Source organism: Telmatherina bonti, assembly GCF_933228915.1.
Source record: "Telmatherina bonti genome assembly, chromosome: 1".
NCBI classification, from domain to species: domain Eukaryota; kingdom Metazoa; phylum Chordata; class Actinopteri; order Atheriniformes; family Telmatherinidae; genus Telmatherina; species Telmatherina bonti.
This window is the reverse complement of record NC_136619.1, coordinates 44,502,269-44,646,447: the sequence shown is the minus strand read 5'-3', so window position 1 is coordinate 44,646,447 and position 144,179 is coordinate 44,502,269. Positions and strand designations below refer to the sequence as shown.

The following is a 144,179-nucleotide window of genomic DNA, read 5'->3' as shown; positions in this document are numbered from 1 at the left end:
GCAACACCTGGACCGGGACACCTAGACAAGACACCTAAATTGCAACACCTGGACCGGGACACCTAAATTGGGACACCTGGATTGGAACACCTGGACTGGGACACCTGAATTAGAACACCTGGACTGGGAAAAACTGGACTGGAACACCTGGACTGAAACTCCTAGTTTGGGATACCTGAATTGGAACACCTGGACTGAGAAAAACTGGACTGGGACACCTAGACCGGACACCTAAATTGCAACACCTGGACCGGGACACCTAAATTGGGACACCTGGATTGGAACACCTGGACTGGGACACCTGAATTAGAACACCTGGACTGGGAAAAACTGGACTGGAACACCTGGACTGAAACTCCTAGTTTGGGATACCTGAATTGGAACACCTGGACTGAGAAAAACTGGACTGGGACACCTGAATTGGAACACCTGGACTGGGACACCTGGATTGGAACACCTGGCCTGGAACAACTAGACTGGAACACCTGGATTGGGAAAAACTGGACTGGGACACCTGGATTGGAACACCTGAATTTGGAACACCTGGATTGGGAATAACTGGACTGGAACATCTGGACCAGGACACTTAAATTGGAACACCTGAATTGGGACACCTGGACTGGGACACCTAAATTGCAACACCTGGACTGGGACACCTGGACACCGGGAAAGGGACACCTGGATTGGAACACCTGGACTGGGACACCTAAATTGGAACACCTGGACCGGGACACCTAAATTGGAACACCTGGACTGGGACACCTGAAGTGCGACACCTGGACCGGGACACCTGAATTGGGACACCTGGACCGGGACACCTAAATTGCAACACCTGGACTGGGACACCTAAATTGGGACACCTGAATTGGAACACCTGGATTGGAACACCTGGACAGGGACACCTGAATTGGAACACCGGGACAGGGACACCTGGATTGGAACACCTGGACTGGGACACCTAAATTGGAACACCTGGACTAGGACACCTAAATTGGAACACCTGGACCGGGACATCTGAACTGCGACACCTGGACCGGGACACCTGAATTGGGACACCTGGACCGGGACACCTAAATTGCAACACCTGGACTGGGACACCTAAATTGGGACACCTGAATTGGAACACCTGGATTGGAACACCTGGACAGGGACACCTGAATTGGAACACCGGGACCGGGACACCTGAATTGGAACACCTGGACTGAGAAAAACTGGACTGGGACACCTGAATTGGAACACCTGGACTGGAAAAACTGGACAAGGACACCTGAATTAGAACACCTGGACTGGGACACCTGGATTGGAACACCTGGCCTGGAACAACTAGACTGGAACACCTGGATTGGGAAAAACTGGACTGGGACACCTGGATTGGAACACCTGGATTTGGAACACCTGGATTGGGAATAACTGGACTGGAACATCTGGACCAGGACACCTGGACTGGAACTCCTGGACTGGGACACATGGACTGGGACACCTGAATTGGGACACCTGGACTGGAACTCCTGGACTGGGACACCTCAATTGGAACACCTGGACTAGGACACCTGGACCGGGACACCTGAATTGACACACGTAGACCGGGAAACCTGAATTGCCACACCTGGACCGGGACACCTGAATTGGAACACCGGGACAGGGACACCTGGATTGGAACACCTGGACTGGGACACCTAAATTGGAACACCTGGACCGGGACACCTAAATTGGAACACCTGGACCGGGACACCTGAAGTGCGACACCTGGACCGGGACACCTGAATTGGGACACCTGGACTGGGACACCTAAATTGGGACACCTGAATTGGAACACCTGGATTGGAACACCTGGACAGGGACACCTGAATTGGAACACCGGGACAGGGACACCTGGATTGGAACACCTGGACTGGGACACCTGAATTGGAAAACCTGGACTGGGAAAAACTGGACTGGAACACCTGGACTGGGACAAACTGGACTGGAACACCTGGACTGGGACACCTGAATTGGGACACCTGGACCGGGACACCTAAATTGCAACACCTGGACCGGGACACCTAAATTGGGACACCTGAATTGGAACACCTTGATTGGAACACCTGAATTGGAACACCGGGACTGGGACACCTGGATTGGAACACCTGGACTGGGACACCTGAATTGGAACACCTGGACTGGGAAAAACTGGACTGGAACACCTGGACTGGGAAAAACTGGACTGGAACACCTGGACTGGGAAAAACTGGACTGGAACACCTGGACTGGGACACCTGGACCGGGACACCTAAATTGCAACACCTGGACCGGGACACCTAAATTGGGACACCTGAATTGGAACACCTGAACAGGGACACCTGAATTGGAACACCGGGACAGGGATACCTGAATTGGAACACCGGGACAGGGACACCTGGATTGGAACACCTGGACTGGGACACCTGAATTGGAACACCTGGACTGGGAAAAACTGGACTGGAACACCTGGACTGGGAAAAACTGGACTGGAACACCTGGACTGGAACACCTGGACTGGGAAAAACTGGACTGGAACACCTGGACTGGGAAAAACTGGACTGGAACACCTGGACTGGGACACCTAAATTGGAACACATGGACTAGGACACCTAAATTGGAACACCTGGACTGGGACACCTGAATTGGAACACCTGGACTGGGACACCTAAATTGGAACACCTGGACTGGGACACCTGAATTAGAACACCTGGACTGGGAAAAACTGGACTGGAACACCTGGACTGAAACTCCTAGTTTGGGATACCTGAATTGGAACACCTGGACTGAGAAAAACTGGACTGGGACACCTGAATTGGAACACCTGGACAGGGACACCTGGATTGGAACTCCTGGACCGGGACACCTGAATTGCAACACCTGGACCGGGACACCTGAATTGGAACACCGGGACTGGGACACCTGAATTGGGACACCTGGATTGGAACACCTGGACTGGGATACCTGAATTAGAACACCTGGACTGGGAAAAACTGGACTGGAACACCTGGACTGAAACTCCTAGTTTGGGATACCTGAATTGGAACACCTGGACTGAGAAAAACTGGACTGGGACACCTGGACCGGGACACCTGGATTGGAACTCCTGGACCGGGACACCTGAATTGCAACACCTGGACAGGGACACCTGAATTGCAACACCTGGACAGGGACACCTAAATTGCAACACCTGGACAGGTACACCTGAATTGGGACACCTGGATTGGAAAACCTGGACTGGGACACCTGAATTGCAACACCTGGACTGGTACACCTGAATTGGGACACCTGGATTGGAAAACCTGGACTGGGACACCTGAATTGTGACACCTGGACTGGGACACCTGAATTGCGACACCTGGACTGGGTCACCTGAATTGCGACACCTGGACCGGGACACCTGAATTGGGACACCTGGACTGGGACACCTAAATTGCAACACCTGGACTGGGACACCTAAATTGCAACACCTGGACAGGGACACCTGAATTGCAACACCTGGATTGCAACACCTGGATTGGGACACCTGAATTGCAACACCTGGACTGGTACACCTGAATTGGGACACCTGGATTGGAAAACCTGGACTGGGACACCTGAATTGCGACACCTGGACTGGGACACCTGAATTGCGACACCTGGACTGGGACAGCTGAATTGGGACCTTGACTGGGACACCTGAATTAGGACACCTGAATTAGGACACCTGGACTGGAACTCCTGGACTGGGACACCTGAATTGGGACACCTGGACTGGGAAAAACTGGACTGGAACACCTGGACTGAAACTCCTAGTTTGGGATACCTGAATTGGAACACCTGGACTGAGAAAAACTGGACTGGGACACCTGAATTGGAACACCTGGACTGGGAAAAACTGGACTGGAACACCTGGACTGGGAAAAACTGGACTGGAACACCTGGACTGGGAAAAACTGGACTGGAACACCTGGACTGGGACACCTGGACCGGGACACCTAAATTGCAACACCTGGACCGGGACACCTAAATTGGGACACCTGAATTGGAACACCTGAACAGGGACACCTGAATTGGAACACCGGGACAGGGATACCTGAATTGGAACACCGGGACAGGGACACCTGGATTGGAACACCTGGACTGGGACACCTGAATTGGAACACCTGGACTGGGAAAAACTGGACTGGAACACCTGGACAGGGAAAAACTGGACTGGAACACCTGGACTGGAACACCTGGACTGGGAAAAACTGGACTGGAACACCTGGACTGGGAAAAACTGGACTGGAACACCTGGACTGGGACACCTAAATTGGAACACATGGACTAGGACACCTAAATTGGAACACCTGGACTGGGACACCTGAATTAGAACACGTGGATTGGGACACCGGGAATGGAACACCTAGATTGGGACACCTGGACTGGAAAAACTGGACAGTGACACCTGAATTGGAACACCTGGACTGGGACACCTAAATTGGAACACCTGGACTGGGACACCTGAATTAGAACACCTGGACTGGGAAAAACTGGACTGGAACACCTGGACTGAAACTCCTAGTTTGGGATACCTGAATTGGAACACCTGGACTGAGAAAAACTGGACTGGGACACCTGAATTGGAACACCTGGACAGGGACACCTGGATTGGAACTCCTGGACCGGGACACCTGAATTGCAACACCTGGACCGGGACACCTGAATTGGAACACCGGGACTGGGACACCTGAATTGGGACACCTGGATTGGAACACCTGGACTGGGATACCTGAATTAGAACACCTGGACTGGGAAAAACTGGACTGGAACACCTGGACTGAAACTCCTAGTTTGGGATACCTGAATTGGAACACCTGGACTGAGAAAAACTGGACTGGGACACCTGGATTGGAACACCTGGCCTGGAACAACTAGACTGGAACACCTGGATTGGGAAAAACTGGACTGGGACACCTAAATTGGAACACCTGGACTGGGACACCTGAAATAGAACACCTGGACTGGGAAAAACTGGACTGGAACACCTGGACAGAAACTCCTAGTTTGGGATACCTGAATTGGAACACCTGGACTGAGAAAAACTGGACTGGGACACCTGAATTGGAATACCTGGACTGGAAAAACTGGACAAGGACACCTGAATTAGAACACCTGGACTGGGACACCTGGATTGGAACACCTGGCCTGGAACAACTAGACTGGAACACCTGGATTGGGAAAAACTGGACTGGGACACCTGGATTGGAACACCTGAATTTGGAACACCTGGATTGGGAATAACTGGACTGGAACATCTGGACCAGGACACTTAAATTGGGACACCTGAATTGGGACACCTGGACTGGGACACCTAAATTGCAACACCTGGACTGGGACACCTGAATTGCAACACCTGGACTGGGACACCTGAATTGCAACACCTGGACAGGGACACCTGAATTGCAACACCTGGACAGGGACACCTAAATTGCAACACCTGGACTGGTACACCTGAATTGCAACACCTGGACTGGAAAACCTGGACTGGGACACCTGAATTGCAACACCTGGACTGGGACACCTGGATTGGAAAACCTGGACCGGGACACCTGAATTGCAACACCTGGACCGGGACACCTAGACAAGACACCTAAATTGCAACACCTGGACCGGGACACCTAAATTGGGACACCTGGATTGGAACACCTGGACTGGGACACCTGAATTAGAACACCTGGACTGGGAAAAACTGGACTGGAACACCTGGACTGAAACTCCTAGTTTGGGATACCTGAATTGGAACACCTGGACTGAGAAAAACTGGACTGGGACACCTAGACCGGACACCTAAATTGCAACACCTGGACCGGGACACCTAAATTGGGACACCTGGATTGGAACACCTGGACTGGGACACCTGAATTAGAACACCTGGACTGGGAAAAACTGGACTGGAACACCTGGACTGAAACTCCTAGTTTGGGATACCTGAATTGGAACACCTGGACTGAGAAAAACTGGACTGGGACACCTGAATTGGAACACCTGGACTGGGACACCTGGATTGGAACACCTGGCCTGGAACAACTAGACTGGAACACCTGGATTGGGAAAAACTGGACTGGGACACCTGGATTGGAACACCTGAATTTGGAACACCTGGATTGGGAATAACTGGACTGGAACATCTGGACCAGGACACTTAAATTGGAACACCTGAATTGGGACACCTGGACTGGGACACCTAAATTGCAACACCTGGACTGGGACACCTGGACACCGGGAAAGGGACACCTGGATTGGAACACCTGGACTGGGACACCTAAATTGGAACACCTGGACCGGGACACCTAAATTGGAACACCTGGACTGGGACACCTGAAGTGCGACACCTGGACCGGGACACCTGAATTGGGACACCTGGACCGGGACACCTAAATTGCAACACCTGGACTGGGACACCTAAATTGGGACACCTGAATTGGAACACCTGGATTGGAACACCTGGACAGGGACACCTGAATTGGAACACCGGGACAGGGACACCTGGATTGGAACACCTGGACTGGGACACCTAAATTGGAACACCTGGACTAGGACACCTAAATTGGAACACCTGGACCGGGACATCTGAACTGCGACACCTGGACCGGGACACCTGAATTGGGACACCTGGACCGGGACACCTAAATTGCAACACCTGGACTGGGACACCTAAATTGGGACACCTGAATTGGAACACCTGGATTGGAACACCTGGACAGGGACACCTGAATTGGAACACCGGGACCGGGACACCTGAATTGGAACACCTGGACTGAGAAAAACTGGACTGGGACACCTGAATTGGAACACCTGGACTGGAAAAACTGGACAAGGACACCTGAATTAGAACACCTGGACTGGGACACCTGGATTGGAACACCTGGCCTGGAACAACTAGACTGGAACACCTGGATTGGGAAAAACTGGACTGGGACACCTGGATTGGAACACCTGGATTTGGAACACCTGGATTGGGAATAACTGGACTGGAACATCTGGACCAGGACACTTAAATTGGGACACCTGAATTGGGACACCTGGATTGGAAAACCTGGACTGGTACACCTGAATTAGGACACCTGGACTGGAACTCCTGGACTGGGACACATGGACTGGGACACCTGAATTGGGACACCTGGACTGGAACTCCTGGACTGGGACACCTCAATTGGAACACCTGGACTAGGACACCTGGACCGGGACACCTGAATTGACACACGTAGACCGGGACACCTGAATTGCCACACCTGGACCGGGACACCTGAATTGGAACACCGGGACAGGGACACCTGGATTGGAACACCTGGACTGGGACACCTAAATTGGAACACCTGGACCGGGACACCTAAATTGGAACACCTGGACCGGGACACCTGAAGTGCGACACCTGGACCGGGACACCTGAATTGGGACACCTGGACTGGGACACCTAAATTGGGACACCTGAATTGGAACACCTGGATTGGAACACCTGGACAGGGACACCTGAATTGGAACACCGGGACAGGGACACCTGGATTGGAACACCTGGACTGGGACACCTGAATTGGAAAACCTGGACTGGGAAAAACTGGACTGGAACACCTGGACTGGGACAAACTGGACTGGAACACCTGGACTGGGACACCTGAATTGGGACACCTGGACAGGGACACCTAAATTGCAACACCTGGACCGGGACACCTAAATTGGGACACCTGAATTGGAACACCTTGATTGGAACACCTGAATTGGAACACCGGGACTGGGACACCTGGATTGGAACACCTGGACTGGGACACCTGAATTGGAACACCTGGACTGGGAAAAACTGGACTGGAACACCTGGACTGGGAAAAACTGGACTGGAACACCTGGACTGGGAAAAACTGGACTGGAACACCTGGACTGGGACACCTGGACCGGGACACCTAAATTGCAACACCTGGACCGGGACACCTAAATTGGGACACCTGAATTGGAACACCTGAACAGGGACACCTGAATTGGAACACCGGGACAGGGATACCTGAATTGGAACACCGGGACAGGGACACCTGGATTGGAACACCTGGACTGGGACACCTGAATTGGAACACCTGGACTGGGAAAAACTGGACTGGAACACCTGGACTGGGAAAAACTGGACTGGAACACCTGGACTGGAACACCTGGACTGGGAAAAACTGGACTGGAACACCTGGACTGGGAAAAACTGGACTGGAACACCTGGACTGGGACACCTAAATTGGAACACATGGACTAGGACACCTAAATTGGAACACCTGGACTGGGACACCTGAATTAGAACACGTGGATTGGGACACCGGGAATGGAACACCTAGATTGGGACACCTGGACTGGAAAAACTGGACAGTGACACCTGAATTGGAACACCTGGACTGGGACACCTAAATTGGAACACCTGGACTGGGACACCTGAATTAGAACACCTGGACTGGGAAAAACTGGACTGGAACACCTGGACTGAAACTCCTAGTTTGGGATACCTGAATTGGAACACCTGGACTGAGAAAAACTGGACTGGGACACCTGAATTGGAACACCTGGACAGGGACACCTGGATTGGAACTCCTGGACCGGGACACCTGAATTGCAACACCTGGACCGGGACACCTGAATTGGAACACCGGGACTGGGACACCTGAATTGGGACACCTGGATTGGAACACCTGGACTGGGATACCTGAATTAGAACACCTGGACTGGGAAAAACTGGACTGGAACACCTGGACTGAAACTCCTAGTTTGGGATACCTGAATTGGAACACCTGGACTGAGAAAAACTGGACTGGGACACCTGGACCGGGACACCTGGATTGGAACTCCTGGACCGGGACACCTGAATTGCAACACCTGGACAGGGACACCTGAATTGCAACACCTGGACAGGGACACCTAAATTGCAACACCTGGACAGGTACACCTGAATTGGGACACCTGGATTGGAAAACCTGGACTGGGACACCTGAATTGCAACACCTGGACTGGTACACCTGAATTGGGACACCTGGATTGGAAAACCTGGACTGGGACACCTGAATTGTGACACCTGGACTGGGACACCTGAATTGCGACACCTGGACTGGGTCACCTGAATTGCGACACCTGGACCGGGACACCTGAATTGGGACACCTGGACTGGGACACCTAAATTGCAACACCTGGACTGGGACACCTAAATTGCAACACCTGGACAGGGACACCTGAATTGCGACACCTGGATTGCAACACCTGGATTGGGACACCTGAATTGCAACACCTGGACTGGTACACCTGAATTGGGACACCTGGATTGGAAAACCTGGACTGGGACACCTGAATTGCGACACCTGGACTGGGACACCTGAATTGCGACACCTGGACTGGGACAGCTGAATTGGGACCTTGACTGGGACACCTGAATTAGGACACCTGAATTAGGACACCTGGACTGGAACTCCTGGACTGGGACACCTGAATTGGGACACCTGGACTGGGAAAAACTGGACTGGAACACCTGGACTGAAACTCCTAGTTTGGGATACCTGAATTGGAACACCTGGACTGAGAAAAACTGGACTGGGACACCTGAATTGGAACACCTGGACTGGGAAAAACTGGACTGGAACACCTGGACTGGGAAAAACTGGACTGGAACACCTGGACTGGGAAAAACTGGACTGGAACACCTGGACTGGGACACCTGGACCGGGACACCTAAATTGCAACACCTGGACCGGGACACCTAAATTGGGACACCTGAATTGGAACACCTGAACAGGGACACCTGAATTGGAACACCGGGACAGGGATACCTGAATTGGAACACCGGGACAGGGACACCTGGATTGGAACACCTGGACTGGGACACCTGAATTGGAACACCTGGACTGGGAAAAACTGGACTGGAACACCTGGACTGGGAAAAACTGGACTGGAACACCTGGACTGGAACACCTGGACTGGGAAAAACTGGACTGGAACACCTGGACTGGGAAAAACTGGACTGGAACACCTGGACTGGGACACCTAAATTGGAACACATGGACTAGGACACCTAAATTGGAACACCTGGACTGGGACACCTGAATTAGAACACGTGGATTGGGACACCGGGAATGGAACACCTAGATTGGGACACCTGGACTGGAAAAACTGGACAGTGACACCTGAATTGGAACACCTGGACTGGGACACCTAAATTGGAACACCTGGACTGGGACACCTGAATTAGAACACCTGGACTGGGAAAAACTGGACTGGAACACCTGGACTGAAACTCCTAGTTTGGGATACCTGAATTGGAACACCTGGACTGAGAAAAACTGGACTGGGACACCTGAATTGGAACACCTGGACAGGGACACCTGGATTGGAACTCCTGGACCGGGACACCTGAATTGCAACACCTGGACCGGGACACCTGAATTGGAACACCGGGACTGGGACACCTGAATTGGGACACCTGGATTGGAACACCTGGACTGGGATACCTGAATTAGAACACCTGGACTGGGAAAAACTGGACTGGAACACCTGGACTGAAACTCCTAGTTTGGGATACCTGAATTGGAACACCTGGACTGAGAAAAACTGGACTGGGACACCTGGACCGGGACACCTGGATTGGAACTCCTGGACCGGGACACCTGAATTGCAACACCTGGACCGGGACACCTGAATTGCAACACCTGGACAGGGACACCTAAATTGCAACACCTGGACAGGTACACCTGAATTGGGACACCTGGATTGGAAAACCTGGACTGGGACACCTGAATTGCAACACCTGGACTGGTACACCTGAATTGGGACACCTGGATTGGAAAACCTGGACTGGGACACCTGAATTGTGACACCTGGACTGGGACACCTGAATTGCGACACCTGGACCGGGACACCTGAATTGGGACACCTAAATTGCAACACCTGGACTGGGACACCTAAATTGCAACACCTGGACAGGGACACCTGAATTGCAACACCTGGATTGCAACACCTGGATTGGGACACCTGAATTGCAACACCTGGACTGGTACACCTGAATTGGGACACCTGGATTGGAAAACCTGGACTGGGACACCTGAATTGCGACACCTGGACTGGGACACCTGAATTGCGACACCTGGACTGGGACAGCTGAATTGGGACCTTGACTGGGACACCTGAATTAGGACACCTGAATTAGGACACCTGGACTGGAACTCCTGGACTGGGACACCTGAATTGGGACACCTGGACTGGGAAAAACTGGACTGGAACACCTGGACTGAAACTCCTAGTTTGGGATACCTGAATTGGAACACCTGGACTGAGAAAAACTGGACTGGGACACCTGAATTGCAACACCTGGACAGGGACACCTGAATTGCAACACCTGGACAGGGACACCTGAATTGCAACACCTGGACAGGGACACCTGAATTGCGACACCTGGACTGGGACACCTGAATTGGGACACCTGGACTGGAACTCCTGGACTGGGACCCCTGAACTGGAACACCTGGACCGGGACACCTGAATTGCAACACCTGGACCGGGACACCTGAATTGCAACACCTGGACCGGGACACCTGAATTGCAACACCTGGACCGGGACACCTGAATTGCAACACCTGGACCGGGACACCTGAATTGCGACACCTGGACTGGGACACCTGAATTGGGACACCTGGACTGGAACTCCTGGACTGGGACCCCTGAACTGGAACACCTGGACCGGGACACCTGAATTGCAACACCTGGACCGGGACACCTGAATTGCAACACCTGGACCGGGACACCTGAATTGCAACACCTGGACCGGGACACCTGAATTGCAACACCTGGACCGGGACACCTGAATTGCAACACCTGGACTGGGACACCAGAATTGGAACACCGGGACAGGGACACCTGGATTGGAAAACCTGGACTGGGACACCTAAATTGGAACACCTGGACTAGGACACCTAAATTGGAACACCTGGACCGGAACACCTGAATTGCGACACCTGGACCGGGACACCTGAATTGGGACACCTGGACCGGGACACCTAAATTGGGACACCTGAATTGGAACACCTGGACAGGGACACCTGAATTGGAACACCGGGACAGGGACACCTGGATTGGAACACCTGGACTGGGACACCTGGATTGGAACACCTGGACTGGGAAAAACTGGATTGGAACACCTGGACTGGGAAAAACTGGACTGGAACACCTGGACTGGGACACATGGACTGGGATACCTGAATTGGGACACCTGGACTGGAACTCCTGGACTGGGACACCTCAATTGGAACACCTGGACTAGGACACCTGGACCGGGACACCTGAATTGACACACGTAGACCGGGACACCTGAATTGCCACACCTGGACCGGGACACCTGAATTGGAACACCGGGACAGGGACACCTGGATTGGAACACCTGGACTGGGACACCTAAATTGGAACACCTGGACCGGGACACCTAAATTGGAACACCTGGACCGGGACACCTGAAGTGCGACACCTGGACCGGGACACCTGAATTGGGACACCTGGACTGGGACACCTAAATTGGGACACCTGAATTGGAACACCTGGATTGGAACACCTGGACAGGGACACCTGAATTGGAACACCGGGACAGGGACACCTGGATTGGAACACCTGGACTGGGACACCTGAATTGGAAAACCTGGACTGGGAAAAACTGGACTGGAACGCCTGGACTGGGACAAACTGGACTGGAACACCTGGACTGGGACACCTGAATTGGAACACCTGGACCGGGACACCTAAATTGCAACACCTGGACCGGGACACCTAAATTGGGACACCTGAATTGGAACACCTTGATTGGAACACCTGAATTGGAACACCGGGACTGGGACACCTGGATTGGAACACCTGGACTGGGACACCTGAATTGGAACACCTGGACTGGGAAAAACTGGACTGGAACACCTGGACTGGGAAAAACTGGACTGGAACACCTGGACTGGGAAAAACTGGACTGGAACACCTGGACTGGGACACCTGGACCGGGACACCTAAATTGCAACACCTGGACCGGGACACCTAAATTGGGACACCTGAATTGGAACACCTGAACAGGGACACCTGAATTGGAACACCGGGACAGGGATACCTGAATTGGAACACCGGGACAGGGACACCTGGATTGGAACACCTGGACTGGGACACCTGAATTGGAACACCTGGACTGGGAAAAACTGGACTGGAACACCTGGACTGGGAAAAACTGGACTGGAACACCTGGACTGGAACACCTGGACTGGGAAAAACTGGACTGGAACACCTGGACTGGGAAAAACTGGACTGGAACACCTGGACTGGGACACCTAAATTGGAACACATGGACTAGGACACCTAAATTGGAACACCTGGACTGGGACACCTGAATTAGAACACGTGGATTGGGACACCGGGAATGGAACACCTAGATTGGGACACCTGGACTGGAAAAACTGGACAGTGACACCTGAATTGGAACACCTGGACTGGGACACCTAAATTGGAACACCTGGACTGGGACACCTGAATTAGAACACCTGGACTGGGAAAAACTGGACTGGAACACCTGGACTGAAACTCCTAGTTTGGGATACCTGAATTGGAACACCTGGACTGAGAAAAACTGGACTGGGACACCTGAATTGGAACACCTGGACAGGGACACCTGGATTGGAACTCCTGGACCGGGACACCTGAATTGCAACACCTGGACCGGGACACCTGAATTGGAACACCGGGACTGGGACACCTGAATTGGGACACCTGGATTGGAACACCTGGACTGGGATACCTGAATTAGAACACCTGGACTGGGAAAAACTGGACTGGAACACCTGGACTGAAACTCCTAGTTTGGGATACCTGAATTGGAACACCTGGACTGAGAAAAACTGGACTGGGACACCTGGACCGGGACACCTGGATTGGAACTCCTGGACCGGGACACCTGAATTGCAACACCTGGACAGGGACACCTGAATTGCAACACCTGGACAGGGACACCTAAATTGCAACACCTGGACAGGTACACCTGAATTGGGACACCTGGATTGGAAAACCTGGACTGGGACACCTGAATTGCAACACCTGGACTGGTACACCTGAATTGGGACACCTGGATTGGAAAACCTGGACTGGGACACCTGAATTGTGACACCTGGACTGGGACACCTGAATTGCGACACCTGGACCGGGACACCTGAATTGGGACACCTGGACTGGGACACCTAAATTGCAACACCTGGACTGGGACACCTAAATTGCAACACCTGGACAGGGACACCTGAATTGCAACACCTGGATTGCAACACCTGGATTGGGACACCTGAATTGCAACACCTGGACTGGTACACCTGAATTGGGACACCTGGATTGGAAAACCTGGACTGGGACACCTGAATTGCGACACCTGGACTGGGACACCTGAATTGCGACACCTGGACTGGGACAGCTGAATTGGGACCTTGACTGGGACACCTGAATTAGGACACCTGAATTAGGACACCTGGACTGGAACTCCTGGACTGGGACACCTGAATTGGGACACCTGGACTGGGACACCTGAATTGCAACACCTGGACAGGGACACCTGAATTGCAACACCTGGACAGGGACACCTGAATTGCAACACCTGGACAGGGACACCTGAATTGCGACACCTGGACTGGGACACCTGAATTGGGACACCTGGACTGGAACTCCTGGACTGGGACCCCTGAACTGGAACACCTGGACCGGGACACCTGAATTGCAACACCTGGACCGGGACACCTGAATTGCAACACCTGGACCGGGACACCTGAATTGCAACACCTGGACCGGGACACCTGAATTGCAACACCTGGACTGGGACACCAGAATTGGAACACCGGGACAGGGACACCTGGATTGGAAAACCTGGACTGGGACACCTAAATTGGAACACCTGGACTAGGACACCTAAATTGAAACACCTGGACCGGAACACCTGAATTGCGACACCTGGACCGGGACACCTGAATTGGGACACCTGGACCGGGACACCTAAATTGCAACACCTGGACCGGGTTACCTAAATTGGGACACCTGAATTGGAACACCTGGACAGGGACACCTGAATTGGAACACCGGGACAGGGACACCTGGATTGGAACACCTGGACTGGGACACCTGGATTGGAACACCTGGACTGGGAAAAACTGGATTGGAACACCTGGACTGGGAAAAACTGGACTGGAACACCTGGACTGGGAAAAACTGGACTGGAACACCTGGACTGGGAAAAACTGGACTGGAACACCTGGAATGGAAAACTGGACTGGAACACCTGGACTGGGAAAAACTGGACTGGAACACCTGGACTGGGACACCTAAATTGGAACACATGGACTAGGACACCTAAATTGGAACACCTGGACTGGGACACCTGAATTGGAACACCTGGACTGGGACACCTGAATTAGAACACGTGGATTGGGACACCTGGAATGGAACACCTAGATTGGGACACCTGGACTGGAAAAACTGGACAGGGACACCTAAATTGGAACACCTGGACTGGGACACCTGAATTAGAACACCTGGACTGGGAAAAACTGGACTGGAACACCTGGACAGAAACTCCTAGTTTGGGATACCTGAATTGGAACACCTGGACTGAGAAAAACTGGACTGGGACACCTGAATTGGAACACCTGGACTGGAAAAACTGGACAAGGACACCTGAATTAGAACACCTGGACTGGGACACCTGGATTGGAACACCTGGCCTGGAACAACTAGACTGGAACACCTGGATTGGGAAAAACTGGACTGGGACACCTGGATTGGAACACCTGAATTTGGAACACCTGGATTGGGAATAACTGGACTGGAACATCTGGACCAGGACACTTAAATTGGGACACCTGAATTGGGACACCTGGACTGGGACACCTAAATTGCAACACCTGGACTGGGACACCTGAATTGCAACACCTGGACTGGGACACCTGAATTGCAACACCTGGACAGGGACACCTGAATTGCAACACCTGGACAGGGACACCTAAATTGCAACACCTGGACTGGTACACCTGAATTGCAACACCTGGACTGGAAAACCTGGACTGGGACACCTGAATTGCAACACCTGGACTGGGACACCTGGATTGGAAAACCTGGACCGGGACACCTGAATTGCAACACCTGGACCGGGACACCTAGACCGGACACCTAAATTGCAACACCTGGACCGGGACACCTAAATTGGGACACCTGGATTGTAACACCTGGACTGGGACACCTGAATTAGAACACCTGGACTGGGAAAAACTGGACTGGAACACCTGGACTGAAACTCCTAGTTTGGGATACCTGAATTGGAACACCTGGACTGAGAAAAACTGGACTGGGACACCTAGACCGGACACCTAAATTGCAACACCTGGACCGGGACACCTAAATTGGGACACCTGGATTGGAACACCTGGACTGGGACACCTGAATTAGAACACCTGGACTGGGAAAAACTGGACTGGAACACCTGGACTGAAACTCCTAGTTTGGGATACCTGAATTGGAACACCTGGACTGAGAAAAACTGGACTGGGACACCTGAATTGGAACACCTGGACTGGGACACCTGGATTGGAACACCTGGCCTGGGAAAAACTGGACTGGGACACCTGGATTGGAACACCTGAATTTGGAACACCTGGATTGGGAATAACTGGACTGGAACATCTGGACCAGGACACTTAAATTGGAACACCTGAATTGGGACACCTGGACTGGGACACCTAAATTGCAACACCTGGACTGGGACACCTGGACACCGGGAAAGGGACACCTGGATTGGAACACCTGGACTGGGACACCTAAATTGGAACACCTGGACCGGGACACCTAAATTGGAACACCTGGACCGGGACACCTGAAGTGCGACACCTGGACCGGGACACCTGAATTGGGACACCTGGACCGGGACACCTAAATTGCAACACCTGGACTGGGACACCTAAATTGGGACACCTGAATTGGAACACCTGGATTGGAACACCTGGACAGGGACACCTGAATTGGAACACCGGGACAGGGACACCTGGATTGGAACACCTGGACTGGGACACCTAAATTGGAACACCTGGACTAGGACACCTAAATTGGAACACCTGGACCGGGACATCTGAATTGCGACACCTGGACCCGGACACCTGAATTGGGACACCTGGACCGGGACACCTAAATTGCAACACCTGGACTGGGACACCTAAATTGGGACACCTGAATTGGAACACCTGGATTGGAACACCTGGACAGGGACACCTGAATTGGAACACCGGGACCGGGACACCTGAATTGGAACACCTGGACTGAGAAAAACTGGACTGGGACACCTGAATTGGAACACCTGGACTGGAAAAACTGGACAAGGACACCTGAATTAGAACACCTGGACTGGGACACCTGGATTGGAACACCTGGCCTGGAACAACTAGACTGGAACACCTGGATTGGGAAAAACTGGACTGGGACACCTGGATTGGAACACCTGGATTTGGAACACCTGGATTGGGAATAACTGGACTGGAACATCTGGACCAGGACACTTAAATTGGGACACCTGAATTGGGACACCTGGATTGGAAAACCTGGACTGGTACACCTGAATTAGGACACCTGGACTGGAACTCCTGGACTGGGACACATGGACTGGGACACCTGAATTGGGACACCTGGACTGGGACACCTGAATTGGAACACCTGGACTAGGACACCTGGACCGGGACACCTGAATTGACACACGTAGACCGGGACACCTGAATTGCCACACCTGGACTGGGACACCTGAATTGGAACACCGGGACAGGGACACCTGGATTGGAACACCTGGACTGGGACACCTAAATTGGAACACCTGGACTAGGACACCTAAATTGGAACACCTGGACCGGGACACCTGAATTGGGACACCTGGACCGGGACACCTAAATTGCAACACCTGGACTGGGACACCTAAATTGGGACACCTGAATTGGAACACCTGGATTGGAACACCTGGACAGGGACACCTGAATTGGAACACCGGGACCGGGACACCTGAATTGGAACACCTGGACTGAGAAAAACTGGACTGGGACACCTGAATTGGAACACCTGGACTGGAAAAACTGGACAAGGACACCTGAATTAGAACACCTGGACTGGGACACCTGGATTGGAACACCTGGCCTGGAACAACTAGACTGGAACACCTGGATTGGGAAAAACTGGACTGGGACACCTGGATTGGAACACCTGGATTTGGAACACCTGGATTGGGAATAACTGGACTGGAACATCTGGACCAGGACACTTAAATTGGGACACCTGAATTGGGACACCTGGATTGGTACACCTGAATTAGGACACCTGGACTGGAACTCCTGGACTGGGACACATGGACTGGGACACCTGAATTGGGACACCTGGACTGGAACTCCTGGACTGGGACACCTGAATTGGAACACCTGGACTAGGACACCTGGACCGGGACACCTGAATTGACACACGTAGACCGGGACACCTGAATTGCCACACCTGGACCGAGACACCTGAATTGGAACACCGGGACAGGGACACCTGGATTGGAACACCTGGACTGGGACACCTAAATTGGAACACCTGGACCGGGACACCTAAATTGGAACACCTGGACCGGGACACCTGAAGTGCGACACCTGGACCGGGACACCTGAATTGGGACACCTGGACCGGGACACCTGAATTGCGACACCTGGACTGGGACACCTAAATTGGGACACCTGAATTGGAACACCTGGATTGGAACACCTGGACAGGGACACCTGAATTGGAACACCGGGACAGGGACACCTGGATTGGAACACCTGGACTGGGACACCTGAATTGGAAAACCTGGACTGGGAAAAACTGGACTGGAACACCTGGACTGGGACAAACTGGACTGGAACACCTGGACTGGGACACCTGAATTGGGACACCTGGACCGGGACACCTAAATTGCAACACCTGGACCGGGACACCTAAATTGGGACACCTGAATTGGAACACCTGGATTGGAACACCTGAATTGGAACACCGGGACTGGGACACCTGGATTGGAACACCTGGACTGGGACACCTGAATTGGAACACCTGGACTGGGAAAAACTGGACTGGAACACCTGGACTGGGAAAAACTGGACTGGAACACCTGGACTGGGAAAAACTGGACTGGAACACCTGGACTGGGACACCTGGACCGGGACACCTAAATTGCAACACCTGGACCGGAACACCTAAATTGGGACACCTGAATTGGAACACCTGAACAGGGACACCTGAATTGGAACACCGGGACAGGGATACCTGAATTGGAACACCGGGACAGGGACACCTGGATTGGAACACCTGGACTGGGACACCTGAATTGGAACACCTGGACTGGGAAAAACTGGACTGGAACACCTGGACAGGGAAAAACTGGACTGGAACACCTGGACTGGAACACCTGGACTGGGAAAAACTGGACTGGAACACCTGGACTGGGAAAAACTGGACTGGAACACCTGGACTGGGACACCTAAATTGGAACACATGGACTAGGACACCTAAATTGGAACACCTGGACTGGGACACCTGAATTAGAACACGTGGATTGGGACACCGGGAATGGAACACCTAGATTGGGACACCTGGACTGGAAAAACTGGACAGTGACACCTGAATTGGAACACCTGGACTGGGACACCTAAATTGGAACACCTGGACTGGGACACCTGAATTAGAACACCTGGACTGGGAAAAACTGGACTGGAACACCTGGACTGAAACTCCTAGTTTGGGATACCTGAATTGGAACACCTGGACTGAGAAAAACTGGACTGGGACACCTGAATTGGAACACCTGGACAGGGACACCTGGATTGGAACTCCTGGACCGGGACACCTGAATTGCAACACCTGGACCGGGACACCTGAATTGGAACACCGGGACTGGGACACCTGAATTGGGACACCTGGATTGGAACACCTGGACTGGGATACCTGAATTAGAACACCTGGACTGGGAAAAACTGGACTGGAACACCTGGACTGAAACTCCTAGTTTGGGATACCTGAATTGGAACACCTGGACTGAGAAAAACTGGACTGGGACACCTGGACCGGGACACCTGGATTGGAACTCCTGGACCGGGACACCTGAATTGCAACACCTGGACAGGGACACCTGAATTGCAACACCTGGACAGGGACACCTGAATTGCAACACCTGGACAGGTACACCTGAATTGGGACACCTGGATTGGAAAACCTGGACTGGGACACCTGAATTGCAACACCTGGACTGGTACACCTGAATTGGGACACCTGGATTGGAAAACCTGGACTGGGACACCTGAATTGTGACACCTGGACTGGGACACCTGAATTGCGACACCTGGACCGGGACACCTGAATTGGGACACCTGAACAGGGACACCTGAATTGGAACACCGGGACAGGGATACCTGAATTGGAACACCGGGACAGGGACACCTGGATTGGAACACCTGGACTGGGACACCTGAATTGGAACACCTGGACTGGGAAAAACTGGACTGGAACACCTGGACAGGGAAAAACTGGACTGGAACACCTGGACTGGAACACCTGGACTGGGAAAAACTGGACTGGAACACCTGGACTGGGAAAAACTGGACTGGAACACCTGGACTGGGACACCTAAATTGGAACACATGGACTAGGACACCTAAATTGGAACACCTGGACTGGGACACCTGAATTAGAACACGTGGATTGGGACACCGGGAATGGAACACCTAGATTGGGACACCTGGACTGGAAAAACTGGACAGTGACACCTGAATTGGAACACCTGGACTGGGACACCTAAATTGGAACACCTGGACTGGGACACCTGAATTAGAACACCTGGACTGGGAAAAACTGGACTGGAACACCTGGACTGAAACTCCTAGTTTGGGATACCTGAATTGGAACACCTGGACTGAGAAAAACTGGACTGGGACACCTGAATTGGAACACCTGGACAGGGACACCTGGATTGGAACTCCTGGACCGGGACACCTGAATTGCAACACCTGGACCGGGACACCTGAATTGGAACACCGGGACTGGGACACCTGAATTGGGACACCTGGATTGGAACACCTGGACTGGGATACCTGAATTAGAACACCTGGACTGGGAAAAACTGGACTGGAACACCTGGACTGAAACTCCTAGTTTGGGATACCTGAATTGGAACACCTGGACTGAGAAAAACTGGACTGGGACACCTGGACCGGGACACCTGGATTGGAACTCCTGGACCGGGACACCTGAATTGCAACACCTGGACAGGGACACCTGAATTGCAACACCTGGACAGGGACACCTGAATTGCAACACCTGGACAGGGACACCTGAATTGCAACACCTGGACAGGTACACCTGAATTGGGACACCTGGATTGGAAAACCTGGACTGGGACACCTGAATTGCAACACCTGGACTGGTACACCTGAATTGGGACACCTGGATTGGAAAACCTGGACTGGGACACCTGAATTGTGACACCTGGACTGGGACACCTGAATTGCGACACCTGGACCGGGACACCTGAATTGGGACACCTGAACAGGGACACCTGAATTGGAACACCGGGACAGGGATACCTGAATTGGAACACCGGGACAGGGACACCTGGATTGGAACACCTGGACTGGGACACCTGAATTGGAACACCTGGACTGGGAAAAACTGGACTGGAACACCTGGACAGGGAAAAACTGGACTGGAACACCTGGACTGGAACACCTGGACTGGGAAAAACTGGACTGGAACACCTGGACTGGGAAAAACTGGACTGGAACACCTGGACTGGGACACCTAAATTGGAACACATGGACTAGGACACCTAAATTGGAACACCTGGACTGGGACACCTGAATTAGAACACGTGGATTGGGACACCGGGAATGGAACACCTAGATTGGGACACCTGGACTGGAAAAACTGGACAGTGACACCTGAATTGGAACACCTGGACTGGGACACCTAAATTGGAACACCTGGACTGGGACACCTGAATTAGAACACCTGGACTGGGAAAAACTGGACTGGAACACCTGGACTGAAACTCCTAGTTTGGGATACCTGAATTGGAACACCTGGACTGAGGAAAACTGGACTGGGACACCTGAATTGGAACACCTGGACAGGGACACCTGGATTGGAACTCCTGGACCGGGACACCTGAATTGCATCACCTGGACCGGGACACCTGAATTGGGACACCTGGATTGGAACACCTGGACTGGGATACCTGAATTAGAACACCTGGACTGGGAAAAACTGGACTGGAACACCTGGACTGAAACTCCTAGTTTGGGATACCTGAATTGGAACACCTGGACTGAGAAAAACTGGACTGGGACACCTGGACCGGGACACCTGGATTGGAACTCCTGGACCGGGACACCTGAATTGCAACACCTGGACAGGGACACCTGAATTGCAACACCTGGACAGGGACACCTGAATTGCAACACCTGGACAGGTACACCTGAATTGGGACACCTGGATTGGAAAACCTGGACTGGGACACCTGAATTGCAACACCTGGACTGGTACACCTGAATTGGGACACCTGGATTGGAAAACCTGGACTGGGACACCTGAATTGTGACACCTGGACTGGGACACCTGAATTGCGACACCTGGACCGGGACACCTGAATTGGGACACCTGGACTGGGACACCTAAATTGCAACACCTGGACTGGGACACCTAAATTGCAACACCTGGACAGGGACACCTGAATTGCAACTCCTGGATTGCAACACCTGGATTGGGACACCTGAATTGCAACACCTGGACTGGTACACCTGAATTGGGACACCTGGATTGGAAAACCTGGACTGGGACACCTGAATTGCGACACCTGGACTGGGACACCTGAATTGCGACACCTGGACTGGGACAGCTGAATTGGGACCTTGACTGGGACACCTGAATTAGGACACCTGAATTAGGACACCTGGACTGGAACTCCTGGACTGGGACACCTGAATTGGGACACCTGGACTGGGAAAAACTGGACTGGAACACCTGGACTGAAACTCCTAGTTTGGGATACCTGAATTGGAACACCTGGACTGAGAAAAACTGGACTGGGACACCTGAATTGGAACACCTTGACTGGGACACCTGGATTGGAACACCTGGCCTGGAACAACTAGACTGGAACACCTGGATTGGGAAAAACTGGACTGGAACTCCTGGACTGGGACACCTGAATTGGGACACCTGGACTGGGAAAAACTGGACTGGAACACCTGGACTGAAACTCCTAGTTTGGGATACCTGAATTGGAACACCTGGACTGAGAAAAACTGGACTGGGACACCTGAATTGGAACACCTTGACTGGGACACCTGGATTGGAAAACCTGGACTGGGACACCTGAATTGCGACACCTGGACTGGGACACCTGAATTGCGACACCTGGACTGGGACAGCTGAATTAGGACCTTGACTGGGACACCTGAATTAGGACACCTGAATTAGGATACCTGGACTGGAACTCCTGGACTGGGACACCTGAATTGGGACACCTGGACTGGGACACCTGAATTGGGACACCTGGACTGGAACTCCTGGACTGGGACACCTGAAATAGAACACCTGAATTGGAACACCTGGACTAGGACACCTGGACCGGGACACCTGAATTGCAACACCTGGACCGGGACACCTGAATTGCAACACCTGGACCGGGACACCTGAATTGCAACACCTGGACCGGGACACCTAAATTGGGACACCTGAATTGGAACACCTGGATTGGAACACCTGGACTGGGACACCTGAATTGGAACACCTGGACTGGGAAAAACTGGACTGGGACACCTGAATTGGAACACCTGGACTGAGAAAAACTGGACTGGGACACCTGAATTGGAACACCAGGACTGGGACACCTGAATTGGAACACCTGGACTGGCAAAACTGGACCGGGACACCTGGATTGGAACACCTGGATTGGGAATAACTGGACTGGAACACCTGGACCAGGACACTTAAATTGGGACACCTGAATTGGGACACCTGGACTGGGACACCTAAATTGCAACACCTGGACTGGGACACCTGAATTGCAACACCTGGACCGGGACACCTGAATTGCAACACCTGGACCGGGACACCTGAATTGGAACACCTGGATTGGAACACCTGGACAGGGACACCTGAATTGGAACACTGGGACAGGGACACCTGGATTGGAACACCTGGAGTGGGACACCTGAATTGGAACACCTGGACTGGGAAAAACTGGACTGGAACACCTGGACTGGGACACCTGAATTGGAACACCTGGACTGAGAAAAACTGGACTGGGACACCTGAATTGGAACATCAGGACAGGGACACCTGAATTGGAACACCTGGACTGGCAAAACTGGACCGGGACACCTGGATTGGGAATAACTGGACTGGAACACCTGGACCAGGACACTTAAATTGGGACACCTGAATTGGGACACCTGGACTGGGACACCTAAATTGCAACACCTGGACCGGGACACCTGGATTGCAACACCTGGACCGGGACACCTGAATTGCAACACCTGGACCGGGACACCTGAATTGCAACACCTGGACCGGGACACCTGAATTGCAACACCTGGACCGGGACACCTGAATTGCAACACCTGGACACGGACACCTAAATTGCAACACCTGGATTGGAAAACCTGGACTGGGACACCTGAATTGCGACACCTGGACTGGGACACCTGAATTGGGACACCTGGATTGGAAAACCTGGACTGGGACACCTGAACTGCGACACCTGAATTGCGACACCTGGACTGGGACACATGAATTGCGACACCTGGACTGGGACAGCTGAATTAGGACACCTGGACTGGGACAGCTGAATTAGGATACCTGGACTGGGACAGCTGAATTAGGACCTTGACTGGGACACCTGAATTAGGACACCTGGACCGGGACACCTGAATTAGGACACCTGGACTGGGACACCTGAATTGCAACACCTGGACCGGGACACCTGAATTGCGACACCTGGACCGGTACACCTGAATTGGGACACCTGGATTGGAAAACCTGGACTGGGACACCTGAATTGGAACACCTGGACTGGAAAAACTGGACAAGGACACATGAATTAGAACACCTGGACTGGGACACCTGGACTGGGACACCTGAATTGGGACACCTGGACTGGAACTCCTGGACTGGGACACCTGAAATAGAACACCTGAATTGGAACACCTGGACTAGGACACCTGGACCGGGACACCTGAATTGCAACACCTGGACCGGGACACCTGAATTGCAACACCTGGACAGGGACACCTAAATTGCAACACCTGGACTGGTACACCTGAATTGCAACACCTGGACTGGGACACCTGAATTGCAACACCTGGACCGGGACACCTGAATTGCAACACCTGGACCGGGACACCTGAATTGGGACACCTGGACCAGGACACCTGAATTGGGACACCTGGACCGGGACACCTGAATTGGGACACCTGGACCGGGACACCTAAATTGCAACACCTGGACCGGGACACCTGGATTGGAACACCTGGACTGGGACACCTGAATTAGAACACCGGGACCGGGACACCTGAATTGGAACACCTGGACTGAAACTCCTAGTTTGGGATACCTGAATTGGAACACCTGGACTGAGAAAAACTGGACTGGGACACCTGAATTGGAACACCTGGACTGGGACACCTGGATTGGAACACCTGGCCTGGAACAACTAGACTGGAACACCTGGATTGGGAAAAACTGGACTGGGACACCTGGATTGGAACACCTGAATTTGGAACACCTGGATTGGGAATAACTGGACTGGAACACCTGGACCAGGACACTTAAATTGGGACACCTGAATTGGGACACCTAAATTGCAACACCTGGACTGGGACACCTAAATTGCAACACCTGGACAGGGACACCTGAATTGCAACACCTGGATTGCAACACCTGGATTGGGACACCTGAATTGCAACACCTGGACTGGTACACCTGAATTGGGACACCTGGATTGGAAAACCTGGACTGGGACACCTGAATTGCGACACCTGGACTGGGACACCTGAATTGCGACACCTGGACTGGGACAGCTGAATTAGGACCTTGACTGGGACACCTGAATTAGGACACCTGAATTAGGACACCTGGACTGGAACTCCTGGACTGGGACACCTGGACTGGGACACCTGAATTGGGACACCTGGACTGGGACACCTGAATTGGAACACCTGGACTGAAACTCCTAGTTTGGGATACCTGAATTGGAACACCTGGACTGAGAAAAACTGGACTGGGACACCTGAATTGGAACACCTGGACTGGGACACCTGGATTGGAACACCTGGCCTGGAACAACTAGACTGGAACACCTGGATTGGGAAAAACTGGACTGGGACACCTGAATTGGAACACCTGGATTGGAACACCTGGACAGGGACACCTGAATTGGAACACTGGGACAGGGACACCTGGATTGGAACACCTGGACTGGGACACCTGAATTGGAACACCTGGACTGGGAAAAACTGGACTGGAACACCTGGACTGGGACACCTAAATTGGAACACCTGGACTGAGAAAAACTGGACTGGGACACCTGAATTGGAACACCAGGACAGGGACACCTGAATTGGAACACCTGGACTGGCAAAACTGGACCGGGACACCTGGATTGGGAATAACTGGACTGGAACACCTGGACCAGGACACTTAAATTGGGACACCTGAATTGGGACACCTGGACTGGGACACCTAAATTGCAACACCTGGACCGGGACACCTGGATTGCAACACCTGGACCGGGACACCTGAATTGCAACACCGGGACCGGGACACCTGAATTGCAACACCTGGACCGGGACACCTGAATTGCAACACCTGGACAGGGACACCTAAATTGCAACACCTGGATTGGAAAACCTGGACTGGGACACCTGAATTGCGACACCTGGACTGGGACACCTGGACTGGGACACCTGAATTGCGACACCTGAATTGCGACACCTGGACTGGGAAACCTGAATTGCGACACCTGGACTGGGACAGCTGAATTAGGACACCTGGACTGGGACAGCTGAATTAGTACACCTGGACTGGGACAGCTGAATTAGGATACCTGGACTGGGACAGCTGAATTAGGACCTTGACTGGGACACCTGAATTAGGACACCTGGACCGGGACACCTGAATTAGGACACCTGGACCGGGACACCTGAATTAGGACACCTGGACCGGAACTCCTGGACTGGGACACCTGGACCGGGACACCTGGACCGGGACACCTGAATTGCAACACCTGGACCGGGACACCTGAATTGCGACACCTGGACCGGTACACCTGAATTGGGACACCTGGATTGGAAAACCTGGACTGGGACACCTGAATTGGAACACCTGGACTGGAAAAACTGGACAAGGACACCTGAATTAGAACACCTGGACTGGGACACCTGGATTGGAACACCTGGCCTGGAACAACTAGACTGGAACACCTGGATTGGGAAAAACTGGACTGGGACACCTGGATTGGAACACCTGAATTTGGAACACCTGGATTGGGAATAACTGGACTGGAACATCTGGACCAGGACACTTAAATTGGGACACCTGAATTGGGACACCTGGATTGGAAAACCTGGACTGGGACACCTGAATTGCGACACCTGGACTGGGACACCTGAATTGCGACACCTGGACGGGGACAGCTGAATTAGGACCTTGACTGGGACACCTGAATTAGGACACCTGAATTAGGATACCTGGACTGGAACTCCTGGACTGGGACACCTGAATTGGGACACCTGGACTGGGACACCTGAATTGGGACACCTGGACTGGAACTCCTGGACTGGGACACATGAAATAGAACACCTGAATTGGAACACCTGGACTAGGATACCTGGACCGGGACACCTGAATTGCAACACCTGGACCGGGACACCTGAATTGCAACACCTGGACCGGGACACCTAAATTGGGACACCTGAATTGGAACACCTGGATTGGAACACCTGGACTGGGACACCTGAATTGGAACACCTGGACTGGGAAAAACTGGACTGGAACACCTGGACTGGGACACCTGAATTGGACCACCTGGACTGAGAAAAACTGGACTGGGACACCTGAATTGGAACACCTGGACTGGGACACCTGGATTGGAACACCTGGCCTGGAACAACTAGACTGGAACACCTGGATTGGGAAAAACTGGACTGGGACACCTGAATTGGAACACCTGGATTGGAACACCTGGACAGGGACACCTGAATTGGAACACTGGGACAGGGACACCTGGATTGGAACACCTGGACTGGGACACCTGAATTGGAACACCTGGACTGGGAAAAACTGGACTGGAACACCTGGACTGGGACACCTGAATTGGAACACCTGGACTGAGAAAAACTGGACTGGGACACCTGAATTGGAACACCAGGACAGGGACACCTGAATTGGAACACCTGGACTGGCAAAACTGGACCGGGACACCTGGATTGGGAATAACTGGACTGGAACACCTGGACCAGGACACTTAAATTGGGACACCTGAATTGGGACACCTGGACTGGGACACCTAAATTGCAACACCTGGACCGGGACACCTGGATTGCAACACCTGGACCGGGACACCTGAATTGCAACACCTGGACCGGGACACCTGAATTGCAACACCTGGACCGGGACACCTGAATTGCAACACCTGGACAGGGACACCTAAATTGCAACACCTGGATTGGAAAACCTGGACTGGGACACCTGAATTGCGACACCTGGACTGGGACACCTGGACTGGGACACCTGAATTGCGACACCTGAATTGCGACACCTGGACTGGGAAACCTGAATTGCGACACCTGGACTGGGACAGCTGAATTAGGACACCTGGACTGGGACAGCTGAATTAGGACACCTGGACTGGGACAGCTGAATTAGGACACCTTGACTGGGACACCTGAATTAGGACACCTGGACCGGGACACCTGAATTAGGACACCTGGACTGAAACTCCTAGTTTGGGATACCTGAATTGGAACACCTGGACTGAGAAAAACTGGACTGGAACACCTGGCCTGGAACAACTAGACTGGAACACCTGGATTGGGAAAAACTGGACTGGGACACCTGGATTGGAACACCTGAATTTGGAACACCTGGATTGGGAATAACTGGACTGGAACACCTGGACCAGGACACTTAAATTGGGACACCTGAATTGGGACACCTAAATTGCAACACCTGGACTGGGACACCTAAATTGCAACACCTGGACAGGGACACCTGAATTGCAACATCTGGATTGCAACACCTGGATTGGGACACCTGAATTGCAACACCTGGACTGGTACACCTGAATTGGGACACCTGGATTGGAAAACCTGGACTGGGACACCTGAATTGCGACACCTGGACTGGGACACCTGAATTGCGACACCTGGACTGAGAAAAACTGGACTGGGACACCTGAATTGGAACACCAGGACAGGGACACCTGAATTGGAACACCTGGACTGGCAAAACTGGACCGGGACACCTGGATTGGGAATAACTGGACTGGAACACCTGGACCAGGACACTTAAATTGGGACACCTGAATTGGGACACCTGGACTGGGACACCTAAATTGCAACACCTGGACCGGGACACCTGGATTGCAACACCTGGACCGGGACACCTGAATTGCAACACCTGGACCGGGACACCTGAATTGCAACACCTGGACCGGGACACCTGAATTGCAACACCTGGACAGGGACACCTAAATTGCAACACCTGGATTGGAAAACCTGGACTGGGACACCTGAATTGCGACACCTGGACTGGGACACCTGGACTGGGACACCTGAATTGCGACACCTGAATTGCGACACCTGGACTGGGAAACCTGAATTGCGACACCTGGACTGGGACAGCTGAATTAGGACACCTGGACTGGGACAGCTGAATTAGGACACCTGGACTGGGACAGCTGAATTAGGACACCTTGACTGGGACACCTGAATTAGGACACCTGGACCGGGACACCTGAATTAGGACACCTGGACTGAAACTCCTAGTTTGGGATACCTGAATTGGAACACCTGGACTGAGAAAAACTGGACTGGAACACCTGGCCTGGAACAACTAGACTGGAACACCTGGATTGGGAAAAACTGGACTGGGACACCTGGATTGGAACACCTGAATTTGGAACACCTGGATTGGGAATAACTGGACTGGAACACCTGGACCAGGACACTTAAATTGGGACACCTGAATTGGGACACCTAAATTGCAACACCTGGACTGGGACACCTAAATTGCAACACCTGGACAGGGACACCTGAATTGCAACATCTGGATTGCAACACCTGGATTGGGACACCTGAATTGCAACACCTGGACTGGTACACCTGAATTGGGACACCTGGATTGGAAAACCTGGACTGGGACACCTGAATTGCGACACCTGGACTGGGACACCTGAATTGCGACACCTGGACTGGGACAGCTGAATTAGGACCTTGACTGGGACACCTGAATTAGGACACCTGAATTAGGACACCTGGACTGGAACTCCTGGACTGGGACACCTGGACTGGGACACCTGAATTGGGACACCTGGACTGGGACACCTGAATTGGAACACCTGGACTGAAACTCCTAGTTTGGGATACCTGAATTGGAACACCTGGACTGAGAAAAACTGGACTGGGACACCTGAATTGGAACACCTGGACTGGGACACCTGGATTGGAACACCTGGCCTGGAACAACTAGACTGGAACACCTGGATTGGGAAAAACTGGACTGGGACACCTGAATTGGAACACCTAGATTGGAACACCTGGACAGGGACACCTGAATTGGAACACTGGGACAGGGACACCTGGATTGGAACACCTGGACTGGGACACCTGAATTGGAACACCTGGACTGGGAAAAACTGGACTGGAACACCTGGACTGGGACACCTAAATTGGAACACCTGGACTGAGAAAAACTGGACTGGGACACCTGAATTGGAACACCAGGACAGGGACACCTGAATTGGAACACCTGGACTGGCAAAACTGGACCGGGACACCTGGATTGGGAATAACTGGACTGGAACACCTGGACCAGGACACTTAAATTGGGACACCTGAATTGGGACACCTGGACTGGGACACCTAAATTGCAACACCTGGACCGGGACACCTGGATTGCAACACCTGGACCGGGACACCTGAATTGCAACACCGGGACCGGGACACCTGAATTGCAACACCTGGACCGGGACACCTGAATTGCAACACCTGGACCGGGACACCTGAATTGCAACACCTGGACAGGGACACCTAAATTGCAACACCTGGATTGGAAAACCTGGACTGGGACACCTGAATTGCGACACCTGGACTGGGACACCTGGACTGGGACACCTGAATTGCGACACCTGAATTGCGACACCTGGACTGGGAAACCTGAATTGCGACACCTGGACTGGGACAGCTGAATTAGGACACCTGGACTGGGACAGCTGAATTAGGACACCTGGACTGGGACAGCTGAATTAGGACACCTGGACTGGGACAGCTGAATTAGGATACCTGGACTGGGACAGCTGAATTAGGACCTTGACTGGGACACCTGAATTAGGACACCTGGACCGGGACACCTGAATTAGGACACCTGGACCGGGACACCTGAATTAGGACACCTGGACCGGAACTCCTGGACTGGGACACCTGGACCGGGACACCTGGACCGGGACACCTGAATTGCAACACCTGGACCGGGACACCTGAATTGCAACACCTGGACCGGGACACCTGAATTGCGACACCTGGACCGGTACACCTTAATTGGGACACCTGGATTGGAAAACCTGGACTGGGACACCTGAATTGGAACACCTGGACTGAGAAAAACTGGACTGGGACACCTGAATTGGAACACCTGGACTGGGACACCTGGATTGGAACACCTGGCCTGGAACAACTAGACTGGAACACCTGGATTGGGAAAAACTGGACTGGGACACCTGGATTGGAACACCTGAATTTGGAACACCTGGATTGGGAATACCTGGACTGGAACATCTGGACCAGGACACTTAAATTGGGACACCTGAATTGGGACACCTGGATTGGAAAACCTGGACTGGGACACCTGAATTGCGACACCTGGACCGGGACACCTGAATTGCAACACCTGGACCGGGACACCTAAATTGGGACACCTGAATTGGAACACCTGGATTGGAACACCTGGACTGGGACACCTGAATTGGAACACCTGGACTGGGAAAAACTGGACTGGAACACCTGGACTGGGACACCTGAATTGGACCACCTGGACTGAGAAAAACTGGACTGGGACACCTGAATTGGAACACCTGGACCGGGACACCTGAATTGGAACACCTGGACTGGCAAAACTGGACCGGGACACCTGGATTGGAACACCTGGATTGGGAATAACTGGACTGCAACACCTGGACCAGGACACTTATATTGGGACACTTAAATTGGGACACCTGAATTGGGACACCTGGACTGGGACACCTAAATTGCAACACCTGGACTGAGACACCTGAATTGCAACACCTGGACCGGGACACCTGAATTGCAACACCTGGACCGGGACACCTAAATTGGGACACCTGAATTGGAACACCTGGATTGGAACACCTGGACAGGGACACCTGAATTGGAACACTGGGACAGGGACACCTGGATTGGAACACCTGGACTGGGACACCTGAATTGGAACACCTGGACTGGGAAAAACTGGACTGGAACACCTGGACTGGGACACCTGAATTGGAACACCTGGACTGAGAAAAACTGGACTGGGACACCTGAATTGGAACACCAGGACAGGGACACTTGAATTGGAACACCTGGACTGGCAAAACTGGACCAGGACACCTGGATTGGGAATAACTGGACTGGAACAGCTGGACCAGGACACTTAAATTGGGACACCGTAATTGGGACACCTGGACTGGGACACCTAAATTGCAACACCTGGACCGGGACACCTGGATTGCAACACCTGGACCGGGACACCTGAATTGCAACACCTGGACCGGGACACCTGAATTGCAACACCTGGAGAGGGACACCTAAATTGCAACACCTGGATTGGAAAACCTGGACTGGGACACCTGAATTGCGACACCTGGACTGGGACACCTGAATTGGGACACCTGGATTGGAAAACCTGGACTGGGACACCTGAATTGCGACACCTGAATTGCGACACCTGGACTGGGACAGCTGAATTGCCACACCTGGACTGGGACAGCTGAATTAGGACACCTGGACTGGGACAGCTGAATTAGGACACCTGGACTGGGACAGCTGAATTAGGATACCTGGACTGGGACAGCTGAATTAGGACCTTGACTGGGACACCTGAATTAGGACACCTGGACCGGGACACCTGAATTAGGACACCTGGACCGGAACTCCTGGACTGGGACACCTGGACTGGGACACCTGAATTGCAACACCTGGACCGGGACACCTGAATTGCGACACCTGGACCGGTACACCTGAATTGGGACACCTGGATTGGAAAACCTGGACTGGGACACCTGAATTGGAACACCTGGACTGGAAAAACTGGACAAGGACACCTGAATTAGAACACCTGGACTGGGACACCTGGATTGGAACACCTGGCCTGGAACAACTAGACTGGAACACCTGGATTGGGAAAAACTGGACTGGGACACCTGGATTGGAACACCTGAATTTGGAACACCTGGATTGGGAATAACTGGACTGGAACATCTGGACCAGGACACTTAAATTGGGACACCTGAATTGGGACACCTGGACTGGGACACCTGAATTGCAACACCTGGACTGGGACACCTGAATTGCAACACCTGGACAGGGACACCTGAATTGCAACACCTGGACAGGGACACCTGAATTGCAACACCTGGACAGGGACACCTAAATTGCAACACCTGGACTGGTACACCTGAATTGCAACACCTGGATTGGAAAACCTGGACTGGGACACCTGAATTGCAACACCTGGACTGGGACACCTGGATTGGAAAACCTGGACCGGGACACCTGAATTGCAACACCTGGACCGGGACACCTGGACCGGACACCTAAATTGCAACACCTGGACCGGGACACCTAAATTGGGACACCTGGATTGGAACACCTGGACTGGGACACCTGAATTAGAACACCTGGACTGGGAAAAACTGGACTGGAACACCTGGACTGAAACTCCTAGTTTGGGAGTTTGCAACACCTTGACAGGGACACCTAAATTGCAACACCTGGACTGGTACACCTGAATTGCAACACCTGGATTGGAAAACCTGGACTGGGACACCTGAATTGCAACACCTGGACTGGGACACCTGGATTGGAAAACCTGGACCGGGACACCTGAATTGCAACACCTGGATCGGGACACCTGGACCGGACACCTAAATTGCAACACCTGGACCGGGACACCTAAATTGGGACACCTGGATTGGAACACCTGGACTGGGACACCTGAATTAGAACACCTGGACTGGGAAAAACTGGACTGGAACACCTGGACTGAAACTCCTAGTTTGGGATACCTGAATTGGAACACCTGGACTGAGAAAAACTGGACTGGGACACCTGAATTGGAACACCTGGACTGGAAAAACTGGACAAGGACACCTGAATTAGAACACCTGGACTGGGACACCTGGATTGGAACACCTGGCCTGGAACAACTAGACTGGAACACCTGGATTGGGAAAAACTGGACTGCGACACCTGGATTGGAAAACCTGAATTTGGAACACCTGGATTGGGAATAACTGGACTGGAACATCTGGACCAGGACACTTAAATTGGGACACCTGAATTGGGACACCTGGACTGGGACACCTAAATTGCAACACCTGGACTGGGACACCTGAATTGCAACACCTGGACAGGGACACCTGAATTGCAACACCTTGACAGGGACACCTAAATTGCAACACCTGGACTGGTACACCTGAATTGCAACACCTGGATTGGAAAACCTGGACTGGGACACCTGAATTGCAACACCTGGACTGGTACACCTGAATTGGGACACCTGGATTGGAAAACCTGGACTGGTACACCTGAATTGCGACACCTGGACTGGGACACCTGAATTAGGACACCTGGACTGGAACTCCTGGACTGGGACACATGGACTGGGACATCTGAATTGGGACACCTGGACTGGAACTCCTGGACTGGGACACCTGAATTGGAACACCTGGACTAGGACACCTGGACCGGGACACCTGAATTGCAACACCTGGACCGGGACACCTGAATTGCAACACCTGGACGGGGACACCTGAATTGGAACACCGGGACAGGGACACCTGGATTGGAACACGTGGACTGGGACACCTAAATTGGAACACCTGGACTAGGACACCTAAATTGGAACACCTGGACGGGGACACCTGAATTGCGACACCTGGACCGGGACACCTGAATTGGGACACCTGGACTGGCACACCTAAATTGCAAAACCTGGACTGGGACACCTAAATTGCAACACCTGGACTGGGACACCTAAATTGGGACACCTGAATTGGAACACCTGGATTGGAACACCTGGACAGGGACACCTGAATTGGAACACCGGGACAGGGACACCTGAATTGGAACACCGGGACAGGGACACCTGGATTGGAACACCTGGACTGGGAAAAACTGGACTGGAACACCTGGACTGGGAAAAACTGGACTGGAACGCCTGGACTGGGAAAAACTGGACTGGAACACCTGAATTGGAACACCAGGACAGGGACACCTGAATTGGAACACCTGGACTGGCAAAACTGGACCGGGACACCTGGATTGGGAATAACTGGACTGGAACACCTGGACCAGGACACTTAAATTGGGACACCTGAATTGGGACACCTGGACTGGGACACCTAAATTGCAACACCTGGACCGGGACACCTGGATTGCAACACCTGGACCGGGACACCTGAATTGCAACACCGGGACCGGGACACCTGAATTGCAACACCTGGACCGGGACACCTGAATTGCAACACCTGGACAGGGACACCTAAATTGCAACACCTGGATTGGAAAACCTGGACTGGGACACCTGAATTGCGACACCTGGACTGGGACACCTGGACTGGGACACCTGAATTGCGACACCTGAATTGCGACACCTGGACTGGGAAACCTGAATTGCGACACCTGGACTGGGACAGCTGAATTAGGACACCTGGACTGGGACAGCTGAATTAGGACACCTGGACTGGGACAGCTGAATTAGGACACCTGGACTGGGACAGCTGAATTAGGATACCTGGACTGGGACAGCTGAATTAGGACCTTGACTGGGACACCTGAATTAGGACACCTGGACCGGGACACCTGAATTAGGACACCTGGACCGGGACACCTGAATTAGGACACCTGGACCGGAACTCCTGGACTGGGACACCTGGACCGGGACACCTGGACCGGGACACCTGAATTGCAACACCTGGACCGGGACACCTGAATTGCGACACCTGGACCGGTACACCTGAATTGGGACACCTGGATTGGAAAACCTGGACTGGGACACCTGAATTGGAACACCTGGACTGGAAAAACTGGACAAGGACACCTGAATTAGAACACCTGGACTGGGACACCTGGATTGGAACACCTGGCCTGGAACAACTAGACTGGAACACCTGGATTGGGAAAAACTGGACTGGGACACCTGGATTGGAACACCTGAATTTGGAACACCTGGATTGGGAATAACTGGACTGGAACATCTGGACCAGGACACTTAAATTGGGACACCTGAATTGGGACACCTGGATTGGAAAACCTGGACTGGGACACCTGAATTGCGACACCTGGACTGGGACACCTGAATTGCGACACCTGGACGGGGACAGCTGAATTAGGACCTTGACTGGGACACCTGAATTAGGACACTTGAATTAGGATACCTGGACTGGAACTCCTGGACTGGGACACCTGAATTGGGACACCTGGACAGGGACACCTGAATTGGGACACCTGGACTGGAACTCCTGGACTGGGACACATGAAATAGAACACCTGAATTGGAACACCTGGACTAGGATACCTGGACCGGGACACCTGAATTGCAACACCTGGACCGGGACACCTGAATTGCAACACCTGGACCGGGACACCTAAATTGGGACACCTGAATTGGAACACCTGGATTGGAACACCTGGACTGGGACACCTGAATTGGAACACCTGGACTGGGAAAAACTGGACTGGAACACCTGGACTGGGACACCTGAATTGGACCACCTGGACTGAGAAAAACTGGACTGGGACACCTGAATTGGAACACCTGGACCGGGACACCTGAATTGGAACACCTGGACTGGCAAAACTGGACCGGGACACCTGAATTAGGACACCTGGACCGGGACACCTGAATTAGGACACCTGGACCGGGACACCTGAATTAGGACACCTGGACCGGAACTCCTGGACTGGGACACCTGGACCGGGACACCTGGACCGGGACACCTGAATTGCAACACCTGGACCGGGACACCTGAATTGCGACACCTGGACCGGTACACCTGAATTGGGACACCTGGATTGGAAAACCTGGACTGGGACACCTGAATTGGAACACCTGGACTGGAAAAACTGGACAAGGACACCTGAATTAGAACACCTGGACTGGGACACCTGGATTGGAACACCTGGCCTGGAACAACTAGACTGGAACACCTGGATTGGGAAAAACTGGACTGGGACACCTGGATTGGAACACCTGAATTTGGAACACCTGGATTGGGAATAACTGGACTGGAACATCTGGACCAGGACACTTAAATTGGGACACCTGAATTGGGACACCTGGATTGGAAAACCTGGACTGGGACACCTGAATTGCGACACCTGGACTGGGACACCTGAATTGCGACACCTGGACGGGGACAGCTGAATTAGGACCTTGACTGGGACACCTGAATTAGGACACCTGAATTAGGATACCTGGACTGGAACTCCTGGACTGGGACACCTGAATTGGGACACCTGGACAGGGACACCTGAATTGGGACACCTGGACTGGAACTCCTGGACTGGGACACATGAAATAGAACACCTGAATTGGAACACCTGGACTAGGATACCTGGACCGGGACACCTGAATTGCAACACCTGGACCGGGACACCTGAATTGCAACACCTGGACCGGGACACCTAAATTGGGACACCTGAATTGGAACACCTGGATTGGAACACCTGGACTGGGACACCTGAATTGGAACACCTGGACTGGGAAAAACTGGACTGGAACACCTGGACTGGGACACCTGAATTGGACCACCTGGACTGAGAAAAACTGGACTGGGACACCTGAATTGGAACACCTGGACCGGGACACCTGAATTGGAACACCTGGACTGGCAAAACTGGACCGGGACACCTGGATTGGAACACCTGGATTGGGAATAACTGGACTGCAACACCTGGACCAGGACACTTATATTGGGACACTTAAATTGGGACACCTGAATTGGGACACCTGGACTGGGACACCTAAATTGCAACACCTGGACTGAGACACCTAAATTGCAACACCTGGACCGGGACACCTGAATTGCAACACCTGGACCGGGACACCTAAATTGGGACACCTGAATTGGAACACCTGGATTGGAACACCTGGACAGGGACACCTGAATTGGAACACTGGGACAGGGACACCTGGATTGGAACACCTGGACTGGGACACCTGAATTGGAACACCTGGACTGGGAAAAACTGGACTGGAACACCTGGACTGGGACACCTGAATTGGAACACCTGGACTGAGAAAAACTGGACTGGGACACCTGAATTGGAACACCAGGACAGGGACACTTGAATTGGAACACCTGGACTGGCAAAACTGGACCAGGACACCTGGATTGGGAATAACTGGACTGGAACAGCTGGACCAGGACACTTAAATTGGGACACCGTAATTGGGACACCTGGACTGGGACACCTAAATTGCAACACCTGGACCGGGACACCTGGATTGCAACACCTGGACCGGGACACCTGAATTGCAACACCTGGACCGGGACACCTGAATTGCAACACCTGGACCGGGACACCTGAATTGCAACACCTGGAGAGGGACACCTAAATTGCAACACCTGGATTGGAAAACCTGGACTGGGACACCTGAATTGCGACACCTGGACTGGGACACCTGAATTGGGACACCTGGATTGGAAAACCTGGACTGGGACACCTGAATTGCGACACCTGAATTGCGACACCTGGACTGGGACAGCTGAATTGCCACACCTGGACTGGGACAGCTGAATTAGGACACCTGGACTGGGACAGCTGAATTAGGACACCTGGACTGGGACAGCTGAATTAGGATACCTGGACTGGGACAGCTGAATTAGGACCTTGACTGGGACACCTGAATTAGGACACCTGGACCGGGACACCTAAATTAGGACACCTGGACCGGAACTCCTGGACTGGGACACCTGGACTGGGACACCTGAATTGCAACACCTGGACCGGGACACCTGAATTGCGACACCTGGACCGGTACACCTGAATTGGGACACCTGGATTGGAAAACCTGGACAGGGACACCTGAATTGCAACACCTGGACAGGGACACCTGAATTGCAACACCTGGACAGGGACACCTAAATTGCAACACCTGGACTGGTACACCTGAATTGCAACACCTGGATTGGAAAACCTGGACTGGGACACCTGAATTGCAACACCTGGACTGGGACACCTGGATTGGAAAACCTGGACCGGGACACCTGAATTGCAACACCTGGACCGGGACACCTGGACCGGACACCTAAATTGCAACACCTGGACCGGGACACCTAAATTGGGACACCTGGATTGGAACACCTGGACTGGGACACCTGAATTAGAACACCTGGACTGGGAAAAACTGGACTGGAACACCTGGACTGAAACTCCTAGTTTGGGAGTTTGCAACACCTTGACAGGGACACCTAAATTGCAACACCTGGACTGGTACACCTGAATTGCAACACCTGGATTGGAAAACCTGGACTGGGACACCTGAATTGCAACACCTGGACTGGGACACCTGGATTGGAAAACCTGGACCGGGACACCTGAATTGCAACACCTGGATCGGGACACCTGGACCGGACACCTAAATTGCAACACCTGGACCGGGACACCTAAATTGGGACACCTGGATTGGAACACCTGGACTGGGACACCTGAATTAGAACACCTGGACTGGGAAAAACTGGACTGGAACACCTGGACTGAAACTCCTAGTTTGGGATACCTGAATTGGAACACCTGGACTGAGAAAAACTGGACTGGGACACCTGAATTGGAACACCTGGACTGGAAAAACTGGACAAGGACACCTGAATTAGAACACCTGGACTGGGACACCTGGATTGGAACACCTGGCCTGGAACAACTAGACTGGAACACCTGGATTGGGAAAAACTGGACTGCGACACCTGGATTGGAAAACCTGAATTTGGAACACCTGGATTGGGAATAACTGGACTGGAACATCTGGACCAGGACACTTAAATTGGGACACCTGAATTGGGACACCTGGACTGGGACACCTAAATTGCAACACCTGGACTGGGACACCTGAATTGCAACACCTGGACAGGGACACCTGAATTGCAACACCTTGACAGGGACACCTAAATTGCAACACCTGGACTGGTACACCTGAATTGCAACACCTGGATTGGAAAACCTGGACTGGGACACCTGAATTGCAACACCTGGACTGGTACACCTGAATTGGGACACCTGGATTGGAAAACCTGGACTGGTACACCTGAATTGCGACACCTGGACTGGGACACCTGAATTAGGACACCTGGACTGGAACTCCTGGACTGGGACACATGGACTGGGACATCTGAATTGGGACACCTGGACTGGAACTCCTGGACTGGGACACCTGAATTGGAACACCTGGACTAGGACACCTGGACCGGGACACCTGAATTGCAACACCTGGACCGGGACACCTGAATTGCAACACCTGGACGGGGACACCTGAATTGGAACACCGGGACAGGGACACCTGGATTGGAACACGTGGACTGGGACACCTAAATTGGAACACCTGGACTAGGACACCTAAATTGGAACACCTGGACGGGGACACCTGAATTGCGACACCTGGACCGGGACACCTGAATTGGGACACCTGGACTGGCACACCTAAATTGCAACACCTGGACTGGGACACCTAAATTGCAACACCTGGACTGGGACACCTAAATTGGGACACCTGAATTGGAACACCTGGATTGGAACACCTGGACAGGGACACCTGAATTGGAACACCGGGACAGGGACACCTGAATTGGAACACCGGGACAGGGACACCTGGATTGGAACACCTGGACTGGGAAAAACTGGACTGGAACACCTGGACTGGGAAAAACTGGACTGGAACGCCTGGACTGGGAAAAACTGGACTGGAACACCTGGACTGGGACACCTGAATTGGGACACCTGGACCGGGACACCTAAATTGCAACACCTGGACCGGGACACCTAAATTGGGACACCTGAATTGGAACAGCTGCATTGGAACACCTGGACAGGGACACCTGGACTGGAACACCTGGACTGGGACACCTGAATTGGAACACCTGGACTGGGAAAAACTGGACTGGAACACCTGGACTGGGAAAAACTGGACTGGAACACCTGGACTGGGACACCTGAATTGGGACACCTGGACCGGGACACCTAAATTGCAACACCTGGACCGGGACACCTGAATTGGAACACCGGGACAGGGACACCTGGACTGGAACACCTGGACTGGGACACCTGAATTGGAACACCTGGACTGGAACACCTGGACTGGGAAAAACTGGACTGGGACACCTAAATTGGAACACATGGACTAGGACACCTAAATTGGAACACCTGGACTGGGACACCTGAATTAGAACACGTGGATTGGGACACCTGGAATGGAACACCTAGATTGGGACACCTGGACTGGAAAAACTGGACAGGGACACCTGAATTGGAACACCTGGACTGGGACACCTAAATTGGAACACCTGGACTGGGACACCTGAATTAGAACACCTGGACTGGGAAAAACAGGACTGGAACACCTGGACTGAAACTCCTAGTTTGGGATACCTGAATTGGAACACCTGGACTGAGAAAAACTGGACTGGGACACCTGAATTGGAACACCTGGACTGGAAAAACTGGACAAGGACACCTGAATTAGAACACCTGGACTGGGACACCTGGATTGGAACACCTGAATTTGGAACACCTGGATTGGGAATAACTGGACTGGAACATCTGGACCAGGACACTTAAATTGGGACACCTGAATTGGGACACCTGGACTGGGACACCTAAATTGCAACACCTGGACTGGGACACCTGAATTGCAACACCTGGATTGGAAAACCTGGACTGGGACACCTGAATTGCAACACCTGGACTGGTACACCTGAATTGGGACACCTGGATTGGAAAACCTGGACTGGTACACCTGAATTGCGACACCTGGACTGGGACACCTGAATTAGGACACCTGGACTGGGACACATGGACTGGGACACCTGAATTGGGACACCTGGACTAGGACACCTGGACCGGGCCACCTGAATTGGGACACCTGGACCGGGACACCTAAATTGCAACACCTGGACCGGGACACCTAAATTGGAACACCTGGACAGGGACACCTGAATTGGAACACCGGGACAGGGACACCTGGATTGGAACACCTGGACTGGAACACCTGGACTGGGAAAAACTGGACTGGAACACCTGGACTGGGAAAAACTGGACTGGAACACCTGGACTGGGACACCTGAATTGGGACACCTAAATTGGGACACCTGGACCGGGACACCTAAATTGGGACACCTGAATTGGAACACCTGGATTGGAACACCTGGACAGGGACACCTGAATGGGAACACCGGGACAGGGACACCTGAATTGGAACACCGGGACAGGGACACCTGGATTGGAACACCGGGACTGGGACACCTGAATTGGAACACCTGGACTGGGAAAAACTGGACTGGAACACCTGGACTGGGAAAAACTGGACTGGAACACCTGGACTGGGACACCTGAATTGGGACACCTGGACCGGGACACCTAAATTGCAACACCTGGACCGGGACACCTGAATTGGAACACCGGAACAGGGACACCTGGACTGGAACACCTGGACTGGGACACCTGAATTGGAACACCTGGACTGGGAAAAACTGGACTGGAACACCTGGACTGGGAAAAACTGGACTGGAACACCTGGACTGGGAAAAACTGGACTGGGACACCTAAATTGGAACACATGGACTAGGACACCTAAATTGGAACACCTGGACTGGGACACCTGAATTAGAACACGTGGATTGGGACACCTGGAATGGAACACCTAGATTGGGACACCTGACTGGAAAAACTGGACAGGGACACCTGAATTGGAACACCTGGACTGGGACACCTAAATTGGAACACCTGGACTGGGACAACTGAATTAGAACACCTGGACTGGGAAAAACTGGACTGGAACACCTGGACTGAAACTCCTAGTTTGGGATACCTGAATTGGAACACCTGGACTGAGAAAAACTGGACTGGGACACCTGAATTGGAACACCTGGACTGGGACACCTGGATTGGAACACCTGAATTTGGAACACCTGGATTGGGAATAACTGGACTGGAACATCTGGACCAGGACACTTAAATTGGGACACCTGAATTGGGACACCTGGACTGGGACACCTAAATTGCAACACCTGGACTGGGACACCTGAATTGCAACACCTGGATTGGAAAACCTGGACTGGGACACCTGAATTGCAACACCTGGACTGGTACACCTGAATTGGGACACCTGGATTGGAAAACCTGGACTGGTACACCTGAATTGCGACACCTGGACTGGGACACCTGAATTAGGACACCTGGACTGGGACACATGGACTGGGACACCTGAATTGGGACACCTGGACTAGGACACCTGGACCGGGACACCTGAATTGCAACACCTGGACCGGGACACCTGAATTGCAACACCTGGACCGGGACACCTGAATTGGAACACCGGGACAGGCACACCTGGATTGGAACACCTGGACTGGGACACCTAAATTGGAACACCTGGACTAGGACACCTAAATTGGAACACCTGGACCGGGACACCTGAATTGCGACACCTGGACCGGGACACCTGAATTGGGACACCTGGACCGGGACACCTAAATTGCAACACCTGGACTGGGACACCTAAATTGCAACACCTGAATTGGAACACCTGGATTGGAACACCTGGACAGGGACACCTGAATTGGAACACCGGGACAGGGACACCTGAATTGGAACACCGGGACAGGGACACCTGGATTGGAACACCTGGACTGGGAAAAACTGGACTGGAACACCTGGACTGGGAAAAACTGGACTGGAACACCTGGACTGGGAAAAACTGGACTGGAACACCTGGACTGGGACACCTGAATTGGGACACCTGGACTGGGACACCTAAATTGGGACACCTGGACCGGGACACGTAAATTGGGACACCTGAATTGGAACACCTGGATTGGAACACCCGGACAGGGACACCTGAATGGGAACACCGGGACAGGGACACCTGAATTGGAACACCGGGACAGGGACACCTGAATTGGAACACCGGGACAGGGACACCTGGATTGGAACACCTGGACTGGGACACCTGAATTGGAACACCTGGACTGGGAAAAACTGGACTCGAACACCTGGACTGGGAAAAACTGGACTGGAACACCTGGACTGGGAAAAACTGGACTGGAACACCTGGACTGGGACACCTAAATTGGAACACATGGACTAGGACACCTAAATTGGAACACCTGGACTGGCACACCTGAATTAGAACACGTGGATTGGGACACCTGGAATGGAACACCTAGATTGGGAGCCCTGGACTGGAAAAACTGGACAGGGACACCTGAATTGGAACACCTGGACTGGGACACCTAAATTGGAACACCTGGACTGGGACACCTGAATTAGAACACCTGGACTGGGAAAAACTGGACTGGAACACCTGGACTGAAACTCCTAGTTTGGGATACCTGAATTGGAACACCTGGACTGAGAAAAACTGGACTGGGACACCTGAATTGGAACTCCTGGACCAGGACACCTGAATTGCAACACCTGGACCGGGACACCTGAATTGGAACACCGGGACAGGGACACCTGAATTGGGACACCTGGATTGGAACACCTGGACTGGGATACCTGAATTAGAACACCTGGACTGGGAAAAACTGGACTGGAACACCTGGACTGAAACTCCTAGTTTGGGATACCTGAATTGGAACACCTGGACTGAGAAAAACTGGACTGGGACACCTGGACCGGGACACCTGGATTGGAATTCCTGGACCGGGACACCTAAATTGCAACACCTGGACTGGGACACCTAAATTGCAACACCTGGACAGGTACACCTGAATTGGGACACCTGGATTGGAAAACCTGGACTGGTACACCTGAATTGGGACACCTGGATTGGAAAACCTGGACTGGGACACCTGAATTGCGACACCTGGACTGGGACACCTGAATTGCGACACCTGGACTGGGACACCTGAATTGCGACACCTGGACTGGGACAGCTGAATTAGGACCTTGACTGGGACACCTGAATTAGGACACCTGGACTGGGATACCTGGACTGGGACACCTGGACTGGGACACCTGAATTGGTACACCTGGACTGGAACTCCTGGACTGGGACACCTGAAATAGAACACCTGAATTGGAACACCTGGACTAGGACACCTGGACCGGGACACCTGAATTGCAACACCTGGACCGGGACACCTGAATTGCAACACCTGGACAGGGACACCTAAATTGCAACACCTGGACTGGTACACCTGAATTGCAACACCTGGATTGGAAAACCTGGACTGGGACACCTGAATTGCAACACCTGGACTGCGACACCTGAATTGGGACACCTGGATTGGAAAACCTGGACCGGGACACCTGAATTGCAACACCTGGACCGGGACACCTGAATTGGGACACCTGGACCGGACACCTAAATTGCAACACCTGGACTGGGACACCTGGATTGTAACACCTGGACTGGGACACCTGAATTAGAACACCTGGACTGGAAAAAACTGGACTGGAACACCTGGACTGAAACTCCTAGTTTGGGATACCTGAATTGGAACACCTGGACTGAGAAAAACTGGACTGGGACACCTGAATTGGAACACCTGGACTGGGACACCTGGATTGGAACACCTGGCCTGGAACAACTAGACTGGAACACCTGGATTGGGAAAAACTGGACTGGGACACCTGGATTGGAACACCTGAATTTGGAACACCTGGATTGGGAATAACTGGACTGGAACACCTGGACCAGGACACTTAAATTGGGACACCTGAATTGGGACACCTGGACTGGGACACCTAAATTGCAACACCTGGACTGGGACACCTAAATTGCAACACCTGGACTGGGACACCTAATATGCAACACCTGGACAGGGACACCTGAATTGCAACACCTGGATTGCAACACCTGGATTGGGACACCTGAATTGCAACACCTGGACAGGGACACCTGAATTGCAACACCTGGACCGGGACACCTGGATTGCAACACCTGGACCGGGACACCTGAATTGCAACACCTGGACTGGTACACCTGAATTGGGACACCTGGATTGGAAAACCTGGACTGGGACACCTGAATTGCGACACCTGGACTGGGACACCTGAATTGCGACACCTGGACTGGGACACCTGGACTGGGACACCTGGACTGGGACAGCTGAATTAGGACCTTGACTGGGACAGCTGAATTAGGACCTTGACTGGGACACCTGAATTGCGACACCTGGACTGGAACACCTGAATTGCGACACCTGGACTGGGACAGCTGAATTAGGACCTTGACTGGGACACCTGAATTAGGACACCTGAATTAGGACACCTGAATTGCAACACCTGGACTGGTACACCTGAATTGGAACACCTGGACTGGGAAAAACTGGACTGGAACACCTGGACTGGGACACCTGAATTGGAACACCTGGACTGAGAAAAACTGGACTGGGACACCTGAATTGGAACACCAGGACAGGGACACCTGAATTGGAACACCTGGACTGGCAAAACTGGACCGGGACACCTGGATTGGGAATAACTGGACTGGAACACCTGGACCAGGACACTTAAATTGGGACACCTGAATTGGGACACCTGGACTGGGACACCTAAATTGCAACACCTGGACCGGGACACCTGGATTGCAACACCTGGACCGGGACACCTGAATTGCAACACCTGGACCGGGACACGTGAATTGCAACACCTGGACCGGGACACCTGAATTGCAACACCTGGACCGGGACACCTGAATTGCAACACCTGGACCGGGACACCTGAATTGCAACACCTGGACAGGGACACCTAAATTGCAACACCTGGATTGGAAAACCTGGACTGGGACACCTGAATTGCGACACTTGGACTGGGACACCTGAATTGGGACACCTGGATTGGAAAACCTGGACTGGGACACCTGAATTGCGACACCTGAATTGCGACACCTGGACTGGGACACCTGAATTGCGACACCTGGACTGGGACAGCTGAATTAGGACACCTGGACTGGGACAGCTGAATTAGGACACCTGGACTGGGACAGCTGAATTAGGACACCTGGACTGGGACAGATGAATTAGGATACCTGGACTGGGACAGCTGAATTAGGACCTTGACTGGGACACCTGAATTAGGACAGCTGGACCGGGACACCTGAATTAGGACAGCTGGACCGGAACTCCTGGACTGGGACACCTGGACCGGGACACCTGAATTGCGACACCTGGACCGGGACACCTGAATTGCGACACCTGGACCGGGACACCTGAATTGCAACACCTGGACAGGGACACCTAAATTGCAACACCTGGACTGGTACACCTGAATTGCAACACCTGGATTGGAAAACCTGGACTGGGACACCTGAATTGCAACACCTGGACTGCGACACCTGAATTGGGACACCTGGATTGGAAAACCTGGACCGGGACACCTGAATTGCAACACCTGGACCGGGACACCTGAATTGGGACACCTGGACCGGACACCTAAATTGCAACACCTGGACTGGGACACCTGGATTGTAACACCTGGACTGGGACACCTGAATTAGAACACCTGGACTGGGAAAAACTGGACTGGAACACCTGGACTGAAACTCCTAGTTTGGGATACCTGAATTGGAACACCTGGACTGAGAAAAACTGGACTGGGACACCTGAATTGGAACACCTGGACTGGGACACCTGGATTGGAACACCTGGCCTGGAACAACTAGACTGGAACACCTGGATTGGGAAAAACTGGACTGGGACACCTGGATTGGAACACCTGAATTTGGAACACCTGGATTGGGAATAACTGGACTGGAACACCTGGACCAGGACACTTAAATTGGGACACCTGAATTGGGACACCTGGACTGGGACACCTAAATTGCAACACCTGGACTGGGACACCTAAATTGCAACACCTGGACTGGGACACCTAATATGCAACACCTGGACAGGGACACCTGAATTGCAACACCTGGATTGCAACACCTGGATTGGGACACCTGAATTGCAACACCTGGACAGGGACACCTGAATTGCAACACCTGGACCGGGACACCTGGATTGCAACACCTGGACCGGGACACCTGAATTGCAACACCTGGACTGGTACACCTGAATTGGGACACCTGGATTGGAAAACCTGGACTGGGACACCTGAATTGCGACACCTGGACTGGGACACCTGAATTGCGACACCTGGACTGGGACACCTGGACTGGGACACCTGGACTGGGACAGCTGAATTAGGACCTTGACTGGGACAGCTGAATTAGGACCTTGACTGGGACACCTGAATTGCGACACCTGGACTGGGACACCTGAATTGCGACACCTGGACTGGGACACCTGAATTGCGACACCTGGACTGGGACAGCTGAATTAGGACCTTGACTGGGACACCTGAATTAGGACACCTGAATTGCAACACCTGGACTGGTACACCTGAATTGGAACACCTGGACTGGGAAAAACTGGACTGGAACACCTGGACTGGGACACCTGAATTGGAACACCTGGACTGAGAAAAACTGGACTGGGACACCTGAATTGGAACACCAGGACAGGGACACCTGAATTGGAACACCTGGACTGGCAAAACTGGACCGGGACACCTGGATTGGGAATAACTGGACTGGAACACCTGGACCAGGACACTTAAATTGGGACACCTGAATTGGGACACCTGGACTGGGACACCTAAATTGCAACACCTGGACCGGGACACCTGGATTGCAACACCTGGACCGGGACACCTGAATTGCAACACCTGGACCGGGACACGTGAATTGCAACACCTGGACCGGGACACCTGAATTGCAACACCTGGACCGGGACACCTGAATTGCAACACCTGGACCGGGACACCTGAATTGCAACACCTGGACAGGGACACCTAAATTGCAACACCTGGATTGGAAAACCTGGACTGGGACACCTGAATTGCGACACTTGGACTGGGACACCTGAATTGGGACACCTGGATTGGAAAACCTGGACTGGGACACCTGAATTGCGACACCTGAATTGCGACACCTGGACTGGGACACCTGAATTGCGACACCTGGACTGGGACAGCTGAATTAGGACACCTGGACTGGGACAGCTGAATTAGGACACCTGGACTGGGACAGCTGAATTAGGACACCTGGACTGGGACAGATGAATTAGGATACCTGGACTGGGACAGCTGAATTAGGACCTTGACTGGGACACCTGAATTAGGACAGCTGGACCGGGACACCTGAATTAGGACAGCTGGACCGGAACTCCTGGACTGGGACACCTGGACCGGGACACCTGAATTGCGACACCTGGACCGGGACACCTGAATTGCGACACCTGGACCGGTACACCTGAATTAGGACACCTGGATTGGAAAACCTGGACTGGGACACCTGAATTGGAACACCTGGACTGGGACACCTGGATTGGAACACCTGGCCTGGAACAACTAGACTGGAACACCTGGATTGGGAAAAACTGGACTGGGACACCTGGATTGGAACACCTGAATTAGGAACACTTGGATTGGGAATAACTGGACTGGAACATCTGGACCAGGACACTTAAATTGGGACACCTGAATTGGGACACCTGGACTGGGACACCTAAATTGCAACACCTGGACTGGGACACCTGAATTGCAACACCTGGACAGGGACACCTGAATTGCAACACCTGGACAGGGACACCTAAATTGCAACACCTGGACTGGTACACCTGAATTGCAACACCTGGATTGGAAAACCTGGACTGGGACACCTGAATTGCAACACCTGGACTGGGACACCTGAATTGGGACACCTGGATTGGAAAACCTGGACCGGGACACCTGAATTGCAACACCTGGACCGGGACACCTGGACCGGACACATAAATTGCAACACCTGGACCGGGACACCTAAATTGGGACACCTGGATTGGAACACCTGGACTGGGACACCTGAATTAGAACACCTGGACTGGGAAAAACTGGACTGGAACACCTGGACTGAAACTCCTAGTTTGGGATACCTGAATTGGAACACCTGGACTGAGAAAAACTGGACTGGGACACCTGAATTGGAACACCTGGACTGGAAAAACTGGACAAGGACACCTGAATTAGAACACCTGGACTGGGACACCTGGATTGGAACACCTGGCCTGGAACAACTAGACTGGAACACCTGGATTGGGAAAAACTGGACTGGGACACCTGGATTGGGAATAACTGGACTGGAACATCTGGACCAGGACACTTAAATTGGCACACCTGAATTGGGACACCTGGACTGGGACACCTACATTGCAACACCTGGACTGGGACACCTAAATTGCAACACCTGGACTGGGACACCTGAATTGCAACACCTGGACAGGGACACCTGAATTGCAACACCTGGACAGGGACACCTAAATTGCAACACCTGGACTGGTACACCTGAATTGCAACACCTGGACTGGGACTGGGATTGGAAAACCTGGACTGGTACACCTGAATTGCGACACCTGGACTGGGACACCTGAATTAGGACACCTGGACTGGAACTCCTGGACTGGGACACATGGACTGGGACACCTGAATTGGGACACCTGGACTGGGACACCTGAATTGGGACACCTGGACTAGGACACCTGGACTGGGACACCTGAATTGCAACACCTGGACCGGGACACCTGAATTGCAACACCTGGACCGGGACACCTGAATTGCAACACCTGGACCGGGACACCTGAATTGGAACACCGGGACAGGCACACCTGGATTGGAACACCTGAATTGCAACACCTGGACCGGGACACCTGAATTGGAACACCGGGACAGGCACACCTGGATTGGAACACCTGGAAAGGGACACCTAAATTGGAACACCTGGACTAGGACACCTAAATTGGAACACCTGGACCGGGACACCTGAATTGCGACACCTGGACCGGGACACCTGAATTGGAACACCTGGATTGGAACACCTGGACAGGGACACCTGAATTGGAACACCGGGACAGGGACACCTGAATTGGAACACCGGGACAGGGACACCTGGATTGGAACACCTGGACTGGGAAAAACTGGACTGGAACACCTGGACTGGGAAAAACTGGACTGGGACACCTGAATTGGGACACCTGGACCGGGACACCTAAATTGGGACACCTGGACCGGGACACCTAAATTGGGACACCTGAATTGGAACACCTGGACAGGGACACCTCAATGGGAACACCGGGAAAGGGACACCTGAGTTGGAACACCGGGACAGGGACACCTGGATTGGAACACCTGGACTGGGACACCTGAATTGGAACACCTGGACTGGGAAAAACTGGACTGGAACACCTGGACTGGGAAAAACTGGACTGGAACACCTGGACTGGGAAAAACTGGACTGGAACACATGGACTAGGACACCTAAATTGGAACACCTGGACTGGGACACCTGAATTAGAACACGTGGATTGGGACACCTGGAATGGAACACCTAGATTGGGACACCTGGACTGGAAAAACTGGACAGGGACACCTGAATTGGAACACCTGGACTGGGACACCTAAATTGGAACACCTGGACTGGGACACCTGAATTAGAACACCTGGAATGGGAAAAACTGGACTGGAACACCTGGACTGAAACTCCTAGTTTGGGATACCTGAATTGGAACACCTGGACTGAGAAAAACTGGACTGGGACACCTGAATTGGAACACCTGGACAGGGACACCTGGATTGGAACTCCTGGACCGGGACACCTGAATTGCAACACCTGGACCGGGACACCTGAATTGGAACACCGGGACAGGGACACCTGAATTGGGACACCTGGATTGGAACATCTGGACTGAAACTCCTAGTTTGGGATACCTGAATTGGAACACCTGGACTGAGAAAAACTGGACTGGGACACCTGGACCGGGACACCTGGATTGGAACTCCTGGACCGGGACACCTGAATTGCAACACCTGGACAGGGACACCTGAATTGCAACACCTGGACAGGGACACCTAAATTGCAACACCTGGACAGGGACACCTAAATTGCAACACCTGGACAGGTACACCTGAATTGGGACACCTGGATTGGAAAACCTGGACTGGGACACCTGAATTGCAACACCTGGACTGGTACACCTGAATTGGGACACCTGGATTGGAAAACCTGGACTGGGACACCTGAATTGCGACACCTGGACTGGGACACCTGAATTGCGACACCTGGACTGGGACACCTGAATTGCGACACCTGGACTGGGACACCTGAATTGCGACACCTGGACTGGGACAGCTGAATTAGGACCTTGACTGGGACACCTGAATTAGGACACCTGAATTAGGACACCTGGATTGGGACACCTGGACTGGGACACCTGAATTGGGACACCTGGACTGGAACTCCTGGACTGGGACACCTGAAATAGAACACCTGAATTGGAACACCTGGACTAGGACACCTGGACCGGGACACCTGAATTGCAACACCTGGACCGGGACACCTGAATTGCAACACCTGGACAGGGACACCTAAATTGCAACACCTGGACTGGTACACCTGAATTGCAACACCTGGATTGGAAAACCTGGATTGGAAAACCTGGACTGGGACACCTGAATTGCAACACCTGGACTGGGACACCTGAATTGGAACACCTGGACAGGGACACCTCAATGGGAACACCGGGAAAGGGACACCTGAGTTGGAACACCGGGACAGGGACACCTGGATTGGAACACCTGGACTGGGACACCTGAATTGGAACACCTGGACTGGGAAAAACTGGACTGGAACACCTGGACTGGGAAAAACTGGACTGGAACACCTGGACTGGGAAAAACTGGACTGGAACACATGGACTAGGACACCTAAATTGGAACACCTGGACTGGGACACCTGAATTAGAACACGTGGATTGGGACACCTGGAATGGAACACCTAGATTGGGACACCTGGACTGGAAAAACTGGACAGGGACACCTGAATTGGAACACCTGGACTGGGACACCTAAATTGGAACACCTGGACTGGGACACCTGAATTAGAACACCTGGAATGGGAAAAACTGGACTGGAACACCTGGACTGAAACTCCTAGTTTGGGATACCTGAATTGGAACACCTGGACTGAGAAAAACTGGACTGGGACACCTGAATTGGAACACCTGGACAGGGACACCTGGATTGGAACTCCTGGACCGGGACACCTGAATTGCAACACCTGGACCGGGACACCTGAATTGGAACACCGGGACAGGGACACCTGAATTGGGACACCTGGATTGGAACATCTGGACTGAAACTCCTAGTTTGGGATACCTGAATTGGAACACCTGGACTGAGAAAAACTGGACTGGGACACCTGGACCGGGACACCTGGATTGGAACTCCTGGACCGGGACACCTGAATTGCAACACCTGGACAGGGACACCTGAATTGCAACACCTGGACAGGGACACCTAAATTGCAACACCTGGACAGGGACACCTAAATTGCAACACCTGGACAGGGACACCTAAATTGCAACACCTGGACAGGTACACCTGAATTGGGACACCTGGATTGGAAAACCTGGACTGGGACACCTGAATTGCAACACCTGGACTGGTACACCTGAATTGGGACACCTGGATTGGAAAACCTGGACTGGGACACCTGAATTGCGACACCTGGACTGGGACACCTGAATTGCGACACCTGGACTGGGACACCTGAATTGCGACACCTGGACTGGGACACCTGAATTGCGTCACCTGGACTGGGACACCTGAATTGCGACACCTGGACTGGGACAGCTGAATTAGGACCTTGACTGGGACACCTGAATTAGGACACCTGAATTAGGACACCTGGATTGGGACACCTGGACTGGGACACCTGAATTGGGACACCTGGACTGGAACTCCTGGACTGGGACACCTGAAATAGAACACCTGAATTGGAACACCTGGACTAGGACACCTGGACCGGGACACCTGAATTGCAACACCTGGACCGGGACACCTGAATTGCAACACCTGGACAGGGACACCTAAATTGCAACACCTGGACTGGTACACCTGAATTGCCACACCTGGATTGGAAAACCTGGACTGGGACACCTGAATTGCAACACCTGGACTGGGACACCTGAATTGGGACACCTGGATTGGAAAACCTGGACCGGGACACCTGAATTGCAACACCTGGACCGGGACACCTGAATTGGGACACCTGGACAGGGACACCTAAATTGCAACACCTGGACCGGGACACCTGGATTGTAACACCTGGACTGGGAATCCTGAATTAGAACACCTGGACTGGGAAAAACTGGACTGGAACACCTGGACTGGGAAAAACTGGACTGGAACACCTGGACTGGGACACCTAAATTGGAACACATGGACTAGGACACCTAAATTGGAACACCTGGACTGGGACACCTGAATTAGAACACGTGGATTGGGACACCTGGAATGGAACACCTGGATTGTAACACCTGGACTGGGACACCTGAATTAGAACACCTGGACTGGGAAAAACTGGACTGGAACACCTGGACTGGGAAAAACTGGACAGGGACACCTAAATTGGAACACCTGGACTGGGACACCTAATTGGAACACCTGGACTGGGACACCTGAATTAGAACACCTGGACTGGGAAAAACTGGACTGGAACACCTGGACTGAAACTCCTAGTTTGGGATACCTGAATTGGAACACCTGGACTGAGAAAAACTGGACTGGGACACCTGAATTGGAACACCTGGACTGGAAAAACTGGACAAGGACACCTGAATTAGAACACCTGGACTGGGACACCTGGATTGGAACACCTGAATTTGGAACACCTGGATTGGGAATAACTGGACTGGAACATCTGGACCAGGACACTTAAATTGGGACACCTGAATTGGGACACCTGGACTGGGACACCTAAATTGCAACACCTGGACTGGGACACCTGAATTGCAACACCTGGACATGGGACACCTGAATTGCAACACCTTGACAGGGACACCTAAATTGCAACACCTGGACTGGTACACCTGAATTGCAACACCTGGATTGGAAAACCTGGACTGGGACACCTGAATTGCAACACCTGGACTGGTACACCTGAATTGGGACACCTGGATTGGAAAACCTGGACTGGGACACCTGAATTAGGACACCTGGACTGGGACACCTGAATTAGGACACCTGGAATGGGACACATGGACTGGGACACCTGAATTGGGACACCTGGACTAGGACACCTGGACCGGGACACCTGAATTGCAACACCTGGATTGGAAAACCTGGATTGGAAAACCTGGACTGGGACACCTGAATTGCAACACCTGGACTGGGACACCTGAATTGGAACACCTGGACAGGGACACCTCAATGGGAACACCGGGAAAGGGACACCTGAGTTGGAACACCGGGACAGGGACACCTGGATTGGAACACCTGGACTGGGACACCTGAATTGGAACACCTGGACTGGGAAAAACTGGACTGGAACACCTGGACTGGGAAAAACTGGACTGGAACACCTGGACTGGGAAAAACTGGACTGGAACACATGGACTAGGACACCTAAATTGGAACACCTGGACTGGGACACCTGAATTAGAACACGTGGATTGGGACACCTGGAATGGAACACCTAGATTGGGACACCTGGACTGGAAAAACTGGACAGGGACACCTGAATTGGAACACCTGGACTGGGACACCTAAATTGGAACACCTGGACTGGGACACCTGAATTAGAACACCTGGAATGGGAAAAACTGGACTGGAACACCTGGACTGAAACTCCTAGTTTGGGATACCTGAATTGGAACACCTGGACTGAGAAAAACTGGACTGGGACACCTGAATTGGAACACCTGGACAGGGACACCTGGATTGGAACTCCTGGACCGGGACACCTGAATTGCAACACCTGGACCGGGACACCTGAATTGGAACACCGGGACAGGGACACCTGAATTGGGACACCTGGATTGGAACATCTGGACTGAAACTCCTAGTTTGGGATACCTGAATTGGAACACCTGGACTGAGAAAAACTGGACTGGGACACCTGGACCGGGACACCTGGATTGGAACTCCTGGACCGGGACACCTGAATTGCAACACCTGGACAGGGACACCTGAATTGCAACACCTGGACAGGGACACCTAAATTGCAACACCTGGACAGGGACACCTAAATTGCAACACCTGGACAGGGACACCTAAATTGCAACACCTGGACAGGTACACCTGAATTGGGACACCTGGATTGGAAAACCTGGACTGGGACACCTGAATTGCAACACCTGGACTGGTACACCTGAATTGGGACACCTGGATTGGAAAACCTGGACTGGGACACCTGAATTGCGACACCTGGACTGGGACACCTGAATTGCGACACCTGGACTGGGACACCTGAATTGCGACACCTGGACTGGGACACCTGAATTGCGTCACCTGGACTGGGACACCTGAATTGCGACACCTGGACTGGGACAGCTGAATTAGGACCTTGACTGGGACACCTGAATTAGGACACCTGAATTAGGACACCTGGATTGGGACACCTGGACTGGGACACCTGAATTGGGACACCTGGACTGGAACTCCTGGACTGGGACACCTGAAATAGAACACCTGAATTGGAACACCTGGACTAGGACACCTGGACCGGGACACCTGAATTGCAACACCTGGACCGGGACACCTGAATTGCAACACCTGGACAGGGACACCTAAATTGCAACACCTGGACTGGTACACCTGAATTGCAACACCTGGATTGGAAAACCTGGACTGGGACACCTGAATTGCAACACCTGGACTGGGACACCTGAATTGGGACACCTGGATTGGAAAACCTGGACCGGGACACCTGAATTGCAACACCTGGACCGGGACACCTGAATTGGGACACCTGGACAGGGACACCTAAATTGCAACACCTGGACCGGGACACCTGGATTGTAACACCTGGACTGGGAATCCTGAATTAGAACACCTGGACTGGGAAAAACTGGACTGGAACACCTGGACTGGGAAAAACTGGACTGGAACACCTGGACTGGGACACCTAAATTGGAACACATGGACTAGGACACCTAAATTGGAACACCTGGACTGGGACACCTGAATTAGAACACGTGGATTGGGACACCTGGAATGGAACACCTGGATTGTAACACCTGGACTGGGACACCTGAATTAGAACACCTGGACTGGGAAAAACTGGACTGGAACACCTGGACTGGGAAAAACTGGACAGGGACACCTAAATTGGAACACCTGGACTGGGACACCTAAATTGGAACACCTGGACTGGGACACCTGAATTAGAACACCTGGACTGGGAAAAACTGGACTGGAACACCTGGACTGAAACTCCTAGTTTGGGATACCTGAATTGGAACACCTGGACTGAGAAAAACTGGACTGGGACACCTGAATTGGAACACCTGGACTGGGACACCTGGATTGGAACACCTGAATTTGGAACACCTGGATTGGGAATAACTGGACTGGAACATCTGGACCAGGACACTTAAATTGGGACACCTGAATTGGGACACCTGGACTGGGACACCTAAATTGCAACACCTGGACTGGGACACCTGAATTGCAACACCTGGACATGGGACACCTGAATTGCAACACCTTGACAGGGACACCTAAATTGCAACACCTGGACTGGTACACCTGAATTGCAACACCTGGATTGGAAAACCTGGACTGGGACACCTGAATTGCAACACCTGGACTGGTACACCTGAATTGGGACACCTGGATTGGAAAACCTGGACTGGGACACCTGAATTAGGACACCTGGACTGGGACACCTGAATTAGGACACCTGGAATGGGACACATGGACTGGGACACCTGAATTGGGACACCTGGACTAGGACACCTGGACCGGGACACCTGAATTGCAACACCTGGACCGGGACACCTGAATTGCAACACCTGGACCGGGACACCTGAATTGGAACACCGGGACAGGCACACCTGGATTGGAACACCTGGACTGGGACACCTAAATTGGAACACCTGGACTAGGACACCTAAATTGGAACACCTGGACCGGGACACCTGAATTGCGACACCTGGACCGGGACACCTGAATTGGGACACCTGCACCGGGACACCTAAATTGCAACACCTGGACCGGGACACCTAAATTGCAACACCTGGACCGGGACACCTAAATTGGGACACCTGAATTGGAACACCTGGATTGGAACACCTGGACAGGGACACCTGAATTGGAACACCGGGACAGGGACACCTGAATTGGAACACCGGGACAGGGACACCTGAATTGGAACACCGGGACAGGGACACCTGGATTGGAACACCTGGACTGGGAAAAACTGGACTGGAACACCTGGACTGGGAAAAACTGGACTGGAACACCTGGACTGGGAAAAACTGGACTGGAACACCTGGACTGGGACACCTGAAATGGGACACCTGGACCGGGACACCTAAATTGGGACACCTGGATTGGAAAACCTGGACTGGTACACCTGAATTGCGACACCTGGACTGGGAGACCTGAATTAGGACACCTGGACTGGGACACATGGACTGGGACACCTGAATTGGGACACCTGGACTAGGACACCTGGACCGGGACACCTGAATTGCAACACCGGGACAGGCACACCTGGATTGGAACACCTGGACTGGCACACCTGGATTGGAACACCTGGACTGGGACACCTAAATTGGAACACCTGGACTAGGACACCTAAATTGGAACACCTGGACCGGGACACCTGAATTGCGACACCTGGACCGGGACACCTGAATTGGGACACCTGGACCGGGACACCTAAATTGCAACACCTGGACTGGGACACCTAAATTGCGACACCTGGACTGGGACACCTAAATTGGGACACCTGAATTGGAACACCTGGATTGGAACACCTGGACAGGGACACCTGAATTGGAACACCGGGACAGGGACACCTGAATTGGAACACCGGGACAGGGACACCTGGATTGGAACACCTGGACTGGGAAAAACTGGACTGGAACACCTGGACTGGGAAAAACTGGACTGGAACACCTGGACTGGGAAAAACTGGACTGGGACACCTGAATTGGGACACCTGGACCGGGACACCTAAATTGGGACACCTGGACCGGGACACCTAAATTGGGACACCTGAATTGGAACACCTGAATTGGAACACCTGGACAGGGACACCTGAATGGGAACACCGGGACAGGGACACCTGAATTGGAACACCGGGACAGGGACACCTGGATTGGAACACCTGGACTGGGACACCTGAATTGGAACACCTGGACTGGGAAAAACTGGACTGGAACACCTGGACTGGGAAAAACTGGACTGGGACACCTAAATTGGAACACCTGGACTAGGACACCTAAATTGGAACACCTGGACTGGGAAAAACTGGACTGGAACACCTGGACTGGGACACCTAAATTGGAACACGTGGATTGGGACACCTGGAATGGAACACCTAGATTGGGACACCTGGACTGGAAAAACTGGACTGGGACACCTAAATTGGAACACCTGGACTAGGACACCTAAATTGGAACACCTGGACCGGGACACCTGAATTGCGACACCTGGACCGGGACACCTGAATTGGGACACCTGGACCGGGACACCTAAATTGCAACACCTGGACCGGGACACCTAAATTGGGACACCTGAATTGGAACACCTGGATTGGAACACCTGGACAGGGACACCTGAATTGGAACACCGGGACAGGGACACCTGAATTGGAACACCGGGACAGGGACACCTGAATTGGAACACCGGGACAGGGACACCTGGATTGGAACACCTGGACTGGGAAAAACTGGACTGGAACACCTGGACTGGGAAAAACTGGACTGGAACACCTGGACTGGGAAAAACTGGACTGGAACACCTGGACTGGGACACCTAAATTGGGACACCTGGACCGGGACACCTAAATTGGGACACCTGGATTGGAAAACCTGGACTGGTACAACTGAATTGCGACACCTGGACTGGGACACCTGAATTAGGACACCTGGACTGGGACACATGGACTGGGACACCTGAATTGGGACACCTGGACTAGGACACCTGGACCGGGACACCTGAATTGCAACACCGGGACAGGCAAACCTGGATTGGAACACCTGGACTGGCACACCTGGATTGGAACACCTGGACTGGGACACCTAAATTGGAACACCTGGACCGGGACACCTGAATTGCAACACCTGGACCGGGACACCTGAATTGCAACACCTGGACCGGGACACCTGAATTGGAACACCGGGACAGGCACACCTGGATTGGAACACCTGGACTGGGACACCTAAATTGGAACACCTGGACTAGGACACCTAAATTGGAACACCTGGACCGGGACACCTGAATTGCGACACCTGGACCGGGACACCTGAATTGGGACACCTGCACCGGGACACCTAAATTGCAACACCTGGACCGGGACACCTAAATTGCAACACCTGGACCGGGACACCTAAATTGGGACACCTGAATTGGAACACCTGGATTGGAACACCTGGACAGGGACACCTGAATTGGAACACCGGGACAGGGACACCTGAATTGGAACACCGGGACAGGGACACCTGAATTGGAACACCGGGACAGGGACACCTGGATTGGAACACCTGGACTGGGAAAAACTGGACTGGAACACCTGGACTGGGAAAAACTGGACTGGAACACCTGGACTGGGAAAAACTGGACTGGAACACCTGGACTGGGACACCTGAAATGGGACACCTGGACCGGGACACCTAAATTGGGACACCTGGATTGGAAAACCTGGACTGGTACACCTGAATTGCGACACCTGGACTGGGAGACCTGAATTAGGACACCTGGACTGGGACACATGGACTGGGACACCTGAATTGGGACACCTGGACTAGGACACCTGGACCGGGACACCTGAATTGCAACACCGGGACAGGCACACCTGGATTGGAACACCTGGACTGGCACACCTGGATTGGAACACCTGGACTGGGACACCTAAATTGGAACACCTGGACTAGGACACCTAAATTGGAACACCTGGACCGGGACACCTGAATTGCGACACCTGGACCGGGACACCTGAATTGGGACACCTGGACCGGGACACCTAAATTGCAACACCTGGACTGGGACACCTAAATTGCGACACCTGGACTGGGACACCTAAATTGGGACACCTGAATTGGAACACCTGGATTGGAACACCTGGACAGGGACACCTGAATTGGAACACCGGGACAGGGACACCTGAATTGGAACACCGGGACAGGGACACCTGGATTGGAACACCTGGACTGGGAAAAACTGGACTGGAACACCTGGACTGGGAAAAACTGGACTGGAACACCTGGACTGGGAAAAACTGGACTGGGACACCTGAATTGGGACACCTGGACCGGGACACCTAAATTGGGACACCTGGACCGGGACACCTAAATTGGGACACCTGAATTGGAACACCTGAATTGGAACACCTGGACTGGGACACCTGAATGGGAACACCGGGACAGGGACACCTGAATTGGAACACCGGGACAGGGACACCTGGATTGGAACACCTGGACTGGGACACCTGAATTGGAACACCTGGACTGGGAAAAACTGGACTGGAACACCTGGACTGGGAAAAACTGGACTGGGACACCTAAATTGGAACACCTGGACTAGGACACCTAAATTGGAACACCTGGACTGGGAAAAACTGGACTGGAACACCTGGACTGGGACACCTAAATTGGAACACGTGGATTGGGACACCTGGAATGGAACACCTAGATTGGGACACCTGGACTGGAAAAACTGGACTGGGACACCTAAATTGGAACACCTGGACTAGGACACCTAAATTGGAACACCTGGACCGGGACACCTGAATTGCGACACCTGGACCGGGACACCTGAATTGGGACACCTGGACCGGGACACCTAAATTGCAACACCTGGACCGGGACACCTAAATTGGGACACCTGAATTGGAACACCTGGATTGGAACACCTGGACAGGGACACCTGAATTGGAACACCGGGACAGGGACACCTGAATTGGAACACCGGGACAGGGACACCTGAATTGGAACACCGGGACAGGGACACCTGGATTGGAACACCTGGACTGGGAAAAACTGGACTGGAACACCTGGACTGGGAAAAACTGGACTGGAACACCTGGACTGGGAAAAACTGGACTGGAACACCTGGACTGGGACACCTAAATTGGGACACCTGGACCGGGACACCTAAATTGGGACACCTGGATTGGAAAACCTGGACTGGTACAACTGAATTGCGACACCTGGACTGGGACACCTGAATTAGGACACCTGGACTGGGACACATGGACTGGGACACCTGAATTGGGACACCTGGACTAGGACACCTGGACCGGGACACCTGAATTGCAACACCGGGACAGGCAAACCTGGATTGGAACACCTGGACTGGCACACCTGGATTGGAACACCTGGACTGGGACACCTAAATTGGAACACCTGGACCGGGACACCTGAATTGCAACACCTGGACCGGGACACCTGAATTGCAACACCTGGACCGGGACACCTGAATTGGAACACCGGGACAGGCACACCTGGATTGGAACACCTGGACTGGGACACCTAAATTGGAACACCTGGACTAGGACACCTAAATTGGAACACCTGGACCGGGACACCTGAATTGCGACACCTGGACCGGGACACCTGAATTGGGACACCTGCACCGGGACACCTAAATTGCAACACCTGGACCGGGACACCTAAATTGCAACACCTGGACCGGGACACCTAAATTGGGACACCTGAATTGGAACACCTGGATTGGAACACCTGGACAGGGACACCTGAATTGGAACACCGGGACAGGGACACCTGAATTGGAACACCGGGACAGGGACACCTGAATTGGAACACCGGGACAGGGACACCTGGATTGGAACACCTGGACTGGGAAAAACTGGACTGGAACACCTGGACTGGGAAAAACTGGACTGGAACACCTGGACTGGGAAAAACTGGACTGGAACACCTGGACTGGGACACCTGAAATGGGACACCTGGACCGGGACACCTAAATTGGGACACCTGGATTGGAAAACCTGGACTGGTACACCTGAATTGCGACACCTGGACTGGGAGACCTGAATTAGGACACCTGGACTGGGACACATGGACTGGGACACCTGAATTGGGACACCTGGACTAGGACACCTGGACCGGGACACCTGAATTGCAACACCGGGACAGGCAAACCTGGATTGGAACACCTGGACTGGCACACCTGGATTGGAACACCTGGACTGGGACACCTAAATTGGAACACCTGGACCGGGACACCTGAATTGCAACACCTGGACCGGGACACCTGAATTGCAACACCTGGACCGGGACACCTGAATTGGAACACCGGGACAGGCACACCTGGATTGGAACACCTGGACTGGGACACCTAAATTGGAACACCTGGACTAGGACACCTAAATTGGAACACCTGGACCGGGACACCTGAATTGCGACACCTGGACCGGGACACCTGAATTGGGACACCTGCACCGGGACACCTAAATTGCAACACCTGGACCGGGACACCTAAATTGCAACACCTGGACCGGGACACCTAAATTGGGACACCTGAATTGGAACACCTGGATTGGAACACCTGGACAGGGACACCTGAATTGGAACACCGGGACAGGGACACCTGAATTGGAACACCGGGACAGGGACACCTGAATTGGAACACCGGGACAGGGACACCTGGATTGGAACACCTGGACTGGGAAAAACTGGACTGGAACACCTGGACTGGGAAAAACTGGACTGGAACACCTGGACTGGGAAAAACTGGACTGGAACACCTGGACTGGGACACCTGAAATGGGACACCTGGACCGGGACACCTAAATTGGGACACCTGGATTGGAAAACCTGGACTGGTACACCTGAATTGCGACACCTGGACTGGGAGACCTGAATTAGGACACCTGGACTGGGACACATGGACTGGGACACCTGAATTGGGACACCTGGACTAGGACACCTGGACCGGGACACCTGAATTGCAACACCGGGACAGGCACACCTGGATTGGAACACCTGGACTGGCACACCTGGATTGGAACACCTGGACTGGGACACCTAAATTGGAACACCTGGACTAGGACACCTAAATTGGAACACCTGGACCGGGACACCTGAATTGCGACACCTGGACCGGGACACCTGAATTGGGACACCTGGACCGGGACACCTAAATTGCAACACCTGGACTGGGACACCTAAATTGCGACACCTGGACTGGGACACCTAAATTGGGACACCTGAATTGGAACACCTGGATTGGAACACCTGGACAGGGACACCTGAATTGGAACACCGGGACAGGGACACCTGAATTGGAACACCGGGACAGGGACACCTGGATTGGAACACCTGGACTGGGAAAAACTGGACTGGAACACCTGGACTGGGAAAAACTGGACTGGAACACCTGGACTGGGAAAAACTGGACTGGGACACCTGAATTGGGACACCTGGACCGGGACACCTAAATTGGGACACCTGGACCGGGACACCTAAATTGGGACACCTGAATTGGAACACCTGAATTGGAACACCTGGACAGGGACACCTGAATGGGAACACCGGGACAGGGACACCTGAATTGGAACACCGGGACAGGGACACCTGGATTGGAACACCTGGACTGGGACACCTGAATTGGAACACCTGGACTGGGAAAAACTGGACTGGAACACCTGGACTGGGAAAAACTGGACTGGGACACCTAAATTGGAACACCTGGACTAGGACACCTAAATTGGAACACCTGGACTGGGAAAAACTGGACTGGAACACCTGGACTGGGACACCTAAATTGGAACACGTGGATTGGGACACCTGGAATGGAACACCTAGATTGGGACACCTGGACTGGAAAAACTGGACTGGGACACCTAAATTGGAACACCTGGACTAGGACACCTAAATTGGAACACCTGGACCGGGACACCTGAATTGCGACACCTGGACCGGGACACCTGAATTGGGACACCTGGACCGGGACACCTAAATTGCAACACCTGGACCGGGACACCTAAATTGGGACACCTGAATTGGAACACCTGGATTGGAACACCTGGACAGGGACACCTGAATTGGAACACCGGGACAGGGACACCTGAATTGGAACACCGGGACAGGGACACCTGAATTGGAACACCGGGACAGGGACACCTGGATTGGAACACCTGGACTGGGAAAAACTGGACTGGAACACCTGGACTGGGAAAAACTGGACTGGAACACCTGGACTGGGAAAAACTGGACTGGAACACCTGGACTGGGACACCTAAATTGGGACACCTGGACCGGGACACCTAAATTGGGACACCTGGATTGGAAAACCTGGACTGGTACAACTGAATTGCGACACCTGGACTGGGACACCTGAATTAGGACACCTGGACTGGGACACATGGACTGGGACACCTGAATTGGGACACCTGGACTAGGACACCTGGACCGGGACACCTGAATTGCAACACCGGGACAGGCAAACCTGGATTGGAACACCTGGACTGGCACACCTGGATTGGAACACCTGGACTGGGACACCTAAATTGGAACACCTGGACCGGGACACCTGAATTGCGACACCTGGACCGGGACACCTGAATTGGGACACCTGGACCGGGACACCTAAATTGCAACACCTGGACTGGGACACCTAAATTGCAACACCTGGACTGGGACACCTAAATTGGGACACCTGAATTGGAACACCTGGATTGGAACACCTGGACAGGGACACCTGAATTGGAACACCGGGACATTGACACCTGAATTGGAACACCGGGACAGGGACACCTGGATTGGAACACCTGGACTGGGGAAAACAGGACTGGAACACCTGGACTGGGAAAAACTGGACTGGAACACCTGGACTGGGAAAAACTGGACTGGAACACCTGGACTGGGACACCTGAATTGGGACACCTGGACCGGGACACCTAAATTGGGACACCTGGACCGGGACACCTAAATTGGGACACCTGAATTGGAACACCTGAATTGGAACACCTGGACAGGGACACCTGAATGGGAACACCGGGACAGGGACACCTGAATTGGAACACCGGGACAGGGACACCTGGATTGGAACACCTGGACTGGGACACCTGAATTGGAACACCTGGACTGGGAAAAACTGGACTGGAACACCTGGACTGGGAAAAACTGGACTGGAACACCTGGACTGGGAAAAACTGGACTGGAACACCTGGACTGGGACACCTAAATTGGAACACGTGGATTGGGACACCTGGAATGGAACACCTAGATTGGGACACCTGGACTGGAAAAACTGGACAGGGACACCTGAATTGGAACACCTGGACTGGGACACCTAAATTGGAACACCTGGACTGGGACACCTGAATTGGAACACCTGGACTGGGAAAAACTGGACTGGAACACCTGGACTGAAACTCCTAGTTTGGGATACCTGAATTGGAACACCTGGACTGAGAAAAACTGGACTGGGACACCTGAATTGGAACACCTGGACAGGGACACCTGGATTGGAACTCCTGGACCGGGACACCTGAATTGCAACACCTGGACCGGGACACCTGAATTGGAACACCGGGACAGGGACACCTGGATTGGAACACCTGGACTGGGACACCTGAATTAGAACACCTGGACTGGGAAAAACTGGACTGGAACACCTGGACTGAAACTCCTAGTTTGGGATACCTGAATTGGAACACCTGGACTGAGAAAAACTGGACTGGGACACCTGGACCGGGACACCTGGATTGGAACTCCTGGACCGGGACACCTGAATTGGAACACCGGGACAGGGACACCTGGATTGGAACACCTGGACTGGGAAAAACTGGACTGGAACACCTGGACTGGGAAAAACTGGACTGGAACACCTGGACTGGGAAAAACTGGACTGGAACACCTGGACTGGGACACCTAAATTGGGACACCTGGACCGGGACACCTAAATTGGGACACCTGGATTGGAAAACCTGGACTGGTACAACTGAATTGCGACACCTGGACTGGGACACCTGAATTAGGACACCTGGACTGGGACACATGGACTGGGACACCTGAATTGGGACACCTGGACTAGGACACCTGGACCGGGACACCTGAATTGCAACACCGGGACAGGCAAACCTGGATTGGAACACCTGGACTGGCACACCTGGATTGGAACACCTGGACTGGGACACCTAAATTGGAACACCTGGACCGGGACACCTGAATTGCGACACCTGGACCGGGACACCTGAATTGGGACACCTGGACCGGGACACCTAAATTGCAACACCTGGACTGGGACACCTAAATTGCAACACCTGGACTGGGACACCTAAATTGGGACACCTGAATTGGAACACCTGGATTGGAACACCTGGACAGGGACACCTGAATTGGAACACCGGGACATTGACACCTGAATTGGAACACCGGGACAGGGACACCTGGATTGGAACACCTGGACTGGGGAAAACAGGACTGGAACACCTGGACTGGGAAAAACTGGACTGGAACACCTGGACTGGGAAAAACTGGACTGGAACACCTGGACTGGGACACCTGAATTGGGACACCTGGACCGGGACACCTAAATTGGGACACCTGGACCGGGACACCTAAATTGGGACACCTGAATTGGAACACCTGAATTGGAACACCTGGACAGGGACACCTGAATGGGAACACCGGGACAGGGACACCTGAATTGGAACACCGGGACAGGGACACCTGGATTGGAACACCTGGACTGGGACACCTGAATTGGAACACCTGGACTGGGAAAAACTGGACTGGAACACCTGGACTGGGAAAAACTGGACTGGAACACCTGGACTGGGAAAAACTGGACTGGAACACCTGGACTGGGACACCTAAATTGGAACACGTGGATTGGGACACCTGGAATGGAACACCTAGATTGGGACACCTGGACTGGAAAAACTGGACAGGGACACCTGAATTGGAACACCTGGACTGGGACACCTAAATTGGAACACCTGGACTGGGACACCTGAATTGGAACACCTGGACTGGGAAAAACTGGACTGGAACACCTGGACTGAAACTCCTAGTTTGGGATACCTGAATTGGAACACCTGGACTGAGAAAAACTGGACTGGGACACCTGAATTGGAACACCTGGACAGGGACACCTGGATTGGAACTCCTGGACCGGGACACCTGAATTGCAACACCTGGACCGGGACACCTGAATTGGAACACCGGGACAGGGACACCTGGATTGGAACACCTGGACTGGGACACCTGAATTAGAACACCTGGACTGGGAAAAACTGGACTGGAACACCTGGACTGAAACTCCTAGTTTGGGATACCTGAATTGGAACACCTGGACTGAGAAAAACTGGACTGGGACACCTGGACCGGGACACCTGGATTGGAACTCCTGGACCGGGACACCTGAATTGCAACACCTGGACAGGGACACCTGAATTGCGACACCTGGACTGGGACACCTGAATTGCGACACCTGGACTGGGACACCTGAATTGCGACACCTGGACAGGTACACCTGAATTGGGACACCTGGATTGGAAAACCTGGACTGGGACACCTGAATTGCAACACCTGGACTGGTACACCTGAATTGGGACACCTGGATTGGAAAACCTGGACTGGGACACCTGAATTGCGACACCTGGACTGGGACACCTGAATTGCGACACCTGGACTGGGACACCTGAATTGCGACACCTGGACTGGGACAGCTGAATTAGGACCTTGACTGGGACACCTGAATTAGGACACCTGGACTGGGACACCTGGACTGGGACACCTGAATTTGGACACCTGGACTGGAACTCCTGGACTGGGACACCTGAAATAGAACACCTGAATTGGAACACCTGGACTAGGACACCTGGACCGGGACACCTGAATTGCAACACCTGGACCGGGACACCTGAATTGCAACACCTGGACAGGGACACCTAAATTGCAACACCTGGACTGGTACACCTGAATTGGAAAACCTGGACTGGGACACCTGAATTGCAACACCTGGACTGGGACACCTGAATTGGGACACCTGGATTGGAAAACCTGGACCGGGACACCTGAATTGCAACACCTGGACCGGGACACCTGAATTGGGACACCTGGACTGAGAAAAACTGGACTGGGAAACCTGAATTGGAACACCTGGACTGGGACACCTGGATTGGAACACCTGGCCTGGAACAACTAGACTGGAACACCTGGATTGGGAAAAACTGGACTGGGACACCTGGATTGGAACACCTGAATTTGGAACACCTGGATTGGGAATAACTGGACTGGAACACCTGGACCAGGACACTTAAATTGGGACACCTGAATTGGGACACCTGGACTGGGACACCTAAATTGCAACACCTGGACTGGGACACCTAAATTGCAACACCTGGACAGGGACACCTGAATTGCAACACCTGGACCGGGACACCTGGATTGCAACACCTGGATTGGGACACCTGAATTGCAACACCTGGACTGGTACACCTGAATTGGGACACCTGGATTGGAAAACCTGGACTGGGACACCTGAATTGCGACACCTGGACTGGGACACCTGAATTGCGACACCTGGACTGGGACAGCTGAATTAGGACCTTGACTGGGACACCTGAATTAGGACACCTGAATTAGGACACCTGAATTGCAACACCTGGACTGGTACACCTGAATTGGAACACCTGGACTGGGAAAAACTGGACTGGAACACCTGGAGTGGGACACCTGAATTGGAACACCTGGACTGAGAAAAACTGGACTGGGACACCTAAATTGGAACACCAGGACAGGGACACCTGAATTGGAACACCTGGACTTGAAAAACTGGACCGGGACACCTGGATTGGGAATAACTGGACTGGAAAACCTGGACCAGGACACTTAAATTGGGACACCTGAATTGGGACACCTGGACTGGGACACCTAAATTGCAACACCTGGACCGGGACACCTGGATTGCAAATCCTGGACCGGGACACCTGAATTGCAACACCTGGACCGGGACACCTGAATTGCAACACCTGGACCGGGACACCTGAATTGCAACACCTAGACAGGGACACCTAAATTGCAACACCTGGAATGGAAAACCTGGACTGGGACACCTGAATTGCGACACCTGGACTGGGACACCTGAATTGGGACACCTGGATTGGAAAACCTGGACTGGGACACCTGAATTGCGACACCTGGACTGGGACACCTGAATTGCGACACCTGGACTGGGACAGCTGAATTAGGACACCTGGACTGGGACAGCTGAATTAGGACACCTGGACTGGGACAGCTGAATTAGGATACCTGGACTGGGACAGCTGAATTAGGACCTTGACTGGGACACCTGAATTAGGACACCTGGACCGGGACACCTGAATTAGGACACCTGGACCGGAACTCCTGGACTGGGACACCTGGACCGGGACACCTGAATTGCAACACCTGGACCGGGACACCTGAATTGCGACACCTGGACCGGTACACCTGAATTGGGACACCTGGATTGGAAAACCTGGACTGGGACACCTGAATTGGAACACCTGGACTGGAAAAACTGGACAAGGACACCTGAATTAGAACACCTGGACTGGGACACCTGGATTGGAACACCTGGCCTGGAACAACTAGACTGGAACACCTGGATTGGGAAAAACTGGACTGGGACACCTGGATTGGAACACCTGAATTTGGAACACCTGGATTGGGAATAACTGGACTGGAACATCTGGACCAGGACACTTAAATTGGGACACCTGAATTGGGACACCTGAACTGGGACACCTAAATTGCAACACCTGGACAGGGACACCTAAATTGCAACACCTGGACTGGTACACCTGAATTGCAACACCTGGATTGGAAAACCTGGACTGGGACACCTGAATTGCAACACCTGGACTGGGACACCTGAATTGGGACACCTGGATTGGAAAACCTGGACCGGGACACCTGAATTGCAACACCTGGACTGGGACACCTGGACCGGACACCTAAATTGCAACACCTGGACCGGGACACCTAAATTGGGACACCTGGATTGGAACACCTGGACTGGGACACCTGAATTGCAACACCTGGACTGGGACACCTGAATTGCAACACCTGGACAGGGACACCTGAATTGCAACACCTGGACAGGGACACCTGAATTGCAACACCTGGACAGGGACACCTAAATTGCAACACCTGGACTGGGACACCTGAATTGCAACACCTGGATTGGAAAACCTGGACTGGGACACCTGAATTGCAACACCTGGACTGGGACACCTGAATTGGGACACCTGGATTGGAAAACCTGGACCGGGACACCTGAATTGCAACACCTGGACTGGGACACCTGGACCGGACACCTAAATTGCAACACCTGGACCGTGACACCTAAATTGGGACACCTGGATTGGAACACCTGGACTGGGACACCTGAATTAGAACACCTGGACTGGGAAAAACTGGACTGGAACACCTGGACTGAAACTCCTAGTTTGGGATACCTGAATTGGAACACCTGGACTGAGAAAAACTGGACTGGGACACCTGAATTGGAACACCTGGACTGGAAAAACTGGACAAGGACACCTGAATTAGAACACCTGGACTGGGAAACCTGGATTGGAACACCTGAATTTGGAACACCTGGATTGGGAATGACTGGACTGGAACATCTGGACCAGGACACTTAAATTGGGACACCTGAATTGGGACACCTGGACTGGGACACCTAAATTGCAACACCTGGACCGGGACACCTGGATTGCAACACCTGGACCGGGACACCTGAATTGCAACACCTGGACCGGGACACCTGAATTGCAACACCTGGACCGGGACACCTGAATTGCAACACCTGGACCGGGACACCTGAATTGCAACACCTGGACAGGGACACCTAAATTGCAACACCTGGATTGGAAAACCTGGACTGGGACACCTGAATTGCGACACCTGGACTGGGACACCTGAATTGGGACACCTGGATTGGAAAACCTGGACTGGGACACCTGAATTGCGACACCTGGACTGGGACACCTGAATTGCGACACCTGGACTGGGACAGCTGAATTAGGACACCAGGACTGGGACAGCTGAATTAGGACACCTGGACTGGGACAGCTGAATTAGGATACCTGGACTGGGACAGCTGAATTAGGACCTTGACTGGGACACCTGAATTAGGACACCTGAATTAGGACACCTGGACCGGAACTCCTGGACTGGGACACCTGGACCGGGACACCTGAATTGGAACACCTGGACCGGGACACCTGAATTGCGACACCTGGACCGGTACACCTGAATTGGGACACCTGGATTGGAAAACCTGGACTGGGACACCTGAATTGGAACACCTGGACTGGAAAAACTGGACAAGGACACCTGAATTAGAACACCTGGACTGGGACACCTGGATTGGAACACCTGGCCTGGAACAACTAGACTGGAACACCTGGATTGGGAAAAACTGGACTGGGACACCTGGATTGGAACACCTGAATTTGGAACACCTGGATTGGGAATAACTGGACTGGAACATCTGGACCAGGACACTTAAATTGGGACACCTGAATTGGGACACCTGGACTGGGACACCTGAATTGGGACACCTGGACTGGGACACCTAAATTGAAACACCTGGACTGGGACACCTGAATTGCAACACCTGGACAGGGACACCTGAATTGCAACACCTGGACAGGGACACCTAAATTGCAACACCTGGACTGGTACACCTGAATTGCAACACCTGGATTGGAAAACCTGGACTGGGACACCTGAATTGCAACACCTGGACTGGGACACCTGGATTGGAAAACCTGGACCGGGACACCTGAATTGCAACACCTGGACCGGGACACCTGGACCGGACACCTAAATTGCAACACCTGGACCGGGACACCTAAATTGGGACACCTGGATTGGAACACCTGGACTGGGATACCTGAATTGGAACACCTGGACTGAGAAAAACTGGACTGGGACACCTGAATTGGAACACCTGGACTGGAAAAACTGGACAAGGACACCTGAATTAGAACACCTGGACTGGGACACCTGGATTGGAACACCTGGCCTGGAACAACTAGACTGGAACACCTGGATTGGGAAAAACTGGACTGGGACACCTGGATTGGAACACCTGAATTTGGAACACCTGGATTGGGAATAACTGGACTGGAACATCTGGACCAGGACACTTAAATTGGGACACCTGAATTGGGACACCTGGACTGGGACACCTAAATTGCAACACCTGGACTGGGACACCTGAATTGCAACACCTTGACAGGGACACCTGAATTGCAACACCTTGACAGGGACACCTAAATTGCAACACCTGGACTGGTACACCTGAATTGCAACACCTGGACTGGTACACCTGAATTGCAACACCTGGATTGGAAAACCTGGACTGGGACACCTGAATTGCAACACCTGGACTGGTACACCTGAATTGGGACACCTGGATTGGAAAACCTGGACTGGTACACCTGAATTGCGACACCTGGACTGGGACACCTGAATTAGGACACCTGGACTGGAACTCCTGGACTGGGACACATGGACTGGGACACCTGAATTGGGACACCTGGACTGGAACTCCTGGACTGGGACACCTGAATTGGAACACCTGGACTAGGACACCTGGACCGGGACACCTGAATTGCAACACCTGGACCGGGACACCTGAATTGCAACACCTGGACCGGGACACCTGAATTGGAACACCGGGACAGGGACACCTGGACCGGGACACCTAAATTGCAACACCTGGACTGGGACACCTAAATTGCAACACCTGGACTGGGACACCTAAATTGGGACACCTGAATTGGAACACCTGGATTGGAACACCTGGACAGGGACACCTGAATTAGAACACGTGGATTGGGACACCTGGAATGGAACACCTAGATTGGGACACCTGGACTGGAAAAACTGGACAGGGACACCTGAATTGGGACACCTAAATTGGAACACCTGGACTGGGACACCTGAATTAGAACACCTGGACTGGGAAAAACTGGACTGGAACACCTGGACTGAAACTCCTATTTTGGGATACCTGAATTGGAACACCTGGACTGAGAAAAACTGGAGTGGGACACCTGAATTGGAACACCTGGACTGGAAAAACTGGACAAGGACACCTGAATTAGAACACCTGGACTGGGACACCTGGATTGGAACACCTGAATTTGGAACACCTGGATTGGGAATAACTGGACTGGAACATCTGGACCAGGACACTTAAATTGCGACACCTGAATTGGGACACCTGGACTGGGACACCTAAATTGCAACACCTGGACAGGGACACCTGAATTGCAACACCTGGACAGGGACACCTGAATTGCAACACCTTGACAGGAACACCTAAATTGCAACACCTGGACTGGTACACCTGGACTGGGACACCTGGACTGGTACACCTGAATTGGGACACCTGGATTGGAAAACCTGGACTGGTACACCTGAATTGCGAAACCTGGACTGGGACACCTGAATTAGGACACCTGGACTGGGACACATGGACTGGGACAACTGAATTGGGACACCTGGACTAGGACACCTGGACCGGGACACCTGAATTGCAACACCTGGACCGGGACACCTGAATTGCAACACCTGGACCGGGACACCTGAATTGGAACATCGGGACAGGCACACCTGGACTGGAACACCTGGACTGGGACACCTAAATTGGAACACCTGGACTAGGACACCTAAATTGGAACACCTGGACCGGGACACCTGAATTGCGACACCTGGACCGGGACACCTGAATTGGGACACCTGGACCGGGACACCTAAATTGCAACACCTGGACCGGGACACCTAAATTGCAACACCTGGACTGGGACACCTAAATTGGGACACCTGAATTGGAACACCTGGATTGGAACACCTGGACAGGGACACCTGAATTGGAACACCGGGACAGGGACACCTGAATTGGAACACCTGGACTGGGAAAAACTGGACTGGAAAGCCTGGACTGGGAAAAACTGGACTGGAACACCTGGACTGGGAAAAACTGGACTGGAAAACCTGGACTGGGACACCTGAATTGGGACACCTGGACCAGGACACCTAAATTGGGACACCTGGACCGGGACACCTAAATTGGGACACCTGAATTGGAACACCTGGATTGGAACACCTGGACAGGGACACCTGAATGGGAACACCGGGACAGGGACACCTGAATTGGAACACCGGGACAGGGACACCTGGATTGGAACACCTGGACTGGGACACCTGAATTGGAACACCTGGACTGGGAAAAACTGGACTGGAACACCTGGACTGGGAAAAACTGGACTGGAACACCTGGACTGGGAAAAACTGGACTGGAACACCTGGACTGGGACACCTAAATTGGAACACATGGACTAGGACACCTAAATTGGAACACCTGGACTGGGACACCTGAATTAGAACACGTGGATTGGGACACCTGAATTAGAACACGTGGATTGGGACACCTGGAATGGAACACCTAGATTGGGACACCTGGACTGGAAAAACTGGATAGGGACACCTGAATTGGAACACCTGGACTGGGACACCTAAATTGGAACACCTGGACTGGGACACCTGAATTAGAACACCTGGACTGGGAAAAACTGGACTGGAACACCTGGACTGAAACTCCTAGTTTGGGATACCTGAATTGGAACACCTGGACTGAGAAAAACTGGACTGGGACACCTGAATTGGAACACCTGGACAGGGACACCTGGATTGGAACTCCTGGACCGGGACACCTGAATTGCAACACCTGGAACGGGACACCTGAATTGGAACACCGGGACAGGGACACCTGAATTGGGACACCTGGATTGGAACACCTGGACTGGGATACCTGAATTAGAACACCTGGACTGGGAAAAACTGGACTGGAACACCTGGACTGAAACTCCTAGTTTCGGATACCTGAATTGGAACACCTGGACTGAGAAAAACTGGACTGGGACACCTGGACCGGGACACCTGGATTGGAACTCCTGGACCGGGACACCTGAATTGCAACACCTGGACCGGGACACCTAAATTGGGACACCTGAATTGGGACACCTGGACCGGGACACCTGGATTGGAACACCTGGATTGGGAATAACTGGACTGGAACACCTGGACCAGGACACTTAAATTGGGACACCTGAATTGGGACACCTGGACTGGGACACCTAAATTGCAACACCTGGACTGGGACACCTAAATTGCAACACCTGGACAGGGACACCTGAATTGCAACACCTGGACCGGGACACCTGGATTGCAACACCTGGATTGGGACACCTGAATTGCAACACCTGGACTGGTACACCTGAATTGGGACACCTGGATTGGAAAACCTGGACTGGGACACCTGAATTGCGACACCTGGACTGGGACACCTGAATTGCGACACCTGGACTGGGACACCTGAATTAGGACCTTGACTGGGACACCTGAATTGGGACACCTGAATTAGGACACCTGGACTGGAACTCCTGGACTGGGACACCTGGACTGGGACAACTGAATTGGGACACCTGGACTGGAACTCCTGGACTGGGACACCTGAAATAGAACACCTGAATTGGAACACCTGGACCGGGACACCTGAATTGCAACACCTGGACCGGGACACCTGAATTGCAACAGCTGGACCGGGACACCTGAATTGCAACACCTGGACCGGGACACCTGAATTGCAACACCTGGACCGGGACACCTAAATTGGGACACCTGAATTGGGACACCTGGACCGGGACACCTGGATTGGAACACCTGGATTGGGTATAACTGGACTGGAACACCTGGACCAGGACACTTAAATTGGGACACCTGAATTGGGACACCTGGACTGGCACACCTAAATTGCAACACCTGGACCGGGACACCTGAATTGCAACACCTGGACCGGGACACCTAAATTGGGACACCTGAATTGGAACACCTGGATTGGAACACCTGGACAGGGACACCTGAATTGGAACACTGGGATAGGGACACCTGGATTGGAACACCTGGACTGGGACACCTGAATTGGAACACCTGGACTGGGAAAAACTGGACTGGAACACCTGGACTGGGACACCTGAATTGGAACACCTGGACTGAGAAAAACTACTGGGACACCTGAATTGGAACACCAGGACAGGGACACCTGAATTGGAACACCTGGACTGGCAAAACTGGACCGGGACACCTGGATTGGAACACCTGGACTGGTACACCTGAATTGGGACACCTGGATTGGAAAACCTGGACTGGGACACCTGAATTGCGACACCTGGACTGGGACAGCTGAATTAGGACCTTGACTGGGACACCTGAATTAGGACACCTGAATTAGGACACCTGGACTGGAACTCCTGGACTGGGACACCTGGACTGGGACACCTGAATTGGGACACATGGACTGGAACTCCTGGACTGGGACACCTGAAATTGCAACACCTGGACCGGGACACCTGAATTGCAACACCTGGACCGGGACACCTAAATTGGGACACCTGATTTGGAACACCTGGATTGGAACACCTGGATTGGAACACCTGGACAGGGACACCTGAATTGGAACACTGGGATAGGGACACCTGGATTGGAACACCTGGACTGGGACACCTGAATTGGAACACCTGGACTGGGAAAAACTGGACTGGAACACCTGGACTGGGACACCTGAATTGGAACAGCTGGACTGAGAAAAACTGGACTGGGACACCTGAATTGGAACACCAGGACAGGGAAACCTGAATTGGAACACCTGGATTGGAACACCTGGACAGGGACACCTGAATTGGAACACCGGGACAGGGACACCTGAATTGGAACACCTGGACTGGGAAAAACTGGACTGGAAAGACTGGACTGGGAAAAACTGGACTGGAACACCTGGACTGGGAAAAACTGGACTGGAAAACCTGGACTGGGACACCTGAATTGGGACACCTGGACCAGGACACCTAAATTGGGACACCTGGACCGGGACACCTAAATTGGGACACCTGAATTGGAACACCTGGATTGGAACACCTGGACAGGGACACCTGAATGGGAACACCGGGACAGGGACACCTGAATTGGAACACCGGGACAGGGACACCTGGATTGGAACACCTGGACTGGGACACCTGAATTGGAACACCTGGACTGGGAAAAACTGGACTGGAACACCTGGACTGGGACACCTGAATTGGAACAGCTGGACTGAGAAAAACTGGACTGGGACACCTGAATTGGAACACCAGGACAGGGAAACCTGAATTGGAACACCTGGACTGGCAAAACTGGACCGGGACACCTGGATTGGAACACCTGGATTGGGAATAACTGGACTGGAACACCTGGACCAGGACACTTAAATTGGGACACCTGAATTGGGACACCTGGACTGGGACACCTAAATTGCAACACCTGGACTGGGACACCTAAATTGCAACACCTGGACATGGACACCTGGATTGCAACACCTGGACTGGGACACCTGAATTGCAACACCTGGATTGGAAAACCTGGACTGGGACACCTGAATTGCGACACCTGGACATGGACACCTGGATTGCAACACCTGGACTGGGACACCTGAATTGCAACACCTGGATTGGAAAACCTGGACTGGGACACCTGAATTGCGACACCTGGACTGGGACACCTGAATTGGGACAACTGGATTGGAAAACCTGGACTGGGACACCTGAATTGCGACACCTGGACTGGGACACCTGAATTGCGACACCTGGACTGGGACAGCTGAATTAGGACACCTGGACTGGGACAGCTGAATTAGGACACCTGGACTGGGACAGCTGAATTAGGACCTTGACTGGGACACCTGAATTAGGACACCTGGACCGGGACACCTGAATTAGGACACCTGGACCGGAACTCCTGGACTGGGACACCTGGACCGGGACACCTGAATTGCAACACCTGGACCGGGACACCTGAATTGCAACACCTGGACCGGGACACCTAAATTGGGACACCTGGATTGGAACACCTGGATTGGGAATAACTGGACTGGAACACCTGGACCAGGACACTTAAATTGGGACACCTGAATTGGGACACCTGGACTGGCACACCTAAATTGCAACACCTGGACCGGGACACCTGAATTGCAACACCTGGACCGGGACACCTAAATTGGAACACCGGGACAGGGACACCTGAATTGGGACACCTGGATTGGAACACCTGGACTGGGATACCTGAATTAGAACACCTGGTCTGGGAAAAACTGGACTGGAACACCTGGACTGAAACTCCTAGTTTGGGATACCTGAATTGGAACACCTGGACTGAGAAAAACTGGACTGGGACACCTGGACCGGGACACCTGGATTGGAACTCCTGGACCGGGACACCTGAATTGCAACACCTGGACCGGGACACCTAAATTGGGACACCTGAATTGGGACACCTGGACCGGGACACCTGGATTGGAACACCTGGATTGGGAATAACTGGACTGGAACACCTGGACCAGGACACTTAAATTGGGACACCTGAATTGGGACACCTGGACTGGGACACCTAAATTGCAACACCTGGACTGGGACACCTAAATTGCAACACCTGGACAGGGACACCTGAATTGCAACACCTGGACCGGGACACCTGGATTGCAACACCTGGATTGGGACACCTGAATTGCAACACCTGGACTGGTACACCTGAATTGGGACACCTGGATTGGAAAACCTGGACTGGGACACCTGAATTGCGAAACCTGGACTGGGACACCTGAATTGCGACACCTGGACTGGGACACCTGAATTAGGACCTTGACTGGGACACCTGAATTGGGACACCTGAATTAGGACACCTGGACCGGGACACCTGGATTGGAACACCTGGATTGGGAATAACTGGACTGGAAAACCTGGACCAGGACACTTAAATTGGGACACCTGAATTGGGACACCTGGACTGGCACACCTAAATTGCAACACCTGGACCGGGACACCTGAATTGCAACACCTGGACCGGGACACCTAAATTGGGACACCTGAATTGGAACACCTGGATTGGAACACCTGGACAGGGACACCTGAATTGGAACACTGGGATAGGGACACCTGGATTGGAACACCTGGACTGGGACACCTGAATTGGAACCCCTGGACTGGGAAAAACTGGACTGGAACACCTGGACTGGGACACCTGAATTGGAACACCTGGACTGAGAAAAACTACTGGGACACCTGAATTGGAACACCAGGACAGGGACACCTGAATTGGAACACCTGGACTGGCAAAACTGGACCGGGACACCTGGATTGGAACACCTGGACTGGTACACCTGAATTGGGACACCTGGATTGGAAAACCTGGACTGGGACACCTGAATTGCGACACCTGGACTGGGACAGCTGAATTAGGACCTTGACTGGGACACCTGAATTAGGACACCTGAATTAGGACACCTGGACTGGAACTCCTGGACTGGGACACCTGGACTGGGACACCTGAATTGGGACACCTGGACTGGAACTCCTGGACTGGGACACCTGAAATTGCAACACCTGGACCGGGACACCTGAATTGCAACACCTGGACCGGGACACCTAAATTGGGACACCTGGATTGGAACACCTGGATTGGAACACCTGGACTGGAACACCTGGACAGGGACACCTGAATTGGAACACTGGGATAGGGACACCTGGATTGGAACACCTGGACTGGGACACCTGAATTGGAACACCTGGACTGGGAAAAACTGGACTGGAACACCTGGACTGGGACACCTGAATTGGAACACCTGGACTGAGAAAAACTGGACTGGGACACCTGAATTGGAACACCAGGACAGGGAAACCTGAATTGGAACACCTGGACTGGCAAAACTGGACCGGGACACCTGGATTGGAACACCTGGATTGGGAATAACTGGACTGGAACACCTGGACAGGGACACCTGAATTGGAACACTGGGATAGGGACACCTGGATTGGAACACCTGGACTGGGACACCTGAATTGGAACACCTGGACTGGGAAAAACTGGACTGGAACACCTGGACTGGGACACCTGAATTGGAACACCTGGACTGAGAAAAACTGGACTGGGACACCTGAATTGGAACACCAGGACAGGGAAACCTGGATTGGAAAACCTGGACTGGGACACCTAAATTGCAACACCTGGACTGGGACACCTAAATTGCAACACCTGGACAGGGACACCTGGATTGCAACACCTGGACCGGGACACCTGAATTGCAACACCTGGATTGGAAAACCTGGACTGGGACACCTGAATTGCGACACCTGGACTGGGACACCTGAATTGGGACACCTGGATTGGAAAACCTGGACTGGGACACCTGAATTGCGACACCTGGACCGGGACACCTGAATTGCGACACCTGGACTGGGACAGCTGAATTAGGACACCTGGACTGGGACAGCTGAATTAGGACACCTGGACTGGGACAGCTGAATTAGGACCTTGACTGGGACACCTGAATTAGGACACCTGGACCGGGACACCTGAATTAGGACACCTGGACCGGAACTCCTGGACTGGGACACCTGGACCGGGACACCTGAATTGCAACACCTGGACCGGGACACCTGAATTGCAACACCTGGACCGGGACACCTGGATTGGAACACCTGGATTGGGAATAACTGGACTGGAACACCTGGACCCGGACACTTAAATTGGGACACCTGAATTGGGACACCTGGACTGGCACACCTAAATTGCAACACCTGGACCGGGACACCTGAATTGCAACACCTGGACCGGGACACCTAAATTGGAACACCGGGACAGGGACACCTGAATTGGGACACCTGGATTGGAACACCTGGACTGGGATACCTGAATTAGAACACCTGGTCTGGGAAAAACTGGACTGGAACACCTGGACTGAAACTCCTAGTTTGGGATACCTGAATTGGAACACCTGGACTGAGAAAAACTGGACTGGGACACCTGGACCGGGACACCTGGATTGGAACTCCTGGACCGGGACACCTGAATTGCAACACCTGGACCGGGACACCTAAATTGGGACACCTGAATTGGGACACCTGGACCGGGACACCTGGATTGGAACACCTGGATTGGGAATAACTGGACTGGAACACCTGGACCAGGACACTTAAATTGGGACACCTGAATTGGGACACCTGGACTGGGACACCTAAATTGCAACACCTGGACTGGGACACCTAAATTGCAACACCTGGACAGGGACACCTGAATTGCAACACCTGGACTGGTACACCTGAATTGCAACACCTGGACTGGTACACCTGAATTGGGACACCTGGATTGGAAAACCTGGACTGGGACACCTGAATTGCGACACCTGGACTGGGACACCTGAATTAGGACCTTGACTGGGACACCTGAATTGGGACACCTGAATTAGGACACCTGGACTGGAATTCCTGGACTGGGACACCTGGACTGGGACAACTGAATTGGGACACCTGGACTGGAACTCCTGGACTGGGACACCTGAATTGCAACACCTGGACCGGGACACCTGAATTGCAACACCTGGACCGGGACACCTGAATTGCAACAGCTGGACCGGGACACCTGAATTGCAACACCTGGACTGGGACACCTGAATTGCAACACCTGGACCGGGACACCTAAATTGGGACACCTGAATTGGGACACCTGGACCGGGACACCTGGATTGGAACACCTGGATTGGGAATAACTGGACTGGAACACCTGGACCAGGACACTTAAATTGGGACACCTGAATTGGGACACCTGGACTGGCACACCTAAATTGCAACACCTGGACCGGGACACCTGAATTGCAACACCTGGACCGGGACACCTAAATTGGGACACCTGAATTGGAACACCTGGATTGGAACACCTGGATTGGAACACCTGGACAGGGACACCTGAATTGGAAAACTGGGATAGGGACACCTGGACTGGAACACCTGGACTGGGACACCTGAATTGGAACACCTGGACTGAGAAAAACTACTGGGACACCTGAATTGGAACACCAGGACAGGGACACCTGAATTGGAACACCTGGACTGGCAAAACTGGACCGGGACACCTGGATTGGAACACCTGGACTGGTACACCTGAATTGGGACACCTGGATTGGAAAACCTGGACTGGGACACCTGAATTGCGACACCTGGACTGGGACAGCTGAATTAGGACCTTGACTGGGACACCTGAATTAGGACACCTGGACTGGAACTCCTGGACTGGAACACCTGGACCAGGACACTTAAATTGGGACACCTGAATTGGGACACCTGGACTGGCACACCTAAATTGCAACACCTGGACCGGGACACCTGAATTGCAACACCTGGACCGGGACACCTAAATTGGGACACCTGAATTGGAACACCTGGATTGGAACACCTGAATTGGAACACCTGGACAGGGACACCTGAATTGCGACACCTGGACCGGGACACCTGAATTGCAACACCTGGACCGGGACACCTAAATTGGGACACCTGAATTGGAACACCTGGATAGGGACACCTGGATTGGAACACCTGGACTGGGACACCTGGATTGGAACACCTGGACTGGGACACCTGAATTGGAACACCTGGACTGGGAAAAACTGGACTGGAACACCTGGACTGGGACACCTGAATTGGAACACCTGGACTGAGAAAAACTACTGGGACACCTGAATTGGAACACCAGGACAGGGACACCTGAATTGGAACACCTGGACTGGCAAAACTGGACCGGGACACCTGGATTGGAACACCTGGACTGGTACACCTGAATTGGGACACCTGGATTGGAAAACCTGGACTGGGACACCTGAATTGCGACACCTGGACCGGGACACCTGAATTGGAACACCTGGATTGGAACACCTGAATTGGAACACCTGGACAGGGACACCTGAATTGCGACACCTGGACCGGGACACCTGAATTGCAACACCTGGACCGGGACACCTAAATTGGGACACCTGAATTGGAACACCTGGATAGGGACACCTGGATTGGAACACCTGGACTGGGACACCTGGATTGGAACACCTGGACTGGGACACCTGAATTGGAACACCTGGACTGGGAAAAACTGGACTGGAACACCTGGACTGGGACACCTGAATTGGAACACCTGGACTGAGAAAAACTACTGGGACACCTGAATTGGAACACCAGGACAGGGACACCTGAATTGGAACACCTGGACTGGCAAAACTGGACCGGGACACCTGGATTGGAACACCTGGACTGGTACACCTGAATTGGGACACCTGGATTGGAAAACCTGGACTGAGACACCTGAATTGCGACACCTGGACTGGGACAGCTGAATTAGGACCTTGACTGGGACACCTGAATTAGGACACCTGGACTGGAACTCCTGGACTGGGACACCTGGACTGGGACACCTGAATTGGGACACCTGGACTGGAACTCCTGGACTGGGACACCTGAAATTGCAACACCTGGACCGGGACAGCTGAATTGCAACACCTGGACCGGGACACCTAAATTGGGACACCTGAATTGGAACACCTGGATTGGAACACCTGGATTGGAACACCTGGACAGGGACACCTGAATTGGAACACTGGGATAGGGACACCTGGATTGGAACACCTGGACTGGGACACCTGAATTGGAACACCTGGACTGGGAAAAACTGGACTGGAACACCTGGACTGGGACACCTGAATTGGAACACCTGGACTGAGAAAAACTGGACTGGGACACCTGAATTGGAACACCAGGACAGGGAAACCTGAATTGGAACACCTGGACTGGCAAAACTGGACCGGGATACCTGGATTGGAACACCTGGATTGGGAATAACTGGACTGGAACACCTGGACCAGGACACTTAAATTGGGACACCTGAATTGGGACACCTGGACCGGGACACCTGAATTGCAACACCTGGACTGGGACACCTAAATTGCAACACCTGGACCGGGACACCTGGATTGCAACACCTGGACCGGGACACCTGAATTGCAACACCTGGATTGGAAAACCTGGACTGGGACACCTGAATTGCGACACCTGGACTGGGACACCTGAATTGGGACACCTGGATTGGAAAACCTGGACTGGGACACCTGAATTGCGACACCTGGACTGGGACACCTGAATTAGGACACCTGGACTGGGACATCTGAATTAGGACACCTGGACTGGGACAGCTGAATTAGGACACCTGGACTGGGACAGCTGAATTAGGACCTTGACTGGGAAACCTGAATTAGGACACCTGGACCGGGACACCTGAATTAGGACACCTGGACCGGAACTCCAGGACTGGGACACCTGGACCGGGACACCTGAATTGCAACACCTGGACCGGGACACCTAAATTGGGACACCTGGATTGGAACACCTGGATTGGGAATAACTGGACTGGAACACCTGGACCAGGACACTTAAATTGGGACACCTGAATTGGGACACCTGGACTGGCACACCTAAATTGCAACACCTGGACCGGGACACCTGAATTGCAACACCTGGACCGGGACACCTAAATTGGGACACCTGAATTGGAACACCTGGATTGGAACACCTGAATTGGAACACCTGGACAGGGACACCTGAATTGCGACACCTGGACCGGGACACCTGAATTGCAACACCTGGACCGGGACACCTAAATTGGGACACCTGAATTGGAACACCTGGATAGGGACACCTGGATTGGAACACCTGGACTGGGACACCTGGATTGGAACACCTGGACTGGGACACCTGAATTGGAACACCTGGACTGGGACACCTGAATTGGAACACCAGGACAGGGACACCTGAATTGGAACACCTGGACTGGCAAAACTGGACCGGGACACCTAAATTGGGACACCTGGATTGGAACACCTGGATTGGAACACCTGGATTGGAACACCTGGACAGGGACACCTGAATTGGAACACTGGGATAGGGACACCTGGATTGGAACACCTGGACTGGGACACCTGAATTGGAACACCTGGACTGGGAAAAACTGGACTGGAACACCTGGACTGGGACACCTGAATTGGAACACCTGGACTGAGAAAAACTACTGGGACACCTGAATTGGAACACCAGGACAGGGACACCTGAATTGGAACACCTGGACTGGCAAAACTGGACCGGGACACCTGGATTGGAACACCTGGACTGGTACACCTGAATTGGGACACCTGGATTGGAAAACCTGGACTGGGACACCTGAATTGCGACACCTGGACTGGGACAGCTGAATTAGGACCTTGACTGGGACACCTGAATTAGGACACCTGAATTAGGACACCTGGACTGGAACTCCTGGACTGGGAAAAACTGGACTGGGACACCTGAATTGGGACACCTGGACTGGAACTCCTGGACTGGGACACCTGAAATTGCAACACCTGGACCGGGACACCTGAATTGCAACACCTGGACCGGGACACCTAAATTGGGACACCTGAATTGGAACACCTGGATTGGAACACCTGGACAGGGACACCTGAATTGGAACACTGGGATAGGGACACCTGGATTGGAACACCTGGACTGGGACACCTGAATTGGAACACCTGGACTGGGAAAAACTGGACTGGAACACCTGGACTGGGACACCTGAATTGGAACGCCTGGACTGAGAAAAACTGGACTGGGACACCTGAATTGGAACACCAGGACAGGGAAACCTGAATTGGAACACCTGGACTGGCAAAACTGGACCGGGACACCTGGATTGGAACACCTGGATTGGGAATAACTGGACTGGAACACCTGGACCAGGACACTTAAATTGGGACACCTGAATTGGGACACCTGGACTGGGACACCTAAATTGCAACACCTGGACTGGGACACCTAAATTGCAACACCTGGACAGGGACACCTAAATTGCAACACCTGGACCGGGACACCTGGATTGCAACACCTGGACCGGGACACCTGAATTGCAACACCTGGATTGGAAAACCTGGACTGGGACACCTGAATTGCGACACCTGGACTGGGACACCTGAATTGGGACACCTGGATTGGAAAACCTGGACTGGGACACCTGAATTGCGACACCTGGACTGGGACACCTGAATTGCGACACCTGGACTGGGACAGCTGAATTAGGACACCTGGACTGGGACAGCTGAATTAGGACCTTGACTGGGACACCTGAATTAGGACACCTGGACTGGGACACCTGAATTGGGACACCTGAATTGCGACACCTGGACTGGGACACCTGAATTGCGACACCTGGACTGGGACAGCTGAATTAGGACACCTGGACTGGGACAGCTGAATTAGGACACCTGGACTGGGACAGCTGAATTAGGACCTTGACTGGGACACCTGAATTAGGACACCTGGACCGGAACTCCTGGACTGGGACACCTGGACCGGGACACCTGAATTGCAACACCTGGACCGGGACACCTGAATTGCAACACCTGGACCGGGACACCTAAATTGAGACACCTGGATTGGAACACCTGGATTGGGAATAACTGGACTGGAACACCTGGACCAGGACACTTAAATTGGGACACCTGAATTGGGACACCTGGACTGGCACACCTAAATTGCAACACCTGGACCGGGACACCTGAATTGCAACACCTGGACCGGGAAAAACTGGACTGGAACACCTGGACTGAAACTCCTAGTTTGGGATACCTGAATTGGAACACCTGGACTGAGAAAAACTGGACTGGGACACCTGGACCGGGACACCTGGATTGGAACTCCTGGACCGGGACACCTGAATTGCAACACCTGGACCGGGACACTTAAATTGGGACACCTGAATTGGGACACCTGGACCGGGACACCTGGATTGGAACTCCTGGACCGGGACACCTGAATTGCAACACCTGGACCGGGACACTTAAATTGGGACACCTGAATTGGGACACCTGGACCGGGACACCTGGATTGGAACACCTGGATTGGGAATAACTGGACTGGAACACCTGGACCAGGACACTTAAATTGGGACACCTGGATTGGGACACCTGGACTGGGACACCTAAATTGCAACACCTGGACTGGGACACCTAAATTGCAACACCTGGACAGGGACACCTGAATTGCAACACCTGGACAGGGACACCTGGATTGCAACACCTGGATTGGGACACCTGAATTGCAACACCTGGACTGGTACACCTGAATTGGGACACCTGGATTGGAAAACCTGGACTGGGACACCTGAATTGCGACACCTGGACTGGGACACCTGAATTGCGACACCTGGACTGGGACACCTGAATTAGGACCTTGACTGGGACACCTGAATTGGGACACCTGGACTGGAACTCCTGGACTGGGACACCTGGACTGGGACAACTGAATTGGGACACCTGGACTGGAACTCCTGGACTGGGACACCTGAAATAGAACACCTGAATTGGAACACCTGGACCGGGACACCTGAATTGCAACACCTGGACCGGGACACCTGAATTGCAACAGCTGGACCGGGACACCTGAATTGCAACACCTGGACCGGGACACCTGAATTGCAACACCTGGACCGGGACACCTAAATTGGGACACCTGAATTGGGACACCTGGACCGGGACACCTGGATTGGAACACCTGGATTGGGAATAACTGGACTGGAACACTTGGACCAGGACACTTAAATTGGGACACCTGAATTGGGACACCTGGACTGGCACACCTAAATTGCAACACCTGGACCGGGACACCTGAATTGCAACACCTGGACAGGGACACCTAAATTGGGACACCTGAATTGGAACACCTGGATTGGAACACCTGGACAGGGACACCTGAATTGGAAAACTGGGATAGGGACACCTGGATTGGAACACCTGGACTGGGACACCTGAATTGGAACACCTGGACTGGGAAAAACTGGACTGGAACACCTGGACTGGGACACCTGAATTGGAACACCTGGACTGAGAAAAACTACTGGGACACCTGAATTGGAACACCAGGACAGGGACACCTGAATTGGAACACCTGGACTGGCAAAACTGGACCGGGACACCTGGATTGGAACACCTGGACTGGTACACCTGAATTGGGACACCTGGATTGGAAAACCTGGACTGGGACACCTGAATTGCGACACCTGGACTGGGACAGCTGAATTAGGACCTTGACTGGGACACCTGAATTAGGACACCTGAATTAGGACACCTGGACTGGAACTCCTGGACTGGGACACCTGGACTGGGACACCTGAATTGGGACACCTGGACTGGAACTCCTGGACTGGGACACCTGAAATTGCAACACCTGGACCGGGACACCTGAATTGCAACACCTGGACCGGGACACCTAAATTGGGACACCTGGATTGGAACACCTGGATTGGAACACCTGGACAGGGACACCTGAATTGGAACACTGGGATAGGGACACCTGGATTGGAACACCTGGACTGGGACACCTGAATTGGAACACCTGGACTGGGAAAAACTGGACTGGAACACCTGGACTGGGACACCTGAATTGGAACACCTGGACTGAGAAAAACTGGACTGGGACACCTGAATTGGAATACCAGGACAGGGAAACCTGAATTGGAACACCTGGACTGGCAAAACTGGACCGGGACACCTGGATTGGAACACCTGGATTGGGAATAACTGGACTGGAACACCTGGACCAGGACACTTAAATTGGGACACCTGAATTGGGACACCTGGACTGGGACACCTAAATTGCAACACCTGGACTGGGACACCTAAATTGCAACACCTGGACCGGGACACCTGGATTGCAACACCTGGACCGGGACACCTGAATTGCAACACCTGGATTGGAAAACCTGGACTGGGACACCTGAATTGCGACACCTGGACTGGGACACCTGAATTGCGACACCTGGATTGGAAAACCTGGACTGGGACACCTGAATTGCGACACCTGGACTGGGACAGCTGAATTGCGACACCTGGACTGGGACAGCTGAATTAGGACACCTGGACTGGGACAGCTGAATTAGGACACCTGGACTGGGACAGCTGAATTAGGACACCTGGACTGGGACAGCTGAATTAGGACCTGGACCGGGACACCTGAATTAGGACACCTGGACCGGGACACCTGAATTAGGACACCTGGACCGGAACTCCTGGACTGGGACACCTGAATTGCGACACATGGACCGGGACACCTGAATTGCGACACCTGGATTGGAAAACCTGGACTGGGACACCTGAATTGCAACACCTGGACTGGGACACCTGAATTGCGACACCTGGACTGGGACAGCTGAATTGCGACACCTGGACTGGGACAGCTGAATTGCGACACCTGGACTGGGACAGCTGAATTAGGACACCTGGACTGGAACACCTGAATTGGGACACCTGGACTGGGACACCTGGACTGGAACTCCTGGACTGGGACACCTGGACTGGAGCACCTGAATTGGAACACCTGTACTGGAACACCTGGACTGGGACACCTGGACCGGGACACCTGAATTGCGACACCTGGACCGGGACACCTGAATTGCAACACCTGAATTGGAACACCTGGACAAGGACACCTGAATTGCGACACCTGGACCGGAACAACTAGACTGGAACACCTGGACCGGGACACCTGAATTGCAACACCTGAATTGCAACACCTGGACCGGGACACTTAAATTGCAACACCTGGACCGGGACACTTAAATTGCAACACCTGGACCGGGACACTTAAATTGCAACACCTGGACCGGGACACTTAAATTGCAACACCTGGACCGGGACACCCGATTTGCGACACCTGGACCGGGACACCCGATTTGCGACACCTGGACCGGGACCCCCGATTTGCGACACCTGAATTGGGATGGGATGGACATCACCACCACCAGAAAGACAGAGGAGGTCAGCAGGGGACAGATGCTGTCAGCGTCTCATCAGACCACCGGACTTATCCAGAAAGGACAAATAAAGTGGTCAGACAATAAAATGTAGGGAGAAAGTGCATCTTGGTCCACAGGAGGAGGAAGGGGGGCCGCTGCCCACTCCCACAGATTAGAAGCTGGCGGGAAAATGAAGGAGTCCAGAGATACGCTGGAACAAAATGCTCCAGATGATGCTGGAAGTGCTTCATTCCTTTGTTTCAGATTATAAAATGAACGGACATAAATGAGACGTCTCTGACTCCAGTTTATTTACTGGGAACATACTGGTGTTCCTGTGTGTCCCAGCTGGGTTGCAGCGCTGCAGATGTGGTCGGAGGGGGGAGGGGGGGGGGGGATTCTCCACCTCTGATGTGTTGCATCACTTCTAGACGTTTGGCAGCAGTTTGGTTCCAACATGATGGTTGGAGGTCGGGGACAACAGCGCTGGTCGCAGCTGAACGGGACACGTTACCATTTAGTAGCATGTTATGTAGCGTCTCCACTATCTGCACACATCTGCAGCTGTACAACAGGTTTCCTCCTGGGCATGGAGGCACCTCCACCTGCCTCCATCTGCCCGATGGCCGCTACACCACGTCTGGCTGTGGAGAACATCGTTCTGTTCCTCTGCTCTGGGTTGGGAAAAGGAGCGGACCCGACCTGTCAGTCCCTTCCCTTTGGAAGGTGCCGGACTGGAGTCCAGAGTCTCCATGTTCCATGTCCACCAGCAGGGACAGATAAGCCACATTGGGGAGCATTTTATCTCCAACCATCACTTCATGTTCTGTATCTGCAGGTGGAGGAAACACCTGAGCAGCCTGATGATGGGCTGTTGTCATGGTGACCGCCTCCTTTTACCTGCAGGTCTTCATGTAGAGCTTTATTAGTACGGCAGCTTCTGTACGACTTATTAACTGTGTGATGTGGCTTTTCTAACATGTAGAACTGCTTGGTTTCAGAACATTTTCCTGCTGGACGTTTTACGTGCTGGAGGAACTTTTTCTCTTCTTCTGCAGATGCTGTTAATGTCCAACATTCTGGGGGAAAGTTTACATTTCAGATTTCTTTTTATTTCCTGCCTTTGGTGTCGCCGTTTCCCGTTTCTCCAGATGTTGTCATACGCCGGGGTCAGAGTTGGCGTGGAGGTCGGGACGTTTTACCACCAAGTGCTGCTTTTAGAAACCCCAGAAGTGGACTGGGACTGGTCTACGGCGGGTCTGGAGCTGCAGCTTTAGAAATGAGGCCCCTGGCCCGGTCTGGCCTATTCTGGTCTGGTCTGGCCTATTCTGGTCTGGTCTGGTCCAGTCTGGTCTGGCCTATTCTGGTCTGGTCTGGCCTATTCTGGTCTGGCCTATTTTGGTCCAGTCTGGTCTGGTCCAGTCTGGTCTGGCCTATTCTGGTCTGGCCTATTCTGGTCTGGCCTATTCTGGTCTGGTCCAGTCTGGTCTGGCCTATTCTGGTCTGGCCTATTTGGGTCCAGTCTGGTCTGGTCCAGTCTGGTCTGGCCTATTTGGGTCCAGTCTGGTCTGGTCCAGTCTGGTCTGGCCTATTTGGGTCCAGTCTGGTCTGGTCCAGTCTGGTCTGGCCTATTTGGGTCCAGTCTGGTCTGGTCCAGTCTGGTCTGGCCTATTTGGGTCCAGTCTGGTCTGGTCCAGTCTGGTCTGGCCTATTTGGGTCCAGTCTGGTCTGGTCCAGTCTGGTCTGGCCTATTTGGGTCCAGTCTGGTCTGGTCCAGTCTGGTCTGGAACACCTGGACCAGTCGCCGTCCACCACAGGGTCACCCTCCTCCAGACAGTAAATGTGTTCAACGGTTAACGGTGAACCCACAGGGAGAACATGCAGACGGCACACAAAGACCACCGTTCCACCCCCCACCCCTCCCAGCCGAGACTCGAACCACCGGCCTTCTAACCGTGAGGCTGGTTCTGAGCGTTCTGGTGAACTGGGCTCGGCCCGATGAAGTCAAAGCGGTTCTGGGAACAAACAGATTTATTAGTTATTGATCCATCTGGTGAAGCAGGTAGATGTCCATCTGTCCAAACCGTCCGCCGGTCCAGTCTCCACGCGGTCCTGGCAAGACCGGCACCGCCGGTCCAGTCCACACCCAAAGCTCCTGGGGGGCGGTCTGGACGTGGTCCTATAATGACATCACTTCTTGACAAACTTCCTGCGGGCAGCGTTGGGGTTGGCCCGCCTCCTGCCGCCGCCACACCGACCGTCTCTGATGTTCAGGCTGGCGGCGCGGCTGTAGACGTCGTTCTCGCTGAACGGCGACGGTCCGGCCGCGTAGTCGGGGTGGAAGACGTCGGTTTTCTGGCGAGCCTTGCGAGAGAGCCTCTGCTGGGGGAGGCGCTGGTCCTCCACCAGGCGGGGGGGGTTGGCGTGTTTCCCCCCCTCCGGCAGCGGCAGCGGATGCTGCAACACAAACAACTCCGTCACGCTCCGCCGCCTCCAGCTGGACCCTCTAACTGGGTCAGAACCACAGTTCAACTCACCCGGAGTCCCCTGGCGTTCAGGACTTTGGGGTTCCTGGAGAAGTGCATGTGGACGTCGCCGCTGGCGCTGACAGTCACCGCCACCTTCTTCAGGGTCCGGTTCCCGCAGTGCGGACAGAACTCTTTGTTCATGTTGCTGGTGGTTCTGAAATGAAACGGATCCAGTCAGGCCCGGTCCCGGCAGCAGGCACAAACTGGATCAGGAGGACTCACTTGAAGCAGGCGTGGCATCTCAGGATGTAATTCCTGGCTTGGCGGATCCGCATCCCGTTCACCGCCAGAACATTCAGACCCATCTGGAGCAGAACGTTCTGGAAACAAGCAGAACCGCGTCAGACCCGCTGGGCCAGAACCACATGAACCCAGCTGGTCCAGAACTGGTCCATAACCACGTCAACCCAGCTGGTCCAGAACCGCCGCGGCGGTCCGATGGGCGGGGACAGAACTGCTTACCTGCATGGCGAAGTCGGTGGTCAGACATCCCACTCTGACATCAGCAGGAGCCGTCCAATCAGATGACTCCATTTTCACCTGCTTGATGTTACTGGGAGTGATCCAGCCTTCATCATCATCATCATCATCTTCATCATCATCTTCTGGCTCATTCTCTTTGTCTGATTGGTCTTCTGACTCCGCCCTCTGTGGCGAGGCCTCGCCCCCTTCCTGTTAACAAATTGGACCGGATCTCAGACCAGGACCCAGATCCCATACCGGATCTCAGACCAGGACCCAGATCCCATACCGGATCTCAGACCAGGACCCAGATCCCATACCGGACCTCAGACCCTCTTGTAACCTTGCTTCTCCAAGGGGAACTGGACCGGGAGAGACCTGAAGAGAACTGGAGCCGAGAAAACCCAGATGGTCCCTTAACTCACCAGCAGATCCAGCAGGTCGCCATCGATGGTCAAAACCGGGTCTCTCCAGAACTGGAAGCTGTTGAACTCTTGGCTGTCGGCTGCCGGTGAGTCCTTCCAGTTCTGTTTGGGTTCTGAAACTGGAGCTGGACCTGCAGAACCGGGTGAATGCGGAGCCGGACTCAACAGATTCAGCAGGTCCTCATCAATGGCTAGAACCGGGTCTCTCCAGAACTGAAAGCTGCTGAACTGCTCGCAGTCAGCCAGGTCTGAACTCCTCTCCTCCGCCTGGTTCTGGACGTTTGGACTGTCTGCCAGTTTCTGACGGGACACTAACGGCAGCGGGTCCGGAGACGGACCTCGATGTACGGCCAGTACTTTGAAGGGGAAGTGGAACCCGGCAATGTCGACCGGAGCCTCCGGGTGGCGCCGAGTGCTCACGACGTTCACCTGGAGAAAAACTGGCACAGTTACCATGGCAACAAACGGAGCGATGAGAGGCGGTGCTCTGACGGTACCTTTAGGTCCAGTTCTTTCTTCAGGTGCTGGGAACCGATGTGTTCCAGCTCCAGCTGGTACGTCAGGGCTAGAACTTTGATGTCGGTGGCCGAAAGACTCGGATAGTCTCCGGTCTTCTTGGAGAACTCCGTCACTGAAAAACAGACGCAGCGTCAAAACCTGGAACAGGTCTGAGGGCCAGAACCGCAGGCCCGGTCCGGTTACCATGTCGGATGGATTCTGGGTGCGGTTCCTTGAAGATGAGCTGATACGGCAGGACGGCCAGGCTTCTCCTGGTGGCTTTGTCCCGGATCTCATCCACCACGTCCCTCAGCGTGTAGACATTCTGTCCAATGTCCTGAAACAGAACCAGAACCAGCCAGTTTAAACCCAGCTAGACCAATGGCTGATTCTGAATAAAGCTGACAGATCTGGGGCCTCGTTTACGAAGTTGTCGCACAAAACCTGGCGAACGCCAATTCTAGTCAACTTTTGGGATTTATAAAAGCAGGACTTGGCGGTGAAACGTCCCGACCTCCACTCTGACCCCGGCGTACGACAACATCTGGAGAAACGGGAAACGGCGACACCAAAGGCAGAAAATAAAACCAAAGAAATGGTGTGAAATTTGATACGTGTTCAAAATCCAATATAAACCTTTACGCCGTACATTAACAGCATTTGCAAAACAAAAAAAAAAAGTAGGCAAAGGAAAAAAAAGCACATATAAAGCACATATGGATATTGTTCCTCCAGCACTAAAACATCAACCACTAAAATCTGTTCTGAAACCAAGCAGTTCTACGTGTTATAAAAACCATTTCACACAGTTAAGTCATACAGAAGCTGCATTAATAATAAAAGTCTAAATGAATAATTCCATTAAAATGACGTGTCGCCATGACAACAGCCCATCATCAGGCTGCTCAGGTGTTTCCTCCACCTGCAGATACAGAATGTTGACTGTAATCGGCGTACGCCGGGTTTTGTGCGAAAGGTTCGTAAATGAGGCCCCAGATCTGCACATTAGCAGCTAACGCTAAGATCTGACCTAAAACCTAATATGAGGGAGAAACAGGAAGTTCTAGTTGAAACATCTGGGCTGTAACAAAGTAATCAGAGTATCACCCATTTATACTGTCTGATAAATTTACATGTCATCTGCATAATTAATTTCTCAGCCATGTTCTGCCAGCATCACTTCCTGGTTGTTGCTACGGTAACAGTGTTGCTTCTGGTCTGGATGTTTCATCCTTCATGTTTCTGAACGTCTATCCTCCATGGTGACGTAGCTTTGTCCGTGTTCCCCATTGGTCAGAGGCTGCAAGCCCCGCCCCTTTATCCGAACGCGCTCTGATCGATGGGAACCCTGGTTGGACCAGTTTGGCAGTTCTCTGTGACCAACAGGAACCCCCCCCGAACCGAACCGCTGAAACACCCGGACCGGACCTACACTGGCAGGTCGATCCGCGGACACCCAGCATCGAACCTGTGGCTTCATGGACTTCATGGTCTCTGGGTCCAGGTGTAGTCCGCTTTTACCTGAGTGACCCGGTCCGGACAGTCGCGTGCTGCGGGCTGACGTCACTGCACATGTCAGAACACCTGCTCAGACGTCACCAGTCTCACCTGTAGAGGAGCTTTCTGTAAAAACGCTCCAGCATCAGCCACAACATGCTCCACGACAATCTGCGCCATCTTGTTATGATGACGCGCAGCTGGAACCACCAATCAGAAGCGTAGGAACAACCTCGTGACTGCACAACAGTTCAAAGACATGATGCGTGTCGGAAATCCGAGCGTCATGAACATTTAGACCAGGAGTAGGCACCTCCGGTCCTCACAGTCCTGCAGATGTTAGGAGTTTCCCTGCTGCAACACACCTGATGCAAATCCATGGCTAATCAGCAGACTAATGCAGTTTGATGTCAAGCTCTGCTGATTAGGTCTGATGTGGGACAGGTGTGTTGCAGCAGGGAAACTCCGAACATCTGCAGGACTGTGGCACTCCAGGACCTTTATTTTCTTTATGTTAAAGCTTACATCTATCTATCTATCTATCTATCTATCTATCTATCTATCTATCTATCTATCTATCTGTCTGTCTGCCTATCTCCTTGTCTATGAACGCGTAGAGCTTTAAGAACTGGGACTTTATCTCATTATAATGTGACACTGTTACGGTTAGATAATTAAACACATTTGTTTGCAGATGTATTTGCGATGCAGAAATACATTTTATGTAAATTATTCTCATCAAGCATAAATATTTAATCACTTTATGTCACTGAACAGTGTATAGCTACACACGCAGGACTGTTTTAAAACTAAAAGGTTATAATGTAATAAAGTTGGGATTTTATCTGGGTGACGTCTCTTCGCTTTCTTACTGAATAAATAAGTTAAATAAGTTTTAACCTATAACCTATCTTTTTCTTTTAATCCAGTCTTTTATTTTCAACACAAACTGTCTTTGAAACATAGCCATGTAAAGAACATTATGATACATTAAAAAAGACAAAGACTTTTTAGATTTTGCCTGTGGCCATTGAACGCCGCGTGACGTCATAGGCAGATCACGTGGCGTTTGTTGACAGTAGGAGAGGGAGGAAGATGGCGGCGCGCTGGAGCAGCGAGAATGTGGTGGTGGAGTTCCGGGACGCTCAGGTGCAGCAGCCTGTTTGATTATTTAATGGGGATGATCGAAGCTCTTATTGATCATCTGAGGAAACTGATCAGAGATTATTTCGGGTTCTAGATAAAAACAAATAGGTTTTATTGACCGGAGCCTCTTGCAGACAAGTGGTTCAACAAACTGAGTCCCTCTTAAACTCTGGTTACCAACTAACTAACTAACTAACTGGCTGGCTGGAACTCTGGCTAACTGACTAACTGGTTAAATGACCGGAATTCCGGTTAACTAACTAACTGGTTAACTGGCTGGAACTCTGGTTAACTGACTGGAACTCTGGTTAACTAACTAACTAAATGGTTAACTGGCTGGAACTCTGGTTAACTGACTGGAACTCTGGTTAACTAACTAACTAAATGGTTAACTGGCTGGAACTCTGGTTAACTGACTAACTGGTTAACAAGCTGAAACTCTGGTTAAGTGACTAAAGCTCTGCCTTTGACACACCACTCTGCATATGTGACCCTAGAGGTTGGTGCGGCGGTTCGGGGTTGCAGTGCTGAAGCTCCCAGTTACTGTATTTTAAAAGATCAACCAAAAAACACAAGAGGAGTCATAAAACATATGGAACGGACATATAAGGAAAGGTTTTGCGGCAAATAGGCAACAGTGGCAAAAAACTCTGGTCAGGGGCTCCGAGTGGAACTGGGAAACACTAAACTCTGAATAACCGAGGAGGACAGGATGATGGATGGATGGATGGATGGATGATCAGAACTGAACGGATCGATCTTCTGTTTCAGGCTACTGCGATGTCCGTTGACTGCCTGGGTTCCCATGCTGTGCTGTCCGGGTAGGTACCACTCATCTGAACGTATTCTTAGGATCCTGCTGGTGTGATAGATCTGGATGTAGTAGATCTGGATGTGGGAGATTATGATCCTGCTGGTGTGGTAGATCTGGGATCTGAGACATTCACAAAGTCGCTCTGGGAGAACCCTGGAGAACCATCAGACCAGTTCTAGAAATATCTGAGATACCGAACACGACCCTGAACTTTGGAAAGTCTTTGGAGATTCCAGTCCTTATGCAGCCAAGGAGTGTGGTAGACCCTGACCAACCTGCTCATCTGTGTCCTATTGGTTGATGTTAATAATGCTATTGATGATGTCACTGATAATGTCATTGCTGTCCTCGTCCAGACGCCGCTTCCTGTACATGGTGGACCTGGAAGCTCCATCCGAACCGCCCCGTAAGATTGGACGTCACAGTAAGTGGGATGTGGGGACGGTCCAGTGGAACCCTCACCGATCAGAGTCTCACGTCTTCGCTGCCTCAGTGAGTCTCTGGAACCATCACCTGCCTCATCAGAACCAGAACCTGTTGCCACGGTGATAAAGGCCACTGTGTAGACCATGCATCTCAGTGTTGCCTTCAGGTTACGTACTGGTGGATTTATTTAGTTCTGGTTTATGCGAGTCTGAAAGGTGAACACATGAGGATTAAATTAAAAATGTTTCAATAAACAGATTTTATGGAAGTCAATCTGTAATAAAAACAAATCGTTTTTACATGAAGAAACTGATATCAATGTTTGACTGTTAGCTCCACTTTTAGCTTGTTAGCTTCAGTATTAGTCTGTTATCCCCACTTTTAACATCATTGTTAGCATCACTGTTAGCATAACCATTAGCTCAACTTTTAGCTTGTTTACTTCAGTATCAGTCTAACTATTATTCCTATGTTTAAGATAACTGTTAGCATCACTGTTAGCATAACCATTAGCTCAACTGTTAGTTTTGCTGTTGAACTTTCACCCTGGTTGTTAGCTCCGCTATTAACCTTGTTGTTTACCGTTGCCCTGGCTGTTAGCTTTGCTGTTAATTGTTAGCTTCACTGCTATCTAGGTTATTAGCGCCACTGTTCGCCTGGCTGTTAACCTTGCTATCTATCTGACTGTTAGCCTGGTCTAGAGCAGGCTAACCATCCCACCATTCACCACCACCATAGGCAGGATGTGGAAAATCATTTTCTAAGAGCTCTGATTGGTCAGGAAGTGGTACTTTTATACTGGTTGATGTCTTATCCAGAACATAACCTGCTCTGGAGTATATTAGCTCTTCAGCATCAGTTACCGTGGTGATTTACCTGATCACCATGGTGTTGTAGGACAGAAAACAGAAAATGACCTTTGTTAAGGAAAAGCCAGCTTCCTGGTCCAGGTTTCTGGTCTCTGTTTTTAGTGTTTTCTGACTCTGTTCATGATCATGTCATCATCAATCCACCATGATGTCATGATGTGTATTGTAGAGTAACCAGCGTGTGGATCTATACTCATGGAGAGACGGCTGTGGAGACGCCCACACCTCCTTGCAGGGACATACCCGAGTCATCAGGTAACACCTGACTGAACATGCACATACTGCAGGTGAAGCTGTCTGGACTCTGATTAGCTGCTCTCTCCTCAGTGATCTGGACTGGTCCTGGTTCGACCCAGAGTTACTGGTCACCAGCTCCGTGGACACCTATATCTACATCTGGGATACCAGGTAAACAGAGTTAAACCAGATGAACCAATGTCTTTGTGTGTGTGTGTGTATGGGGAAAGATCAGTGATTGCTGACTTGTTTGTTTATCTTCTCAGAGACACTCGGAAACCTACGGTTGCACTTTCGGCTGTCGGTGAGTTAACGTGTCACACTGCTTCATCGCCTCCTCCAAGCAGAGTCCTCGCTGGGTCTGATACATTCAGGAACACTTGGACATCTCATTATTAGATTTCCAACAGTTTTATCTTCTGGTGTTTGAAGACGACAAAACCATCAATGCATCCATCTGTCCACCCATCAGTTAGCTTGTATATCTAAAAACCCAGTCAATTCAGATGTCCCTGAATGCACCACTCTCTGCTGTCACATATTGGGTCAGATCCCAATCGGGTCCAGGTGGGTTGTGACTCCTGGTTTTTCTTGTTCTCTGTCTAATCAGCTGGAGCATCTCAGGTGAAGTGGAACAGGAAGAACCAGAACCTGCTGGCGTCCAGTCATGATGGAGACGTTCGGATATGGGACAAACGAGTGAGTTTGGTTTTAATCCAATGAACCAGGCTGTGATTACCTGGTCCCAGAACTGGACTAGGTCTAGGTCAGTTGGATCTCGGTTTTTTTCTTAAAGTTCTCTGTTTCCTGATCAGAAACCCAACACAGCCGCGGAGTACGTCGCGGCTCACCTGTCTAAGATCCATGGTCTGGACTGGCACCCAGACAGTGAGTTCATCTTCGCCACGTCCAGCCAGGATAACTCTGTCAGGGTGAGGACACACAGTTCACATGCCTTCCACAAAGTCCACATGCCTTCCACAAAGTCCACAGGACATCCACTGCCATAAATCTGCCTCAGATGTCTCCATCCCTGATTGACTGACACCTTTTTCTCCATGTAGTTCTGGGATTTTCGTCAGCCCAGGAAGTACCTGAATATCCTGTCCTGTCAAGTGCCGGTCTGGAAGGCCCGGTACACGGTAGGTTTGATGTCCAGTAACAAACCATCCAAAACAAAGTCAAACAAAATCCATTCCATGTTCAAAGGGTTGTTTAATGTTAGACATAGAATCCACATCAGTTTTCCAGCTGTCCAACTTAAACCCAGGAATCGACTCTGAGCATCCTGAGAATGTTGTCCAGTTTACACGTGACAGGGAGCAAGACCTTGAGGAAGGAAAAGAAACATCAAAATGAGATTTCTGATTCATTCACTTTGAGACCTGCTTCAGACTTTTAAACCAGATGTCTGTGGGATCGGATGTCTGAAGGGTTGGGGACCTGTTGGGTCGGGAGTCTGAAGGGTCAGGGGTCTGTAGGTTCTAAGATTGGGGTTCTGTATGGTAATAGATTTGTCACGTCGGGGGTCTGTAAGGTCGCGAGTCTGTAGGATTTGGGGTCTGTAGATTTGGTGGTCTGTAGGGTCATAAATAAGTCAGGTCGGGGGTCTGTAATGTCAGGGGTCTGTAGAGACTTAGATCGTTCAGGTTGGGAGTCAGTAGGATCGGGGGTCTGTAGGGTCGGGGGTTAGGGCCAGGGTTAGGTCTAACCCTCTAACCCATGTTAGATTTGCAACTGTGGATTTCAAGTCGCTCAATTTTATGTGTGAACTCCTTGTTGGTCTTGATTATTCTGTTTTACAAACCATCCAGCTTTGTCACGTGTTAATCCAGGTCTTTTTTTTTTTTTTTGTCAACCTCATCAGGCCTTTGTGCACACATAGATGAGAGGCCACCACATTCAAATCCCCTCTCATTATAGAACGTATCATGGCATGCACTTGTTAACCTGTAATTACAATGTAATTCAAATATACTGCAATCATTTATACATAATATTAATGATGACTCCGGTTCCTCTACATGTTCCTCTGTATGTTCCTGAACGTGTTCCTGTGTATGTTCCTGAACGTGTTCCTCTGTATGTTCCTGAACGTGTTCCTGTGTATGTTCCTGTGTATGTTCCTGAACGTGTTCCTGTGTATTATCCTGAACATGTTCCTGTGTATGTTCCTGAACGTGTCCCTCTGTATGTTCCTGAACGTGTTCCTCTGTATGTTCCTGAACGTGTTCCTCTTTATGATCCTGAACATGTTCCTGTGTGTGTTCCTGAACGTGTTCCTCTGTATGTTCCTGAACGTGTTCCTCTCTATGATCCTGAACGTGTTCCTGTCTGTTCCTGAACGTGTTCCTGTGTATTATCCTGAACATGTTCCTATTTATGTTCCTGAACGTGTTCCTGTGTATGTTCCTGAACGTGTTCCTGTGTATGTTCCTGAACGTGTCCCTCTTTATGATCCTGAACGTGTTCCTCTTTATGATCCTGAACGTGTTCCTGTGTATGATCCTGAACGTGTTCCTCTGTATGTTCCTGAACGTGTTCCTGTGTATGTTCCTGAACGTGTTCCTCTGTATGTTCCTGAACGTGTTCCTGTGTATGTTCCTGAACGTGTTCCTGTGTATGTTCCTGAACGTGTCCCTCTTTATGATCCTGAACGTGTTCCTCTTTATGATCCTGAACGTGTTCCTCTTTATGATCCTGAACGTGTTCCTGAATGTATTCCTGTCTATGTTCCTGAACGTGTTCCTCTGTATGTTCCTGAACGTGTTCCTGTGTATGTTCCTGAACGTGTTCCTGTGTATTGTCCTGAACATGTTCCTATTTATGTTCCTGAACGTGTTCCTGTGTATGTTCCTGAACGTGTTCCTGTGTATGTTCCTGAACGTGTCCCTCTTTATGATCCTGAACGTGTTCCTCTTTATGATCCTGAACGTGTTCCTCTTTATGATCCTGAACGTGTTCCTGTGTATGATCCTGAACGTGTTCCTCTGTATGTTCCTGAACGTGTTCCTGTGTATGTTCCTGAACGTGTTCCTGTGTATTATCCTGAACGTGTTCCTCTGTATGTTCCTGAACGTGTTCCTGTGTATGTTCCTGAACGTGTTCCTCTGTATGTTCCTGAACGTGTTCCTCTCTATGATCCTGAACATGTTCCTGTCTATGTTCCTGAACTTGTTCCTGTGTATGTTCCTGAACGTGTTCCTGTGTATGTTCCTGAACGTGTTCCTGTGTATGTTCCTGAACGTGTTCCTCTTTATGATCCTGAACATGTTCCTGTGTATGTTCCTGAACGTGTTCCTCTTTATGATCCTGAACGTGTTCCTCTTTATGATCCTGAACGTGTTCCTCTTTATGATCCTGAACGTGTTCCTGAATGTATTCCTGTCTATGTTCCTGAACGTGTTCCTCTGTATGTTCCTGAACGTGTTCCTGTGTATGTTCCTGAACGTGTTCCTGTGTATGTTCCTGAACGTGTTCCTGTGTATGTTCCTGAACGTGTCCCTCTGTATGTTCCTGAACGTGTTCCTCTTTATGATCCTTAACGTGTTCCTGTGTATGTTCCTTAACGTGTTCCTGAACGTGTTCCTGTGTATGTTCCTGAACGTGTTCCTCTTTATGGTCCTGAACGTGTTCCTGTGTATGTTCCTTAATGTGTTCCTGAACGTGTTCCTGTCTATGTTCCTGAACGTGTTCCTCTGTATGATCCTGAACATGTTCCTGTGTATGTTCCTGAACGTGTTCCTCTGTATGTTCCTGAACGTGTTCCTCTCTATGATCCTGAACGTGTTCCTGTCTATGTTCCTGAACGTGTTCCTGTTTATTATCCTGAACGTGTCCCTCTTTATGATCCTGAACGTGTTCCTCTTTATGATCCTGAACGTGTTCCTCTGTATGTTCCTGAACGTGTTCCTGTGTATGTTCCTGAACGTGTTCCTGTGTATGTTCCTGAACGTGTTCCTGTGTATGTTCCTGAACGTGTTCCTCTGTATGTTCCTGAACGTGTTCCTGTGTATGTTCCTGAACGTGTTCCTGTGTATGTTCCTGAACGTGTCCCTCTTTATGATCCTGAACGTGTTCCTCTTTATGATCCTGAACGTGTTCCTGAATGTATTCCTGTCTATGTTCCTGAACGTGTTCCTCTGTATGTTCCTGAACGTGTTCCTGTGTATGTTCCTGAACGTGTTCCTGTGTATGTTCCTGAACGTGTTCCTGTGTATGTTCCTGAACGTGTTCCTGTGTATGTTCCTGAACGTGTCCCTCTGTATGTTCCTGAACGTGTTCCTCTTTATGATCCTTAACGTGTTCCTGTGTATGTTCCTTAACGTGTTCCTGAACGTGTTCCTGTCTATGCACGTGTTCCTCTGTATGTTCCTGAACGTGTTCCTCTCTATGATCCTGAACGTGTTCCTGTCTATGTTCCTGACGTGTTCCTGTCTATGTTCCTGAACGTGTTCCTCTGTATGTTCCTGAACGTGTTCCTCTTTATGATCCTGAACATGTTCCTGTGTATGTTCCTGAACGTGTTCCTGTGTATGTTCCTGAACATGTTCCTCTTTATGATCCTGAACGTGTTCCTGTGTATGTTCCTTAATGTGTTCCTGAACGTGTTCCTGTCTATGTTCCTGAACGTGTTCCTCTGTATGATCCTGAACATGTTCCTGTGTATGTTCCTGAACGTGTTCCTCTGTATGTTCCTGAACGTGTTCCTCTGTATGTTCCTGAACGTGTTCCTCTGTATGTTCCTGAACGTGTTCCTCTGTATGTTCCTGAACGTGTTCCTCTGTATGTTCCTGAACGTGTTCCTGTGTATGTTCCTGAACGTGTTCCTGTTTATTATCCTGAACGTGTTCCTGTGTATGTTCCTGAACGTGTTCCTGTGTATGTTCCTGAACGTGTCCCTCTTTATGATCCTGAACGTGTTCCTCTTTATGATCCTGAACGTGTTCCTGTGTATGATCCTGAACGTGTTTGTGTATGTTCCTGAACGTGTTCCTGTGTATTATCCTGAACGTGTTCCTCTGTATGTTCCTGAACGTGTTCCTGTGTATGTTCCTGAACGTGTTCCTGTGTATGTTCCTGAACGTGTTCCTGTTTATTATCCTGAACGTGTTCCTCTTTATGTTCCTGAACGTGTTCCTGTGTATGTTCCTGAACGTGTTCCTGTGTATGTTCCTGAACGTGTTCCTGTGTATGTTCCTGAACGTGTCCCTCTTTATGATCCTGAACGTGTTCCTGTGTATGATCCTGAACGTGTTTGTGTATGTTCCTGAACGTGTTCCTGTGTATGTTCCTGAACGTGTTCCTGTGTATGTTCCTGAACGTGTTCCTCTGTATGTTCCTGAACGTGTTCCTCTGTATGTTCCTGAACGTGTCCCTCTTTATGATCCTGAACGTGTTCCTCTTTATGATCCTGAACGTGTTCCTCTTTATGATCCTGAACGTGTTCCTGAATGTATTCCTGTCTATGTTCCTGAACGTGTTCCTGTGTATGTTCCTGAACGTGTTCCTGTGTATGTTCCTGAACGTGTCCCTCTGTATGTTCCTGAACGTGTTCCTCTTTATGATCCTTAACGTGTTCCTGTGTATGTTCCTTAACGTGTTCCTGAACGTGTTCCTGTCTATGCACGTGTTCCTCTGTATGTTCCTGAACGTGTTCCTGTGTATGTTCCTGAACGTGTCCCTCTGTATGTTCCTGAACGTGTTCCTGTGTATGTTCCTTAACGTGTTCCTGTGTATGTTCCTTAACGTGTTCCTGAACGTGTTCCTGTCTATACACGTGTTCCTCTGTATGTTCCTGAACGTGTTCCTCTCTATGATCCTGAACGTGTTCCTGTCTATGTTCCTGAACATGTTCCTCTGTATGTTCCTGAACGTGTTCCTCTTTATGATCCTGAACATGTTCCTGTGTATGTTCCTGAACGTGTTCCTGTGTATGTTCCTGAACGTGTTCCTCTGTATGTTCCTGAACGTGTTCCTCTCTATGATCCTGAACATGTTCCTGTCTATGTTCCTGAACATGTTCCTGTGTCCAGCCGTTCTCCAATGGTATGGTAACCGTGATGGTTCCTCAGCTGAGGAGAGAGAACAGTCTGCTGCTGTGGAGCATTCTGGACCTCAATAGTCCTGTTCACGCCTTCGTGGGACACGATGACGTGGTGCTGGAGTTTAAGTGGAGACCTCAGAAAGAAGGTGAGACACTGCATCTTCTTCATCAACATCATCATCTCCATCATTATCATACAACTTTGTCTGGATTCTGGACCTGGACCATCAGTGAACTGATGTTTTTGACACAGGGTCTAAGGACTTCCAGCTGGTCACATGGTCCAGGGATCAGACTTTGAGGATTTGGAGGGTGGACCCTCAGCTGCAAAAGGTTTGTGCCCATCCTACTGGAGGAGATCTGGGTCAGATAAATCTCTGCTGTGATTGGTTGACATGTTTTTTTGTTGTTGGTCAGCTGTGTGTCAGCGACATGGAGGAGGACATGATGGAGGGGATGTCTGTCACTGTGGACTCTGAGAAGTCTCTGGAGCCCGAGGGCCAGCAGACTGGGGGCCCCACTTTAGAGAGCTTGCAGGGTGAGTCCAGGATTTCTGACATTCCATCAGGATCTCAGCTGTAAAGGTTCTAGCTGAAGAAAATCACTTTGATTATAAACAACAAACCGCTGTATTCATAACAGCAGTAGGTTGGATGCAGCAGCAGGTCTGTCTCAGGTAGAAGTCTAACCTGTGGTCTTCATGTTGTTTTTCTCAGATCAGGAAGGTCGTCAGGACTCTGCATCGGGATCAGGACTCACACAGACTCTGCAGCAGGAGTTCTCCCTGGTCAACCTGCAGATCAGGAATGTCAACCTGGAGGTGAGACAGTCAGGCGGAGATGAGACGTTCAGGTGGAGGAGAGACAGTCAGGCGGAGATGAGACGTTCAGGTGGAGGAGAGACAGTGAGATGGAGGTGAGACAGTCAGGCGGAGATAAGACAGGCGGAGATGAGACGTTCAGGTGGAGGTGAGACAGTCAGGCGGAGGTGAGACAGTCAGGTGGAGGTATAACTGAAACTTTTTTTCTTGACCAGATGGATGCCAAGAACCGGAGCTGTGTGGTCTCAGCTCATTTTGGTGGACATCAAGTCCACCTGGTGGTCAAGTTTCCGGCCCAGTATCCCAACAATGCCGCCCCAACCTTCCAGTTTGTTTCCCCGACAACCATCCCTACCTCCATGAAGGACAAGATCCAGAAGGTACGAACAGCAGAGCCAAGTGGCTCGGTTTGAACACAACACGGACCTGTTCAAGTTTTCACATCCTCTGTCTAGATCCTGAGAGACACGTCTCTTCAGAAGGTGAAGAGGAACCAGAACTGTCTGGAGCCGTGTGTCCGGCAGCTCGTGTCCTGTCTGGAGTCTGACATGGTGAGAACACCTGAACCACATCCTGAACCTGATCCTGACCCTGACACCAGTCCTTCATTCCTTCCTTCCTTAGCGCCTCTCCTTTTCTCTAAGCTGTTATGTCTCCTCTAGCACTCCCTTCAGGACAAACTGTGCATGTCAGGTGTAATAATCTCTGTTGCCTCCAGAAGAGGCTGTCTGATGGAGACTGTTTTTCTGTCCTCTGTCAGATGCAGGAGGACAGTCCATCATCTGGTCCATTTGTTTTGTCCAATCCCGTCACTCCGTCCCTGCAGGCATTTCCTCGAGTCACCAATACGTACGGCTCCTATCAGGTAACTGTCCTATCAAGTACCTATCCCATTAGGTAACTTTCCTATAAGGTTACTGTCCTATCAGGTAACTGTCCCAGTAGGTAACTGTCCTATCAGGTAACTGTCCCATCAGGTAACTGTCCCATCAGGTAACTTTCCCAGCAGGTAACTGCCTCATCAAGTAACTTTCCAAATAGGTAACTGTTGAATCAGGCAACTCTCTTATCAGGTAACTGTCCTATCAGGTTATTTTCCACTTAGGTAACTGTCCCATCAGGTAACTCTCCCATCAGGTAACTAACCCGTCAGATAACTTTCCCATCAAGTACCTGTCCCATCAGGTAACTTTCCCATCAGGTAACTTTCCCATCAAGTACCTGTCCCATCAGGTAACTTTCCCATCAGGTAACTTTCCCATCCGTAACTTTCCCATCAGGTAACTGTCTCATCAAGTTACTTTCCAATTAGGTAACTGTCGAATCAGGTAACTCTATTATCAAGTACCTGTCCAATCCGGTTAACTGTCCTATCAAGTAATTTTCCACTGAGGTAACTCTCCCATCAGGTAACTCTCCCATCAGGTAACTCTCACATCAGGTAACTTTCCCATCAGGTAACTGTCTCATCAAGTTATTTTCCAATTAGGTAACTGTTGAATCAGGCAACTCTCTTATCAGGTAACTGTCCTATCAGGTTACTTTCCACTTAGGTAACTCTCACATCAGGTAACTTTCCCATCTCGTTACTTTGCCATCAGGTAACTGTCCCATCAAGTAACTGTCCCATTAGGTCACTGTCCTATCAGGTAACTGTCCCATTAGGTCACTGTCCTATCAGGTAACTGTCCCATTAGGTCACTGTCCTATCAGGTAACTAGCCCATCTGGTAATTTTCCCATCAGCTAACTGTGTACATGAGGGGATTCTGGGCGAGGAAACACCTACACCTAGATTCTGTCTTACAGGACTCCAACATCCCTTTTCCTCGGACGTCGGGTGCTCGTTTTTGTGGGACCAGTTGTCTGGTTTACTTCACTCGACCAATCACCATGCACCGCTCTGCTCCACCCACAGAACCTACTCCCAGGTAAAACCAGTCCTTGGTAGAACCAGTTCCTGTAGAATTAATTTTAGTAGAACCAGCTCTAGAAACAACTTCAGTCCCTAACAGACCTTCTAGGGTCTTTGGAGCTTCAGGTTCTCGATCCGAAGTATAGAGATGAGTCAGAACCAGAACCTGATGAATATGAGGAAAACATGGAGATAAAACCATGAACTCCAGACCTACCATACAGATTCAGTGCAGCGACTGGTTCTAAGGGTTCTGACGGTGGTCTGGATCTGTATTCAGGTCTCTGTCGGCACTGTCGGCCTATCACAGCGGAGTTCTGACTCCTATGAAGATGCGTTCGGAGTCTCAGAGTACTCTGCGTCTCTACAGTGGCAGTCCGACCCGATCTGACAAGGACACTGTCTCCATTTCCTCCTTCTACTACAAAGAACGGGTGAGACGCACACACACAGACACACAGACAAGATCCCATGGTGATTCAGTCATCCGACCCGGTTCTCCTCTGGAATCAACAGACCAGAAGTAGAGTACAAAATTCTGGACTCTGGTTCTGAGGTCTGCCTGTACCGTTTTCAGTCTGGATCTTTTCTGGTTCTTTCCCATCAGCACATCTTATCAGGAGGCCAGGCAGTTCTGGAGGTTCTGGACTCAGGGTTTAGGTCAAAATCCAAGATCCAGAACCAGAGAATGCTAATGCAGGCGGCGTCGGTACTTCAGTCAGAAGTCCGGCCTGCTCTGATCGTTTCTCTTCATTTCACATTTCCTTCGGCCATATTCACTCTTTCCGGATCCTTCCTCTCCTCCTCATCCTCGTCCATCATGTTCCCCAACCAACACTGATCTGAAAAAGCTTAAAGGAAACCATGATAATCCTAAACTGTAACCACGGTAACAGATCCTTGCACGTCTCATCAGGTGTAACCACGGTAATTTGATGATCTTTGCCATCTTATCAGCCGTAACCGTGGCAACACATGATCTTCGGCTGTACCATTACTAACAGCAGTCAGAACGTCTGTGTTTCTCTGATTGGTTGGTTCTTATCAGGGTCTCTCCGATTGGCTGGTTTCTGCCAGGGTCTCTCCGATTGGCTGGTTTCAGCCAAGGTCTCTTCAATTGGCTAGTTTCTGTCAGGGTCTCTGTGATTGGCTGGTTTCTGTCAGAGTCTCTGCGATTGGCTGGTTTCTGCCAGGGTCTCTGCGATTGGCTGGTTTCTGCCAGGGTCTCTGCGATTGGCTGGTTTCTGCCAGGGTCTCTCCGATTGGCTGGTTTCTGTCAGGGTCTCTGCAATTGGCTTGTTTCTGTCAGGGTCTCTGCAATTGGCTTGTTTCTGTCAGGGTCTCTGCAATTGGCTGGTTTCAGCCAGGGTCTCTCCGATTAGCTGGTTTCTGTCAGGGTCTCTGCAATTGGCTTGTTTCTGTCAGGGTCTCTGCAATTGGCTGGTTTCAGCCAGGGTCTCTCCGATTAGCTGGTTTCTGTCAGGGTCTCTGCAATTGGCTTGTTTCTGTCAGGGTCTCTGCAATTGGCTGGTTTCAGCCAGGGTCTCTCCGATTAGCTGGTTTCTGTCAGGGTCTCTGTGATTGGCTGGTTTCTGCCAGGGTCTCTGTGATTGGCTGGTTTCTGCCAGGGTCTCTCCGATTGGCTGGTTTCTGTCAGGGTCTCTGCAATTGGCTGGTTTCTGTCAGGGTCTCTGCAATTGGCTTGTTTCTGTCAGGGTCTCTGCAATTGGCTGGTTTCAGCCAGGGTCTCTCCGATTAGCTGGTTTCTGTCAGGGTCTCTGCAATTGGCTGGTTTCAGCCAGGGTCTCTGTGATTGGCTGGTTTCTGTCAGAGTCTCTGCGATTGGCTGGTTTCTGTCAGGGTCTCTCCGATTGGCTGTTTTCTTCAGGCGTGACGGAGGTGAAAGCCTGCAGGTGTTCCCAGACTCTGTCATCTCTCTGATCAGCATCTGTTTCTTTGTCTTTTTTGTGTTTTTTTTTCTGTCTTCTTGTTTCTTCTGGCCAATCACCTGCCTCCCATCCAACTGTGGGCAACGCCTCCTTCCCACCCTCCTCCAATTAGAAGCTCCCTATGTCCACCTCCCGCCGCTGGTCTGTCCAAACGCTCCATGATTGGCCGGTACTGAGCTCTATCCCTCCATCAGCCCTCCTCCATGGCTCCTCCTCTTTCTTGTTTTGCATGTCACTGATTGGCTGCAGCCTTGGTAACTAACTGACTGACAGCTCGTCTAACAGCATCGACCTGACTTATGTGTTCTGAATTCAGTGTCTGTTTCCATGGAGATGAGCAGCTTCTTGGGTCGGTCACAACGGGTCGGAGATGTGAACGCTTCTGCTCTGATGAACCTCCAGGAAGTGAGGAAGGTCTCGGCCTCCTCTTCATCCAGCTGATGTCTCCGTCTCGTCTCCGTGACGATTCAGAGGGAGGGAACATGTAAATTCTGAACACATAACAGAACCAAGTCGTTCTAACGTTGCTGCTAGCAGCTTTAATGTCCACTAACACCTAACATCCGGGTCAGTTCGGGTCAGAACCTGGTTCCGCTGTAATCTGGTTGTCAGGGCGACGGAAACTGTTCATGACGCAAACAGCTGATGACTTCATCACATCCGTCACCAACTTTGTGAGACCAGAACTTCCATCAGGTTCTGGTCCAACAGGACATGAGATCCGTGTGAACAGATTCTGTCGGTCCAGACTGCAGTTAATCAGGTGGTGTTCTGTCTCCTCTCGGCTGGCTGTCTCCGTCCTTCTGTCTGTCTGTCCCTCAGAAATCACGCCGCTTTAAGACCAAGCGGGAGGGCGTGGACTACGGCAGCCGTCCAATCAAACTGGCCGGAAAAGTCATCATCCAGGAGATCTCCTGTCTGCTGCCCGTCCACAAAACGCTTGGAGAGAACTACATGTGAGACTACGTACAACACACACACACACACACAGAACACACACAGAACAGACATAACACACACAGAACACACACAGAACAGGCATAACACACACAGAACACACACAGAACAGACATAACACACACAGAACACACACAGAACAGGCATAACACACACAGAACACACACAGAACAGACATAACACACACAGAACACACACAGAACAGACATAACACACACAGAACACACACAGAACAGGCATAACACACACAGAACACACACAGAACAGACATAACACACACAGAACACACACAGAACAGACATAACACACACAGAACACACACAGAACAGACATAACACACACAGAACACACACAGAACAGGCATAACACACACAGAACACACACAGAACAGACATAACACACACAGAACACACACAGAACAGGCATAACACACACAGAACAGACATAACACACACATAACAGACATCACACACACATAACAGACATAACACACACAGAACACACACAGAACAGACATAACACACACAGAACAGACATCACACACACATAACAGACATAACACACACAGAACACACACAGAACAGACATAACACACACAGAACAGACATCACACACACATAACAGACATAACACACACAGAACAGACACATAACAGACATAACACACACAGAACAGACATCACACACACAACAGACATAACACACACAGAACACACACATAACAGACATAATACACACAGAACACACATAACAGACATCACACACACATAACAGACATAACACACACAGAACACACACAGAACAGACATAACACACACAGAACAGACATAACACACACAGAACAGACATCACACACACATAACAGACATAACACACACAGAACAGACACATAACAGACATAACACACACAGAACAGACATCACACACACAACAGACATAACACACACAGAACACACACATAACAGACATAATACACACAGAACACACATAACAGACATCACACACACATAACAGACATAACACACACAGAACACACACAGAACAGACATAACACACACAGAACAGACATAACACACACATAACAGACATCACACACACATAACAGACATAACACACACAGAACACACACAGAACAGACATAACACACACAGAACAGACATAACACACACAGAACAGACATCACACACACATAACAGACATAACACACACAGAACAGACACATAACAGACATAATACACACAGAACACACATAACAGACATCACACACACATAACAGACATCACACACACATAACAGACATAACACACACAGAACACACACAGAACAGACATAACACACACAGAACAGACATCACACACACAACAGACATAACACACACAGAACACACACATAACAGACATAATACACACAGAACAAACACATAACAGACATCACACACACATAACAGACATAACACACACAGAACACACACAGAACAGACATAACACACACAGAACAGACATCACACACACATAACAGACATAACACACACAGAACAGACACATAACAGACATAACACACACAGAACAGACATCACACACACAACAGACATAACACACACAGAACACACACATAACAGACATAATACACACAGAACACACATAACAGACATAACACACACAGAACACACACAGAACAGACATAACACACACAGAACAGGCATAACACACACATAACAGACATAACACACACAGAACACACACATAACAGACATAACACACACAGAACAGACACAGAACAGACATAACACACACAGAACACACACAGAACAGACATAACACACACAGAACAGACACAGAACAGACATAACACACACAGAACACACACAGAACAGACATAACACACACAGAACAGACATCACACACACAGAACAGACACATAACAGACATAACAAACACAGAACAGACATAACACACACAGAACAGACATCACACACACACAGAACACACACATAACAGACATAACACACACAGAACAAACACAGAACAGACATAACACACACAGAACAGACATCACACACACAGAACACACACATAACAGACATAACACACACAGAACAGACATCACACACACAGAACAGACATCACACACACAACAGACATAACACACACAGAACACACACAGAACAGACATAATACACACAGAACACACACAGAACAGGCATAACACACACAGAACAGACATCACACACACAGAACACACACATAACAGACATAACACACACAGAACACACACATAACAGACATAATACACACAGAACACACATAACAGACATAACACACACAGAACAGACATAATACACACAGAACACACACAGAACAGACATAATACACACAGAACACACACAGAACAGGCATAACACACACAGAACAGACATCACACACACAGAACACACACACCGACCACACACTGATCACACACTGATCACACACACCGACCACACACACTGATCACACACTGATCACACACCGACCACACACTGATCACGCACTGATCACACACACTGATCACGCACTGATCACACACTGATCACACACACTGATCACACACACCGACCACACACTGATCACGCACTGATCACACACCGATCACACACCGATCACACACACCCATCACACACACCGATCACACACCGACCACACACTGATCACACACCGACCACACACTGATCACGCACTGATCACACACTGATCACACACCGACCACACACTGATCACACACTGATCACACACTGATCACACACACTGATCACACACTGATCACACACACTGATCACACACTGATCACACACACTGATCACACACTGATCACACACACTGATCACACACTGATCACACACTGATCACACACACTGATCACACACTGATCACACACACTGATCACACACTGATCACACACTGATCACACACAGAACAGACATAATACACACAGAACACACACAGAACAGGCATAACACACACAGAACAGACATCACACACACAGAACACACACAGAACAGACATAACACACACAGAACAGACATCACACACACAACAGACATAACACACACAGAACACACACATAACAGACATAATACACACAGAACACACATAACAGACATAACACACACAGAACACACACAGAACAGGCATAACACACACATAACAGACATAACACACACAGAACACACACAGAACAGACATAACACACACAGAACAGACATCACACACACAACAGACATAACACACACAGAACACACACATAACAGACATAATACACACAGAACACACATAACAGACATAATACACACAGAACACACACAGAACAGGCATAACACACACATAACAGACATAACACACACAGAACACACACAGAACAGACATAACACACACATAACAGACATCACACACACAGAACACACACATAACAGACATAACACACACAGAACAGACACAGAACAGACATAACACACACATAACAGACATCACACACACAGAACACACACATAACAGACATAACACACACAGAACACACACAGAACAGACATAACACACACAGAACACACACAGAACAGACATAACACACACAGAACACACACATAACAGACATAACACACACAGAACACACAGAACAGACATAACACACCCAGAACACACACAGAACAGACATCACACACACAGAACAGACATCACACACACAGAACAGACATAACACACACAGAACAGACATAACACACACAGAACAGACACAGAACAGACATAACACACACATAACAGACATAACACACACATAACACACACATAACAGACATAACACACACAGAACAGACATAACACACACATAACACACACAGAACACACATAACACACACAGAACAGACATAACACACACAGAACACACACAGAACAGACATAACACACAGAACAGACACAGAACAGACATAACACACACAGAACAGACACAGAACAGACATAACACACACAGAACAGACATAACACACACAGAACAGACATAACACACACAGAACACACACAGAACAGACATAACACACACAGAACAGACATAACACACACAGAACAGACATAACACACACATAACACACACATAACAGACATAACACACACAGAACACACATAACAGACATAACACACACAGAACAGACATAACACACACATAACACACAGAACAGACATAACACACACAGAACACACACAGAACACACAGAACACACACAGAACAGACATAACACACAGAACAGACACAGAACAGACATAACACACACAGAACAGACACAGAACAGACATAACACACACAGAACAGACATAACACACACAGAACAGACATAACACACACAGAACACACACAGAACAGACATAACACACACAGAACAGACATAACACACACAGAACAGACATAACACACACATAACACACACATAACAGACATAACACACACAGAACACACATAACAGACATAACACACACAGAACAGACATAACACACACATAACACACAGAACAGACATAACACACACAGAACACACACAGAACAGACATAAAACACACAGAACAGACACAGAACAGACATAACACACACAGAACAGACACAGAACAGACATAACACACACAGAACAGACATAACACACACAGAACACACACAGAACAGACATAACACACACAGAACACACACAGAACAGACATAACACACACAGAACACACACAGAACAGACATAACACACACAGAACACACATAACAGACATAACACACACAGAACAGACATAACACACACAGAACAGACATAACACACACAGAACACACACATAACAGACATAACACACACAGAACACACACAGAACAGACATAACACACACAGAACACACACATAACAGACATAACACACACAGAACACACACATAACAGACATAACACACACAGAACACACAGAACAGACATAACACACCCAGAACACACACATAACAGACATAACACACACAGAACACACACATAACAGACAGAACACACACAGAACAGACATCACACACAGAACACACAGAACAGACATAACACACACATAACAGACATAACACACACAGAACACACACATAACAGACATAACACACACACAACAGACATCACACACACAACAGACATAACATACACAGAACACACACAGAACAGACATAATACACACAGAACACACACAGAACAGACATAATACACACAGAACACACAGAACAGGCATAACACACACATAACAGACATAACACACACAGAACAGGCATAACACACACATAACAGACATAACACACACATAACAGACATAACACACACATAACAGACATAACACACACAGAACAGACATAACACACACATAACAGACATAACACACACAGAACAGACATAACACACACAGAACACACACAGAACAGACACAACACACAGAACAGACACAGAACAGACATAACACACACAGAACAGACACAGAACAGACATAACACACACAGAACAGACATAACACACACAGAACACACACAGAACAGACATAACACACACAGAACACACACAGAACAGACATAACACACACAGAACACACACAGAACAGACATAACACACACAGAACACACATAACAGACATAACACACACAGAACAGACATCACACACACATAACAGACATCACACACACACAACAGACATCACACACACAACAGACATAACACACACAGAACACACACAGAACAGACATAATACACACAGAACACACACAGAACAGACATAATACACACAGAACACACACAGAACAGGCATAACACACACATAACAGACATAACACACACAGAACAGGCATAACACACACAGAACAAACACACACAGAACAGACATAACACACACAGAACACACACAGAACAGACATAACACACACAGAACAGACACAGAACAGACATAACACACACAGAACAGACATAACACACACAGAGCACACACAGAACAGACATAACACACACAGAACACACACAGAACAGACATAACACACACAGAACACACACAGAACAGACATAACACACACAGAACAGACATAACACACACAGAACAGACACATAACAGACATCACACACACAGAACAGACATCACACACACAGAACACACACAGAACAGACATAACACACACAGAACACACACATAACAGACATAACACACACAGTGACAACTCCATCCAATTTAGCTTAAAATCTGCAACGCAAAATGTCCTAATGCGTTCAGGTGTGTGTGTGTGAGATGCGTCCAGGTGTGTGTGTGTGTGAGATGCGTCCAGGTGTGTGTGTGTGTGAGATGCGTCCAGGTGTGTGTGTGTGTGAGATGCGTCCAGGTGTGTGTGTGTGTGAGATGCGTCCAGGTGTGTGTGTGTGAGATGCGTCCAGGTGTGTGAACCTTTGTGTGTTTTCTGTTTAGTCTCAATGTGAACGACATCCAGGAAACGTGTCAGAAGAACGCGGCGGCGGCTCTCTCAGTTGGACGCAGAGACGTGGCGAAGGTCAGAGATCCTCCATGTTCTTACATCCATGTTCTGGTTTAACTCAGACCGGTTTCAGACTAGACGGTTCTCCATCAGAACCCAGTAGAGTCGGTTCTTGGTTCTGGGTAAATTCCACCGACCCACGAGTTCGTTGGGTTTGTGGCAGCGTCCACCTCAACATCAGGACCAACGTCAGGGTCCTTGGAGGGAAGTCTGTGACAGCGGGCCAACAGCAGGTGTTCTGGTAGCAGGGATCCAACAGATCCAGAACCAGCAGGAACATGAACACGCGCTCCACCTGACAGGAGTCCCATGGTTGTAGAACCTTATTTTCCCTTGTTGTCGTCGTCTTCTGCAGGTTTGGGCTCTGGCGGCAGCAGCCACCACTCAGGACCTCAATCCAGACTCAGACCCGGACTCAGAGACTCCCTGGGCCAGACATCCGTTTGGACGGCGCTTGTTGGAGACGCTGTGAGCTCTTTAGTTTCCTCTGAAATTTTTCACTTTCGAAACTGGTCTAACTAAACCACTAGTTATCTATACAATATGGTCTAACTAAACCACTAGTTATCTATACAATATGGTCTAACTAAACCACTAGTTATCTATACAATATGGTCTAACTAAACTACTAGTCATATGCCAGAACTGGTCTAACTAAAACCACTAGTCATCTATACAAACTGGTCTAACTAAGCTACTAGTCATCTATACAAACTGGCCTAACTAAGCTACTAGTCATCTATACAAACTGGTCTAACTAAACCACTAGTTATCTGTCAGAACTGGTCTAACTAAAACCACTAGTCATCTATACAAACTGGTCAAACTAAGCTACTAGTCATCTATACAAACTGGTCTAACTAAACCACTAATGATCTATACAATATGGTCTAACTAAACCACTAGTCATATGCCAGAACTGGTCTAACTAAAACCACTAGTCATCTATACAAACTGGTCTAACTAAGCTACTAGTCATCTATACAAACTGGTCTAACTAAGCTACTAGTCATCTATACAAACTGGTCTAACTAAACCACTAGTTATCTGTCAGAACTGGTCTAACTAAAACCACTAGTCATCTATACAAACTGGTCAAACTAAGCTACTAGTCATCTATACAAACTGGTCTAACTAAACCACTAATGATCTATACAAACTGGTCTAACTAAACCACTAGTTATCTATACAATATGGTCTAACTAAACCACTAGTCATATGTCAGAACTGGTCTGACCTCTCTGATGGTAATCTGATTCACAGTATGATAGTAATGGTAACAGGACGATGTCTGACATACCTGCTCTGTTCGTTCTTCCAGTCTGGACCACTACAGTCAGATGAGCGACGTCCAGACCCTCGCCATGCTCTGCAGCGTGTTTAGGGCTCAGGCTCCGCCCTCAGACTGCTGCTCCCTGTACGGACAGCCGTCCTTTCGGATCCTGCAGCATCATTCCCGATACGTAAGTCTGACTGTTTAGATGCAGGTTGAAACGGAATAAAACCACCGGGGGCAGAGCTTATGTACAACCAATAAAAGGACCAAAGAAGAAGAAGCTGAACTACAGAGGCTGAAATCGATGCTGTAGCATAAACACCAATCAGATTCCAGCATTTTTTTTTCTTTCTTTTCTGCTCACTCAATCTGTGGGGCTCCTGATTGGACATGGCTGCAACAGTAAAAGCGGTTGCAGGTTACCATGGCAACAGTAAAAGCGGTCGCAGGCTACCATGGCAACAGTAAAAGTGGCTAGTTTCCCTAAAATTAAGAGGCATTAGCACGATATGCAGCTTAGCTTTTATTTTCTCCTGCTTCTGATTGGTTCATTCCATTTTGCCCCGTTGATGCTGATTGGGCTACAGTGTTGTGCAGGAAGTGATGTCATGTGTGATGTTTCAGCCCAGCTACACCTCCAGCTCCGTCACATCAGGCTCCTGCTCCAGTACCTCTGACTCCATCACTCCCGGCACCTGGAGCACAGGTGAGACTCTGCGACCCTGCCCCCCCACCCCCGATTCATCCCACCTGATGCACTTCCTGTCACTTCCAGTCAGAGAACCTGAGCACACCTGGGGGGAGTCGTCCCCTGACGACTATCGCTACGGCAACCAGAGTTACACCGATCCCCGTGAACGAGAGCGAGAGCAGCATGACATGAACAAGCGGTGAGTTTCCTCCACCTTCCTCCGCCTCCCGCTCAGATGGTGTTCCTGATGTGGTTGTGATGTCATTTCCTGTCCCTGCAGGCTGCTGGATCCGTCCAACACGCTGCAGTTCGACGACTTTAAGAAGAGTTACGGTGAGATCTTGTACCGTTGGGGACTTCGGGACAAGAGGGCCGACGTCCTGAAGTTCGCTTCCTGTCCTCCTGAACCTCACAAAGGCATTGGTAGGTTTCCTTCTCTGCTGCTACAGCGATCATCCGGATGTTTCCGTGGTAACGCCGCTCGTCTCCGCAGAGTTTGGTGTGTACTGCTGCCACTGCCGCAGTCAGGCCCGTGGAACGCAGTGCGCCGTCTGCAAACGACTGACCTTCCAGTGCGCCATCTGCCATGTGGCCGTTCGAGGGTCGTCCAACTTCTGCCTGAGCTGCGGACACGGCGGACACACCAGCCACATGATGGACTGGTTCCGGCGGCAGGACGAGTGTCCGGCCGGCTGCGGCTGCCACTGCTTGCTGCAGAGCACGTTCTGATTGGACACTGCTGCAGGATGGACGTTAACGAAGGACACAGTCACATAATCTATAAACATTTTCTTCTGGTTTGTTTTTTATGGATGAAAACTTCTGATAAAAAGTTTGGAAACTTATTTTAGTGGATTTTAATTTGTTCCAGGTAAACCTGGTCACTGTCCTTCAGAGAAAGACCCTGTCAGATCCTTCTGATGGTCTGAGTTTCAGGTGGAGGGTGGACATCAGGATGAGGTCCAATTCCAGGACCTGGGACCAGAAGGACCCGAGCTTTGGGTTGGAGGAAGATAAGGGACGCATGCCAATGTCCTGCAGTCTTCTCCATCTGTAACTTTATTTGTACAAGGAAAACAAAGCTGAATGGACAGAAAGACCCGTGGACTGAAAACAGACACCTGAAGAGAGGGATGGACATCTGCAACACACCTGTGTCCTTTCCATTTTCTTTTCTGAGCTGCAGGTGAAACTGTCTCTACAGATGTTTCATGTTTTAGCATGACAACATTAAACTGGATGATTTACAGACTGCTTAGTGGTCTGGGACCGGAGCCTTGTGGAACTCCATGATCTGTTTGTCTGTTTAATAATCACCAGATGAAATGAAGTAACTTCAGATCTGACAGGTAACATTGACCTCATTTGCCACAAAGTTCCTCCAAGTTCTCCAGGAACGTCTGGTTTTACAGCAAATATCAGTCTGGAAGTTAGAAGCCAATCAAAGAAAACAGCAGAAAATGATCAATAACTAATTTTTTATTTGAGTTCAATCGTGATAGCAGATGAGCTGATCAGCTGGTCCTCACGGAGGATCACAAGATCTGATTGGACCGGATGGTCTTCAGTCTGAAATGAGAGAACACCGCTCAAACACAGGAGACATTTCTGGACGTTTCATGCTGAGATCTTCCATCAAATCATGTTTCAGCATCATATTGTGTAGTTTAGGCATATCGCGTCGAATCACGTATCAAATTGTATCGCATCTTATCACATCATATTGCATCGTATTGCGTTGAATCATATCACATCGTATCACGCTATCGCGTCGTATTGCATCATACTGCATTGCGTCAAATCACATCGCATCGTATCGCGTCTAATCACATCGTATCGGGTTGTATCACGTATCGCATCATATCGCGTCTGATCTCGTCGTATTGCGTCAAATCACGTATTACATCATATCGCATAGCATAGGCATATCGCATAGCTTCGTATCACATGGTTTCATGTCGTATTGTGTCGAATCACATTGCATCGCGTTTCTCATATCGCATCAGATCTCGTATCATGTTGTATATCTTATTGCAACATATTGCATTGAATCATATCACATCGTATCACGCTGTATCGCATCATATTGCGTCGCATCGCATCACATATCACATCGTTTCGGGTCGTATCACGTGTCGCATCATTTCGCGTCGTATCAAGTCGTATTGCATCGTATCGCATCAAATTGCGTTGTACTGCATCATATGGCATCAAATTGCGCTGTATCACATCATATTGCGTCAAATCACATATTGCATCGTACTGTGCCATATGGCATCGCCGTATCACATTGTATTGCGTCATATTGCATGAAATCACATACTATTTCATCATATCACGTCAAATCGCATCCTATTGCGTTGTATCGCATTGTATCACGTCGTTTTGCATTGTATCACATCATATTGCGTCCTATCCCATTGCATCACATTGTATCGTGTCGTTATCACATCGTATCGCATCATGTAGTTGTATCACATCGTATCACATTGAATTGTATAACATCACGAGTCGTATATCATGTTGCATCATATGGCGTCACATCACGTATCGCATCATATCGCATCAAATCACATCATATCGCGCTGTATCGGATCGCATTATATTTTGTCGTATGACATCGTATTGCGTCATATTACATCAAATCACATCTCACACTGAATCACATCCTATCGTGTCGTATCACATTGTATCACATCGTATGGCATCGTATTGCGCTGTAATGCATCATGTCACGTTGAATTGTATCGAGTCGTATAACATCATAATGCATCATATCGCGTCGTATTACATATCTTGTATATCGCATCATATCACATCATTTTGCGTCGTATCGCGTTGTATAACACATATCGTGTCGTATTGCATCGCTTAGAATCACATATCCCATCAAATCGCATCGTAACATATCACATGATATCGCTTCATATTACGCCGTATCGCATTATCAAATCATATATTGCATTGCATCGCGTCATAACATCATATCACATCATACTGCGTCGTATAGCGTCGTATAATATATTGCGCCGTATCACATCGTATCGCATCATATCACGATATCGCTTCATATTACGCCGTATCGCATTATCAAATCATATATTGCATCGCGTCATATAACATCATGTCAAATCATACTGCGTCGTATAGCGTCGTATAATATATTGCACCGTATCACATCGTATTGCAGCACAGTCGTATCATGGCATATCTTTTCGTATTGCATTGAATCACATATCACATTGCGTCGTATCGCATTGTTTCGCGTCGTATCACATCATATTGAATAAGATCGCATTGAATCATATTGCATCATATCGCATTGTATCGTCATATTGCATCAAGTCACATATTGCATCATATCGCATCAAATCATATCGCATTACATCTCGTATCGCACTATTTTGCGTTGTATTTTGTCAAATTGCATCTTATTGTGTTGTAAAACATATCGCGTCATATTGTCATTGCACATATCAAGAGGTATGTCATATCACGTATCGCATCATATCTCGTATCTAGTCGTATTGCATCATACTGCGTCGTATCACGTTGTATTGTGTCAAATCGCATCGCATCGTATCACGTCATATTGCATCGCATTGCGTCAAATCACATAGTATCGCGCTGTATCGCATCATATCGAGTCCTATCATGTTGAATCAAATTTCACATCATTGTGTCGCATATCATTTTGCGTATCATGTATCGTATCATATCATATCATATCGTCTCTCTTATCTAGCCGTATTGCATCATATTGTGTTGTACCGTGTCATAAGGTGTTGAATCACATATTGCATCGTATTGCGTCATATCGCATCATATCGCATTGTGTCATATCGTACGTCACAACGTATCAGGTATTGCATCATATCGCGTTGTATTACGTCTTATCGCATAATATTGCGTTGTATCGCATCGTAATGCATCATATCGCGTCCTATCTTGTCATATCGCGTCGTACCTTCTGAGCAGCTCATCCGTTGAGATCGGTCCATCTTCGTTATTGTCTTCATCGCTGTCTTCAGAGCTACTGTCTGAGTCCTTCTTATTCTTCTTTTGCTGCTTTGCTTTGTGCTTGTGCTTTTTGCGCTTCTTCTTCTGCAGCAAAAACAAGACAATGTTCATTCAGATTTATCGGATCTTTTCCAATTTTCTTTTATCTATTCTTCTTCTGTTCTTTACCTTTTTGTCCTTCTTGTGTTTGTTCTTCTTCTTCTGTTTCTTGTCTTTGCTCCTCCTGCTGGGTTTCTCGTCCTCTTTGGGGGAGCAGATGGAGGTGGCGCCCCCCCTGTCTGAACAGGGAACAACATGCAGTGCTTTAAACTTTCATCTGGATGGGGGGCATCTGAACCCGGATCAGGGCGTAGGACCAGGTACCAGTATGTGGACCCTGCAGCTTACCTGGTGCTGTTGGATTCTCACCAACAGCAGCTGAAGGAGGCGGCAGTTTTGGACCAAACTCCTCCTCTTCCGGCGGCGTTGTGTGAGCGGAAGCTCCTGAAGGAAACAGGAAGTGGGTCAGCTGAAGCCACAGAGGTGGAGGTTTCACCTAAATCTGGTCAGAACACCTGCAGGCTGGCTGGACGAGACGATGGATGAAGAGGAGATCCTGAAGAGGGTCGCTGGCTGCGACTCCATTTTCACTCCTTCCTCTTTCCCATCTTCATCTTCCTCATCGTTGCTCTCTGATGAAGAAGAGGACTTGTCTTCATCAGAGGAGCCCGCGAAGATGGCTTTAAACAGGTCCATGGGAGGCCTGTCCTCCTCCTCCTCCCCCTCTTCATCACCCGCAGTCTGCTGGTCAACTGACTCCATCTGAACAGGTCCAGGTCCCCCAGGTGTTCCAGGTGTTTCAGGTCCTCCAGGTCCTCCCGGTGCAGAGGTCTCATCCTGCTTCATCTCTGTTCTGTTCTGTACGGTGACGAGCAGATCGTCCTTCTTCTTCTCCTCTGAAACATCCCACCTGGACTTCTTCGCCGACTCCGGAGTCTTTGGAGCAGCTGTGCGGTGGAAGAGAAGAAGAAGAGATCAACATGTGTGAACAAATCAAACATGAACTACGATTAAAAGGTTTTAAAACATCTGGGGACCGGTTCCGTCAGACTGAATATGAAACCTGGTCCAGACCAGAACCGGTCTACCTGCAGTCTCTCTGTCCTCCAGCACCGTCAGGAAGTTAAAGACGGAGAACTTGTCTCTCTTCACCTTCAGCAGACCCACCACACTGGACCTGGAGAACCAATCAGAGTCAGACTTGGGGTGCCTCACAGACCCGTGACAGAGTTCTGGTTCTGATCAGACCATACCCGGGGAACGGGTCAGGAACGTTGAACCTCTTGCACAGCAGCTTGTCAGGATGCCACTCCAACGTCTCTCTGGTCAGTTGTCCAAACATCTTCATCGTGACGGCGGCTTGTTTTTCCTCCACATCGCCCTGGCAACAGAAACAACCCCGTGTCTACCGGCGGGTCCGGATCGGGACTCAGGGAACCCAACGGTACCGTCCTACCTCCTGGTCCTGGGGCACCTCCACTGTGTCTTCGTCCTCCTGGTGTTTGCCTCGGGTGAAACGCGAGGACAGCGAAGATGAGGCGGGCCGGTACAAGATGGAGGCTCGGACAAACTCCTCCCTCTCCCTGCTGCGCTCCCACTCCGTCATGTTGCGGTCCAGACTCCGGTCCAGAGCGTCTGCAGGAGACAGGAGTTCATACAGCACGGGAACAACCTGACGGGTTAACTAGTAGGTTAACTAGTAGCGTTATGTTAACATTTTAACTGGTGGGTGAATTAGCTTAACTGTAATTTCCAGGTTAACTAGTAGTTAACCAGTAAGTTCACTACTAGGCTAACTGGTAAGATAACTAGTATTTTACCTGACTTGCTAACTAGTAGGTTAACTAGTAGGTTAACTAGTAGCGTTATTGAACATGTTAACTGGTAGGTTAATTAGGTTAAATGTCATTTTCCAGGTTAACTAGTAGTTAGCCGTTAAGTTAACTACTAGGCAAACTGGTTAATTGGTAAAATAACTAGTATTTTAACTGACTTGTTAACTAGTAGGTTAACAAGTAGCATTATTGAACATGTTAACTGGTAGGTTAATTAAGTAAATGTCATGTTCCAGGTTAACTAGTAGTTAACCAGTAAGTTCACTACTAGGCTAACTGGTAAGATAACTTGTATTTTACCTGACTTGCTAACTAGTAGGTTAACTAGTAGGTTAATTAGTAGCGTTATTGAACATGTTAACTGGTAGGTTAATTAGGTTAAATGTAATTTTCCAGGTTAACAAGTAGTTAACCGTTAAGTTAACTACTAGGCTAACTGATTAACTGGTATGATATCTAGTATTTTATATGACTTGCTAACTAGTAGGTTAACTAGCAAGTTTACTGTTACAGCGTTGATAACCACGACTGATTTTAAGGACCCCCCCACCCAGAGGTGGAGGTGCAGGTGGAGCTCCGTACCTCGGTCTCCCTGTCGAAGCCGGCTTAGGTAACCCTCGTATCGCGCCTGCTTGTCAGGGTTTTTCTGGAACGGTCTGAAGGTCTGGGAGCAGGTCTGGACCCCTCTCCAGACCGCCAGGGCCTCCTGCTGGAGGGCGGAGGTGGGCGGAGAACTGGACTCTTGAGGGTCTGAGGTGGAGGTCTTCTGGGTGGAGGACATGCGGAGGCTGAGCAGCCGCTGTCGGTCTTCAGGCTTCAGCAGGTCCAGGACTGAACTGGGACCTGATCAGGACCAAAACCAGCAATCAGGACTGCAGCCGGGTTCCGCTCCGACCGTCTCCACCTCAGACGGAAAAGTGATTACATCAGAAAACAAGCCCTGCCCCCTCACCTTGCAGAGCATCCTCTCCCAGCAGCGTCCTCCGCTGACTGGAGTCCAGCTGGTGCCGTCCTCCTTGCTGGGGCTCCTCCTTCACCATGTGGCCCCTGGAGGTCTTCAGGGCCTCAGCCAGAGCCGGACTGACTCCAGAGAGACTCGACACGTGTGGACGGAAACGGCGGACTGGACGGTAGTCCCGGGGCAGAGAGGGGGGAGGGAAGATCTGGGGGGAGATCCGGGCCAAGTCAAGGTTTGTTCACATGGAGACGGGTCGTGGGACGGACCGAGCACGCTCACCGTTCGCTCCTCGGGTTGGTTCTGGGCCAAGGTGAACCCCTCCAGGATCTTCCCGAGGTAGGACGCGTCTCTGCTCCGGTCTGGGAAGAAAGAGTTACTAATGACCAGGATGTTTCAGGATGTTCCAGGATGTTTCCAGGACTTTCCAGGCTGTCTCACCTGCCTTCCTGCTGTACTGCTGTGGAGCCGTCCAGCCATACAGACCGTCTCCAGGCTCCTCTCCTCCCAGGACTGTGTCGTACTTGGACATGGAGTCTCTTTGGTACATGTCTTCATCATCATCATCCTCCAGCGCTCCGACACCGAAGGCCTGCAGGTCAGAGGTCAGAGAGGTCAGAGGTCAACGATCTTGTCCTAAGGCGAAGTGGACTGTTTAGCTCCCACCTGCCCAGCGACTCCTCCTCTCCTCCTGCTGCTCCCCTTGTCTCCAAACAGCTGACTCCTGGTCTCTGACTGAGGACAGAAAAGGTCCAGGTGTCCGCCGGCTCCGCTGCCCGGCAGAGCCAGACTCGGGTCCAGACCGCGGTACCCCAGACCCTGAAGCCCCAGCCTGGGGCTGAAGTCCACCGGCGCCATGTCCTTTGGAGCAAAGGTCACGTTGTCTGGAGCAAAGTCCTCATCGTCTTCGTCCTGACGAGGACATAAAGAGAGAAACATGGAACGTGGTAAACATCTGGAACACGAGGAACAGGGAGCATACAGAACATGCAGAACATGTAGAATATATAGAACATGCAGAACATGCAGAACATGTAGAATATACAGAACATGCAGAACATACAGAACATATAGAATATACAGAACATGCAGAACATACAGAACATATAGAATATAAAGAACATGCAGAACATGTAGAATATACAGAACATGCAGAACATACAGAACATATAGAATATACAGAACATGCAGAACATACAGAACATATAGAATATAAAGAACATGCAGAACATGTAGAATATACAGAACATGCAGAACATACAGAACATATAGAATATACAGAACATGCAGAACATACAGAACATATAGAATATAAAGAACATGCAGAACATATAGAATATACAGAACATGCAGAACATACAGAACATATAGAATATAAAGAACATGCAGAACATGTAGAATATACAGAACATGCAGAACATACAGAACATGCAGAACATATAGAACATACAGAACATGCAGAACATACAGAACAGGCATAACATAAACATGAAGAACATACAGAACATATAGAACATGCAGAACAAATAGAATATAAAGAACATGTAGAACATACAGAACATGCAGAACATGTAGAACATGCAGAACATGTAGAATATACAGAACATGCAGAACATACAGAACATATAGAATATACAGAACATGCAGAACATACAGAACATATAGAATATACAGAACATGCAGAACATACAGAACATATAGAATATACAGAACATGCAGAACATACAGAACATATAGAATATACAGAACATGCAGAACATACAGAACATATAGAATATAAAGAACATGCAGAACATGTAGAATATACAGAACATGCAGAACATACAGAACATGCAGAACATATAGAACATACAGAACATGCAGAACATACAGAACAGGCATAACAAACATGAAGAACATACAGAACATATAGAACATGCAGAACAAATAGAATATAAAGAACATGTAGAACATATAGAACATGCAGAACATGTAGAACATGTAGAACATGCAGAAAAAATAGAATATAAAGAACATGTAGAACATATAGAACATGCAGAACAAATAGAATATAAAGAACATGAACATACAGTACATGCAGAACATATAGAATATACAGAACATGCAGAACACATAGAACATAAAGAACATATAGAACATACAGAACATGCAGAACATATAGAACATGTAGAACATATAGAACATGCAGAACATGTAGAACATATAGAACATGCAGAACATGTAGAACATGCGGAACATATAGAATATACAGAACATAAAACACTTCAGGTAGAAACTCACCGAGTCGTCAGAAGCAGCAGGAGGCAGAGAACCGTCTGATGGAAGGAAGGTGGATTGATGGTGGAGGGAAGGTGGAGGGAAGGTGGACGGATGGTGGAGGGAAGGTGGAGGGAAGGTGGATTGATGGTGGAGGGAAGGTGGATTGATGGTGGAGGGAAGGTGGACGGATGGTGGAGGGAAGGTGGACGGATGGTGGATTGATGGTGGAGGGAAGGTGGACGGATGGTGGAGGGAAGGTGGACGGATGGTGGAGGGAAGGTGGACGGATGGTGGAGGGAAGGTGGAGGGAAGGTGGATTGATAGTGGAGGGAAGGTGGAGGGAAGGTGGATTGATAGTGGAGGGAAGGTGGATTGATAGTGGAGGGAAGGTGGATTGATAGTGGAGGGAAGGTGGAGGGAAGGTGGATTGATAGTGGAGGGAAGGTGGATTGATAGTGGAGGGAAGGTGGATTGATAGTGGAGGGAAGGTGGATTGATAGTGGAGGGAAGGTGGAGGGAAGGTGGACGGATGGTGGAGGGAAGGTGGACGGATGGTGGAGGGAAGGTGGATTGATAGTGGAGGGAAGGTGGAGGGAAGGTGGATTGATAGTGGAGGGAAGGTGGAGGGAAGGTGGATTGATAGTGGAGGGAAGGTGGAGGGAAGGTGGACGGATGGTGGAGGGAAGGTGGACGGATGGTGGAGGGAAGGTGGATTGATAGTGGAGGGAAGGTGGAGGGAAGGTGGATTGATAGTGGAGGGAAGGTGGATTGATAGTGGAGGGAAGGTGGAGGGAAGGTGGATTGATAGTGGAGGGAAGGTGGAGGGAAGGTGGACGGATGGTGGAGGGAAGGTGGACGGATGGTGGAGGGAAGGTGGACGGATGGTGGAGGGAAGGTGGAGGGAAGGTGGACGGATGGTGGAGGGAAGGTGGACGGATAGTGGAGGGAAGGTGGAGGGAAGGTCGATTGATAGTGGAGGGAAGGTGGAGGGAAGGTGGACGGATGGTGGAGGGAAGGTGGAGGGATGGTGGAGGGAAGGTGGAGGGAAGGTGGACGGATGGTGGAGGGAAGGTGGAGGGATAAATAAAGTAGAACAAAAAGTAGAGTTTATGATGGAGTCTCCCGGTATCGAACGTGTGTCTCTGTGTCAAAGCATGTCACTGTACGTACCGGTACGCCGTCTGCCGGCTTTCCTCTTTACACGGGGGCCGACACCCTGCCCCTCCCTCCAACCCATCCTTCTCAGCAGCTCCACCCCGATGGATGTCCTGAGACAGAACCCCACCTTACTGGTAACTATGGTAACCAACAAGTATCAGGTGGGCGGGGCTAACGGTGGCGCCCGTTACCTGGCAGGTGTGATGAGCTCCTCCAGCAGCGTGTCTCCGGGGATCAGCGCCAGCTGAGAACTGACGGCCCGAGCCTTCTCCGCCGCCTCATCTCGCCGGCGGGACGAGAACTGCAGCGACGTGGTGATGTTCCTGGGAGCGATGCCGTGCTCGCTGAAGTCCTGGAACACAAGGCAGCATGGTGGTCGCCAGGACGCCAAGCCCCACCCCACACCCCGCCCCAAACTGCTCCCCAAGCCCCTCCCCTGCTGCAGCGTCTGGACTGGGTCCTGGACTGAGACCGGGTCCAAGACCGGGTCTGGACTCACGTCACACAGATTAAGCAGAAACCGCCTCCCACCTCCTCATCCATGAAATCCTCCGGTCTGGCATTATCCTTGTTAGCTTTCTGTTGCCGTGACGACACAAAGGTTGACGGCGTCCAGCCTAAAAGGTAAAACATCAGATTGGTTGGCGCTGCGCTACGTGTTGCCACTGGTGACGTTCAGAGACGGACCTTCTTTGGAGCCGACAGTGTTGAAGTATCCGGCAGAGAATCCTCCGGTGAAGGCTCCGTGGAAGCGCTGGTACCGTCCCTTCTCGTCCTTCACCGTCTGCTCGTGCAGCGGGACGGGTTTCCTCAGAGGCTCGTCTGGAGACACCAACATGCAGATCCCATCAGCTCCAGCCAGGTCCGGAGGAGGATCCGGGATCCAGCTTCGGATCCGGGATCCAGCTCTGGATCTGGGATCCAGCTTCGGATCCGGGATCCAGCTCTTGATCCGGGATCCAGATCTAGATCCGGGATCCAGCTGTGGATCCGGGATCCAGCTCTAGATCCGGGATCCAGCTGTGGATCCGGGATCCAGCTGTGGATCCGGGATCCAGCTTCGGATCCGGGATCCAGCTTCGGATCCGGGATCCAGCCTCGGATCCGGGATCCAGCTCTAGATCCGGGATCCAGCTGTGGATCCGGGATCCAGCTTCGGATCCGGGATCCAGCTTCGGATCCGGGATCCAGCTTCGGATCCGGGATCCAGCTTCGGATCCGGGATCCAGCCTCAGATCCGGGATCCAGCTCTAGATCCGGGATCCAGCTCTAGATCCGGGATCCAGCTCTAGATCCGGGATCCAGCTTCAGATCCGGGATCCAGGTCTGGATCCGGGATCCAGCCTCAGATCCGGGATCCAGCCTCAGATCCGGGATCCAGCTCTAGATCCGGGATCCAGCTGTGGATCCGGGATCCAGCTCTAGATCCGGGATCCAGCTTCGGATCCGGGATCCAGCCTCAGATCCGGGATCCAGCTCTGGATCTGGGATCCAGCTCTGGATCTGGGATCCAGCTCTGGATCTGGGATCCAGCTCTGGATCTGGGATCCAGCTCTGGATCTGGGATCCAGCTCTGGATCTGGGATCCAGCTCTGGATTCGGGATCCAGCTCTGGATCCGGGATCCAGCTTCGGATCCGGGATCCAGCTCTAGATCCGGGATCCAGCTTTAGATCTCGGATCCAGCTTTAGATCTCGGATCCAGCTTTAGATCTGGGATCCAGCTTTGGATCTGGGATCCAGCTTTAGATCCGGGATCCAGCTTCGGATCTGGGATCCAGCTTCGGATCCGGGATCCAGCTTTAGATCCGGGATCCAGCTTCGGATCTGGGATCCAGCTCTAGATCTGGGATCCAGCTTCGGATCCGGGATCAGCTCAACCATCCGCCTCTTGAGTCCGAGTAATGGATGGTTGCCATGGAGACGTGCCGACACCTGGTCATGTGACCTAGCTAACAGAATATCTGTAGATGTATCCGAGTTGCTCCATGATGAAGATGATGAAGATGAGTTGAAACTAAATGCTCATCAAAGCAGAAAACTTTGAATTCCGACATTCCTCGATGTTCTTTCAGGACTCAGGAACTTTAACTTCAGGCCTTTTCTGCTCAACATGGATGAAATGTTAAAGCAACACGACATGTTAACATTCAGACTACGTTCCAGTTCTCCTCGGAATTCTGAGAAAACTTCCCCGAAAACGACAAATTGATCTCAGAATTCCTAGCTGGAAACTCCGACAGTCCAGATCTAAAATGTGTGCAGGACCACCTGTGGTCTGTTGAGGTTCAGTGTGTGAACAGGTAGTTGTTGTTATTTATGTTTACGCCTTGTTTGTATTTTAAAAATGACGTCACCTCGTCACGTTTATTAATTGTAATCATATCAATCAGTTAACAAGTTTCCAATGAGTTTGTGGTTTTCTTCTTCTCTTTTCATGTCCATTTGTCCCAGTCAGTGTCCACTAACTGGTAATGACGTCATGTATTCGGAATTCCGACACGACATGAATGCACCACAAGCTCCCCAGAAAGAATCAGCACGTGGTTTCTGAGTTTTACTGTTTACGAGCCAAATTAATAAACTATTTAATTAAAAACTACTGGACAGTTTCAAAGCCAGGACACATGTTTGTAAGAATTTGGATGAAAATGGAAGCTAATGCCCAAAGTTTTTTTTTTTTTTTTTTTTTTTAAATTTGGGACACTTTATAACTACTCCGTAAAAACGCTGTTGAGAAGCAAGCAAACAGGAATCTGTTTCTGACATAAAATTTAATATTCCGCAAAGAAATGAAGACAATATTACAAACCAAACCACCAGTAGAAAAAAGGTTAAATGTGTTATTAAAGAGTTTGTTTTAATAAAAATAAATCCTTATTGTTGTGGATATGTATTCTCGGGAAATATATGACCTTATAACTGATTAAAATCATCTGTCTCTGTGTTGAATTATCGGATGGTTTAAATGAAGTTTGTTTCGCTGCTAGTTAGCCTAGCCGAACCCCTGCAGAGCCCGCAGGAGACCCCGCAGCGCGTTTTGGTCCTTATTAAAGAGAAGGGTAAAGTTTTAGAGGAAAGAAGCCATAAAAGACACGATTTAACATCCTGTACCTTCCTCTAAAGGCTCCAGAGGAGTCCCGTAGCTCACAAAGTCCTCATCGCAGTCGCTGTCAGACGCCATGTTTGGACTACAACTACGGTTACCGCGGAGGGACAAACTTTACAGAATGGACTACCAGGAAGAAACAGCGGCACCCAGCGGTCATAAAACACTTTCATGAAAGGTTAATGAATCATTTCGGCAGATTCTCTGCTTGAGATTAAGTTTGTTTTTAGTTGTTTTTCCGGACAGTCTCGTCTATTATCTTCTGGTCTCTCTGTTGATGTTTTCTTCTGACTGTTGCTTGGATACGGTTGTTGCTTGGATACGGTTGGTTACGTGAACACCTGAAGCAGCTGAGGATACAATGATGCATCCAAAGCTCCCTCCAGTCTCCTCCCTGATCTATAGAGAACTGAGACATGACAAGATCCAGACCTTTGCAAGACCGAGTGTTCTGGGGAGGTCTACCTGAACCTGAGTCGAACCAGACCAAGCTCAGAACAAGGTGAAATCCAAGACCTGAGGCAGACTGGATCCCGGTAAACTGGAGACAGTCTCAAACCACGGTGGAGAAGGCATCTGCAGAGATACTGGTCTTTTTCAGGACAGAGTGTCTAAAACAGCCCAACAAATCCAGACTGCGGTGCAGTTCCCCCCGCAACATCTAGATGGCAGCATTTACCTACAGGACGGAGGCTGTGCAGACCCACACCTCACCCTGCACATCTGGACCTGGTCTGGTGACCAAGGACCAGATCCTGACGCCGGTCTGGTGACCAAGGACCAGAGCCTGACGCCGGTCTGGTGACCAAGGACCAGATCCTGACGCCGATCTAGTGGCCAAGGACCAGATCCTCATGCCGGTCTGGTGACCAAGGACCAGATCCTGACGCCGGTCTAGTGACCAAGGACCAGATCCTGACGCCGGTCTGGTGACCAAGGACCAGAGCCTGACGCCGGTCTGGTGACCAAGGACCAGATCCTGACGCCGATCTAGTGGCCAAGGACCAGATCCTCATGCCGGTCTGGTGACCAAGGACCAGATCCTGACGCCGGTCTAGTGACCAAGGACCAGATCCTGACGCCGGTCTAGTGACCAAGGACCAGATCCTGACCCGGTCTGGTGACCAAGGACCAGATCCTGACGCCGGTCTGGTGACCAAGGACCAGATCCTGACCCGGTCTGGTGACCAAGGACCGGATCCTGACCCGGTCTGGTGACCAAGGACCGGATCCTGATGCCGGTCTGGTGACCAAGGACCAGATCCTGACGCCGGTCTGGTGACCAAGGACCGGATCCTGATGCCGGTCTGGTGACCAAGGACCAGATCCTGACGCCGGTCTGGTGACCAAGGACCGGATCCTGACGCCGGTCTGGTGACCAAGGACCAGATCCTGACCCGGTCTGGTGACCAAGGACCGGATCCTGATGCCGGTCTGGTGACCAAGGACCAGATCCTGACGCCGGTCTGGTGACCAAGGACCGGATCCTGACGCCGGTCTATGACCAAGGACCGGATCCTGACCCGGTCTGGTGACCAAGGACTGGATCCTGACGCCGGTCTGGTGACCAAGGACTGGATCCTGACCCGGTCTGGTGACCAAGGACCAGATCCTGATCCGGTCTGGTGACCAAGGACCGGATCCTGACGCCGGTCTATGACCAAGGACCGGATCCTGACCCGGTCTGGTGACCAAGGACCAGATCCTGACGCCGGTCTGGTGACCAAGGACCAGAGCCTGACGCCGGTCTGGTGACCAAGGACCAGATCCTGACGCCGATCTAGTGGCCAAGGACCAGATCCTCATGCCGGTCTGGTGACCAAGGACCAGATCCTGACGCCGGTCTAGTGACCAAGGACCAGATCCTGACGCCGGTCTGGTGACCAAGGACCAGAGCCTGACGCCGGTCTGGTGACCAAGGACCAGATCCTGACGCCGATCTAGTGGCCAAGGACCAGATCCTCATGCCGGTCTGGTGACCAAGGACCAGATCCTGACGCCGGTCTAGTGACCAAGGACCAGATCCTGACGCCGGTCTAGTGACCAAGGACCAGATCCTGACCCGGTCTGGTGACCAAGGACCAGATCCTGACGCCGGTCTGGTGACCAAGGACCAGATCCTGACCCGGTCTGGTGACCAAGGACCGGATCCTGACCCGGTCTGGTGACCAAGGACCGGATCCTGATGCCGGTCTGGTGACCAAGGACCAGATCCTGACGCCGGTCTGGTGACCAAGGACCGGATCCTGATGCCGGTCTGGTGACCAAGGACCAGATCCTGACGCCGGTCTGGTGACCAAGGACCGGATCCTGACGCCGGTCTGGTGACCAAGGACCAGATCCTGACCCGGTCTGGTGACCAAGGACCGGATCCTGATGCCGGTCTGGTGACCAAGGACCAGATCCTGACGCCGGTCTGGTGACCAAGGACCGGATCCTGACGCCGGTCTATGACCAAGGACCGGATCCTGACCCGGTCTGGTGACCAAGGACTGGATCCTGACGCCGGTCTGGTGACCAAGGACTGGATCCTGACCCGGTCTGGTGACCAAGGACCAGATCCTGATCCGGTCTGGTGACCAAGGACCGGATCCTGACGCCGGTCTATGACCAAGGACCGGATCCTGACCCGGTCTGGTGACCAAGGACCAGATCCTGACGCCGGTCTGGTGACCAAGGACCAGATCCTGACGCCGGTCTGGTGACCAAGGACCGGATCCTGACGCCGGTCTATGACCAAGGACCGGATCCTGACCCGGTCTGGTGACCAAGGACCAGATCCTGACGCCGGTCTGGTGACCAAGGACCAGATCCTGACGCCGGTCTATGACCAAGGACCGGATCCTGACCCGGTCTGGTGACCAAGGACTGGATCCTGACGCCGGTCTGGTGACCAAGGACTGGATCCTGACCCGGTCTGGTGACCAAGGACCAGATCCTGATCCGGTCTGGTGACCAAGGATGGCGCTGTTACGTCACACGGACTCATCACACCATTGATGGCCAGAAATGACCTTTGACCCCCTGAAGCCATACTTGGGGTGACCCCGAGCAGAACATGAGACAGAGGCGACGGTGACGTCCTTGTTGTGTCCTGATTGGACAGTCGGAGACCACCATGTCTGCATCCGTCCAGAGATCCTCCAGGTTGGATTGATTAGTTGGGTCTGGAGGTCTTCCAGTGTGTTTTAAACGAGTTTTTATCTGATTCAACCCTGAATTGGATTAAGCGGTTCAGAAAATGAATGAATGAATGAACATCAAATCTGTGGCTGAAAACTCAGAGAATCAACATGAATGTCATCATTTATCACAGTCAGACTAAAACACGAAGACTTGGAAGAAAGTTTCTTTATCCTGAACTGATCCTGAGTGAAGAGGAGACATCATCACTTCTTCTTCTACTGCTGTTGTCAGAGCAGTGTTGCAGCCTCAGCGCTCTGGATGTCATCATCACGCTGGAATATTAAAGAGACGAGCTGCTGCTCACATTCATGAAGCTTCTAACCTGCTGCAGGGTGATGCAAGTCCCCGCAACACCGTGCACGTAGGGCGAGCACCTAAACACACACATAACTATACAGACACACACACACACAGACACACACACACACACACACACACACACACACACACACACGAAATGAGCCAGGACACAGAAAAAAAAAAGTTCTGGACATGAGAGGTTTCCGTCTTTTCCTCTTATCGAGTCGTTTTGTGTTTCTTTGCTGAATACGTTTATATTTACTAGCATGCTACTAGCATGTTGCTAATTTATTTCTAGCGTATTACTAGCATGCTACTAGCATGTTGCTAATTTATTCCTAGCGTATTACTAGCGTATTACTAGCATGTTGCTAATTTATTTCTAGTGTATTACTAGCATGCTACTAGCATGTTGCTAATTTATTCCTAGCGTATTACTAGCGTATTACTAGCAAGTTGCTAATTTATTTCTAGCATATTACTAGCATGTTGCTAATTTATTCCTAGCGTATTACTAGCGTATTACTAGCAAGTTGCTAATTTATTTCTAGCATATTAGTAGCATGTTGCTAATTTATTTCTAGCGTATTACTACTATTCTACTATTGTTCTCTAGTTGTTTTACAGGATTACTCCATAACTCCTCCAGGTGTTCCCCAGGCCTTCTCCAGGTGTTCCCCAGGCCTCCTCCAGGTGTTTTCCAGGCGTCCTCCAGGCAACATAAATGTTTTCTTCTTCTTTTGACCGAACCTCTAAAAACCAGGAAGTGAACCCAGACGGCTGTCAGCTGACTCGGTGAGCTGCCCGTCATGGGTGTGTGGGAGGGATCTGACCTTTGATTGACAGTTCTTTCCATCCAGCTGACCTTTACAGTGATGATGAGCAATGCTCAGCGTCTCCGGCTCGCCTGAGGACAAGTTCTGCTCTCTGGTCCCGTCGTGTCTGATGGAGGGAGGCTGCTGAACCCAAACAGATCCTGGGGGATTGTTCCGCAGCAGAATAAAGACCAGCTGGAGCGAGGAACGTTACATTAACGTGTGCACAAGCTGACTGACTGTCAGAAATGAACTGGACCAAACCAGACCGGACCATCTCTGTCTACAGACGGGTTTATAATGAACTGGAGTGAATGGGTTTATGATGAACTGGAGTGAATGGGTTTATGATGAACTGGAGTGAATGGGTTCATAATGAACTGGAGTGAATAGGTTTATGATGAACTGGAGTGAATGGGTTTATAATGAACTGGAGTGAATGGGTTCATAATGAACTGGAGTGAATGGGTTCATGATGAACTGGAGTGAATGTGTTTATAATGAACTGGAGTGAATGGGTTTATGATGAACTGGAGTGAATGGGTTTATAATGAACTGGAGTGAATGGGTTCATTATGAACTGGAGTGAATGGGTTCATGATGAACTGGAGTGAATGGGTTTATAATGAACTGGAGTGAATGGGTTTATAATGAACTGGAGTGAATGGGTTCATAATGAACTGGAGTGAATGGGTTTATAATGAACTGGAGTGAATGGGTTTATGATGAACTGGAGTGAATGGGTTCATTATGAACTGGAGTGAATGGGTTTATGATGAACTGGAGTGAATGGGTTCATAATGAACTGGCGTGAATGGGTTCATAATGAACTGGAGTGAATGGGTTCATAATGAATTGGAGTGAATGGGTTCATGATGAACTGGAGTGAATGGGTTTATGATGAACTGGAGTGAATGGGTTTATAATGAACTGGAGTGAATGGGTTTATAATGAACTGGAGTGAATGGGTTCATAATGAACTGGAGTGAATGGGTTCATGATGAACTGGAGTGAATGTGTTTATAATGAACTGGAGTGAATGGGTTTATGATGAACTGGAGTGAATGGGTTCATTATGAACTGGAGTGAATGGGTTCATGATGAACTGGAGTGAATGGGTTCATGATGAACTGGAGTGAATGGGTTTATAATGAACTGGAGTGAATGGGTTTATAATGAACTGGAGTGAATGGGTTTATGATGAACTGGAGTGAATGGGTTTATAATGAACTGGAGTGAATGGGTTCATTATGAACTGGAGTGAATGGGTTTATGATGAACTGGAGTGAATGGGTTCATAATGAACTGGAGTGAAAGGGTTTATAATGAACTGGAGTGAATGGGTTCATAATGAATTGGAGTGAATGGGTTCATGATGAACTGGAGTGAATGGGTTTATGATGAACTGGAGTGAATGGGTTTATAATGAACTGGAGTGAATGGGTTCATAATGAACTGGAGTGAATGGGTTCATAATGAACTAGAGTGAATGGGTTTATGATGAACTGGAGTGAATGGGTTCATAATGAACTGGAGTGAATGGGTTTATGATTAACTGGAGTGAATGGGTTCATAATGAACTGGAGTGAATGGGTTTATAATGAACTGGAGTGAATGGGTTCATAATGAACTGGAGTGAATGGGTTCATAATGAACTGGAGTGAATAGGTTTATGATGAACTGGATGGAGTGAATGGGTTTATAATGAACTGGAGTGAATAGGTTTATGATGAACTGGATGGAGTGAATGGGTTTATAATGAACTGGAGTGAATAGGTTTATGATGAACTGGATGGAATGAATGGGTTTATAATGAACTGGAGTGAATGGGTTCATAATGAACTGGAGTGAATGGGTTTATAATGAACTGGAGTGAATGGGTTTATAATGAACTGGAATAGTCAAGTAAATGCCAAACTGTTCTCTGGTATAAATGAATGAAAGTTAACTTGAGGCGATTGACGAGCAGCAGCAGTCAGGTCTGGACTAAGATCTGGATCCAGTATTATTGTGGACCAGATCATCTTGGGTTTGTCTGCTGTGGAACAGAAGCTGTGTGGCTCAAGGGCTCCAGGGCAGAGAGCTTCATTCTAGCCTCATGTCTGAACAGCTTTCTTTTTAAGCATCGACATGAAGGCTGAGAAGCAGAAAGCTGCGATTATCCTCTTGCATGTCAACCTGAGGTCAGCAGCATGTGACCGGGGGGCCCAGGGGCCCCTGGGGGCCCCACACTGGACTGTTTGTCTGTTTACTCAGCCTCTCTCAGCATATGACTGCCATCAGGTCTGCGGTGACACCTTCCAGTCCTCAAAGCGGACTCAGAGGTAATGCTCAGGTCAGACTCAGGAATCTGCTGCATTTACTGGGACTTGGTTCAGACCAGATCTGAGTCAAGCTGCTAAAAGTTGAACCGCAGTCAGCCTGAAGCTCTGATCAATACCTGATCAATGTAGGAAACCAAATGGAGAACATCAGCAAACTGCTGGACATTAAACCTGCAGGACAACATGTCAGGTGAGACACGGGCCCCAACCCCTCCACCCCAAGACCTGCAAAACCCTTCCTGGTAAACTAGATCCCAGTCTGGCTTCAGAAACCAAAAGCGGGTCTTCAGGTCCGGTTTGGTGACCCTGATCCGTCCTGCTGCTAAGGCCAGGGCTGCTGGAGGGCGCCCCTAATGCAGCCGGTTGAGGTTACATCAGATGTCTCCGACGTTGGGGGTTGGTCCCTGTTGGGGACGTGGTTTGTTGTTCTTTGTAAACCTCTTTAACTTTTCTGATCTCTTGTATAACTCAGCTCAGTTTCTGCTGCCATGGCAACGGTCTCTGGTCCCTAAGAGGATTTTACATCAGAACTCTGACGCCCTGGCTTTTATTTCTGCTGCTCCATTCATGCTTCTATCCTTCCATACAACCGTCTGTCTGTCAGACTGTCCATCAGCCGTCCATCTGTCTCTACAGAGGACATGTCAGAGTGTCTTCAGGGAGGACTCGCTGGACAGAAGACGGTTTCCTATGTGGGAAGAACCTCTGTGGTGCCTTCAGGAACCTGGTGGTGATTAATGAGTTGATGTTGTGAACCTCCGGTTCAAAGTCGGGAGGCGTTCAGGGGTCAAAAGTCAAATATCAAGCAACACATTAACAGTTTGTTCTTATCAGAGCTATAAATTCCCCAAACGCCTCTTTTTACTGATTTTATCTGAAGGTTTTCAGCCTCTGGGTCGGGACCAGATCCTGGCTCCTAAAACCTGCATTGTGTACCAGATCCTGGTTCCTAAATCCTAGATCCAGAATCCTAAATCCTGGGGCAGATCATAGTTCCTGGGAACTAGATCAGATCCTGAATCCTGGGTCCTCGAGCCTCCAAAACTGTGGACCAGTTTTGGAGGCTGGTGGACCAGATTGGATCCTCTGGTGGACCAGATTAGAGGCTCTGGTGGACCAGATTGGAGGCTCTGGTGGACCAGATTGGATCCTCTGGTGGACCAGATTGGAGGCTCTGGTGGACCAGATTGGATCCTCTGGTGGACCAGATTGGAGGCTCTGGTGGACCAGATTGGAGGCTCTGGTGGACCAGATTGGAGGCTCTGGTGGACCAGATTGGATCCTCTGGTGGACCAGATTGGAGGCTCTGGTGGACCAGATTGGCGGCTCTGGTGGACCAGTCTGGAGCTTCTGGAGTTCCAGTATTGGGCCTCGGGCCTTATGTTTGACAATCTGCTCAGGTCTCATGTCCCTTCCTTCGTGGTCAGGGCTCAGAGGTTTGGCAAGCGGCCATTTTTGATTAATTTCTAATTCCAGAGCAGGTAGATGTTGAGTCACTGACGAGGCGTTCAGGCTCACTGGGATTAATGTCGACACATGTCCACTTACCAGGGACGGGTTTTAACATGGTAGGGACATAACGTGGCCTAAAGAGGTCCCTGGATTCTAGTTTTTGTGGTTTTTCAGTCAGGAAATGTCTAATGTAGTGTTTCTACATAGATCAACCAGAGAACCGACTGGGACGATTCCTAAAAATCCGCTTTGATCAGCAGATAACAGGTTCTATCGATCATTAGAAACTTGTCTGATCTGATCAGCCTGATTTGAATCTATTTCAATTCACTGAATCTGTCAAATTTAGAATGAAGCCAAAACCCACTTTCCTTGTCTATTCCAGTCATTTGGCAGATACTTTAATCCAAAGAGATAAATGTGATCAGTAAAGATAAGATCACTTTTTGATCCATGGAGTGGAAATTTCCATGTCAGCGCTCATACACAAAGTAAAGAGACTTTCAAACAATAGAATAAAAACAGACACAAAAACAATATTTTTAATAAAAAGTGAATAATAACATAAACCCATGCGAACATGCAAACCACTTGCAGAAAAGCCCTTGTTCGGGTTTAAAACCTTTTTGCTAACCATTACGCCACCATGCTGGTCTATGTGATTGTCATGGTCTATATGGGTCCTGGTCTATGTGATGGTCATGGTCTATATGGGTCCTGGTCTATGTGATTGTCATGGTCTATATGGGTCCTGGTCTATGTGATGGTCATGGTCTATATGGGTCCTGGTCTATGTGATGGTCATGGTCTATATGGGTCCTGGTCTATGTGATTGTCATGGTCTATATGGGTCCTGGTCTATGTGATGGTCATGGTCTATATGGGTCCTGGTCTATGTGATGGTCATGGTCTATATGGGTCCTGGTCTATGTGATGGTCATGGTCTATATGGGTCCTGGTCTATGTGATTGTCATGGTCTATATGGGTCCTGGTCTATGTGATGGTCATGGTCTATATGGATCCTGGTCTATGTGATGGTCATGGTCTATATGGGTCTTGGTCTATGTGATGGTCATGGTCTATATGGGTCCTGGTCTATGTGATGGTCATGGTCTATATGGGTCCTGGTCTATGTGATGGTCATGGTCTATATGGGTCCTGGTCTATGTGATGGTCATGGTCTATATGGGTCCTGGTCTATGTGATGGTCATGGTCTATATGGGTCCTGGTCTATGTGATGGTCATGGTCTATATGGGTCCTGGTCTATGTGATGGTCATGGTCTATATGGGTCCTGGTCTATGTGATGGTCATGGTCTATATGGGTCCTGGTCTATGTGATGGTCATGGTCTATATGGGTCCTGGTCTATGTGATGGTCATGGTCTATATGGGTCCTGGTCTATGTGATGGTCATGGTCTATATGGGTCCTGGTCTATGTGATGGTCATGGTCTATATGGGTCCTGGTCTGTGATGGTCATGGTCTATATGGGTCCTGGTCTATGTGATGGTCATGGTCTATATGGGTCCTGGTCTATCAGACAAGTCTGGGTCCATGTGATGGGTCTGGACATGGACCCAGATGTGGGTCCGGGGCGTTACCTGTTTAACAGCGGTTGTTGCCTCAGATCAGCAGCTTGTGAAACTTGGATGAGGACAGATGTTCTGGGCTGATCTGAGGTCAGGTAGTTCTGCAAATGGGACGAGCTGATTGGCCAACATCCCACTAAAGGAGAAGTGTACAACAAGCTCGTTCCTGCATCATGGTGGCGTTCCCGTTAGAGATGATGTCACCCAGCAGAAAGCCGTTACCTGACAGCACTGAAGGATGGCGGGATCAGCGGGGTCCAGGTCTTGGCCTTCATAGTGGATCAGGAACGCTACTTTGGTCTTCCTAATTGATCAACATGATCATGAAGTGGCTTTTCTAGCTGGATGTTTTAGTTCTGGACAAAACAGAACCTCTACAAGATCTGAACTCCTCTCCACACAATGAAAACATCGGGAATCAAGCGCCTGGACTTTCTCAGAGGCTTAATTCTCCACCAAGGAATCCAAAGACCTTAATACTCTTAATGCTCCGCTGTG

General features: G+C 50.9%; 3 protein-coding genes across 7 annotated transcripts; 1 reads left to right on the top strand and 2 right to left on the bottom strand.

Moving 5' to 3' along the window:
• Positions 1 to 93,574: 93,574 nt before the first annotated feature.
• Positions 93,575 to 97,142, bottom strand: nob1 (NIN1 (RPN12) binding protein 1 homolog; the record flags this gene model as incomplete). Its single annotated transcript, XM_079245031.1, has 8 exons — positions 93,575 to 94,009; positions 94,090 to 94,234; positions 94,303 to 94,400; positions 94,543 to 94,752; positions 94,968 to 95,396; positions 95,465 to 95,598; positions 95,670 to 95,802; positions 97,074 to 97,142. The coding sequence occupies 8 exons, from the start codon at positions 97,140 to 97,142 to the stop codon at positions 93,743 to 93,745; spliced, it is 1,485 nt and encodes a 494-aa protein (XP_079101157.1). The 3' UTR covers positions 93,575 to 93,742.
• Positions 97,143 to 98,054: 912 nt separating this feature from the next.
• wdr59 (WD repeat domain 59) lies at positions 98,055 to 121,813 on the top strand (the record flags this gene model as incomplete). 5 transcript variants are annotated; one of them, XM_079250850.1, is made up of 27 exons in its annotated part: positions 98,055 to 98,111; positions 98,880 to 98,929; positions 99,279 to 99,414; positions 100,387 to 100,472; positions 100,545 to 100,625; positions 100,721 to 100,758; positions 101,065 to 101,153; positions 101,270 to 101,386; positions 101,519 to 101,596; positions 106,490 to 106,646; positions 106,754 to 106,833; positions 106,918 to 107,038; positions 107,217 to 107,320; positions 107,536 to 107,700; positions 107,776 to 107,871; positions 108,081 to 108,185; positions 109,129 to 109,250; positions 109,515 to 109,668; positions 111,296 to 111,352; positions 112,006 to 112,139; positions 118,605 to 118,686; positions 119,027 to 119,139; positions 119,993 to 120,134; positions 120,572 to 120,653; positions 120,723 to 120,837; positions 120,919 to 121,061; positions 121,132 to 121,813. In XM_079250850.1, the coding sequence occupies exons 1-27, from the start codon at positions 98,058 to 98,060 to the stop codon at positions 121,365 to 121,367; spliced, it is 2,937 nt and encodes a 978-aa protein (XP_079106976.1). In that variant the 5' UTR covers positions 98,055 to 98,057. The 5 variants fall into 5 exon arrangements, with proteins under 5 accessions (XP_079106976.1, XP_079106974.1, XP_079106975.1 ...); XM_079250848.1 differs by having other exon boundaries at positions 120,572 to 120,837; XM_079250849.1 differs by lacking the exon at positions 111,296 to 111,352 and having other exon boundaries at positions 120,572 to 120,837.
• Positions 121,814 to 122,105: 292 nt separating this feature from the next.
• Positions 122,106 to 134,100, bottom strand: gpatch1 (G patch domain containing 1). Its single transcript, XM_079239944.1, has 19 exons — positions 134,018 to 134,100; positions 131,592 to 131,726; positions 131,436 to 131,521; positions 131,096 to 131,256; positions 130,917 to 131,014; positions 129,768 to 129,802; positions 128,154 to 128,399; positions 127,929 to 128,079; positions 127,770 to 127,849; positions 127,485 to 127,695; positions 127,115 to 127,375; positions 126,154 to 126,332; positions 125,951 to 126,078; positions 125,786 to 125,874; positions 125,213 to 125,644; positions 125,046 to 125,141; positions 124,827 to 124,936; positions 124,606 to 124,742; positions 122,106 to 122,207 (listed from the first exon to the last, which is right to left on the bottom strand). Exons 1-19 carry the CDS (start codon positions 134,085 to 134,087, stop codon positions 122,174 to 122,176), a joined length of 2,739 nt encoding a protein of 912 aa, XP_079096070.1. The 5' UTR covers positions 134,088 to 134,100; the 3' UTR covers positions 122,106 to 122,173.
• Between the last annotated feature and the right edge of the window lie 10,079 nt (positions 134,101 to 144,179).

Bases quoted from the DNA above. Each gene is read 5' to 3' on its own strand.
- gpatch1 (XM_079239944.1), bottom strand. From the start codon at position 134,087: ATGGCGTCTGACAGCGACTGCGATGAGGACTTTGTGAGCTACGGGACT. The intron at 124,937-125,045 runs GTAAGCTGCAGG...TTCCCTGTTCAG, and splicing joins TGAGAATCCAACAGCACCAG to ACAGGGGGGGCGCCACCTCC. The intron at 124,743-124,826 runs GTAAAGAACAGA...TTTTTGCTGCAG, and splicing joins AACACAAGAAGGACAAAAAG to AAGAAGAAGCGCAAAAAGCA.